Source organism: Nothobranchius furzeri, chromosome 6 (assembly GCF_043380555.1).
Source record: "Nothobranchius furzeri strain GRZ-AD chromosome 6, NfurGRZ-RIMD1, whole genome shotgun sequence".
Taxonomy (NCBI): Eukaryota; Metazoa; Chordata; class Actinopteri; order Cyprinodontiformes; family Nothobranchiidae; genus Nothobranchius; species Nothobranchius furzeri.
The window spans coordinates 71,598,689-71,718,688 of record NC_091746.1 but is presented as its reverse complement, the minus strand read 5'-3'; the positions used below and the strand labels follow the sequence as shown (position 1 = coordinate 71,718,688).

The window sequence follows — 120,000 nt, the reverse complement described above, 5'->3', positions numbered from 1 at the left end:
GGGAGAAGGTCTAGTGGTTGCTAGTGAGTGTGTATTTACATGTGTGTGTTTACGTGTGTGTATGTGTGTGTGTGTGTGATTGTGTGTTTACGTGTGTGTTTACGTGTGTGCGTTTACATGTGTGTGTGTGTTTACGTGTGTGTGTGTGTGTACGCGTGTCAGGAGCTTAAGGAAATGCTGGAAAAGCATCGCTCCCAAAATGAGGCCTGGCTCCAAGCGAGAGCCGAGGAGAACGACCGAGAGAGGAGGGAACTCTGCAGGCTCAGAGTGAGTAAACAAATCAACAAATAACATGTTTATTTTTACACACTTAAGAACGACCAAAGGCACCCGGATACCGACTCAACGTTGCGGCTAACTGGCTGCGTTGTTTTCTAAAAGAGGCTTAAGACTCCTGCCGTCTGAAGCTCCGCTGTGACGCGGCTCACCTCTACTCCGTGGAAACGGTGCACCCCCCCACGTCCAGGGCTTAGATTCCCACTAGAGACCGCTGCAAATGTGCCGATTAAACGAGTGTTCCTCACCTTTAAGCTTCGTTTAGACATCTGTACTTCCAGAGGTACAGAGCAACTCTCCGCCAGCATGACGGTGTACTTATGTTGTGTTTCATCTTCACCTCTAAACCCACGCTCGCTTTGATTCCCTTCCACAAACGAAACGTCTGCTGCATGTTCTTCTGCTGCTTCAGGAAAAGTGGCAGCATCGTGGAAACAGGGGCAGTGTATAAATATATGTACCATAGTTTCATCATACTACGGCAACACCACTCGGCCAAAATGTGCAGCGTTCTGTTCTTTCACTTAAGTTTTAGAACGAGTTTAGCAGTTTTGTTATGAAATTCGTGTTTCTTAAATGTTTTTGAACGCGGTAACGTAACTTCCGTAAGTCGTTTATCCAACCAATCATCTGTTGTGATGTCATCAACAGGGCGCAGAACCGCAAACCGTCCAGAATGAAACATGGCGTCCCCCCAAAGATGCTAGACCCGCATTCTCTGTACCGTAGACCCGGTTTTTATGGTTCTGGTACAAAGCCGTCAACATTTTTCAACAACTGGACATCATTTTATTCATTTTCAACAACGTTTTGATGGATATTTCAAGAGATTTACGGTGAAACTACACATTGTCTCTTTAATAGCGTCTGATTTTTTTCTGTTCTCCGATCTGCTCCTTTTCAGCTGCTAGATATGTTTGGTACTCTTTTTAATTTTGGACGGAGTTACGGCGGCTGTGTTGATGGATTTAAAAATCTGGCCATGTCTCCGTCACCTTCTGCGGGTCTTCTGCTGAGTTCTTGCATCGACGCATCAGGGGGGATATGCCCTTTCACAATAAAACTCATTTACTTTAATTCCAAAAGGTGTCTGATAAACTATGTGAAAATAAAAGTCAGAGTAAAAAATACTTCTTTATTCATCCAGTTGATTAATTTCTCATTTTTGATGACAGTTATTATTTTGTGATCCGTGCTGATAAATGAAAACGTGTCTCCAGGAGGAGGTTTCACAGGAGCAGGAGAAGCTGAAGGAAGAGCAGACCATCATCCAGAAACGCAGCGAACATCTTCTGTCCATCATGCAGCAGTTTAAATGAATGTGAGAGAACCAGACTGATAAATAAACGATAAAGGTTTACTTTTATTTGTTCTGTAAAACGAACCAAACATTGTCTTGAAGTAAAACGTAAAATATTAGACTGTCTCCTTAGTTTACAAAGATGTCACTGTGGGGTCTGTACCACATCAGCTAATCAGAGTACTACTATACAGAGTACTACCAATCAGAGTACTACTATACAGAGTACTACTAATCAGAGTACTACTATACAGAGTACTACTAATCAGCATACTACTAATCAGAGTACTACTAATCAGAGTACTACTAATCAGGGCACTACTATACAGCGTACTACTATACAGAGTAAAACACAGTACTGCTGCATAAATCCATTTTATTTCAAATTAAAGCTCATATTTAACCTTTCATGGTTTGAATTGTACCACACACACACACACACACACACACACACACACACACACACACACACACACACACACTTTAGGCTTAAACAACCTTTCTGTCACGGTGTAGGAGGTGGAGATGATGGACCATGTGTGGATGAGCTGAGCAGGAGGAAAAATGCAGGCTTCAGTAAAAGTTAAAATGGTTTAATGGCAGGATGGGATGAACAGGAACACCAACAAACAACAACAATGAACTGACAAAGGACAGGGGCAAAACAGGTGGTTTAAGTACAGAGGGCTAATTAGGGAAACATGGGCAGGTAAACGAGGGACAGGTGAGAACAATAAGGGTAATCATGGCAGGAGAGGAACACAGTCAGGCAGGCAGGGGCAGATCGTGACATTTCCTGTGTTAAAAAGAACTAAATGATGTAATCAGAGGAAACAAACATGAATACACAAAAGGATGTTTCTTGTGCTGCGCTGTAACTGCTCACTCTTTAACTTTGTGTTTGTATTTTATTCTTACATCTAATTTTATTTGTGTATTTTATAATTTGCTGTTTTGTGTTGCCACATAGATTTAAATATTTTACTCTCTTGCACCTGGAAAACGGTGAATTGCTTCTGTGTGTGAAACGTGCTGCAGAAATAAAGCTGCTTGCCTTTTAGAAGGGAAGGCTGAAAGATCATCTAAGCAGTGTTTCTAGACCCGGAGGACATATAATCATTTTGTCTGAAAAGCCTCTAGAGAGGGGTCTCACCTTCTCAACCACCTCAGCTGACTCATTTCCACGAGGAGGAGCCACAGGTCTACTCTGGGTTTCTGCGTGGATCACGGAGCTCATCGATCTTATTCCTAAGTCTGAACCTGTCTCAGACGAGGATCATTTCAGGCACTCGGATCCAGGATATTGTCCTTTCAGTGATGATCCAAATTCCAAGATCTTAGACCAACCAGTAAAGTTCCCTCAGGTCTCTTTTCACCAGAGCAATGACCCGTGTACCTCCCTCCTAGCATCATTCACTCTCAACCTGGAGGTAGAATCCCACGTGATTTTTCCCGTATGAGACTTGGAACGGCTGACCCTCATCCCGTTAGACCATTTTATAAAACTGCTGCAGGTCTGAGTCGGATCACACGTCTGTTAACGGTCACGACATTTTTTTTGTCAGGTTTCTGTTGTATAAAAGTGTTGCTTCACTAAAAACCAGAGGTGTGACCAAGTCTCTGCTTTGCAAGTCACAAGTCTTTCAAGTCTCGAGTCAAGTCCAAGTCAATGACAACCAAGTCCAAAGTCAATGATCTGGAAGTCCAAGTCAAGTCCAAGTCCTTAACTTGAATTTTCAAGTCATAATCAAGTCATCTGTCCAACTTCAATCTAAAGACAACGATAAGAAATAATTTCCAGATTTAAAGCTTCATTTATTTGCTCAAACAAGCAGAAAGTGAAACTGATTATAAACAAAGTTCTGCAACGAAGAATGATTCATGATTTTTGTCCATGTCGCGCCACTTTTGTGCTAAAATATCAAATATGCTCCAGTCATCATCAAGTCAACAGATGCAAGTCGATTCGAGTCGCAATTGGCGACTTGAATCGACAACGAGGGGGGCGGGGGCTTTTCTGGTCGCAGTCTCCCTGGGGTTCCTGTGTTCTGGGGCAGCTCCTGGATCTCTGGGACTTGGAGCTCCCTTCGTCTCCTACACATCTTTGGGGGGCAGATCTGTGGCCCCTCACACTCTCTATTGGACGCTCCCATAGAGAAACCTTACATAAACAAGCGCGTGTACACACACAGGTGCTCACATGGTGCTCTCATAAGTATGGACTTGGGCACGTTCAACACAGGTCTTAAGGCTGTGGTTGGCACTAAATGCACTGTGATTTATTATCGTGTGATTGTTCAGTTAAACTATGTTGATTTTATATTTCTACATCAAGTTGACGCAGTGATAGCTTGATCTTGTTGTATTGTTGTGTGTCCCTTTTTTTTCTCTTTCTGCAGGTCTAGAAGCAGACTCTTGTTCATTATTGTTTATTTTTGCTTCACAGCCAGACAGGACACGAAAAAAAAGAATGATTTATGATTTTTGTCCATGTCGTGCCACTTTTGTGCTAAAATATCAAATATGCTCCAGTCATCATCAAGTCAACAGATGCAAGTCGATTCAAGTCGCAATTGGCGTTCAAGTCCAAGTCAAGTCGTAAGTCTTTATGGATTTTATCAAGTCAAGTCAGAAGTCATTAGAATAATGACTCAAGTCTGATTCAAGTCCAAGTCATGTGACTCAAGTCCACACCTCTGCTAAAAACACACAAATATATTGTATGATGTTCAGTGATGCATCAAAGAGCTGCCGATGGACTCCTTTACCCGACGTCTCAGCTCTGAGCAGGACCACAAGAATGAGTTTTATGATTATTCTTGATCACGTGACACATCTGACAGTCCGGTCCATGCGTCCATTCATCCTGTCTGTCTCCTCTGCTGTCGCATTCAACAGAAGGACGGAACACTATTAGGCAGGGGAAAACAGCGTAATGCGCCAGACTGTGTTCGTGTATTTCCTCTCGGTTGCACTATTTGGCAACTAAAAGCAGGGGCGGAGAGCGAGAGGGAGGGGCGTCAAGGTGGCAGCAAAATCCCGGAAGTGTGGCGAGAAAAGTAAAAATAAAAGCACAACATCTGCCATGTTCCTTAAACAGTACATTTCAGTATGTGAAATGTTAACTCTACAAAGGGGGTCCGAACCTTTTAGGAGGAACAAAAAAAAATCATCAAGGTGAATTAACTTGTGGGTTTTCTGTGACTCGGTTCATTTTTACTTGCTGAACGAAAAGTGGAACTCACAATACTTTAATTAAAAAGTCATAACAGTCAGAAAAGTAAATATTTGTCCATGAGGCATCAAAAGGCTCTTTAGCATTTGTCTTAATAAAATAAAAGCACCAGATAGGTGGATTATCTTCTAATTACTGGTCTGTAAAAGAACTGAGTCCATAATCAGGCTCTGCATCACTTTTTCTTCTGCTTGTTTGTTTAATTTAGTCACACTTTATGAACGGAGCTCTTAGTCACGATACGCCTGTAATTAAGTAAAAGTCAGTGAGGGGCTGTGCCCCCAGGAACCAGGCAAATGTATATATATAGCACCTTCTACAGTTCTACAACCCTTCAAGGCGCTTTACAGCACAGCCAGTCAATCACTCACACATTCACACACTAATGGTGATGAGCTACAATGCAGCCACAGTCGTCCTGGGGTGCACTGACAGACGCAAGGCTGTTGAGCACGTGCCACCGCCGGCCCCTCAGGCCACAGGTGTGGACTGGCCTATCTGGCATTCTGGCACTTTCCCGGTGGGCCGCTTGCCCCGATTGGGCTGAACCCCCCCAAACTCTGTGGTCAGACACCCCTCAGCCTGCTCTAAGGGCCAACGAGCCATAAAATGCCAGGGCCGAATTGTCGTTCCAGTCCAACCCTGGACCACACCCAGCAGCAGGTTAGGAGGGTGATGTGTCTTGCCCAAGGACACAACGACTGCAGCAGATGGGCTCAAACCTGCAACCCTCTGGTTACGGGGCAGACACCTTACTCCTCTGCCATCGTTAGCTTTATTCAAAAAGAAACCCTGATGAATTTATGTCTTACAGTAAAGGCTAGGTTCTGGGTTTAGTTAGTAAAACATTAGTAAAAATCTGAGTACAAACATTTTCTAAAGTGTCTATCAGCACCTTACAGTCGGGGTTGGTGTCCAAAAATCAACCAAAGATCTCACAACATCGCTTTGATGGGCTCAAATGGCCTATGGGCTGCTATTTGGACGCCTCTGCCCTGCAGAAAAGGATGCTGGTGGTTTATATCGGTTTAATTAAAGGCTGGTTATTGTAATATTCAAAGTTTTCATACAGAAACATTTGGTACAGTTTATAGAAACACGATTGATCATGCTTTGTGTGTCACGTTAGGTGAAAACGTTCCTAAATGTGCTCTATTCACACTCTTTCGGACTAAATGTGCCCTAGCAACACTTTACAACCTCTCTGTTTTGGCAAATTGTGATTTTGTTTGAATCCACCATGATGTAATTCTCTTTTAACACAAAATTTTACTTTAAATACTTTTTTCTATTAATAAAACAACCCTGGTGACGAGGCTACATCTCATTAGATAGAACTTTTGCAGGGGAAATTGGGCTGTGTACCACTTTCTCTTTCTAATATGGGTTTTAAAACATCGCAGTTTTACTGAACCAGTACATAATGATATTTAAGATAAGGTATTTACATGTTCTTTAGCGGTGTGTGACTAAAGTTGTTGCATTGCAGTCTCGCGTCAGTGCTTTTACTGTGAAAGGCTGAACCGGATGTTTGGAAGTTCGCTTCGTCTAGCTTAACCTTTGGAGGTGAGATGGCCGTGAAGTCTCTCTGGTTCCTGTGAAGTCGAAACGGACTCTGAGGACTGACAGCGGGAGGCCAGACACCTTCTAGCCCGCTTCGACCTCCGCGTTTAAATAACCTGAACGGTAAGGCGGAAACTAGCATGCACCTGCCCGCCACAGTCACCATGCAGGTAAACAACCGTCAACAACACACATGGAGCGTTCGTTTTGTTAGCTGCGTTCTCCCGCCGAGGGGGAGGGGCGGGAGAACGCAGCAGCCAGCCGGGGACCGAACCCCGTCCGCTGCCGTCTCTCTGTCTGGGACGTGCCTGCCCTTTCCGCAGGTTGGACTGGCACACAGGCCCCCTGTTGTTCGCAGGAAGAAGGCGCACACCCGCCCCCTTTTTTCTTCAGATCTGTAAATAATAGAACGAAAAGAAAAGACTAAACGAGCAATATGGCTGACGCTGGCCCTGCAGAAGGTTTGTTTTTAGAGCAGGAATGAAGTGGAAACTGTTTCTATTTGAACCAGACCAATCAGGTGATCAAACCAGACGCTCACCGCACAGGAGTCAGACTGCAGGCGGTGTTTTCTGTTCCTGGCCTCCTCGTGGATGCATTTGGTGCATCGCCTTTGCACAGAAACACGGACAAGTTGATGATTTTCAGTGATCCGGTCTTTCTTTTCATCTACCAGAATCTGTAAGACCAATCAGCTGACGGTGCAACCGTGCAGGTAGGTCAGGTGAGGTGAGATGAAACCAAACACCAGATCAGTGTGGAAGGATAACCCAAAATAACCAGATTACATTCGGCTTCATGTAGGGCTGGACAATAAATCGAACATTTATCGTTATCGAAAATTCTGACTTTTATCAAGATACATTTTCCCACGTCAATAAATTTGATAATAAAAAAATGAAAAGATGTGTGAAGGTTGGCAACGTTCATGTCCCTTTAAAGAGCAAGTCACCCCCAAATACACTTTTTTTTTTGCTGATAAACTAAATAAACGAGTGTCTAATCGTGCTGCAGACACGTGTCGTCAATAACTTGGCACTTCAGTGCATCTTAGTTAAAATTTAAATATTCTGCCTAAAACTGTCACTGTTGTGCCGTTGTCAGGTAAAAACTCTGCACTGTATTTGAATTTAAATCTGCCACCGCCATTGGCTAAGAGGTATGCTATGTTGTAAACTGGTACATTATGATGTCACAATGCTGTCGTGAGCCTGAGTGTGTGTGCATTTGTTAGCGGCTCCGCCCTCTCGGTCTGCCAGGCAACAGCATGTGTTGCATTTTTCAAACATGAAGTGGGAGTGCAGTTAGACTCTGGTAGGGGTTGACTTGCTCTTTAAGGAGCTGGTCCACCTTTGGGCCATTTCCATCTGTACCGGGTCGGCCCGGGCCGGGTAGCGTAGGTTGTTTACATATCTGGGTGGCCTGGTATTTTTCCGGGCCAACCAAGGCTCATTCTCAGCCCTCTTCTCGAGGGGGTCTGCTTCAGGCCGACCAGGGCCAACACACCCACTGCTGACAGCAAATTCACACCTTCCATTAGAGCAAGCCTCTGATTGGTGGGTAGAATCAGCCCACATGGGCTTAAGACAAGGATGTGTGGAATCAACCGGGCCAGGCTGGGGCCGACTGGGGCTACCCGGCCCGGGCCGACCCGGTACAGATGGGAATGGCCCACTTGAGTCACTAAAAATCTGACCCAACATAACACACGTGACAGCCCCATCTAGTGGACAACTTTTGTTTCTGCATACCTGTAGTTATCGTCATTTATCGTTATCGATATAGAGATATTGATTTTAGGCCATTTCGCCCGGCCCTAGCTTCATGTAATATTGAATTAAATTAGATTTAATTGACAGTAATTAAATCATTAGATACACTGGGCCAATTAAAAAGTAACCATATTGAATTTGATTATAACTTAATTCAATTTGAAATCTTTTCTTTAAACTACTGAAAAGGATAGAGTTAAATCATTTGAGTCTGATTTGTTTTAGATGAACTGGATCTGAAATTAACTGGATTGAATAGGATGGTATTTGAATTGAAATCAGGACCTGATTGTTTGGAATGATTCTTTTGGATTGGACCGAGCTGCACTGTCTTGGATCTAGTTTCACTCTGTGTGTTTTATCTCTTTGCTTTGTCTTCTCAGTGGTTTCTATTTATTTTTTAGAATGTGAAGTAAGCTGTCAAGGTTTACTGGATCAGATCTGAAATCTAATCATCATTAATGGACCTTTTTCTCAGAGCTTCTCTGAGACCAAAAATTAAAAAACGTCTCAGTTTTAATCGCTTTGGTTTGTGACTTGATCAAAAGATCAAGAATGAGGAATGAAGAAAGAGTTCTATCAGGTCTTTTTGGCCTGTGGGACTCCAGAGGCAGCTGACGGGTACCGGCAGTCCAAGTGGAACGCGGCTCAGGTGGTCGCCAAGGCAAAAACCCGGACATGGGAGGAGTTCGGTGAGACCGTGGAGCAAGACTTCCGTACGGCTTCGAGGAGATTCTGGTCCACCATCCAGCGCCTCAGAGGGGAAAAGCAGTGCGCTATCAACACTATCTATAGTGGGGACGGTGTGCTGCTGACCTCTACTCAGGACGTTGTGGATCGGTGGGCAGAATACTTCGAGGACCTCCTCAATCCCACCGACACGTCTTCCAGTGAGGAAGCAGAGTCTGGGGACTTTGGTTTGGCCTCTCAAATCTCTGGTGCTAAGGTCACTGAGGTGGTTAAAAAGCTCCTCTGTGGCAAGGCTCCGGGGGTGGATGAGATCTGTCCGGAGTTCCTTAAGCCTCTGGATGTTGTGGGGCTGTGTTGGCTGACAAGGCTCTGAAATATCGCGTGGACATCGGGGGCAGTTCCACTGGACTGGCAGACTGGGGTGGTGGTCCCCTTATTTAAAAAGGGGGACCGCAGGGTGTGTTCCAACTACAGGGGGATCACACTCCTGAGCCTTCCTGGTAAGGTCTATTCAGGGGTTCTGAACAGGAGGGTCCGTTGGATTGTTGAACCTCAGATTCAGGAGGAGCAATGTGGTTTTCGTCCTGGCCGTGGAGCACTGGACCAGCTCTATACCCTTAGGGGGATCCTGGAGGATGCATGGGAATTTGCCCAACCAGTCTACATGTGTTTCGTGGATTTGGAGGAGGCGTTTGACCGCGTCCTTCGGGGGGCCCTGTGGGAGGTACTCCGGGAGTATGGTGTACCAGGCCCTCTGATACGGGCTGTTAGGTCCCTGTATGACCGGTGTCAGAGCTTGGTCCGCATTGCCAGCAGTAAGTCGGGCTCGTTCCCAGTGAGAGTTGGACTCCGCCAAGGCTGCCCTTTGTCACCGATTCTGTTCATAACCTTTATGGACAGGATTTCTAGGTGCAGCCAAGGTGTGGAGGGGATCCATTTTGGTGGCCTGAGGATCAGGTCTCTGCTTTTTGCAGATGATGTGGTCCTGTTGGCTTCATCAGAACGTGATCTTCAGCTTTTGCTGGAGCGGTTCGCAGCCGAGTGAGAAGCAGCTGGGATGAGAATCAGCTCCTCTAAATCTGAGACCATGGTCTTGATTTGGAAAAGGGTAGAATGCCTTCTCCGGGTCAGGGATGAGGTCCTGCCCCAAGTGGAGGAGTTTAAGTATCTCGGGGTCTTGTTCACGAGTGAGGGAAAACTGGAGCGTGAGATCGATAGGTGGATTGGTTCTGCATCTGCAGTGATGCGGGCGTTGTACCGGTCTGTCGTGGTGAAGAGAGAGCTGAGTCAGAAGGTGAAGCTCTTGATTTACTGGTCGATCTACGTTCCTACCCTCACCTATGGTCATGAGCTTTGGGTAGTGACCGAAAGGACGAGATCGCGGATACATGCGGCCGAAATGAGTTTTCTCCAAAGAGTGGCTGGGCTCTCCTTTAGAGATAGGGTGAGAAGCTCAGTCATCCGGGAGGGGCTTGGAGTAGACCCGCTGCTCCTCCACATCAAGAGGAGCCTGTTGAGGTGGCTCGGGCATCTGGTCAGGTTGCCTCCTGGACGCCTCCCTGGTGAGGTTTTCCGGGCACGTCCAACCGGGAGGAGACCTAAAGGTAGACCCAGGACACGGTGGAGGGACTATGTCTCTCAGCTGGCCAGGGAACGCCTTGGGATTCCTCTGGAGGAGCTGGCCCAAGTGGCTGGGGAGAGGGAAGTCTGGGCCTCTCTACTTAGGCTACTGCCCCCACGACCTGACTTCAGATAAGCGGATGAAAATGGATGTATGGATGGACTTGATCAAAAGAGCAGAAGACATTTCAAATGTCAGAGGTCATAAGTCTCCCGGCCTCAAAAACCTGTTCCTTAGCAGTGTTCTGAGCTTCAACGCTGATCAGTCGTCTGCCTGAAAGAAGGAGAGTGAGTAGTTTATGTCCTGAATTGGTGGGGTCCATCATGATTTTGTTACTCAGGCTCTGGTTTTGTTGGTGCCAACGCAGAACTCTGGATTTTATTTTCAGAGGGCACCTTCTAGAGCAGCGGTGAGCACAATATATGATAAAATATTACCGTTGGCTCTATTGAGAAGTTACTGTTGTGACCCATTACTTCAGCACCAGAGTCAGACTGACAGTTGCGGGCGGTGAGCCCTAGGGCCAGTGGGTGTACTTCATGCCGGTCGGGGGCGCCAGCTAACAGAAATGGCGGCGTCCAACACGGCAGCTACGTGTACCAGAACATCTAAAGTTTGGGAGCATTCTAGCCGGGATTCGCCAAATAAAAATTTTACCTGCATTATTTGCAAAGCAGTCCTCGCGTATCACGGCAGCACCTCGGTGATGCATGAACACTTAACGAGAAAGCACGTCGGACAGTTGAATGAAACAGAGTCTGACTCACCTCGGTAAGATTTAAATAACACGAAAGCTAACACGTTTTGTTTTGGATGTACATTTTTTTAAACATATTTTCACATTTAAAAAAGAGATTTAACGTAATGTCCAACTGTGCCTGGCAAAAGTATTTTAATTTTATTTTTGCATTTATGTCTGTACTGACTGGGCACTAGGGATGGGTACCTTTGACATTTGAATCGATCCGGTACTAATTCCCGGTACCTACGAATCGATACCGGTACTTAACGGTACCAATTTTTGATACTTTTGAGTGTTTAATATTTTTAATTCTCTTTTATAATTAAATATATATTTTTCTCAATATATAACAACATTTGATATATATCACGATAAATAACATACAACTGTTTGTATTTTGACATCGTCCTTGTAGTTTTATAAGTTGATAATTAAACTGAAGCAAACATCTTTATCTTCATTCCTTTTGCCGTCCTTTTTCATTTGATTTTTCCCACTGGGAAGTTAGAATTTCCGAGGAGAAAGCGAACGCACCATTAGATGATAACAACGGTGGCAATGTAAGCTAACATATCAAGCTAACGTTATCTTAAACATCTTAGGTGTGTTCTTGCTGTGCGTTATTTCTAATTCCATGTTGTCGTTCTTTTTTTAAAACACAGAAACGGTTTTGTTACCTGTTATTGACGCTACAGTTTCGCCGACGACTGCCGGCTTCTTCAGGCTGACGCTGATGGTGACGCGCCACCATCAGCGTCAGCCTGAAGAAGCCGGCAGTCGTCGGCGAAACTGTAGCGTCAATAACAGGTAACAAAACCGTTTCTGTGTTTTAAAAAAGAACGACAACATGGAGTTATCTTAAACAGTTTATTTAACTGCTGGAGCAGACTAAAACGATGATGCCTCACACTTAGATCTTTGTCACTGGTTTCATCTTCACCCAATCACCCGTCACATTTAGTAAAGTGAAGCCAAACTTTAGTGCGTGTTCATGTTCTTCTAGTTGGAGTTTCGGAGTTCCGAGGAGAAAGCGAACGCACCATTAGCGAAACGGAATCTAACATATCAAGCTAACGTTATCTTAAACATTTTATTTACCTACCGGAGCAGATTAAGATGAGGATGTCTCACTTAGATCATTGTCGCTGGTTTCATCATCACCCAGTTACCCATCACATTTAGTGAAGTGGACCCAAGCTTTAGCGTGCGTTCTTTCTACCGTGCTGCTCTGTTTACAACTCGCTCGCAGCGACCGACGACATTACGCTCTTGCGCATGCGCAGCTGTCTAGGCAAGTTCTCGTTATGAAGGACGGGTACCGAAACGAGGCACCGTTTCAAATGACATGAATCGGTGCTCGGTCAGTACTATGGAATTCGGTCGGTACCTTAAAAAGTACCGAATTCGGTACCCATCCCTACGAGTGGGCACTGTGCCTAATTGGTGTTAGACGGCATTTTTATTTACTGTTAGTATGAATCGGCCTATCAGCAGCAAAGTTCAATAAAATACGCATTTTCCATTGAAGTACCCATCTTTCTTGTGTTTGTTATCATTTTTCACGCAATTAAAGCAATCTCATGCTAAATTAAAGAAAAATTTTATAATTATCTGATTAGTCGACTAATCGTTTCAATAGTTGGTGACTAGTCGACTATTAAAACAGTCGTTAGTTGCAGCCCTATTGGCTAGTTTAAAACGGCTTTGGCATCAACTTTGGACTATTGAGACTCAAGCTTTTGTGAGTCAGGAGCAAACAGAGGTACTTAAGTACTTTAATTAGAAAAAGTTCAGATGGCAGTTTGATGGATGGATCGGACTAATGATGGGATATTCACGGTGATTGGATACAGTTTTTCAGAGGCGATAAAATTTCTTCATTCTTTCAACAAAACATTTAACTTAATGGTTGCCATCAGTATTTAAGGAGCATTTATGGCAAAAAAAAAAGCTCAGATAAACTTGTCAAACTTCACCAGTAACTGGCTGAGCTGCTGGTGAGGGTCGTGAAAGATTTCTGACCCTAGAGAGGTGTCTTAGTGGCTCCGTTTCCACCTGGACTCGGGTCAAGATGGTAAACTTTGATGCTTCTATGACACAGAAAAAAGATTTAAGCTTTTGTTTTGTAGTCTAAATCAGTCTGAGCTGCTCTGGAAATAGATGCACTCCAGATGTGTCTTGGGGGAGGAGGTTTGGTTTGTTCTGTCCAGATCTCCTTACATTTCCTGTTCTGTTGGGTCTTTATTTGGTCACAACGAGCCCTTATTGGGTGCATCAGAGTCACATTTTAGGTGTGTGTAAATAATCAAGCTAAGTATAGAAACAGGTTTGTGTGTAAATAAAAAGCAGCTTTCCTCGTTTCTGAGTTTTGCTCCACCTTTCTAGAGTTTTACTGCTACAGTGGACTTAATGACGATGGCGCCCAGCGTTGTTCGGCCTCCCAGGACTAGCAGATGAATCATAAGGAGGCTTCCTGTTCACCAGGAGGAAAATCACCTCCAGCTGTAGCCAAGCGCTGCAGCGGTCCTGGTAGCTTTTATTCCTCTAGAGCTTACAGGAATGTGTTTGAGGTTTGACCGTCTAACCAACCTTTATTTATTTATAAAGCACATTTAAACGGCGACAACACCAACCAACAATAACGCCTTTGAGAGCTGACGCTTAAAAACATGCTTCTGCTCAGAGCTGGCAGAACCTGCTAGCTGTTTAGATTCGGGTCGCACTTTTTTTCCCTGGTTGCACCAAAACGTTTGAGGATTTTTTGAGTTTATTCAGATGTAGTCTTTCATGTGTGAGTTTTAAAGTGGTGCTCAAATTCAAAGCCATGTTTACCTTGTTGAATAATGGCAGCTCGGGGTGTCAAATGTGCCAAAAGTCGCCGTCACCTCCGACTTGCTCTCCGGTGTGATGATGTAATGGCTGCTGAAAACCGGTTGGTTCTGAGAAAAGCTGGTTTAACACATCATAAGCTTAGACACGCCCCCGTACATTCTGCTCTGTCTTCTCCATCCCCAGTGAGTCGTGGAGGATGGCTGCTTATACTGAGCCAGGCTCCTCTGGAGGTTTCTTCCTGTTAAAAGGGAGTTTTCCTCTCCACTGTTGCTGCATGCTTGCCTAGTATGCGGATTGCTGTAAAGACTCTGACACTAGTCAGTGACTCGATGCAACCTGCTGGGTTCCTTATATAGGAAACTTTTTCTGATTGGCTTAATGACCTGACCTATATTGGATTGTTTACTGTGTGAAGTGACTTGAGACGACTCTTGTCCTTGGCGCTATAGAAATGAAGTGAGTTGAACCATGTCCCAACCCATTTCAGCCTCAGCAACATATAAGCTTTGGTCACGGTGATGCAGAACAGTGCTACCTCAAGTAGATGTGGGAATCTTCACTAGTCTCACAATTCGATTCAATTATGATTACGATTATTGTGTTAATGATTCGATTTTATATCTCCATGCAGCTTGAAATGAATTGAATTGAATGAATTGAGTTGAATGAATTGAATTGAATTAATTGAATTGAATGAATTGAATTGAATGAATTAAGGCTCATCCAGACATAAAACCTGGAGCAGCACCTGTGTTAGTGGAGTCGTGTTTCTGGACGGCTACTTTTTACCTTTACTTGATTATAAATATGTTGAAGTAGTACTTCGCTTACTCATAATTTCAGCAGCAAAGAAACGTCTGAGCTCCGTTTGTTTCCGTTGAGGTCGTAGGGATCTGCGATGTCGACTGTAGACAGCTTCTGAAAATACAGACACCTATCCTCCTTCACAAGTTTGTCCCTGTGAGGCAGTGTTTCCCAGCCCTGGTCCTCTGGGCACACTGACCTCCATGTTGTCCATGTCCCCGTTAAACACCAGATTACCGGGGCTACATGCATGAATGCTTAGGTATTAAACCTATTTTAAGTGCTAAAGCAGTTGTAATAATGACTAATGGTAATGGGTGAAATTTCTCAGACTCCTGTTATCCAGGCGTTTATTGTACTTGCAAATAGTAAAGCTGCAGCTGATTGAATTAAAAACTATTTAGTGGGTGCTTCTTTGGCTCGGGGATGATGTTGTTGAATTATTAGAAGAATAATCGCTAATGGATTAATTTGTAAGCCTATTCAAGCTAACAGTCAGTGAGTGCTAATAAATGTGATGGTAGCCCCTAAGCCTAAGGTCAAAACCATAAGTAAGAGGATGAAAGGGTTCATTAGGAAGGATTTTAACCAACGTCTTTAGGGTATGGGCACAAAAGTTTGGTTTAGCTGACTTTACTAGCAAGTGGAAGCACAAAGGGTTCAAACCCTCTTTTTTTTTGTTTAATATTTTTTATTGAGATACCAATGTGCATTAATTTACAATAACAATAAACCCTCTTTTTCTAAGTAGTTGAAGGGATTTTAACCCTTATTATTTATTCTGTCCAAGTCATCCTTTATTCAGCCACAGCTCCTTTTAGGTTTGAGGAGGGAGACTTAAAGGGGCATTATGGAAGTGTGACAGCCAAAACATGTATAGAAATAATAAATGTCTTCTTCATACATTCTCCTGCAATGTCCTGGTCCTGTAGAATGAGCCCTGGCATTTTTACTGTGATTGCCTGTTTTTCTGTAAAATCACAGAAAAAGAGAGATGCTCGGGTCGAGCAGGCTGCTTCATGCGCGTTCACGCTCAGGCATCGCCCGTAGCATTTGCTATCCGTAGCTTTAGCAGCAGAGAGAGAGGCAGTGCCACTTTGTCGCTGTTCCTAACGCCTAGTGACAAAGCTAGCTACATTTCTGAGGACCCTTAGCTACTTTCTGTAGAACTTTCTTCTAGATATTTCCAGCAAATTAGCAACAAAATAACCATTTTCACTCCGAACCGTTCTTTGGTTTGACGTTGTTTCAGCTGTCATCAAGGATATAAATGTTACAGATACTGTGAATGTTACTAGAGTGTAGCTCACCTTGTAAGATGTCTGACTCTCATGCAGAAGACCTGGGTTTGATTCTGGGTGTGAACATAGTTCATTTAGAGTTTCTTTTTTACATTAATGATATTTTTTTTACAGTAAGATGCCCAAATTTTTATTTGAGACTCGCCGAATGGCATTGAATTCACAGATAAAAAAGATGTGGGTTCAACTTTCATTTTGGAACAATTTTTCAAGCAAGGGAAGGGAATGATCTGAGCATGCAGGAGGACTGACCCATCATAAACCTTTGTCGGCTGTGCTGAAGAGAAAGGTACAGAACCAAATTATTTCATCAATTAGCTGCGCGTTCTCCTGTCCTCTGTCCTCCGGGCCAATCATACACACACACGGGACTGTCTCAGCTGTTATTTTTGTTAAGGAGTGTGCACGTACAGCATGCACGCCTCGTGCACGAGCCTACTATTGAAGCTGCTGTTATGTTTTTGGCCTGAGGGGGCGATCACAAGTTTAAAAATTCAAAAGTCCGTAAAGTCTCTTTAAGGAAGCTTTAGAGATAGAAAGATAATGTAGTGGAACACTACAAATTAATTATGACCAATAAGATGTGATGATTCCATACAAATATGAAATATCAACTTGATTGATCTTTGAATGTTTAATCAGAAGATTCTAGGGTTCGTTGCTTCTTCAGGGATCATAAACACACTTCGTATTAATTCAGACAGAGTCAGTTTGTGGTTTATAAAATGGATTTAATTCTTTTTCCTAAACTAATAATTATACATGACAGATATGAACAATGAGATGTGATGCAGTGGATGTGAGGTGATTTAATGTGAAATGTTGTAATGGAAGCTAGACGTTTTAGTAAAATCATTCTTTGCTTCTGAGAGAATTCGTGAAGTCTGAGCTGTAAAATAATTTGTCGTTTGGTTATAAACTAGAGAATTGTTCAAAAACCATCCGACGCAATCTGTGCCAAGTCTACACACCCTTTGTGTGGAGGTTCTCGTTTGATCCGGGGGGTCGAGATGGACACTGCCGGTGGAGTGAACCTCTGATATCAGGAACCCGTAGACCGCTCCGATAGGACCCGTCTAGTCTGAGATCCCTCCGGGTGAAGACAGGAAGCTGGAATGCTTGTTTGCGTCTAAGGCTGTTTGCTTGGCTCTGAAAAGAGCCGTTTGTCTGGTGTCAGCTGCAGCGTTGCAGAAGCTTTGAATGGAGGTCAAAGGAGATGATGGTTTCAAAATTGCTTATTCCTGAATTGGCCGGTTCGAGAGTCAGCTAGAAACTCATCGCTTATATGTTTTGGGCAAGTTTGGCAAATCAGAGTTTGACACGCTTTGAGCACTTTACCAAACATTCCTCAGAAAACACGTCTTGTTCAGATACAAAGATGTTTTAACACTTTGTGAATGAGAACTTTCAAATCTCTTATGTGAGATGAATATTAACCTTAATGAGTACCTTATTGTAACGCGTATGAGTGTAAACAGTGATCAACTTGTTAAATCAAACACATACTGATCTGGTGTAGATAAGACCTGGAATGGATTCGTTGTAAGAGCAATATTCATTATAAAGGCATCATTGGTTTAAGCGCAGATTATTCAAACATTTCATTTAAACATCTTGTTCCTTCATCATATATGATTATTTAACTTATGGGTTGTAAAGTCCTGTAGGAGCTTCAAGACCTTGCATCAGACCTTGGGACCGAGTGTCTGTCTGAATGTTTTGTCTTCTTGTTTGTAAGCAAGCACTGAGCAGAACCTTCTGGATTTAGAGACCAGATAGAAAGTGGATTTATGTCTTCAAATCAAAGGTCAATTAGGTTTGATACTACGTTAGCCCCCGTTAGCCCCGCAGCAGCGAACTCTGCTAAAATGTAAGCTCTTGTATGCAGGGTATCTGCAGGTTTAAGGGAGCCAAATTTAAGACTTTTTAAGACCTTTTTTAAGGCCACTTTGACGAAATTTAAGCTATTTTTAAAATTAAATTTAAGCTATAATTTCCAGCTATTGCCTGGAACCGGTGCTAACCACGTAGTGAACGTGGGATTAGCCATCCAGTTACCATTAATGTTGCACTTCCCCATGGCGCAAGCTCCCACTAGCTTAACCAGCTAATGTGCTCATCTAAAAATAGCCCCCTTTCACAACCAACCAAATGTGTACGGTTCCGCTTATGCCAACATCATATACAAAAAATGCTGAACACTAACTAGAAATTCACGAAAATTTTATAGAAATAAAAGAATCTCGTTTATTGGGTCTTTGGTAATTTAAGACCTTTAGAAACTATTTAAGGTTAATTTGTCATTTTTAAGGATTTTTAAGGCCTTAAATTTGGAAAAGCAAATTTAAGACTTTTTAACCCTTTGGTGCATAATGGTCACTACAGTGGACAGGTACTCAAAATTGTTATTTATTTGTTTTTGCTATTAAGCACAGCTGTTGAAGACTTTATTGCATTTGAGCCCCTCCATTTGGACTTCAGTAAGCCAAGCCAGCATATTTCATGCTCAGAATGCACGCTGTCCACTGAGGTGGACATGTAATAAATTATTTGTAAATTATAAAATTTTACAAAAAATATTGGTTGAAATTAGTTTCATCCACACCTAAAGACAAATGAAAAAAAATGTTAAAAAATCATGGTTGAAGATTTCATAATTCATGCATCAAAGGGTTAAGGACCTGCAGATACCCTGGTATGTGTTCATGACAAGTGAATGATGCTGAACTCATAGTTGGCTTGAACTGCCACCCACCTAAAATAAAATTAGAGCGATGCCACGTTAACAGTTTATTCTAAAAACAGTGTAATTTTCACGTTCATACACAGATATGTATCACAGCTGTACAACATACCGATAATTACATTTTATTATAGCTTCAATAAAACACTGCCGCTAAAGATTGGTTCAGGTTCTATTTTTGCCGCACGCCACTTCTGGGACACGACAATTTCCACAGTTAACCTAGGGCTAGACAGGGAATCACACCTAAAACCCTTGGTCATTTTCTAAATGAAAGACTATTGCAGGGTTGCAATTTCATATCCATGTAGATTACGTCAATACGAGTGTTCTAGATGTGCAGTAGTGTGTTTTCATGGCTTTAATCCTGGCAGCGGAGAGGAACAACATCATATGACATCAAACAGCCATATTTCCTTCTTTTTGGTTTAATGGCGGATGGCATAACCTCTAAGATTTTGTGATCCTGCTGCAATTTCAGCCAAGAGCAGAACGAGGAAGCTGTTCCACGGCCGAGACTCTCCCGGTGTGTGCCGGACTGCAGCAAGAGTAGCAAGTAAAGTGTTCTGCTGCCGCTGAGTGGGCGGGGCAAATCCGTCCTTCCATTGTAGGCCTTCATTATGGGGTTGTGGCTCCTGGACCATTGTGATTCCCAACAGTTTCTTATGTTTTGTATATAGGCTCAAAGAACAGCTTCAACGTTGTTCTATGACCCTCTTTAATAGTCTTTTTAGGAGGTGGAACATATGAAAGGGTCAGAAGTGTTACACAACACTGAGCCTCTCTCATGCGCTCCATTGATCAGTAATTGATGCTCCAAGTTTGGGATGTAAAACCTTTAGAGGACGTCTGTTGAGCTGGTGCTACTCCTTCTGCACCATCTCCACCCCAGTGTGTATTTTAGTTTTGGTCTCTAGATCGAAGCTTCTCTCCATGAACTCAGGGTTTGTAGATGAGCACCCGAACGTCTGCGGCTCACGTTAGTCTGTTCAGTCAAGTAGAAAGCCATCCTTGCTCTGTAGAGGTGCGTCCAAATCCCCTTGAGCAAGGCAGTTTCCCCTGCCTGCCTGTTCTTATTTAAAACAAGCAGATGCATCATGAAGTATGAAGGAGCCATATAGGGAACCCGAGTCACGACCCTCTGCTTTCGGACCATGGGTCCCCAACTGCCATCATTACTTTTTGTTTAAATTGAAGAACGTGCGTCCTTCGGGGCGCAAGAAAGATCTTTTATAGCTTCGTTCAGGGATACATGAGCCGACCAGAAGGGGAGGAGCTTTAATCAATTAATCCAAATTGAGTTTATGAGCTTTGTGTTTTATCGTTCCAGGTTTGGATTTAGTCCGAGAGCCTGGAAGCTGAGAGGGCAGCTGCTGCACATCTTCTCTAGACCGCGGCATCCCTGAGATCAGGTAGCACACCTCAAGCTGTTTAAAGCTTAAACAAGCTCAATATATTAGCAATGTATTCTTTTTCATAATGTGCACTTCCTCTCAATCCGAAGGCTGAAACTCGCCTGAGTCTTTTGCCGTTTTAAAGTTGGTGGACGTTTAGGAGCTTTGCCGCAGACATCAGTCAGGGGGCACTGTTCAGTACCAGTTATTTTGTTGGCAGTTTTAAAAGACTGAACAGACATTTCTTATTTTACTAGAACAGCTGCCATACAATGAAATAAAACCAAGTGTTAAAATCACATCGATGTGAGGAGAGCTAACAGTTCGTCTGTATCTACTGCCCCCTATCGCAGGGCTGGGCAATCCTGGTCCTCGAGGGCCGCTATCCAGCAGGTTTTAGTTGTTTCTCTGCATAAACACACCTGGTTTGAATCTGCTGGTGATTAACAGGATGTTGCAGAGCCTGATGAGCTGTTGAACAGGTGATTTATCCAGGAATCAGGGGTGTTGGAGCAGAAAGAAACTAAAACACGCTGGATAGCGGCCCTCGAGGACAAGGATTGCCCACCACTGCCCTATCGCCTGAAAAAATACACACTGTCACTTTAAACATAATACCTTTACGGGGTTTTGTGCAGAATGAAGGTACAGTATTTCCTTTAAAAGCTATATTTTAGTTAAACATCCTGTAGAGCCAATAAGTTTTGGTTTGGGGGTTCTGTCAGGCTTCAGCAGTGATCTTATGGAAATCAGTCAGAGAAAGGAGAGAGGACTCCTCTTGCTCACAGTCTTTGTTCTAGTGTGTCTAATCTGATGTTTAGGATCTTCTCATGATAAAGGATTCAAGCTCATCACACTTAGATTGGGACATGAAATCAGGAGCCAACTGTGTTGGTTGATTAATTAGCCTCTAGACAGGAAACAGAACACGAGAATTGGTAATGCTGTTAATGATCACTTCAGAGAAAAAGGCTTGGCGCGCCTTATTTTATTCAAAGTTGTAAGTACGCAGCTGCTGTCTGTAGTGATTAGGAAGGTTACGTCAGTGTTTCCCCTACATAGGGAGCCTAAGCCACGCCCATGTACTTCCACGGGTCCCGGAAGAACGACGAACGCAAGTCAACGGGGCTAAAAACGCTATTTTCTAACTCCGCTTGTTTTGTGCCATAGATTTCACATTTGATGTATATGAATTTTAAAGACACATTTTGATACCAAGAACGCGCTTATTTTCGAACGGGGGGGAATTATATTTTAGGTTTTGTGTGAAAATAAGTCCAGGACTACAAATGCGCTTCACGAAAGTGACGTCATCGAGAAAACTGAGGAAAAAGGGCTGTAAGTTCAGCAAACTTCCCACAGGAGGAAAGAACCACCATAAATCTGGTCATGTGGTGAGTAGCAGCTATGCTAGGGGAGAGGAGATTATATGGTGATGTCACATATGCGACGTGCCAATGTAGTCATGCTAATTACAAACTTTTACAAGCTGATAAATCTGAAAGTACGTGACTGGCATGACCGAAACACCTATCATTAGTTTTCATTTAAATTGCAGTACAACATGTGTGTGATCCAGGGCGTAAGGCAAAGCACGTTGGAAAATAGCGTTTTTAGCGCCCTTGACTTGCATTCATTGTTTCGTTCTTCCGGGGACCCGTGGTGCTCAGGCATGGCGCTGCGCCAGGCCTACGAAACCCCACACACACACACACACTTGCACTGAAGGGTAGCACTCCGCGCAATGAACACAACCTCCTCAAGTACTGAGTTCCACACCAGTGCACTCCTTAATGACCAGGCCGACTTACTGAAGGTGCTCCTGCGTAGAGGGATGCAGCAGTCACCTCTGGCTGTGGGTACCTTTGACGCTCAAGGCTGTTTCTTTGGCTGATGAACTCTGCCAGAGGATCTGGAGCATATTCGTGAAGTACTTATTAGGTCGGTTTTAAGTCAGCAAATGTGTGAAGACTGTCCCAATTTAGAATACGATATATGTTTTTAATTGTACGGTGATGATCGTGACTAGGTTTTCATCCATAGCTTTAGTTGCTTGTTTATACAACATTTCCGTTTTTTTTTCTTTAACTCCGACTAGCCTGAGACCAGCTGGTTAGACAATAGGTGAAGTGACTGAAAATCATCAGATGCACATGTTTGCGGCTTCAGATGACATTTCATTTTGAGTTGCTAGAATAATTGCAAGGTTTAGCTTCATGTTTTCACACAACTTGTCAGTACGGGCTTTAGAAGAAAGCTCTGAGTCTATTATTAACCCAAGATATTTACCGTAATTTCTGGACTATAGAGCGCACCTCAATATAAGCCGCACCTACTAAGTTTTTAAAAACACACGGAACTGTACATATATAAGTCGCACCGGGCTAAAAGCCGCAGATATCCACTGAATTGAAAACGTAGTTTAACTGAACGTAACTGAACTGATCAGTATCAAACAAAACAGAAAATTTATTGATTAGTTTTTCATCTTCCTCCTGCGCACTGAACTCATTAAAGTCCTCTTCTTCAGTGTCGGAGTTGAACAGCCTCTGAAGAGCTTCGTCACATACCGTTTCTGTGGCGATGTCAGCGTCGCTGTCCGTGTTGCTGTCATCATCCCCGGGTGAAACTGGCTTGAGTGAGTTCTTCCCGCTGCCGTCTCCAGCGCCGAACCATGGATTCATTCATGCCAAGCTTACGTGCGGCAGCACTGTTTCCCTCCTTTACTGCCAGATCGATGGCCTTCAACTTAAATGCAGCATCATATGAACTCATACGTGTAGTTACCATGATGAGGGGGTATGGATTTGAAAAACATTCTTCGTCGAGCCGGCTGCTTGCATGTGCTAAATTAAAATGAGCACTTCCTTCCATTTCCACTTTTGACTTCCACCTGTTTCACTTTCTGCTACAGCGCCTCCTAGTGGCAGGTGGAGGAAAATCTTCAGTAAAGCCGCACCTCATTATAAGCCGCGCGGTTCAAAGCGTGGGGAAAAAAGTAGCGGCTTATAGTCCGGAAAATACGGAAAATTTGCTGACATTTTGTAGTTTTTCTCCACTAATGTGCATGTTGGGGTCAGGTCAAGAGACCAATCAAGCCTTTTGAAGGCCACTCAAAAACACTTGTAGAAGTTCCAAAGACCAGGTATAAAAGTGGAGGTGATCGCTCCTTCCAGACTGTTGCACCCGACTTTGGAATGATTTTCCTTTATCCTTACGGAGGATCGACAGTCTGGAAGACCCTTTTATTTAAAGCTGCCTTTAACTAAATCTTTTGTTTTCTTATTTTAACCCAAGTTTGTAATCGTCTTTCATTTGTTTTATGATATTTTATAATTGCATGACTTTATTTTTCTGATTTTAATCTATTTCAGTTTTAAGATCGTTATGATTTCATGACTTTATGTTTTTTTTTTATCTTTGTGATTCAATGTCTGCGATAAGTGCTATAAATGAAGTTTAGTTACCGCCTACAGCTTGGTTTATGCTTGACGCATTTACTTTCCGCTTGGTGATGCGGCTCGCGGATGGAACGCGCTTCACAACTTGCAGCGTTTATGGTTCATGCGGCTCGTCTCTGCGGTGAGCCAATATTCTCCCAAACTGTAGGGGGCAGCATGGAGCTCTACGGCATGCATCCAACACTACACCATAGTAGAAGTAGAAATTACTGTTTACAACATGGCATTCCAGCATTTTTAACAGCGTCCTCGTCTTTTCCGACAGTGCGAGCTATTTCTCTCCAAGAATTATTAACAACATGTTGATCACGGTGATCTCTGAGAGCTGAATCATACAAATATCTGCATTTACGAACCTCTGCCATACTAGTTCTTGCCGGTCCGCCATGTTTTTCCGCGTCCGACCGTCCGCGTGGTTAGAAAATTTCCTAGGTGCGCGTTGCGGAAATTTTGGGCCGTGCGGAGACGCGGTGGAGGGGCGTGGTTGTTAAAATGACGCAAAATGACGCAACTTTTCCACGCGGAGCCGTGCGGACCTCACGGACGCGTCAAGCATAAACCAACCTTTACTCCTTCAACGGTCCGGGCGCTGCACTTTCTCACTTCACCTTTAATATCGCTGACGTTTCATTGTTAATAAAACTGAGTCTTAAGTGATTCAGAATGGTTTGTTTGTATAATTCTTGCATGTTTCTTCACAATAGTCATGACACAAAGGTTTCATGCTGCTCTCCTCCTCCTGAGTGTTTCTGTTGGATTATTTTTCTTGTCGTTTCAGCTCTGGACAGGTTTGTGTTGTAGCTTCGTGGCCGGGCAGCCTGGCTGCCCCTTTGCCTCCAGATGAATGAAGAGCCCTCCGGGACACCGAGAAGCAGCTGATGCAGGTCACCATGATCCTTTTTTCTTTTCAAAGGTTTATTAACAACAGGTCACCTAAAATAATAATGAAAAAGGAACAGAAAGAAGTAAAAACTTATAGTATCTGTCCCCTTTAACTCAAATAAATTCAGTTAACAACAAAGTAATTTTAACTCAACTTTTCTGGTCTGGCTTGTTGCTTCAACTACAGTTGGCAGGTTCCAACTCCTCTATATTACAGAACTACGTATATAAATGAATCATATCATTTTTTATATGTTTTTCGAAGGTATATATTGTTTTAGTATTTAGAGGGGCGACGGTGGCACAGGAGTTAAGTGCTCGCCTCGTAATCAGAAGGTTGCAGGTTCGAGCCCCGCTCAGTCTGTCGCTGTCGTTGTGTCCTTGGGCAAGACACTTAACCCACCTTGCCTGCTGGTGGTGGTCGGAGGGACCGGTGGCGCCAGTGCTCGGCAGCCTCGCCTCCGTCAGTGCGCCCCAGGGCAGCTGTGGCTACATTGTAGCTCATCACCACCAGTGTGTGAATGTGTGTGTGAATGGGTGAATGACTGATTGTGTTGTAAAGCGCCTTGGGGGGTTCCAGGACTCTAGAAGGCGCCATATCAAATACAGACCATTTACCATTTAATGTCTGTACTTAATTCATTCCACTTGTTGACTCCATGTATTGAGACACAATGTTATCCTATGCTTTGGTATCATGTATATGTTCTATCCTTTCAAATCATAGATTCTGTCTTTCCTTAAATTGTATAATTAAATTAGCTGGAAGGTGCTTTTTGTCCACTTTCACATACTTTTCGAGGTATTATTATCTAGCTTGTAGAATTTTTATATTTTAATTTGATAAATAACTGATTGGGCGGATCTCTTTAACCCCATCATACCCTGTCACCACTCTCAGGCAGAAATAGGCTTTATTTCATCTAACTCCACTAACATCGCTGGCTTCAGATCAGTCTCACAACCAATTAGGGATGGGTACCTCACACGTTTGAATCGATTCAGTACCAGTTCCCGGTACTTAGGAATCGACACCGGTACCAAATTCCGATACTTTTGAGTGCTTATTAATTAATAAATTAAAAAATATTAAATATATATACTCTCTCTCTCTCTCTCTTGCATATAAATAACATGAACTGTTTGTATTTTTTCATCGAAGTGTTGTACAGTTCTTCAATATGAAAACCTTAAACAACAACTGTTTCTAAATGATACAGGAACTAAAACCCAGCTCCACGGACTCCTGTCCCTCTCCTTTGCCCTCTGGAATAACTGTGTGCTGGGTCCTTGTAGTTTTATAAACTGCTAAATTAATTGAAGCAAAAATCTTTGCTGTGAACAAAATTTACTGTGGATCTTCATTTCTTTTTGCCGTTCATTTTCAAATAGTTGATTTTTCCTGCTCGGAAGTTGGAATTTTCGAGTTATGAGCAGGAAGCAAACATACCATTAGCCGATAGCAACAGAAGCTAACATATGGAGCTAACATTAACTTAAACAGTTTATTTACCTGCTGCTGGAGCAGATTGAGATGATGATGCCTCACTTAGGTTGTTGTCGATGTTGTCATCACCCAGCCACCCATCGCATTTAGTGGAGTGGACCCAAACTAGCGCGTTCCTTCTACTATGCTGCTTGCTTTGTTTACAGCTGGCCTGCAGCGACTGATGATATAACGCCCTTGCACATGCTATTTTGGGAAATCAGGCACCGGACTCTATGGTAACGAAACAAGGCACAGTTTCATACCATGTGAATTGGTTCTTGGTTGGTATCACTGAATGCGGTCGGTGCCTTAATAAGTACTTATTACGGTACTCATCCCTACAACCAATCCTGTTACGAATGAGAATTGCTGCCTAAAATGATAAATGACCCGCACTTGTACAGCGCCTTTCAGAGTCAGAGGACTCCAAAGCGCTTTACACTAGGGATGCACCGATGGATCGGCATTTGATCCCAATCGGCCGATAGCGCCCCTATTGGTTTTAATCGAAGTTTTCAAAATAGATCAAGGCAGACCGATCAGGTAGGGTTGTCACGGTAACCGGTGTACGGGTAAACCCCGGTAAAAAAAAAAGGTTGACGATAATAATAACCGTCTTGTTTAAAAAAAAAACTATATTATCACGGTGGATTACCGTGGCTGCGGTGTAGGCGCGGTGACCCTTACCAGCCACCGTATCATCTGCTGAAGTTGCCGGCGGCACATGCGCACTTTGTTGTTTACAACCAAAACTTTCTTGAAGCTAAAGCTGAAATAATGGCCAAAGGAGGAGACGGCAGCACTCAGAACATTTATTATCCCTCAAAGAAGACAAAGTGGGAAGTACGGGCATCTTTTGGATACCTGAAGAATGCCGAGGATCAGCTGATAGAAGACGGCTATCCTGTTTGCAGCACGTGCAGAAAAAGTGTCTGTGAAAGGCAGCAACGCTTCAAATCTCATGACACATCTGCGTGACCATCACCCACAACTCTACAGTCAACGCAAGGCAAGCTAACGTTAGCGTTTTAGCTAAAATGCGTGATCCGAGGATTTGGGTTGAGGGAGAAAGCAACGAGTGGCTATATAAAGCAGCCGCAACGCCGCTACCTGCATATAAACCGTGTCGCGGACACCGCCATGTTGAAATGACGCTATGCATTACGGAGCTCCCAGGGGCAGATAAGAGTTGGTCTCTCTCCGAGAATAATTATGAATTTAACAATGATTACTGCCCGATGACATTTTCCCACATCTGCAAATCTCACTGGAAGGACACAAACCGAGGACAATATTTTCCTGATATAGGGTTTATTACTCAAGTAAGGGTAAAAAAGTATCTGATTAGAAGACTACTTGAATAAGAAGTTATGGGCAAATATTGGTATTTTAAAGACTAAAGGGAAAAAAATGTAAACAAATAAACAACATAATTACAAAATAACACATTTTAGGCAAAATTTAGACACAAACTGGAGACAATATTTCCTGACATACAGGGTTTATTTAATTGTGTGAAAATGTAGCACGTTTAAAAAAAAATACCGCGATAATACCGAAAACCGTGGTGATTTTGGTCACAATAACCGTGGGGTTACATTTTCACACCGTGACAACCTTAATACAGACCATTTTAGATTAGGTTACATTTCCTTTATTCCCAGATTATGTAGTTTGTAGCACTCATTATAATGTTGTAGAAAATTTCTGGCCAATCCACGCGATCGTTATCGGTGATCAGCATTCTTTGATATCGGTATCGGTGATCGGCAGCAAAAAACCTGATCGGTGCATCCCTACTTTACACTACAGTGTATCATTCATCTATTCACACACACATTCACACACCGGTGGTGATGAGCTACATTGTAGCCACAGTTTCCTTGGAGCGCGCTGACAGAGGCGAGGCTGCCGAGGACAGGTGCCACAAAAAATAATGTTGTTTCTCAATAAGTCTGCATTTAGCCACCAAATGTTGATGAGCCATGTCTGAGACTTTCCTCCTCCTTATCTACTCAAGATAAAAGACAACAATCCTAATTCGACACAATGTGGCAACAAAATAAGAAATAGAAGGTGAATTTATAAAAGAAGTGCAGGTTGTCCAATAATCAAAGAGTTATAGAGTTGATCCCAGCCCCTGGCAGAGATTTCTACTGTTGTGTCCTTGGGCGTGACACTTAACCCACCCTGGTCGGAGGGACCGGTGGCGCCTGTGTTTAGCAGCCTCACCTCCATCAGTGCGCCCCAGGGCAGCTGTGGCTACATTGTAGCTCATCACCACCAGCATGTGAATGAGTGAATGACTGATTGTGTTGTGAAGCACTTTAGGGGTTGAAGAACCCTAGAAGGCTCTATACAAATACAGGTCATTTACCAAAAATGATTGCTCTCCGTCCTAATCAGACACAATCTAGCAACAAAATTAAAAAAGAGGTGAAACTGGAAAAATTAGAATATAGTGTAAAAGTCCATTTACAGATGTGGACTAAATTGTTGGTTCCCTTCGGTCCATGAAAGAAAGCCCACAAGTCACAGAAATAACTTGAATCTGATAAATGTAATAATACCATACCAAAATTATTTATAAGCACATTTAAAAACAGCATGGCAGCTGACAAAAGTGCTGTACAGATTAACCCTGCCACTGTCCTAATGGGTGACCCCGCCAGGAAAGTTGACCATTGAGCAGGGTTGATGGTTTATCCCTTGAGGTCCACTTGGCAGGGGTGAGGAGTGAGCACCACCTCACCTGAGATTCAGGCCTAGTCCACACGTAGCCGGGTTTTCTTTTAAACGAATGTCCGCCCCTCCAAAAATTTGCATCCACACCGCCGCATTTTAAAAACAAACTCTGTCCACACGTACCCGGATAAATACGTTGTTAAGGACATGCCAGACCTGTAGGCGGCAGTACTTCCCCCGTTCTTAACCTCGTCCTTCGTCTGTGGTCTTCCGCAAGGAGCAGTAATTCCTCTTGCAAAAACAAACAAGCAAAAAGCGCTTGGACGATTGATAAAGCGAGCGCAGCTCTGAGGGCATCCATGCTGTCGGCTAGTGTAAACACAGGTCGCACACGTGATGTCAGCATTTTTGTGTCGCGGAAAGTGACGTTGCGGACCTTAAAACTCCGGTTTTGTCTGTCCACACTAGGGCTGTCGCGGTAACCGCAAAAATGAAATATCGCAATATGAAGAAGGCCACCGCGCTGCATCATGGGCCACCGCGATTACTGAACTTGGTTCAACTCAATGATGCATGTTGAGAAGGATGGCTGCACTGGTATCAAAACGAAACGTTACTTTGCTCCTTTGGGAGCACTTTGGTTTTCAGTACGTCAGCTGCTGCGCAGCCGGAGTCCTTGGCCGAGACAGAGCTGCCACCAGCGGCAAAAAAATAATAATAAACGCTCGGAGACCTGCTGAAGTCCCGGACAAGCACTGCTTCTGCAACCGTCCCGAAGAGAGTTTGAGCCGAGCTGGAGCTCATTCGCTACCTGCAGGAGGAATGCATCCACCCTAAAGAAACCCCCCTGACATGGTGGAGCAACAACCGAGAAAGATTCCCTTTGCTCGCCAGAGTCGCACGCAAGTACGTGTGTGTTAGTGCAACGAGCGCACCATCCGAGAGGGTTTTCAGTGTTGCTGGAAATGTTGCCACCCCTCTCAGATCCTCTCTCAAACCGTATATGGTTAACATGCTGGTTTTCCTTGTAGGTAACAAGGACGTGACCGAGCTATAAAGCACCGTCATTCGTGTGTGTGAAAGTGAAATGATAGTGCGCCCGTCCCCGGGCGCGCGCGCGCCCGGTACATGTAATTTTTTATGCTTGATTTTAAACAACTAAACAAAATGGGGACTTGTTTCTTATTTGTTAGATGACGCAGCCAAATTTGCATTTAAAAGTTTAACCTCCTGAATTTTGTTGTTTTTAAGTTCAGTCGGACTCCGACTGTCGGACAAACAAACGTTACTGCCCTTTGATCTGCATTCAGTAAAGTGTTATTAAAGAAGGCACGGCAATTTTTAACCTTTTTTAAATGTGTAAACATTATGTTTAGATAGTACTGCAATAAAAAAAGCGCTGCAATAATATCGCACACCGCAATATTAAGCCACCCTGAATCACCGCAGGGGGAATTCCTCAACCGCGACAGCCCTAGTCCACACGCAGACACCCAAAACGGAGAAAACGCAGATCTTCACTTTGGCCGGAGTTTTTAAAAAACTCCGTTTTCGTGTGGATGACAGGCCAAAACGTAGAAAAATACCTACGTTGTGGCAGATCCTCGGCTACGTGTGGACAGGGCCTTAAGTTGCTCAGGTGACGTTGCATAATGTGGAGCTGTCACTTTTTCAGGTTTTTGCTTGTGCAAAGTGTAAACTCTTGAACCCGTTTGGTATGATTGGTCTCCGTAGCCCCGCCCCCAGTGTTGGTGCAGCGGTAACACCAGCTCTGAGTGGTTGGAACAGGATAGTCAGATCCCAACCACCCATTGTTCTATCTGCTGTTTGCTTGATGTTTACCAACCATGTTGTTTGTTTTTCTTCTCAGGGCATGCAGGTGTTTCTGTAAATATGATGAAGAAAAAGAATCCACACAAGTGAGTAGATGATTCCAACATTGGATTTATTTCATGTTTGGAAGAACCGTAAAAGGATTTTAGAAACAGGGTGAAGTTCCATGTTAGATATTTTGTAGATAAAGTCAGAGAGGCCAGACTGAGGTGGTTGGGACATGTCCAGAGTAGAGACAATGATTACATAGGTGGAAGGATGCTGAGACGGAGCCACCAGGCAGGAGACTGAGAAGAAGACCAAAAATAGGATTTCTGGATGAAGTTAGTTGGTGAGGGTGGAGGACGTGAATGAAGACACCTAGAGAAAAAGATGAAGTTCTTCTTTCAAGCGGCTGTTGTTTGTGTCTGCAGAAAGCACAAGAGCAGTCTGGGCCCGACCACCAAAGTTCTGTCGCAGCCTCGACGTAACATCGTTGGCTGCAGGATCCAACACATCTGGAAGGAAGGAGGAGGACACGTGGTGTGGAAAGGAACCGTTCTGGACCAGGTGATCCATCACTGCTGGGTTGTAAAGCATCCTGATGAGATCCTTCTAGTCCAATTCAAAGTAAACGTTATTGTCTACTCTGCTGTATACGCACTTGTACACAGAGGGAGAAGACGACGTAGCTCGAGTCAGTCGTAACTGTAGAATCAGAATCGACTTTATTGTCATGGCCTTCGTGTCCTGAAGCGTAGAAATGTGTCTCGGCAGCACAGTCTGACCAAGGTTAAACAAACGGGCAGACCACAAGAGCAGCCATCAAGGCGCTGGTTTTCAGTTAGATAGAAGAGGGTTAAGGTGGGGGTGGGGCGTTCCAGAGTTACGCCTGATTCATGCTTCTCCGTCTGCGTCAGCGCGGAGACACGCAACGTCCTTGCGGGCTTGCCGGAGAGCTCCGCAAGGACGTACGGAGTCGAGCTCTCTTTTCTAAACATCTGTCAGTCGAGACGGACAACGCAAGCTTGTGATTGGTCAGGACGCCGCTGTCGTCTACACCGCCGCCTTTGCTCCCTCAAAAACATAAAGAGAGCCAAGGATAACTAGCGGCAGACACGGAGCAGCTTGAAGAATACCTCGCGAAAAAACTCTAAAATATGAACATTTAATCCCCCCGTGACTGGAGGAGTGAAAAGTTGCGCAGCAAGCGTTTTATTTGTGGACGGAAATGACAGGAAATGTGGGTTTAGAGGTGGCGAGCGCATGAAGAGGTGGAGGAGGATGAGAGACAAATGTGTCTGTGTTAAAAAGTCTCTTATTTACAAAAAACACAATACAAACATACTATCTTGGACCTTGGACCGATACACAACAGGATACCACAGAACAGCGCTACGCCCTCTGCTGTCCTGGAGGGGAATTGCTTTGCAACACTCTCCAGGAGACGGAGAAGCATGAGAGCAAAACGCTTCTGTCAATCCGTGCGTGTCTCTCCCTTGCGGAGCTGACGGAGAAGCATGAACCAGGCTTTACCCTCGACGGGGGTGGTGGTGGTGGTGGGGGGGGGGGGGGGCTTTGATATGCAAAAAAAAACACCACAACACATTAGGGCATCACAAACCTCTGACAGTTCTCTGAGAGGTGGGGGTGGCTAGGAAACCCCCTTGCTTCAGAGAGAGCCGCAGCATCCGTGCGCTCATCACGTACATTCAGAGATGGGAGGGACATCTAGGGTGGAGAACCCATTGGAATAACCTGGTCATTCAGGTAGTCAGCTGACATTCTTGGAGCACATCCTGTTGCTGAACCTAAACTTGACCACCTGCAGCAAGCCCAGATCACAGCACTGCCTCCACAGGCGTGTACAGTAGACACTAGGCATGATGGGTGCATCACTTCATCTGCCTCTCTTCTTACCCTGATGCACCCATCACTCTGGAATAGGGTCCATCTGGACCAATCAGACCAGTTTGAATAACGCGTTGGACAGTTCTGAACCCAGTTTTAGTCGTTTCTGCATCTCCTTGATGTTTTCTCTGCTTGATGCCGATGATCTGACCCTTCTCACACAGACTAACATCTTTTCCACCACCAGATGTGTCTTTCCACCTGGTTGTTTAAGTAATGAGAAGCAGCTTGTTGCACCAGTTGGGTTAAATAAGTTGTTGCAGTAATTATCCAATAGGAGGCTCCTACCTGAATCACTCATCTAAAAACATGTAAATGATCTAATATTTGGCTAGCTGTTGTTTCAGTGTTGTGCTCAGACCTTTTAGATCAGACCCAGCTGGCTGACATCACTACCCATAATGCCTTGTAATACAGATAGAAATAACCTGGGGCCTTGTGTATGCTAGTGCAGATGCTTTTCCTCATTTATAAAAATCGTCTCCATCAACATTATTCCAATGCTTTACTGTAATTCCCTCGTGGCGCCACCTGGTGGGGATGTCCTCCACGTCACAGATGTACCAAAACACAGAGAAAGAACATTTACCGTATTTTCCGGACTATAAGTCGCTACTTTTTTCCCCACACTTAGAACCGTGCGGCTTACAATGAGGAGTGGCTTTACTGAAGATTTTCCTCCACCTGCCACTAGGAGGCGCTGTAGCAGAAAGTGAAACAGGTGGAAGTCAAAAGTGGAAATCGAAGAAAGTGCTCATTTTAATTTAGCACATGCAAGCAGCCGGCACGACGAAGAATGTTTTTCAAATCCATACCCCCTCATCATGGAAACTACACGTATGAGTTCATATGATGCCGCATTTAAGTTGAAGGCCATCGATCTGGCAGTAAAGGAGGGAAACGGCGCTGCCGCACGTACGCTTGGCATGAATGAATCCATGGTTCGGCGCTGGAGACGGCAGCGGGAAGAACTCACTCAAGCCAGCTTCACCCGGGGATGATGACAGCAACACGGACAGCAACGCTGGCATCGCAGCAGAAAAGGTACGTGACGAAGCTCTTCAGAGGCTGTTCAACTCCGACACTGAAGAAGAGGACTTTAACGGCTTTAGTGCGCAAGAGGAAGTTGAGAGCGAATGACTTCTTCTGGTAGGCAAGTGTGTTTTATTTACTAACCAGGCATGCTTTGTGTGCAGTTTTTATTTTCTAGTCATCCAGGGCTTATTAATGCTGTGTCAGCGCTGTTCTTTTCTTCTAAACATGCAAATGACCGGTAATAATGTGTCAGTTCTGTTTTTATTTTATAACCATCCAGAAATATGAATGCTATCAGTGCTGTTTTCTTTTATAAACTTGCATGCACGTTCACCCGTGTTTAAAATTCATTTTGTTGAATTAAAACAACGAAAAACCTCCGTGTAGCGTCTTTCTGTCTAATTATCTTACGTTATGGCCGTGCATGCGCTGTGCGCCGGAGACCCGCATGTGGCTGCTGCGCCACGGCTTGTATTCGAGTGCGGCGTGTGTGTAGAAAACCTTTTTTTTTTTTCGTTGGTGCAGCTTATATTGAGGTGCGCTCTATAGTCTGGAAATTACGGTAATAAAAATGTAACCTTGAAAGCATCAGGAAGAAAATGGGCAGATTAACAGAAACAACAGCTGATTTTAGGGATGCAGCTGTGGATCATCCATCCATCAGCTAGATCTCAGACCTTCCTTTCTCAGTAGAACCGTGCACGCTCTCGTGCACGAGAATATGTCCTTGGACCATGAAATATCAATTTACTGAATTTATCAGGTTTTTAAACGTTTTTTTAAGAACGTCTTCATGTAAAAAATGACTTCAGTATCAGTTATTTGATCATTTAAAATCCTGTTCAGGAAAACCACAGATTAATTAATTAATTCATTAATGGTTGTGGAGCTGAGTGGGTTAGAGATTACCTGAAACTCCATGCTGCTTCTACAACATCTAATCTGTAGTCTGGTCCATGAAGTTGATGTCAGATTGGGTGTGATTCTCTTTGAGCATTCTTCTTCTTATTTCTATAGTTTGACTCATTTTCTGTATTTATTTGTGTTCCTCCAGGTTCCCGTGAACCCGTCTCTCTATCTGATCAAGTACGATGGATTTGACTGCGTTTACGGTCTGGAGCTCCATAAAGACGAGAGGGTTCAGGGTCTGGAGGTTCTGCCCGACAGACTCGGTAAGACTGACCTGAGATCAGTAGGCTGGTGTGACTGTCATCATCAAATGGTTTATCTAAAGATTCTCAGGTGATTTTAACACCTTTTATGGTCAAAACACAATTATTATTTATTAAAACGATCCTTTAGCATTTTTCTCAGCTGAGACAAAAAGTTGCTTAAATGTTGTCTTCATCTTCGTCTTCGTCTTCCTCCGCTTATCCGGGTCCGGGTCGCGGGGGCAGCATCCCAATTAGGGAGCTCCAGGCCGTCCTCTCCCCGGCCTTGTCCACCAGCTCCTCCAGCAGGACCCCAAGGCGTTCCCGGACCAGATTGGAGATGTAACCTCTCCAACGTGTCCTGGGTCGACCCGGGGGCCTTCTGCCGGCAGGACATGCCCGAAACACCTCCCCGGGGAGGCGTCCAGGAGGCATCCTGACCAGATGCCCAAACCACCTCAACTGGCTCCTTTCAATCCGGAGGAGCAGCGGTTCTACTCCGAGTCCCTCCCGAATGTCCGAGCTCCTCACCCTATCTCTAAGGCTGAGCCCGGCCACCCTACGGAGGAAACTCATTTCGGCCGCTTGTATCCGCGATCTCGTTCTTTCGGTCATTACCCAAAGCTCATGACCATAGGTGAGGATTGGGACGTAGATCGACCGGTAAATCGAGAGCCTGGCTTTCTGGCTCAGCTCCCTCTTCCCCACGACAGATCGGCTCAGCGTCCGCATCACTGCAGACGCCGAACCAATCCGCCTGTCGATCTCCCGATCCCTCCTACCCTCACTCGTGAACAAGACCCCGAGATACTTAAACTCCTCCACTTGAAGTAGGACCTCTCCCCCGACCCGGAGGTGGCAAGCCACCCTTTTCCGGTCGAGAACCATGGTCTCAGATTTGGAGGTGCTGATCCTCATCCCAGCCGCTTCACATTCGGCCGCGAACCTACCCAGCAAGAGCTGAAGGTCAGAGCTGGATGAAGCTAGGAGGACCACATCATCCGCAAAAAGCAGAGACGAGATTCTCCTGCCATCAAACTCGACACACTCCACACCACGGCTGCGTCTAGAAATTCTGTCCATAAAAGTGATGAACAGAACCGGTGACAAAGGGCAGCCCTGGCGGAGTCCAACCCTCACTGGGAACAGGTCCGACTTACTACCGGCTATGCGGACCAAACTCACGCTCCTCTGGTAAAGGGACTGAATGGCCCTTAACAGAAAGCCACCCACCCCATACTCCTGGAGCGTCCCCCACAGGGTGCCCCTGGGGACACGGTCATAAGCCTTCTCCAAATCCACAAAGCACATGTGGATTGGTTGGGCAAACTCCCATGCCCCCTCCATCACCCTTGCAAGGGTATAGAGCTGGTCCACAGTTCCACGGCCAGGACGAAAACCACATTGCTCCTCCTCTATCTGAGATTCAACTATCGATCGGACCCTCCTCTCCAGTACCTTGGCGTAGACCTTTCCAGGGAGGCTGAGGAGTGTGATCCCCCTATAGTTGGAACACACCCTCAGGTCACCCTTCTTAAAGATGGGGACCACCACCCCGGTCTGCCACTCCCTAGGAACTGCCCCCGATGACCACGCAATGTTGTAGAGACGTGTCAACCATGACAGCCCTACAACATCCATAGCCTTGAGATACCCAGGACGAACCTCATCCGCCCCCGGGGCTCCGCCGCTGTGTAGTTGTTTGACTACCTCAGCAACTTCTGCCCCCGAGATCGGACAGTCCATCCCCAGGCCTCCCAGCTCTGGTTCCTCCTCGGAATGCGCATTGGTGGGATTGAGGAGCTCCTCAAAGTATTCCTTCCGCCGTCCGACTATAGCCTCAGTTGACGTCAGCAGCTCCCCATCCCCACTGTAAACAGTGTGAGCGAGTTGCTGCCTTCCTCTCCTGAGGCGCCGGACAGTTTTCCAGAACCTCTTTGGAGCCGATCGATAGTCTTTCTCCATGGCCTCACCAAACTCCTCCCACGCCCGAGATTTTGCCTCGGCAACTGCCACTGCTGCACCCCGCTTGGCTATCCGGTACCTGTCTGCTGCCTCCGGAGACCCACAGACCAGCCACGCCCTGTAGGCCTCCTTCTTCAGCCTGACGGCTCCCCGAACCTCTGGTGTCCACCAGCGGGTACGGGGGTTGCCACCACGACTGGCACCGGCCACCTTACGACCACAGCTAGCAACAGCCGCCTCGACAATCGCAGAGTGGAACAAGGCCCACTCGGACTCAATGTCCCCCACTGCTCTCGGGACGCGGTCAAAGCTCTGCCGGAGGTGGGAGTTGAAGACCGTCTTGACAGCTTCTTCTGCCAGGCGTTCCCAGCAGACCCTCACTATGCGTTTGGGTCTGCCAGGTCTACGCGGCATGTTCCCTTACCATCTGATCCAACTCACCACCAGGTGGTGATCAGTTGACAGCTCCGCCCCTCTCTTCACTCGGGTGTCCAAAACATACGGCCGCAGGTCAGATGATACGACTACAAAATCTATCATCGACCTGTGACCTAGGCTGCCCTGGTACCAAGTGTACCGGTGGGCATCCTTATGTTCGAACATGGTGTTCGTTATGGCCAAACTGCGGCTTGCACAGAAGTCCAATAACAAAACACCGCTCGAGTTCAGATTAGGTGGGCCGTTCCTCCCAATCACACCCCTCCAGGTCAAGCTGTCATTGCCCACGTGAGCATTGAAGTCCCCCAGCAGGACAATGGAGTCCCCTGATGGAGCACTATCTAGCACTCGTCCCAGGGACTCCAAAAAGGGTGGGTACTCTGAACTGATATTTGGCCCATAAGCACAAACAACAGTCAGGACCCGTTCCCCGACCCAAAGGCGCAAGGAAGCTACCTTCTTGTCCCCCGGGGTAAACCCCAACACACAGGCAGAGAGTCTCGGGGCTAACAAAAAGCCAACCCCAGCCCTCCGCCTCTCACCCGGAGCAACTCCAGCAAAGTAGAGTGTCCAACCCCTCTCCAGGTCTCGGGTTCCAGAGCCAATGCAATGTGTCGAGGTGAGTCCGACTATATCTAGCCGGTACCGCTCAACCTCTGCCACAAGCTCCGGCTCCTTCCCCGCCAGCGAGGTGACGTTCCATGTCCCAAAAACTAGTTTTCTTGTCCGGGGATTGGACCGCCAAGGCTCCCGCCTTGGTCTGCCACCCGATTCGCATTGCACCGGACCCTTCATGTTCCTCATGCGGGTGGTGGGTCCACAGTTGGACGAGCCCATGTATCCGGTTCGGGCTGGGCCCGGCCGGGCCCCATGGGCGAAAGCCCGGCCACCAGGCGCTCGCTCACGGGCCCCAACCCCAGGCCTGGCTCCAGGGTGGGACCCCGGTAACCCTCCGGGCCGGGTACTCCGACTCGTCGTTTTAACCGCCATGAAAGATCCTTCGAACCGTTCTTTGTCTCACCCTTCACCTAAGACCAATTTGTCATGGGAGACCCTACCAGGGGCACTAAGTGCCCCAGACAACATAGCTCCTAGGATCATTAGGGCACTCAAACTCCTCCACCACGATAAGGTGACGGTTCAAGGAAGAAACGAAGAAATTTAAATTTGGTAAAAAAAAGTTTTTATGAAGAGTAAATGTTTTAGAAATAATTTCCAATGGTATTAAATCTGTAAAAAGTTATACTGAAAGGTTAGAATACGTCTAGAACTCAACAAACATAGATTAATTTTATTTATTATTATTTTATTTAAATAAAACATTTAATAATCATCTCGACCTTCCAAAACCTTTATGAACTGCTAACATCGCTGGTGTCAAGTTTTCTCTTTTTAGTTGAAATGATTTTTGCTTAAAGGGGCGTTATGTAAGTGCGACGGCCAAAACATGTATAGAAATAATAAATGTCTTCTTCATACATTCTCCTGCAATGCCCTGGTCCTGTAGAATGAGCCCTGGCATTTTTACTGTGATTGCCTGTTTTTCTGTAAAATCACAGAAAAAGAGAGATGCTCGGGTCGAGCAGGCTGCTTCATGCAGGTTCACGCTCAGGCATAGCCCTCCGAACCGTTCTTTGAACGTTGTTTCAGCTGTCATCAAGGATATAAATGTTACAGATACAAAGGATGTCAATGGCGCTTTAGCTCGCCTAGTAAGACGTTGGACTTTCTTGCAGAGGATCTGGGTTTGATTCTGGATGCAAACATAGTTTATTTAGAGTTTCTTTTTTACATTAATGGTATATTTTTTACAGTAAGATGCCCAAATTTTTATTTGAGACTCGCCGAACGGCATTGAATTCACAGAAAAAAAAGATGTGGGTTCAACTTTCATTTTGGAACAATTTTTCAAGCAAGGGAAGGGAACGATCTGAGCATGCAGGAGGACTGACCCATCATAAACCTTTGTCGGCTGTGCTGAAGAGAAAGGTACAGAACCACATTATTTCATCAATTAGCTGCGCGTTCTCCTGTCCTCTGTCCTCCCCCCCCACCCACCCCCCCCCCCACACACACACACACACACGGGACTGTCTCAGCTGTTATTTCGTTAAGGAGTGTGCACGTACAGCATGCGCGCCTCGTGCACGAGCCTACTATTGAAGCTGCCGTTACGCTTTTGGCCTGAGGGGGCAATCGCGAGCATAAAAATTCAAAACTCCGTAAAGTCCCTTTAAGTTAAAGTGACGTTATACCTTTTGCTGTACTTTACTTGTACGTGTGTGTTTTTATGTAATTTTGTACATTTTTCTTGTGATTTCTGCTGTTTTTAGTTTTCAAGTTTTTATTTATAAACAGATATCAATAAAGTAAACAAACACCTTTGACCAGCCATATTTATCCATTGTAAGCTATAACATCTAACAGAAAAATATCACAGTTACAGGTCAGAGAGACGTTTAAGAATAACAACAACAAATACCGAGATGCTTTAATAACAACCATGAGTCTGTTGGGATGCTTCTCTATCAGCGTTGCTCATCTATGTTAAACGACATTCGCCCACTCTTCTTTACAGAACCGTTCAGGTTGGGTCAGATTGGATGGTAGGCTTGGTGGGCTACAGTTTTATAATCTTCACAAATAATCAGTGGGATTTAGGTCTGGGCTGTGACTGGGACACGAGGATGTGTGGTCAGATTAGCTTCAGGTTGCTGTCATGGTGAAAGGTGAATCTTCTAGCAGAGGGTAGCAGGTTTTCTCTCCATCAATGCTTCTTTCTACCCTAACGAGAGCCCCGGTCCCCACCACATGATGCTGCCACCTCCATGCTTTACTGTGGGGATGGTGAGTTGTGTAGGATTGGTGTACCGTTTGGTGCTGAGGCACAATAGTTCCGTTTTGGTCTCATCTGACCATCAGAACTTTTTCCATTTGGCATCAGAATTTTCAAGGTGCGTTCTGGCAAAGCTCAAACCAGCCTAAATGTAGAGAAGTGTTTTGTTTTCCGTATATATCGTGATATTTTATTGTGTGATGTTACATTGACATAGAAGCCGTGCATCTAATTTTTGGAAGAATTTACACGCAAACGTTTCTGTATTTTCTTTCCCATGAGATGTCTAAGCTGCAGCTGTTACACACCTGCTTAGACTCTATCAAAACCTGGATGGTGGGAGCTTTCTACAGCTGAATGAAGATAAGACTGAGATCCTCATCTGTGCCCCAGACAAGCTGGTTCCCAAAGTCAGAGACTCTCTTGGTCAGCTTGCTTCTCACACCAAACCTTCTGTCAGGAATCTTGTCGTGACCTTTGACCCAGCTCTCACCCTGGATTCTCATGTCAGTTCTCTTGTTGGCTCTTCCTTCTTCCATCTCAGGAACGTTGCTAAGCTGAGTCCCATTCTGTCCCGCTCTGAACTTGAGACAGTTCTCCACACCTTCATCTCCTCACGCTTAGACTACTGTAACTCTCTTTTCACGTGTCTGAGCAGAACCTCCCTGAACCGTCTACAGGTGGTTCAGAACGCCTGTGCTCGGCTTCTGACCAAGTCCTCCAAACACACCCACATCACCCCGCTTCTCCTCCAGCTTCACTGGCTGCCAGTCAACTTCAGGGTTCATTTCAAGATCCTGGTTCTGGTCCATAGGGCCTTACATGGACAAGCACTAGGGCTGAACGGTTTTAGGAAAATATTGAATCGCAATTTTTCTAGTAGAAATTGCGATTTCGGTTCAATTCACGATTTTCTGCAAACAAAGGTCCAACGCTAGCCTGCCAAGCCATCCTGTAGATGAAGTGAAAAGATGGTCTAGATTATAATCTAGTACAACAAATCATTCACGTTAATATTTACTATTTAATCATACAATAAAAACAGTTAAATCTACTAATCTTTTCTCCCATTATTATCTTTTTTTATGTCTTTGTGAAGCAACTTGTGATTTTTATCTAGAGGAGCTTTATAAACACATGTTCTACTCCAAACCTGCATGGAGGAGATCTGTAGGTAGAAACAGCTTTTAACTGTATTAAATAACAAAAGCACAGTTTTCCTGAAGCTGTCTGATACTTCTTCCTCACTGACGTCAGCTCCGTGAGAGAGACGCACGCATTCGGACACCTTAGCTTGTCTGAGCTAACGTGTGCCGTCAGAAACATTCAAACCATTTTTAAAAGACAAGTTTAGCTTTCAAGTCAACTAAAGCGCGCGACTCCGCTCTCGCGCTGATGAAGCATGAACCACGCTCTAGAAACCAGCCTAAACCTGCTGATGTGGGAGGAGTCTCTCTCTCCCCTACTCAACTACGTTCTCTCTCTCTGTCCCGGGCTCATCTACGGTGCATTTCTATTGGCTTTAGCAGCGCTGTGTGTGGGAACATAAAACAGGGAAATAACCTGAACATGCAGCTCTGGCACCTGTGGGCTGTGTCTCAATTCAGGGTCTGCATCCTTCGAAGGACCCAGCCCACCCGGCCGACGTGGGCTGCGTCCTCCGTCGGCCGGGTAGACCGGATGTTAACGGCTGTGAATTTGGACAGGCCTAGCCTTCATGAACTCCCTCGGCGAACGTTCCGTCGCCTAGCAACCGTGGAACCGCTGGGCAGAAGGAACCTTAAACGATGGAGCTCGACGTTTTATTTAGCTTTTTAACCCCCAGAAACCCAAATTTAGAAAACAACTGCAAAATATTTTTAACCTTTCACATGTTGTTCTAGGAGGCCAGATAAACGGGCCTATTTACACATTTTAACAGCCAATAGTGTTGCAGAACTGAATAGGACCTATTAGCAATGTAAATGTGGTTTTAAAAAGAAAAAAAATGGGGAAGGTTTATTTTTGTAGACTTAAATCTGATGTTGTGATACTACAACCGTGGGTCTCTGGGGGTTAATCATTTCCTTGACTGCTGGAGAGCTAATTCAGAGAAAATACTTTAGACTAGCTGAGCCTGAGCAAAGATGTGATAATAGTTTTTAATACTTTCTAAGGGTCTTAATTTGACCAAAACCGATTTATTACCTTTTAAAACTTTTCAAGACCCAGCGGATACCCTCTAGTAAACAATTCTCATTTGTAAACAAAAATAAAATTCAAGAGTTTAATGCAGAACTGATTTTATTTAGATATTTCTTTTACATGTACATGTTTAATCTTCATTAACCATTTTTTTCTAGCAAAGTAAAAAGCTGTCAAAGTTCTTCCTTCTCTCCTGTGCTCTCTGCTGCTCTGCAGCCTCATGTCCTCCCAGATCAGCTCCAGAAGTTCATCGCTGGCACCTTCCCCTGGATGCCCATTTTCTCCAGAATAGTCTTAACAAACATGTAAGAAAAGAAACAGGAAGAGAAAAGAGGACAACGGGTTATTCCTTTCATGTTTTCGCAGAAAAAAATATACTCAAACGAGTTTTTAAAATATGAGATGTTATTGTACCTCCATGCCACAGCCGCCGAATACTTTGCTCCGGTGATCATGTGGTCCATCTCCGCCCTAAGCTTAATAAATTCCCTGGTTTTCTCTTTTGGTCCTAAAATACAAACTTCTATTAAAATCAGGGGGAAACGTAGTGGGAGAAGTACGACACCGAGCGCGGCCGAACATACGAGCCGAGACCGCAATACAAGCACTTTTACTGTAACATTTCTAACTAAAATAACGTTCATGTATCACAAAAAGTCCTTAAACTGACAGTTTTCAAGTTTATACTTACATTTATATGCGCAATCCTCTCCGACAGCTCCCGCTTCACTGTCCGCCATTGTTTTTAAGTTTTTCGGCCGGCCGGCCCGCAAGGCATCTTGGGAAATGCTACCTATTGAAGGATACACCCGACCCATCCTTCATTCAGGCGGAAAGAAGGCCGCATTCGTCGACCGCATTTGAAGGAGTCTTCGAATTGGGACAGGCCGAGTCGCGGCGCTGTGACGTAACCGGCCGACGAATCCGGCCGAGGTAGGATGCAGACCCTGAATTGAGACACAGCCGTGGAGTTGGGCTCGGCTCTGGATGGTACACCCCCCCCCCCCACCCCCCTCCCCCGCGCTGGCTTTTGCCGCCGCCATAACACAGGGGGGGAAACCCTGGATGTAAAAAAAAAGTTACACAACTGATCCTGGATCAGTCAAAACCGCTAAAACCGCAGCTTTGACGGTCACGTGATCTCGCTGTTTGAAATCGCAATTTCGGTCCAAAAATAACATTTTAAATTAGCTGACTTACTTTTAAACTTGAAAATTGTCCCCGAAGTAGCTGCCGGCTTCTGATCCGCCGTCCTTTTGAAAATACCGCGGTGTATTCTGGGTAATTTTTGACCAAGTCTAGGCTACAAGACACCTCCCGTGTATCCTCGCCCAGCTAGCTAAACGGCAAATAAACGGAGAACACACGCCTCGGTAGAACATGAACATTGGAACACGTCTTGGCGGCTCCCGATGACGTATCTCCTAGGCAACCGGGGCGGGGCCAAGACATCAAGGCGAGGTTTCTTGGCATTGAGAAACACCCCCGGTACCCATGGTCTGCTAAGGAAATGGTGGCTTCTTGCTCTAGGAGGGGGGTGGGGGTGAGATCCTTTATCACTCTCAGTATTTTTTTTTATTCTTCTTTAACTGTAACTTGATCATTTTCTGTTGGATGTTATAGGTTGTGTTGTGAAAGTCAAGCTGGTAAAATATTTATTTTTTTATGTTTCCATCTAAGGCCGTAAAGCAAAAAGACTGAAGTCTTTGAAAGAGAGCGGACCTTTTCTATTACCCGCTATTTAGTTTTATTCCCTGTTGACTTTGTCTTGGCTGGGACTTCTGAACCTTTCGGACCGTCAGAACATCCCGAAAAAAAGACTCGGGACTGTTTTTTATTTGTCATTAAATCTTTGCAGCTAAATCACGCCTGACAGACGTCAGCCTCGCTGACTCCATGATCGGTAAAGCTGTGGAGCACATGTTTGAGACGGAGGAGGGTCCAAAGGAGGAGTGGAGAGGCATGGTTCTGGCCCGAGCTCCAATCATGACCACCTGGTTCTACATCACCTATGAGAAGGACCCGGTTCTGTACATGTACCAGCTGTTGGACGACTACAAAGAAGGAGACCTTCGCATCATGCCCGACTCCAGTGAGTGATGTTGATTAAAGCCGTCGGGTCTGTGGCTCTGTTTGTCCTGATGGTTCTTGTTGCCGTCTGTAGATGACAGCGTCCCGGCGGAGCGCGAGCCCGGGGAGGTGGTGGACAGCCTGGTGGGGAAACAGGTGGAGTACGCCAAAGAGGACGGCGGCAAACGAACAGGCATGGTCATCCACCAGGTGGAGGCCAAACCGTCCGTCTACTTCATCAAGTTCGACGACGACTTCCTCATTTATGTGTATGACCTGGTGAAAACTTCGTAAAGACACTACAGATGTCCCGATCCCGCCACCCCCCATGTGATGGAAAACAAAATGCAGCTCATGTTGACGCATCTGAAGCATTTAGCCCTGCTGTTGTCCCTCAGACCATCAAAGACTGAAAGAGCGGCGACGGCGAGGACAGGCACGTCCACTCTTCTGTTTCTCTTCTGTCCTCCCAGGATTTTTGACGGTCTTATTCAAACTCTTAAACTAAAATATATTATTTTAGTTCCTTTTAATCCAGATTTTTTTTTTGTTTTTGTTTAAAACGTTCCCGGATGAAGCAAAACCCTCTAAAAGTTGTTTTAGAGCATTAAACCAAGTATTTCTGACAGACATAAAAGAGGTTTTAAAATCTGATCTAACCAAACTAAGTAACCAGGATAAAACCCTTTTATGTTAACCAGCTTTTCTTTTTGGCCTTTTTTCCCAACCTGAGCCTGAGTACAGCAAAACGAATCCCAGTGAAGAAATGTAGCCCGGATGTTGACGGACGCAGCCGGATCTCAGATTGGATGGAGGATTCTCAGTCTGGAACAATCGGGATGATGAAGGAGCGCTGTTCGGACTCTTTACGACAGTGTTGATGACCTCCTCCTCACCCGAATGGGTATTCTGCCTCCACGGACGCCCATTTCTGCCAAACAGACTCAATTAAAAAATGGGTAGAAAATGGTGGAAATAAGAGAAAAATCAGTATTATTGTATAATACAAGAATAACTTCATGATCTATTAACATACGTATTGTTAGAAAATAACTCGGTTTTTTTCAGTTTGATAAAAGACAAATTGGCTTTTCTTAAACTTGCTCAGTTTGATTTTCCAAGTATAAAACTGGTTGGCTTGAATCCGAAACTGTAGCTTACATGATTACTTAAACTAGTAAAGCTGGGCCCTTGTGCAACAGATTAAAACGGTAAAATCACAGTTTAATCCCATAACATCATAGGGAAATGAATCGGAGGTTGGCGGTCCGGCCGCGTCTCAGAAAGAGGAAAAATGTAAAATTCGGGGCTTTTATTGGAACGTTTTAAACGTGTTCCGGTTGTTGTGCAGACCAGAAGGATTTTCCCATCTCATGACGTACTTCTCACACAGGCGGTGTCACAAGTTTCAGCTTTCACACAAAGCAACACAACTCTTCTGGTCTTAGGTAAAAACTGTGAATTAAAACGTGGCTTTTTGTATTTTTTGCTTTTCTCATTGCCAAACGGTTGATTCTCCTCCTGTTTGTGAAGTTGTTTGATGTTAAAGATGATTGGACTGCTTTTTCATGTGGTTTCACTAAAGCCTTTAAAGTTAAACGTGCCGTCATTAAAAATAAAAAAAATCAACTGAGGCGCGATGGAGAATACACATCCCTACTTGTGAGCCTGGAGCCTATGAGACTTTGGTGAGCAGACTGAAAATCTGTGATTTCTTGGATTTGAACAAATAAAACACGCATTGAAGAGCAGGAAAAAACGTCTTGCATCCCACCGGGACTGGAAGGAAAAACATAATCTGGTCTTTTAGGACTTCTGGAAAAGACGAGGGAAAGTCAAGTTTTCACATCGAGGGCAACAGAAAGAACGCCGGAGACCGGTTTTTGGTTCACATTTACTTTTGAATCAGATCTGAAATGAGCTAATCCCCGTTTGTAATCACACTCCGGTTTTCACATCCAGATAAGGTCTGTCTCAGTAAGACTCAATGGTGTCTATGAAGAGTTTAGCAGCCAGTGAAGGTCTGAACTTCTGTTTTTATATATTTTCTGTGGATTTATTCCAGACTGAAGGTTTTCCAGCAACCCCTGTTCTGTACTGATGGGAACGTGTTAAAAAGCTAAATCGTTTATTTATTCCTGTTTGTTCTGTTTGCTAAAGAAAATCCCTGTTTGAATTTTAATCATTCAGATAAAGTGTCTTTATTTTCTTACAGTCAATAGTTGTAAAATACAAACTATAACATTAAACTCCTTATATTTACTAGTGATTGCTGGAAGATTACTGCATTAAAATGGATCTAATCAGGAAAACAAAATCCGAAAGACTAAAATAAACTTATTCGTAAAAATTCGTAAAACATATGAACACATTTAAATTTTCCCTTTTTTGACTAAATTGTGTAAACTAGAGAATTGTTACAGTTCAGTTAGCTTTGCAGGATTTATTTTATTTCATAAAAACAAAATAAGCATCTAAATGAGTAAATAAAGGCACCTTTTACGTGCTTTACAATTAGCATGAAATGGCACGACAATAAACAGAACACAAATTAAACACACAGAAAATTATAATTTAGAGCTAAAAAGCAAAGGACAGAATTATGGTTGACATCACAGATTACAGACGATGCAGCATAAGAAACCATTCATCCAAAGGCTGACTACATTAGCAACTTTAAATAAAAAACTGTTTAGTTTCCACTAAAACATGCAATAATCCTTTTTGGGATTGTCTGCTGTTAATTCTGTAATACTGGTGATGAATAACTTAAAAAATGTATTCTGCTTGAACTATAAATTAAACGTTTTTATGAAAGCAGATAGCTAGCTAGCGAGCTAAATGCTAACTGCTGGGCCATTGCGTAACAGTCACAAACACCTGGAACGTAATCTAGCTGATCAGACGCACCTTACGTTTGTTTTATTGATTGATCAAACTTAACCAACTAGTACTGTTGTGCTAGCTAGCTATCGTTTAGGTTCACGAAGTTATCACCACAGTTCTTCCAAAACATCGGATTGATTTTATCGGACAGAAAACGGTTGTGTGTAACACCTTCAGTGTGTGTACTTCCTGTGGTGTAGTTGGTTTCTGGGGTAAATTCTGTTCTTTTATGTTAAAAAAAAAAGAAAAGAAAATATTTCCAGAGATTTTCTGGTCTCTGATGTTGTGCATCTGTTTTTTAATGAAACAGCAGAAAATCCAGATTAACAGGATGCTTCTTGGTTTAGCTAACGGTGGTGAGACCAGATTAATGTGGTTGATGTGGGAACGAAGTGGGCCTTCATCGTCCTTCTGCCTTGTATTGCTTGTTTTTGTATGTTAAATATGTATGTTGATCATTTTTATTGTTAATGGACGAACTGACCTGTTGTGTTTGGTCTTTATTCCTTTGTCCACATCAGTCTTAAACCCACAGTGATGATAAAGAGATACGTGACTTGACAAAACTTGAATTTGTCAAAAGATTGACTCATCCTGTGAATTATTCTTAGGTTTTTGTAAATAAGCAGAAGTATCACCGATACCAGATGATGTCACCACTCTGGCTGGGAAGAGGCGGTGGAGCAGGACCAGTTGGAAATACTTTATTTGCTCTGCTAAGGTGGGACCTGGACAGGTGTCGAGACCAACTGTGCCTCCCTCACTGTCCCGGAAGTCACCTTGCTCCTGTCGTACTCCTCCAGCTTGCCCACCGAGTTAGCCTCCTCGCCGTAGTTAGTCCTTCATTGGATTTTCTTAAAAACCTTCAATTCTGAGACTATCAAGAGAAAAGTTCATTAATTTGTTCCTCATCGGGCCTGAAATCCTCCAGGTCCCATCAGCCTTTTCCTATAAAATATTAAATCTTCCATTCAAACCTTTATTAATTTAGGAAAACTACCAACTTAGTTTTTTACTAACGTCCATCTTCGGCCGCTTATCGGGGGTCGAGTTGTGGGGGCATCAGCCCCCCAGCCACTTGGGCCAGCTCCTCTGGGGGAATCCCAAGGCGTTCTCTTGACGGTTTTACCAACAAAACCAGTGGTAACTGGCCGTTTATCCACCCACAATGGTGATGAGCTACATCTGAGCCACAGCTGCCCTGAGGCGCCACCGGTCCCTTCAACCACCACCAACAGGCAAGGCGGTGGTGTCTGGCCAACGACACAATGACTGCAACCGATGGGTCTCGAACCTGCAACCCTCCAGATACAGGGCTGGTACTTAGCTCCGTTGCAACAATGTTCTTTAGTCACCAAGCAACAGCTCAGGTCTCAGGAAGTTGCACCTTCCCTAAAATAATAATTAAAAAAAAAAACCTTTCCACTTTATTTCACAGAAACTGCACCACAATGTAAAAGTGACGAGTTCCTCCATGATTGAACATCTGGATGAAGAACCTTTGAACTGGAATGGTGCTGAACCAGGACACTGATCAGAACTTTGCGATGAATAGTTTTCACTTTGCTGCCACACCAGAGAACACTAAACCAGGGGCTCAGGGCTATTCAATTCCGTGCCTCGAGGGCCGGCATCCAGCACGTTTTAGTTTTAACTGCATCAACACACCTGATTTCAATCAGCAGGTGATTAACGGGCTTCTGCAGAGCCTGATGAGCTGCTGCACAGGTGACTCAACCACTGAATCAAGTGTGTTGGACAAGAGAAACCACTAAAACGTGCTGGATACCGGCCCTCGAGGCCTGAACTTGAATAGCCCTGCAGTAAATGTACAAATAAGTAAAGCAGTGTCATTCTAAAGGCAGTAAACAGCAGCAGCCTCCAGAAGTTCCCCAGAAACCGGAAACCAGGGGCGGCGTTAGGCCTGGCTACTTGGGCTGAAGCCCCGAATGTTTTATGATAAGCCCCGGATCTAAATCGCGGAAGTAACATGCAGTACCAAAAGTCCAACAGCGAGGGAGCAGCTGGCAGTAGTTTGTATACAGCCTGCCTGAGCCTCCACCACTGAAGAAGAAGCCCTTCAGCAGCCGGCTTCTTCTACACTCTCTGCTGAAATGCATGAGTGAAGATGGACATAAGGACGTTTTTTAGACCAAAAGTACCGCGACAGGACCCCAGCTTTGATGAGACTGGTGTTGACTCAGGTTTGTGAGTCTTATTTGAAAATATTTGTTGTGCTGCTGGTTTGCCTAAAGTTAGCTTACTATCAGGTAAAGTTGTTGGAGAAAGAAAGGGAATATTTACTATCATCTCACACTAAACACTAACAGGAACAATACTCTGCCCTGAATATGCTTAATATGTAGCTTCAGATTAAAATTATGTGGTACAAGACAAATATATATGATGTTGACTAGTGTGTGTCACGTGTGTGTGCGCGCGCGCGTATGAGTGTGTGTGTGTAAGCCCCGGATCTTCTTCAGTCCTAAATCCGCCCCTGCAGGAAACCATGATGACGGAGTCCTGATGAAATCTGCTGCAGCTCAACTTTGGCTTTTTGTGCTTCTGACTGATGAAACCTGAGCCGCTTCCTTTTACTCATATAAAAAGACGAGAAACCTGCAGGAGAACAAGTGTGAGTATTTAAGTTCAGTCAGGTCAAGAGGCTCTGAAGTCCACACCGTTTCAGCAAAAGCCCCAAACTGACATTTATGGACCAGTCTGGTTTCTTTGGAAACACTTTATGCAGGAAGCCAAAGTCAGTAATTAAAGCCCAATTAATTCTGATAAATTCATAAATGGTCGGAGGAGTTCTGAAGGACATAACAGGCCCGGTAAAATCCACGCCTGTTCATCCGACCCTGCATTACTTCAGTTTTGTTTCCATCTGCAGCTTTTATAATCACACTGCTCATCAACGGTTTTGCATAAAAATAACAGAAAACGCAGAAATAATCTAATATTAATGGAGTTTATAATATTATGTACTCATGCAGCTGCTGTCGGGACCCCTGTGACCCAGATCTGCTGAAGTTCTGGTTCCCAACTTTCGGGTTTGGGTCACGAAACTCCACAGGTTCCATCCCAACAGGAACGTTTAGGGTCCCGAGCTTTATGCTGCAGTTGGTGGAGTTTAGATCCTGTCTGCTGAAGGTGTCCTCGCCTACATGCAGGATGTTCTGATCACGCTCGTGTCAAACTGACTGGAGATCAGATTCAAAGCCACATTTTAAGTGTTAGTTTATCTTACGCCTCTCTCCAAAAGACAAACATTCCCATCCTCTAGAGCGTCCCGTCTGTCAGACGGAAGCCCGGTTCCCTTTAATCTGGACCTGGATGACTGAGAAGCTTGTTTTCCACAGAAGAACACCGCCAGGTGGTTGAAATATCCCTTTAATAGCTTTTTGTTTACAAACGCGTTGTTTAAACTAGAAAACAAACAGAAAGATGAACCCAGCTGGCTCGGACACCGAGGCTGCGTTCCATTTCTGCACCTGCTGGTGCTAAACAGGAATTCCTGCAAGCTGCCGTTGTTAATCCACCTGATGGTTTCCGGCCGTTTCAGATCCGAACGTTCTGCCACGTTCCCAACAAATCAACTCAGATTGCATAGCTTCAGCCTGAACGGGGCATGATTAAATAGCCTCTTTGTTCTCCAACATCCAGAAACTAGAAGTCCAGTTTTCTTTTTTGTAAGTTTCCCAACAGATGAGGCAGAATAGGGACTCGCCATCGCCCCCCGAGGCACGGAGCAGTATTACAAGTCAGGACATTAGTAGATTTTTATCATTCGGAGCTGAAAAAGAAGCGTTTCCTCTCAGCGGAACGGGTTTAGCGCCAGCTGCCGGACCTCCAAGGACACTTTGTAGTCGAGGAAACTCTTGGTTCATCGTGTTTCTACCAGCAGGAGTAAACAACAGAGCCACAAACTTTCACCCACGCTCAAATATAAACTCATTTTCTGTCTTCGAAAAATAAAAACAAATACTCAGATATCCGAAGCCTCCGTTTATTCCACTCAGTCAGTCCCAGTCTGAGGCCCGGTTCTTAGGAAAATATCTCTCATCGCTGAAAACAAGCAGGCATGGTTCACAGCACGGTGAGCGCCGTCCGTTTGGGTTTGGCACTGAGGCAGGTGTGTGTGTGTGTGTGTGTGTGTGGCCGTCACTCGTCAGCAAACGTCAGCCTGCCCGGTCCCTCGTTCTTCATCCAACGGCGGTACCTCTTCATCTTTGGGTCGGTCGCCATTTTCACCTTCATCTCCTCTTCTCGCTCCTTCCTGTAAACCTGAAAGACGGATCGGGTAAGTTCTGATTCTGACGGGCCGGTCCTCAACAGTCCAGCTGGCTTTCATGTGCACATCCTGGGATCTCTCCGTGTTTGGGTTCTATGTCCGTTTTTATGAACAACAGAACCATTTTTATCATTGACATCTACGTTGTTGAGGGAGACCTGCTAAAGATCCATATTACAGAATTACAGCCCTGGTTCCCATAGAAACCATTTAATACTTGTTCTTTCTGGAATACCATTGGTCAGTCGGCTCAGGAAACACATCCGATACTTTACTGCTGCTTGGAACGCGTGTCGAAGCTTCAGTTTCTGCTCCACACGTGCACAGACAGTAAGTTCATAAGTCTAACTTATTGTGCTAAAACCAATTCTTGTTAGTTGCAAGCACCTAGAAGAACCCCGAAACCTAAACAAGACGCTTCCTGAAGGACGGATGAAGACCTGCTCTGTGAGCCGTACCTCGTAGTTGTCCCTGATCCAGAGCCGCTTCTCCAGGAAGGACTGTTTGGCGTTCTCCTCCATGCTGTCGAACTGAGACTCGGACATCTTCATGTACCTCCTGAGGATTCACAGCACTGATGAGAACCACGTTTAACATTTCTCACAAGCAGGAGGGCCGAGATCCTGACCTGATGATGTAGAGCTTCTCCTGGTCGCCGTACTCCTCCCTGCAGATGGTGAAGCGGTAGATCCAGGAGGCGTACCACGCCACGTAGATGGTCAGGTAGTAGGGGAAGAGCACGATCTGACACAGCAGGATGTCCGACACGTTGGGCTTCTGGTAGCCTCCTTTGATGTCAATCTTGTTTTTGATTATGTCACGTATCACCTCCTCCTCCTGCTCCCGGATCTCCTCCTTGGAGCGGCGGTTCTTGCCCTTCTCCTTGGTGCGGTTGAGGAGGCCCTGCTGCTTGGCGATCTCTGTGGCCTGGATTCGGTACTTGGGGACGGTGACCAAGTAGTTGATGGCTTTATTGTAGCTGTTGCACCAGCTGTAGTACTGAGAGGAGGAAGATGGTTAACCCCTGGGTCACTCTGGGAAAGTCTGGATCCAAACCTCATCCATAAAACGTTCCGGAGCAAGCAAGGACTGAAACCAAGTAAACAATCAGCCCAAGTCTAAATCTCTGAAACAGGAAGATTTAAAGTCGAGGTCTGGCGTATTTCTTTTGTCCGATGGCGCCATCTAGTGGCTAACAAGCGTATTGCACCAAGACGTTGTTTCCGTATTTACGGCCAAAAGCAACGCGTCTTGTTCACAAACGCGCTCTTCCAGCCAAGAAGACGAGCTAAACGCGTTGTTTTACAGTTATTATGCTCATGTTGTGTTTTCATGTATTAAAGACTTATCCTCCAGAAAGGTCGCTAACTCTGCGCCAACCGAGGTACGCTCAAGCACGCTCTGTGAATAACGTCTGTCCGTAAGCGACAGTCTAACGCTATTGGTTAGCGCTGACCGGCACTCGGTTCATATTGCATGGAGCTCTATGGGACAGGCGGCGGTTTAAGCAAAAAAAAAAAAAAGATGCGTTTCCTACAATATATCAAAGTAAATGATACAACAGTCACTTTTATGGATTTGTGAAAAATCATATATGATTCCTGAAAGGGGAAAACTTCGGACTAGGGTTGTCACGGTAACCAGTGTAGCGGTAAACCCCGGTAAAAAAGTTGACAATAATAACCGTCTTCTTTTTAAAACATATATTATCTCGGTGGGTTACCGTGGCTGCGGTGTAGGCGCGGTGACCCTTACCAGCCACCGTATCATCTGCTGAAGTTGCCGGCGGCACATGCGCACTTTGTTGTTTACAACCAAAACTTTCTTGAAGCTAAAGCTGAAATAATGGCCAAAGGAGGAGACGGCAGCACTCAGGACATTTATTATCCCTCAAAGAAGACAAAGTAGGAAGTACGGGCATCTTTTGGAAATCTGAAGAATGTCGAGGGACAGTTGATAGAAGACGGCTATCCTGATTGCAGCACGTGCAGAAAAAGTGTCTGTGAAAGGCAGCAACGCTTCAAATCTCATGACACATCTGCGTGACCATCACCCACAACTCTACAGTCAACGCAAGGCAAGCTAACGTTAGCGTTTTAGCTAAAATGCGTGATCCGAGGATTTGGGTTGAGGGAGAATGCAACGAGTCGCTATATAAAGCAGCCGCAGCGCCGCTACCTGCATATAAACCATGTCGCGGACACCGCCATGTTGAAATGACGCTATGCATTACGGGGCTCCCAGGGGCCGATAAGAGTTGGTCTCTCTCCGAGAATAATTATGAATTTAACAATGATTACTGCCTGATGACATTTTCCCACATCTGCAAAGCTCACTGGAAGGACACAAACCGAGGACAACATTTTCCTGATAAACAGGGTTTATGTAGTTGTCTGAAAATATAACACGTTTAAAAAAATGCCGCGATAATACAGAAAACCGTGATAATTTTGGTCACAATAACCGTGAGGTTACATTTTCACACCGTGACAACCCTACTTTGGACAGGATATAAAAAAGACCAGCGAGTTTCTAGAGGTAGCATTCGGCTTCAGCTAGCGCGCCGCTGCTCCATCTCTGATGCGTCTGATCGGTCACCACATCTGTTCTCACGCCTCCGCTCGACCAACCTCTGGGTTAATGTTCTGCCCTGAACTTTGCAGCTTTGTGGTTTCTAGGTGTTAGCGGTTCGTAGGTGCTTCAGCGAGCCTTTTCACCAGGACCGATGGGCTTTTGTTTTTCCTGTTGGGTGGAGAGACAGGCCAATCCCCTCTGTAATCAGGTACGGGGGCCTGCAGCGACCAAAATTCCTCAAAAACGACCACGAGTCTTCCCAAAAGGGTTCAAATAAAGGCAGCTGTGCTTCTGGTTTCTTGAAGACATTTCTCTTCTCATCTGAGGAACTTTGTCGATTACAGGGGGTAGAGGGGTATTCAGAGTAGTTTCTGCTCGTTAAGCAGCAACAGACAGCTACAGCTTATAAGCTCAACTCTCCCATATTCCAGTCAGAACTGACAAAGCTCCTCGGCTGAGAAGAGAAACGTCTTCAAGAAACCAAAGATGTCCAGCTGCCTTCATCTGAACCCTTTTGGATCACCATGACCTGGACGACTGAGAGCCTTCACCAGCACAGGGGTCTCGCCCTACTCGTGACCCGCGTGAGTGTAGTTCTCTGGTGGGAGAGGAAAAGACATCATGATGTTCACCAGGAAAGAAAACTTTTCAAGATCGATGGGATACGGCCCACCACTCCGTCCCACACATGGAGTTTATTTTAAATGAGTTCATATAAGAGTCTGTGTGACACTGGAGACGAGTGCAGCTTAAGCTTGGTCGGTGTCACGCAGCTGCCTTACCTGGATGATGGAGATGGCGCAGACGGTCACGAGGATGACGATCCTGACGTCCACCCTGGGAGCGAGCCTTCTGCGATAGTAGGCGTAGTAATGTTGGTAGTACTCCTCCGGATGGTCCAGCATGTAGTCGTAGTCCCGCCTCGAGTCCTCGTCCTGAGCAGACACACCAAACAAATCATGCTAGACGAGAGGACACCTGTCTGACAGCTGGGGAGTGGACCAAAGCAGGTCAGAACCGAGGTCCAGTTCTAGCTACATGAGGTCAGACAGAAGCTGCTGGACCAGCAGAAGGTCTCTGGTTATGAATTAGTTAATTAATAACCACTTTTAGCTCTGATGGGATCTGATCTGAACTCTAACCTCGTTCGGAGGTAAAACAACTTTTTGTTTACCGCTCAGTGAGAATGTGAAGATAAATCCGGTCCAGAACCCACCTTCAGCGTCTCGTAGGCGGTAGCGATGAGCAGGAACTTGTTGTGTGCGAACTCCTCCTCTCCGGGTTCTTCGGGCCTGTAGCGGTCCGGGTGGTACCGGCGGGCCAGCTGCCGGTAAGCCCGGGCGATCTCCGCCTTGGAGGCCTCCCTGGTGACACCGAGGACATCGTAGCACACCTCAGTCCCGCAGTACAGACCCTCCACCAGCGCCGTGACCGCCGGCAGGGAAGCCACGGACAGCAGGAGCACCGCGAGCCGCAACCGGCACCTGACTGGACCCACGCCGCCTCCGCTGCGGCTCCGCTCCGGGCACGAAGACATTTCTGCTGATGCGGCTCCCACTCGGAGCTCCTGTGGAGTCGCACGTTGCTTACGTCACCTATGCGCCAAAGCGGGCAGCAAAGATTGTTTATTTTCATCAGCGGTATTTCGCCTCTAAACAAGTTTTCTCCTAATAAAGTTAATTTAAAAAAATATAAGCAAAATAATAATAATAAAATCAAAGCTTCAGAGGTCCGTGTTACTTTTCTCAAGCTAGCAGGTTAAGAACGGAATTCGAGACGAGAAGACACCTGTGCTGCTACAGCTGGGGAGTGGACCAAAGCGGATCAGGTCAGGACCAAGATTCAGTTCTAGCTACATAGAATTTAACAAATTAAATAGTTAAACGAAATCGTTACAACAAATCAGCAAATTGCCTGTAAAATGTTCTGGTTGCTGTTGTTTTATTATTGCCGTAATCCAGGTGTGATAAACAGAGATAAACCCCTCTTTGAAATATACGATCTTTGATGTCAGGTTGAACGGTGACGCTGCGCCCTCTGCTGCCACCTGCTGGTTGGCTTGAAACACTTCAGCATGATAGATAAAATCAACTTTTAAAGAGCAAGTCACCCCCAAATCAACTTTTTTTTTCTGATAAACTGTGTGTCTAATCGTGCTGCAGACACTTGTAGTTAATAGTTTTGTACTTTAGTGCATTTTAGTTAGAATGTTAATTTTCTGCCTAAAACTGTCAGTGTTGTGCTGTTGTCAGGTAAAAACTCTGCACTGCATTAGAATTTAAATCTGCCACCGCTATTGGCTAAGAGGTATGCTATGATGTAAACTGGTCCTTATGATGTCACAATGCCGTTGTGAGCCTGTGTGTGTGTGTGTGTGTGTGTGTGTGTGTGTGTGTGTGTGTGTGTGTGTGTGTGTGTGTGTGTGTGTGTGTGTGTGCGTGCGTGTGTGTGTGTGTGTGTGTATTTGTTAGCGGCTCCGCCCTCGGTCTGCTAGGCAACAGCATTTGTTGCATTTTTCAAACATGAAGAGGGAGTGAAGTAAGTTTCTTGTAGGGGGTGACTTGCTCTTTAACAACAAAAATCTCCAAATTCTTTTATTAGTTTTAGAATTTTCTTTTTAAAAATGACACTTTAAAAACAACAATTAGCATTTTTTCCTCTATGTTTCGGTAATTATACTACTACTACTACTATTAGGAAGAAAAAGAAAGAAAACTTTTATATAGCACCTCTCAATATAATAATCACGAGGCACTTCACTAAAACAAAAAAAATTAAAATCTAAAAATAACAAAAATAAAAAAAGATAAAAAATTTGGGGTAAAAAAGTGTAAGAAAAGGGAGAGAAAAGGCGAACAGGAAGAGGGAAATGGTTGGATCCCGGGACAGGCGGAATAGGCAGTGCACTGTTTTCTTTCATCACTTGCCAGAAACGAACACACCAATATTCTACCGGCAGACCAAGGAAGAACAACAGTGATAATGGACAAAGAAAAATGCTTGAGAACATCCTTCTGAACACAAACACACACAGACCAATATTTATCATGGACACCCTACCGTACATAAGATGTCAGTAATCAGAACACTTTACTACCGAGCAAACATGATAACAGAAGAAGAGGAACGCAGACAAGAGGACCAGCACATCCAAAACGTTTTAAAAACCTGTGGATACCCAACAGGGGCAATTAACAAAGGAAAGCAAAAAATAAGAACAAAAAGAATAGGCAAACCCAAACAAAAAACCAGAAAGCCAAAACCAGTGAGAACCCTTCCATACAGAAAAGATTCCAACAGCGATGATAAAACACAACATAAACACACCAACAAAACCGTTTAGGACAGTTAGAAAAAGAGCAGCACACCCAAAAGACAAGATATCACCAGCGCTAAAATGTGGAGTCCTTTATAAAATCCCATGGAAACTGTGTAAGAAAACATACACAGGAGAACCCGGATGCCAAGTCAACACACGGAAAACCGGACATAGAAAGGAGTGTGAGAAGAAACGAGTCAAAGACACACAAGAGCAGCAAAACAGGAAGCAGAAAACACAATAAAGAAATGAGCTGTGCCAGACCGCTGTACAAAAGAACATCATATCATGGACTGGGAGAACACACGGGTCATAAACACAGAACAACAGAAATTCAAAAGATGGATCAAAGAAGCAACAGAGGTAAGGAGATATGGACCCAGGACCATGAACAGGGACGAAGGAGTTTACATGCTGGACCACTCATGGGACATGGTGATCAGCGGCGAGGGCGTGGGCATCGTCCTCTGCTGCCCGCTGATAAAAGGAAGTGACGCCATCAACAACCACAACCTCTTCCAAGATCTTGGAGATGAACGGAAGTTTAGAGATGGGTCTGAAGCTGCTATGGAGAGAGGGGTCGAGACTCGGTTTTTTAAGAAGCGGGTGGATTACAGCATTCTTAAAGTGAGCAGGGACCTGACCAGAGACCAGAGAAGCATTAATTATAGAGAGCACGCTGGGACCGATGGACTGAAAAGCACTTTTAAACAGTTTTACTCACGTTTATGTGTTTAGCAGATGCTTTCGTCTTACAGGTAGAACCCTAGAAGGCTCTTTATCAAATACAGGCCTTGTACCATATTACAGTATTTGATTAATCTCCCTTTAAAATTTGAAATGCTTTATTGGTTTAATTTTAGCCCGTTTGGCTTTTTGTATTTTTCATTATTTATGACTGAATCAAATTTAAACAGAGCTGAGTTGTTAGCATTAATATCATCAAACGAAGACACACGTCTGATAGATCGGGGAAACAACAACAGGAGAAAAGGTCAAAACGCTTCTTTATTAGAAGTTCATCATTTATTTTGTCCTTCTGTATTTCAGTGTTCCTGTTTCTCACCTTTAATCTGAAGACGGTCATGGATTCAGACCAAAGAGACAAACAGCTTTAATAGAGAGGCCGTTGGGCTGTTTGTCCACTAGGGGGCAGCAGGAGACTCAGGTACTCAGAACAGGTTAAGTCTGTTTATATCCGGGGACCGGGTCAACCCTCCTTTATTATTGAAACTCTGCATTTAAATTTTTTTTTCATGACTTCATTTTTGGACCACGTTTTGTCCTACAGCTGCAGCAGGGATGCTGAGAGACCCGGTTTAATGTCTGAAAAGGTTTGAGGTAGATGACAGCATGAAGGAAGGGTTTTGTCTCTATTTCTGTCAATCTTTTAGAGCCTATTTTAAATGATAAATGGCCTGTGTTTGATAGAGCACCTTTTAGAGTCCTGGAACCCCCTAAGGCGCTTTACAACATAATCAGTTACAAGGACGTAATTTTCACTTTAGAAGTGGGGGGGACACGGGGGGGGGGGTATCTTTACAGTATGCTCTAATGGGAAACAGGCTTCAACACAAACCGTTGTTTTCCGCGTGGTCCTAGAGCTCAACCAGTGTCAATTTAATATAGCGTAATATTGTTTTTGGATGGTAAAAAGTGCAGGGGTCAAAACTTGACTTTGGAAAAAGTGGGGGGGACATATCCCCCCTGTCCCACCCCAAAATTACGTCCATGATCAGTTATTCACCCATTCACAGCACACTGGTGGGGTTGGGCTACGATGTAGCTACAGCTGCCCCAGGGCGCTCTGACAGAGGCGAGGCTGCCGTACACAGGTGCCACCCGTCCCTCCGACCACCACCAGCAGGCAAGGGGGCTAAAGTGTCTTGCCCAAGGACACTGTTGTGCAGTGACAGACTGAGTGGGGCTCAAACCTGCAACCTTCCAATAAAATGTTTTTATTTTGCATAATTTGGTTCTGTTTGAACATTTTTGTTGTGATTTCTCTGAAACCGGGTGCTAACCTGATGGTTCTGGATACATTGTTTGATAAGAACCTTTGGTTTCCTGCAGAGTTTGTCATGCCTGTAATATCTGAAGGAAGATGGTGTAATAAATGTTTTAATAACACTTTTCAAAATGAATAACCACTGAAACAAAACTCTACGAGTTCATGATAAATGACCCGCACGTGTGTAGTGCCTTCCAGAGTCAGAGAACTTTACACTGCAGAGCATCATTCACCCATTCACACGCTGGTGATGAGCTACAGTGCAGTCGCAGCTGACCTGGGAAGCACTGGCGGAGGCGGGGCTACCGAGGTGGAGGCGTGGCTGCGGAGGCGGGGCTACCGAGGCGGAGGCGGGGCTGCGGAGGCGGGGCTACCGAGGTGGAGGCGGGGCTGCGGAGGCGGGGCTACTGAGGCGGAGGCGAGGCTGCCGAGGCGGAGGCGGGGCTGCGGAGGCGGGGCTACCGAGGTGGAGGCGTGGCTGCGGAGGTGGGGCTACTGAGGCGGAGGCGTGGCTACCGAGCACAGGAGCTACAGGTCTTTCTGACCACCACTAGCAGGCGAGGTGGGTTCAGTGTCTTGCCCATGGACACAACAACTATTTGTAGATTTGTGAGAAATGATTTGATGAAAGAGTTAAATAATAAAACAACAAGCGTGCGTAACGTAAAGTGTCCCATAAACACCTTTATCCTGACACGTCTGAGATTTCTTGGCTCAACGTGTCTGAACTTAATGAGACTGACATTCTTTGCTGGCTGTGTTGTAATGACTGCATCCCTCCTCTGCCAAAAATACCAACATGGTCATTGGTCCGTTTGTTTCTGTTCTCTTACAGGATTTAGATTTCTGAGAGCTTCACGGTCTTTCAGCAGAAAAGCCCAAATGTTCATTTTCACATCCAGTTAGTAGTTCGGAAACGTCCGACTCATGAACAATTACTCATTCCAGCTGACTGACGAGTCTGTTTATACTCTAAAGCATCCAGAAGGATTAGATTTGGTTCCTAGGTCTTTACCCAGCTGCCTCGGCGCTGACAGACACGCAGACGGCCCGAGAGGCTCGGGTTTCACCAGAGACTCGCTCTGCTCTGTTTGTGTTTCTGGTCACTATGAAGTGTGACTCGTATCTAATCAGCTCTGACACCAGAAGCTGTGTCTATGATGGCTGAGAAAAGCAACCAGGATGTTGGAATCCTTTAGGTTTGGAGCCAGTTATGTTTGTTTGTGTTTTATTATGATGTTTGAAACGGATCAGAGCTGAGAAGAGATCAGGAACTAATGAAAGCACAAAGTTCAGGGAGAAACCAGCTCAGTGGCCTAGTGGTGGACCGTCTACCCTGAGACTGGGAGATCAGGGTTTAAATCCCGGTGGGGTCACACCCATCTGGTCATTTACCAACGGGACCCAGTGCCTCCCTGTTTGACACTCAGCTTTAAGGGGTTGGATTGGGGGGGTCAACACCCCAAATATTTCCTGAGTGCAGCCGTGCCCGCAGCTCACCGCTCCCCATGGGGATGGGTCAGAGGTGGAGGAAAAAGCTTCAGTGTGTGTGATGACTAACGGGACTAACTTCAGTCTTTAGCTAGGTGATATCTTTCTCTGTATGAGTGGTGCTACTGCAGGCGCCAGCGCCACCTGGTGGTGCAGCAAGTGTCTGAGTTATCTGAAATAACGTTTTCAGATAGATGCAGAAAAAGTAGTAGCTAAAAACATCTGGAGTAAAGCAGATGGGTGTTAAAACACACACACACACACACACACACACACACACACACACACACACACACACACACACACACACACACACACACACACACACACACACACACACACACACACACACACACACACACACACACACATACACACACACCCACACACACACACATTCCTTTAGCTCCTTGGCCCTGAGTGATGATGAAAGAGCAGATAGGGAGGCGTTTCATCACACAGGGAAATCGATGCTGAAGTGACAATGCACACTTATATGGACACACACACACACACACACACACACACACACACACACACACACACACACGCTGAGTTGTAAAAATAGTGTGAAGGTCTGGTCAGCTGCAGGTTTCAGCAGAGATCACCTTTCAGGGGAAAGGTGAGCGCCCCCCCCCCCGACCACACAAATTCAGTCACATTAAACTCAGAGCAGAAAACATTGGGTTGGGGGGTGGGGGGTATGGGGGATCATTCAGGGGATGGGGGATTTGCTGAGAGGAACCCTGACAGAAGACTCAGAATGTTTATCCAGCCAGCGTGTCCCGCTAGCTTTGGTTGCAGCCTCAGATTATAAATAGCCGTTAACAGGTGTTGTTGGCATCATCCAGATTACAGCCGAAGCCTCCCTCATAAATTAGAACTAAACAAGAAGAAAACGAGACAGAAAAAAGCAAATATTCCTCAAGATGCCTTTAGCATCGTTCTGACGTCATGACAACCCACAGGCGTTAATCGTGACACAAGTGAGAACGCGTCACGTTTTATTAGAGATGTAAAACCTAAAATACAACGCAGAGGATGTTCAGGTTTAGCCTCTTATTGAGTCTCCTCTGTGAGCTGCTGTTGAAATATTCGTGTGTCACCTTGTTATCGGAGTCATGGGACAGACAGAGAGAGAGAGTTAATTGAGCCTTAATGGCCAGCTCATCTAATCAGCGCCCCCTGGAGGAGCTGATGGTAAAACTCAGCTTCACTGAATAAAGATGCAAAGATGTTCAAAACCTTTAAAACTTTTGTTTTTTTAAACCTCGGATTTAAGTTTTATTTACAGTGTTGAACGGGAACTCAGATCTGTGCTCGGATTGGCCGTTTGCCAGGAGTGACACATCTTCTGGAGGCGGAGCTACAACTTGGCTCCTTTCCCTCCTAAAATTGGTTTTTGGGGTTGGGAACGGCTCGCAGCAGCTGAGGTTTAATGACTAATTAGTTGACGGCTGTCCTGCTTGTTTCTGCACCTGCTGAATGAAGATTCACGTGACCAAAGTGTTTTTATGTAATCCACATCCTCTCCCTGCCATTGCCTCACCCCCTCGCTAAATTTGGAGCCGCGGCTCTGGATGTGTTATGATGTAAAAATAGTGGAGGAGGGAAGCCGGCTGAGTGAGGGCAGTTAATCAGAACAGCCGGAGAGGAACCGGGTCAAACCGAAAACAGCAGAATAAGAGCTGAAGCACAGACGTCCACGAGCCGCTTCAGACACACGATTCAAAAAGAGACTAAAGCCCGCAGGTGAGTCGGCTTCCTCCGTCCAACTCCTAGTTTCTGTTCTGTATTCATTTATTCATAAAACAGAGAAAACGGGCTGTTATGGAAAGACACAAACACAACATGTTTGTGCTAAGCTACGTGAAAGTGGCTAACGCTGTAAAGTCAGGGTCATGTGACACGACTTCCTGCAACAACAAGAAGAAATTCAGATAATTTAAGTTTTAAAGCAAATCATTTTAAGCTAATGGGTGTTTGAGTTCACCTTTAAAACCCTCACCCTCACCCTCACCCTCACCCTGCTGTAACTGGTTCTGAGCGGAGATCCCCAAAACCCAAAACTTCAGAGCTGACCTGGACTCGTCAGTGGATCAGAAACAGTTTTACTGGTGAGCTGATTTATATTCCTAAACATTAGATCAGACGACTGAACCATGAGAGCAGAAGATGATGAGGTCATTGTTTAGTCATCAGAGCATCTCTAAAAGCAGCCTGCTGGTCTGAAGTCTGAAGCCAACTTCTTAATAAGACACCCACTGACATTTGCACAACATTTTGAGTTGTTGGTTATTGTAATATTCTCAGGTTACTTATCTTTCAAGCTTACATTTATTCTTCAGGCTGTTGACTTTAAAGAGTTGCTGTGTGAATATTTAAAATAAAAAATTAGTAACTAAGGAATAACTGTGGAGTTGCTTTTTCCAATGTGTGGTGGGTGGGTGGACTTGGGTTCGGGTGAGAGGCATGCAGGCACGGGGGGGGTGGGGGGGGGGCACGCATGGGCAGTCTCGCCTTGGACACCAAATTACCTAGAGCCGGCCCTGCTTCTTATTATATGTCAGACTCGTTCATTTACCCCGTCAGAGTTAATCCTCCAGAATGAAGAGTTCTGATTTCAAACTAGCAACCCGCCATCTGTCACACAATTAAGGAGCTGTGATGGAAACATTGAACTAAACCCGTAAAGGAGACTAGTTGCACATTTATCCTTGTTGAGTCCTTTAATTATGAGTAAAATAGTCGTGATGGATTCAAAAGTCAGACTTTTTTTAAACAACCCTCATGGATTAAACACACGTAGCTTATCTGGAGTTTTACATGGACAAGGTGTTTAAACGGAACATAAACCTGTTTCACACACATTCCCGTGTGGATTCGGAACATTTTCACGGTGATAAAAGAGTGAAACCTATGGGGACATGTTGGGATAACCACATGTGAAACATCCTCATCCACACATTCTCACTCCCAGTGCATTAAAAACAAACGCTTGGTCAGCCACCCTCCGCGTCAGACCCCTGACGCCAAAAGTGCCCTTTTTCGTTACTTATGTGCGAAAAGGGTTTTTTCCCTTTTCTGACTGCAGAACCCAATGCAGCGTAAAACTGACGCGATGGGATGTCCGCGGCCAGGGCACCAAACAAGCTCATTGTACCTCACCCTAACCTTATCCTCTTATTTAACCTTTCCCTCACCCCTATCCTAATATATGTATATATGCCGATGATCCTAACCTTAACCATCTTGCTAGCGAACACGTTAGTGATGTGTCGGTCGCGAACGAACCGGCTCTAAGAGCCGGCTCTTTGAAATGAATGACAGGTGCCGGCTCGTCATTGGGAGCCCTCCCCTCCCCTCCCCTTTTGCTTTGGTGAAAGCCACAGGCGATTGGTCAACATGTGTAACTGCGTGTCCAGATTGTCCACACACAGCAGTAGGGGTGGGGAAGAGGGAGGATCAGACTCAGACACACAGCAGAGCACATGCGGTTGGAGGGAGACGAGAGGGAATGAGGAGGAGGAAAAAGGCGAGAGAGCGAGAGAGAGAGAGGAGAGTGTGTCGAAGACGGTGAGAAAATGAGCGCCAGCAGTCGGAAAGTGGAGATTTCTGAAAGTGTTCAGTTATTAAATCCATAGAAATGATAAATATTTGATAAATAGCATTTTTTTACATTAGTAAATCATTTTACACATAGTTTTGCATTATTTTGGTTATAAATTTACTTTACGCAACAGAAAATCTAAGGAGCCACTTGGAAGCCTAAAGAGCCGGCTCTTTTTGGTGAGCTGAGCCAAAAGAACGGAATTCCCATCACTAATGTGTCGGTCGCTCTAAAAGCCGGCTCTGTGAAGTGAACGGAGGCAGCCGCCTCGTTATTGGTCGGGTTTGGACCAAGCCAACGCGAGGGGGAGGTTTCAACTACCACGGTGGAGGTTAAAAGTAGAGGGTATTTGCAACCTCCCCCTTGCCAGATGATATGTTCTAACGTTCCCCTTGGGCGGCAAATACGAAAACTCACAGTCAGAATGGAATGGATGGGAAACAGATGCTTGATCACAGTGAGAGTAACGTTTTAGGTAGCAAGAGGGCTAAGGTTAGGGTGAGGGGAAGGTTATAAATAGTGAAACATTAAGGTTTAGGTGTGGTTAAATGAGCTGGTTCGGTGCCGCATCAGCGGACATCCCATCGCGTCAGTTTTACGCTGCATTGGGTTCTGCAGTCAGAAAAGGGAAAAAACCCTTTTTGCACATACTGTAAGTAATGAAAAAGGGCAGTTTTGGCGTCAAGGGTCTGACGCGGAGGGTGGCTGGCCAAGCGTTTTTGACGCGCTGGGAGTGAGAATGTGTTGCCTCATCACACGCTCGGCGCTCCTCTGACCAGGGCCTGCTCGCTGTCCCTCGTTCTAGGTGTCGTACTCGTGGGGACCGGGCTTTCTCAGCCCTAGCTCCGTAACTCTGGAACCAGTTGCCACCCTCAGTTAGGCTGTCCCCATCTCTGCCGGTCTTTAAGAGTCGCCTAAAAACCCAACCTCCTCCGCTTGGCGTTCCCTGAACGTGTTTGAATTCGGCCCTCCTTTTTATGTTTGTATTTCCCTGTTTTACTGGTCTCTTTATCCCTGGTTTCATCCGTTTGTTTTCTGCTTTAATGTTTACCTTTTCTGCACTATTTGAATTGCTTTTATTATCTATTTATTCATTGTGTTTAAGATTTCTTATGTACCGCGTTCAGCGCCTTGGGCCTCCTGACAGGGTCGCGGAAGGCCACCAGGTGTGGAAACCTGTGGGATCATATGTTATCCATATTTAAGAGTGTCCCTAGTGAGAAACACACAAGGCTGGATTATTACTGATCACTTTAACTCTTTATAACCTAACTTTGCATCAGATTGCCCTCAGGAATCGGTTTAAGGCACGTCTAGTCACATCGTCCTGTCAGATGTTAGTTGTAACAAATGTTTGTGTACATTTAGTTAAAGATCCAGAATCATTCCACAGATTCATGTCTCTTCTAGGAAACTCCATGTTGTCCAAAAAGGAAGAGAAGCGATCGTTTGGTAATGGAGCTCTGAGAGACCAGTGGGAGAAACGAGCCCAGAACCAGGCAGACCAGTACAAACAGGAAGTCCAGTGGAAGGAGAAGAGCTCCCTGAAAGTGTGAGAATCCAAACAATCCGTCCATCAAACCTCAAGTCTGACTTGTATCCTGTTAAAAAAACTCAAGTCTGATTTGTATCCTGCAAAATCCCTCAAGTCTGACTTGTATCCTGTAAAAAACCTCAAGTCTGACTTGAATCCTGTAAAAAACCTCAAGTCTGACTTGTATCCTGTTAAAAAAACTCAAGTCTGATTTGTATCCTGCAAAAACCCTCAAGTCTGACTTGTATCCTGTAAAAACCCTCAAGTCTGACTTGTATCATGTAAAAAACCTCAAGTCTGACTTGTATCCTGTTAAAAAAACCTCAAGCCTGACTTGAATCCTGTAAAAAACCAAGTCTGACTTATATCCTGTAAAAACCCTCAAGTCTGACTTGAATCCTGTAAAAAACTCAAGTCTGAATTGAATCCTGTAAAAAAAACCTCAAGTCTGACTTGTATCCTGTAAAAACCCTCAAGTCTGACTTGAATCATGTAAAAAACTCAAGTCTGACTTGTATCCTGTAAAAAACCTCAAGTCTGACTTGAATCCTGTAAAAAACTCAAGTCTGACTTGAATCCTGTAAAAAAACTCAAGTCTGACTTGTATCCTGTAAAAAACCTCAAGTCTGACTTGTATCCTGTAAAAAACCTCAAGTCTGACTTGAATCCTGTAAAAAACCTCAAGTCTGACTTGTATCCTGTTAAAAAAAACTCAAGCCTGACTTGTATCCTGTAAAAAAAATCAAGCCTGACTTGTTTCCTGTAAGAAACCTCAAGTCTGACTTGAATCCTGTAAAAAACCTCAAGTCTGACTTGAATCCTGTAAAAAACCAAGTCTGACTTATATCCTGTAAAAACCCTCAAGTTTGACTTGAATCCTGTAAAAAACTCAAGTCTGACTTGAATCCTGTAAAAAAAACCTCAAGTCTGACTTGTATCCTGTAAAAACCCTCAAGTCTGACTTGAATCGTGTAAAAAACTCAAGTCTGACTTGTATCCTGTAAAAAACCTCAAGTCTGACTTGAATCCTGTAAAAAACTCAAGTCTGACTTGAATCCTGTAAAAAAAAACTCAAGTCTGACTTGTATCCTGTAAAAAACCTCAAGTCTGACTTGAATCCTGTAAAAAACTCAAGTCTGACTTGAATCCTGTAAAAAACTCAAGTCTGACTGGAATCCTGTAAAAAACTCAAGTCTGACTTGTATCCTGTAAAAAAACCTCAAGTCTGACTTGAATCCTGTAAAAAACTCAAGTCTGACTTGAATCCTGTAAAAAAAAAACTCAAGTCTGACTTGTATCCTGTAAAAAAACTCAAGTCTGACTTGAATCCTGTAAAAAACCAAGTCTGACTTATATCCTGTAAAAACCCTCAAGTCTGACTTGAATCCTGTAAAAAACTCAAGTCTGACCTGAATCCTGTAAAAAAACCTCAAGTCTGACTTGTATCCTGTAAAAACCCTCAAGTCTGACTTGAATCGTGTAAAAAAACTCAAGTCTGACTTGCATCCTGTAAAAAACCTCAAGTCTGACTTGAATCCTGTAAAAAACTCAAGTCTGACTTGAATCCTGTAACAAAAAACCTCAAGTCTGACTTGTATCCTGTAAAAAATCTCAAGTCTGACTTGTATCCTGTAAAAAACCTCAAGTCTGACTTGAATCCTGTAAAAAACTCAAGTCTGACTTGAATCCTGTAAAAAAAACCTCAAGTCTGACTTGTATCATGTAAAAAAACTCAAGTCTGACTTGTATCCTGTAAAAAACCTCAAGTCTGACTTGAATCCTGTAAAAAACTCAAGTCTGACTTGAATCCTGTAAAAAAAACCTCAAGTCTGACTTGTATCCTGTAAAAAACCTCAAGTCTGACTTGAATCCTGTAAAAAACTCAAGTCTGACTTGAATCCTGTAAAAAAACCTCAAGTCTGACTTGAATCCTGTAAAAAAAACCTCAAGTCTGACTTGTATCCTGTAAAAAAACCTCAAGTCTGACTTGAATCCTGTAAAAAACTCAAGTCTGACTTGAATCCTGTAAAAAACTCAAGTCTGACTTGAATCCTGTAAAAAACTCAAGTCTGACTTGTATCCTGTAAAAAACCTCAAGTCTGACTTGAATCCTGTAAAAAACTCAAGTCTGACTTGAATCCTGTAAAAAAAACTCAAGTCTGACTTGTATCCTGTAAAAAAACTCAAGTCTGACTTGTATCCTGTAAAAAACCTCAAGTCTGACTTGAATCCTGTAAAAAAACTCAAGTCTGACTTGAATCCTGTAAAAAAAAACTCAAGTCTGACTTGTATCCTGTAAAAAACCTCAAGTCTGACTTGAATCCTGTAAAAAACTCAAGTCTGACTTGAATCCTGTAAAAAAACCTCAAGTCTGACTTGTATCCTGTAAAAAACAAACAAAAGCTCAAACCAATCATGAAGCAACAATAAACCCAAACAGAACGACACAGTTGATGCTTGTTGTTGTGTTTCTCTGTTTGGATCCAGACTTTTCTCCAAGTGGAACTACCACTGGTCGCTGGTCAACGGAGACCAGAATAAAAATGAAGTCTCCGAATTCTCAAGAGTCACAAGCAGAACAGACCAAGAAGACCAAAAGCCTAAAATCCGATTTAAAATCGTTCCTCCACCTCCTCAAACTAAACCCGAGCCTCCTCCTCCAGCCCCTACTCCTCCCAGGAGGTCGGCTGCTCCCAAAACCCACAGACCCAAGCGTAAGGTGGAGGTGGATGTGTTTGGGTTGTGCTGGAGGGAGTCCTGGATGAGCCTGAAACCTCCAAAGTACCTGTACCTAAAGGCCAAAGAGTCTGAAACCAGAAGCCAGTGGCTGACCGGCATCCAGCTGACCAACAGCAGGAAGTACAAAACTCCTCCGAGAGGATCCGACACCGAATCCGTCAGTCCCTGTTGTAAATGGAGTCAGTCCTGGACACAGGTGAGATTTTAGGAACCCAAACCCGTCTGGCTCCAGTCTGAGGCTGGACCAGGTCCTGACCTATCTCACACCGACATTCCCTTGTAGGGTTAGAGATCAGTCGTGTTGTTGTTTTTATTTTTATTTCTCCCAGGTGAAAAGTCCAGCTCAGCTGATCTCTTCCGAGGAAAATCTGTTTGAGTGGGAGATCCTGTTTGATAGGAACTTGGTCAGTAAAGTGGAAATCGGAAAGTATTCTCTTCCTGCTTGGGCTGGAACTTGGAAGATCATGAACTTTCCCTTCAGACAGCAGAAGAAGAGCTGGGACTGTGGTTGGTGGAACTACCAAGATAATCCCAGAGACAAGCTGGAAAAATTCTGCCAGATCCAACAACAAGCGGAGCAGGTGAGGATCGATTCTTTCCTGTTTCATGCCGTCGGATCTTGGTGATAAAACGTTTTCTAAACGTCTGTCAGGAGGAACCTTCAGGCTGGGAGGAGTCATGGAAGCTTGCTGAAAACGACTCAGACGGCAACGACTCGTCCTGCATCTATGTGAAATTCCCGATGAGGATAAATGACGTGTTTGTTCCTGGATGGAGTCAATCCTGCCTAATCTCTGCCGCTCCTCCTGAGGAGAACGAGGACCGCCGGAGGAGTTGGAGCTCCTGCTGGGGATACAGGCAGCAGATCAGGTGGGTTCAAAGTCCAACCTCCAGTTTCTTCCAATAATGAAGCTTTTCAAATTTCTAACGAATAAAAGAGAGTCAGGTGTGTTTAGTAGAGCAAAGCAGTTCCACACCTTTATGCCCAAATCATCTGCCTCTGATCTTAAAAGGGCCGCTAATCTGAAATCTGAAAGATCAGGAAGTGCTGCTTTAAAAACATCGATTTAAACATCCATCCATTATCGTCCGCTTATCCGGGTCGGGTCGTGGGCGCAGCAGCCTAAGCAGGGCCAGACTTTCCTCTCCCCAGCCACTTAGGCCAGCTCCTCCGGGGGAATCCCAAGGCGTTCCCTGGCCAGGTGAGAGACATAGTCCCTCCAGCGTGTCCTGGGTCTACCTTTAGGTCTCCTCCCGGTTGGACGTGCCTGAAAAACCTCACCAGGGAGGCGTCCAGGAGGCATCCTGACCAGATGCCTGAGCCACCTCAACTGGCTCCTCTCGATGTGGAGGAGCAGTGGGTCTACTCTGAGCCCCTCCCAGATGACCGAGCTTCTCACCCTATCTCTAAAGCCTGATTCATGCTTCTCCGTCAGCTCCGCAAGGGACAGACACGCACGGATTGATGGAAGCGTTCTGTTCTCATACTTCTCCGTCTCCTGGGGAGTGTTGCAAAGCAATTGCCCGCCAGGACTGCAGAGGGCGTAGCGCTGTTCTGTGGTATCCTGTCATGTATCGGTCCAAGATCATGTGTTTATATTGTGTTTTTTGTATATAAGAGACTTTTTAACACAGACAAATTTGTCTCTCATCCTCCTCCACCTCTTCAAGCGCTCGCCACCTCTAAACCCACGTTTCCTGTCATTTCCATCCACAAATAAAACGCTTGCTGCGCATCTTTTCACTCCTCCAGTCACGGAGAATTAAACATTCATATTTTAGAGTTTTTTCGCGAGGTATTCTTCAAGCTGCTCCGTGTCTGCCGCTAGTTATCCTCGGCTCTCTTTATGTTTTTGAGGGCGCAATGGCGGCGCTGTAGACGACAGCGGCGTCCTGACCAATCACAAGCTTGCGTTGTCCGTCTCGACTGACGGATGTTTAGAAAAGAGAGCTCGACTCCGTCCGTCCTTGCGGAGCTCTCCGGCAAGCCCGCAAGGACGTTGCGTGTCTCCGCTCTGACGCAGACGGAGAAGCATGAATCAGGCTTAAGGGAGAGCCCAGCCACTCTTCAGAGAAAACTCATTTCAGCCACTTGTATCCGCAATCTCGTTCTTTTGGTCACTACCCAAAAGCTCACGACCATAGTAGCGTTGGAGAAGACCTGGAGGTCACCAAAACACCGGAATGCTGCCCGGAATGCTGTGTGCTTTCCCAAACCAAAACCAGGGCTCTGCTTGCCATCTCTAGCCTTGCCATCAGGAGGGATCATAACTAGCTCTGTCCTCCAGACTTCTGGAATGTTCTAACTTTAATAAAGGCTCTTAGTTGTCTCATACAATCATTTTACCACTGGTTAATTACAATTACATTACTGTTCCGTCTAAAGTTACGATTACCTGACCGTAACGAATGGACCACCATCACCTTTTATTGCCGTACACCAAACGAATCTACGTGGTGATTTAATAATGATTTTATCATCAGTTATGTCACAAATAATCATTATTAGAATATTAACAAATGACTGTTACATCATATTTACTTCACATAGGAACTGAAATAAGCCTTTTTAAGGCCCAATCCCAACACTCGCCCTGCGGTCGTCGGCAGCGTGCACGTGGAGGATGTGCGCCGAGGCTTCCAGTGCGTGGTTCACAAGTGTGCCGAATGAAGACGGGGAGCGTTGCGTCACCGATCAGGCCAGGATGCTGGTCGCTGTGATCCTTCTTTCAAAAAGCTTTATAAACAACTTTCAAACAAACAACCAAACGGATATTTGAAACATGTTTACGTTCATCGCTGCTTCGTCTAAAAGTTTCAGAGCATCAACTAATCGTCCTGAAATTAACTCATTTCATTAGTAAATAAATATTTTCAGTAAAGGAACTTGAGCCTTTTCTCCCGCAGCGATGGATTGTGGGTAAAACTTCACCCAAGTCCGCATCGATGCAGACTTGGATGAAGTGCGGATCGAGGGTGCAAAAGGAGCGTGATCAACTTCCACATTTGAGAATCGGGACACGCCATTGTAACGTGATGACGGAGTCATTTCTCCCCTCTAACAGCTGTTTTCTGTTGACGCAGCGCCAGAGTGCATGAAACAGCCAAGGTCATGCATTCACTTCTAAACTGTTTACATTCCAGCGATGAAGACAGAAGAACGAAGAATGAACTCTTTTCTTTTATTAAGCCAAGAACTCTATTTTCAATAAAAGCTAATCAAAACAACTGTTAGTCAATAACAACCATGTGACCGATCTGTGAAATCACAATGTTATGATTAATGTTTTAATAAGTAAATGACTTATTCTAGCCACGCCGATACACTAAGATAAATAATCACATGACACATTGTTGTCACTGATCCAATCAGAACCTTCACTCTGAAGCGTGGCAGAGTCTCTGTGGTGTTCATTTAATCTGTCAGCTGTGATTCGTCCAGAATCGTAAACATCAAGATTAATAAACGAGAACGCCATTTTGAGTTCAGTATTCAGCCGGATCTCCAGATCCCCTGAAGTTCATCGCTAAGTGAAGTACGGACCGGCCATCTGTACTTTTTACTTTTAAGCTGAGAACTGCCAAGCTGGGAAATCAACAAAACAATGGTTCCTTCAGAATAAAAGCTGAACTCGCTGACACAAAGGGGCGTCCCTTTGACGCTGTGAAACACCTGTCGCTTTTACCTGGAGACTATCCAAAGACTGGTTTGTCGTGCTGAAGACGCTGTTTCATCGGCTCCAGTACCAGTGGAAGGTCGTGAACCTGGCAGCCTGATCTAAGACGGAGGTCTCACTGACGGTAATGTAGAGCGACACAGACGGCGTCTCATGTTGTTTTCTGACCACGGTTCAAACGTTGATCAGTTAGGAGCAAAACACCGTCTCCCACTCAGACTCGCTTCTCCAGAACGGAGGTTCTGAACTGACATCGCACTTGCACCGCTGGTCGACAAAACTAATAGAATCAACCACCGAATCCCATTTACAGGTGTGAGACGGACGGTGGCGTCAAGGTTTCTAACATGACAACAACTGATTTAACTCATTCACTGCCATTGACGACTAAAGTCGTCATTTGCATTTTTTACTGTTTGAACATCGGAACGAGCCCCCGCGCTGAGAGAACAAACATCTCAGCCCTGAAGTCGATCTTCATCTGCATACGTCACAGATCACATGATCAGGAAGCAACACATCCATGTGCTTGGAGATCGTTTTGGGACGTTCCTGTAAAAAAAGTGAGGCGCGAACCGGAAAAGCGTCTGCCGATCACAATTCGGCAACGGATTATGAAAGAACGGATAACGCTCAAAACACTCGGCTTCTTCCTGATGTAAGAGGTGAGTCTCTTTGTTTTGGTTGTTTGGACATCGACATCATGCTAGCGCGCAACGTTCTGTGACTCTTAAAAAAACAGTAAAAACGGTGAGAAACGCTGGCAGCGAATGAGTTAAGACAACAGAAATACACTCGTCCCCACTCCTACTAGCCGTTAGCTCATCAGTCCTGAACAATAGAAACTGTTATTTCTGAAGTGAGGCTGTTCAGGAAGCTGTCCATCAGGGGAGGGTTTTGGTTTCTAACACAGAAAATCCATTTTGGGGTTTTTTTACATTGTCCGTCAGGCCGTAGCGAGGATGCTCCAGAACCCACCCCCTCTGTGTAAACTGGGTACAACGTACTGGAACATCCCTGGAACAGATGTGGTCCTGAAGGCAGCAGAAGTAAACCTGAATCTGACGTCTGGTGTTTTACCTCATCAACTCTAAACCTAAACTCTGACTTTAACCCGCAGGTGGCGTCAAGCATCCATCGTGTCTCATCATCAGCACAGCGCCGCGCTGAGCTGGAAACGGAAAACCATGAACCTCCTCCTCATGTCAGAGCTGGAGAAGGAAATAAAGGATGAGTGGACGGAGGCTTGGAAATCTCCCAAAGGATGGGCTAGACCAGAGGAGGAGGAGCAGGAAGAGGAGGAGGAAGAGGAGGAGGAGGAGACGACAATGGATGAAACTGAGAAAGAGAGAGGTGAAGTGGACAATAAAGGCATAGACATTGAGAAGGGTAAAGTGGTGGAGGAGGAGGAGGAGGAGGAGGAGAAAGATGAAGATGTGGAGGAGGAAGAGGAAGAAGAGAAAGATGAAGAAGTGGAGGAGGAAGAGGAAGAAGAGAAAGATGAAGATGTGGAGGAGGAAGGGGAAGAAGAGAAAGATGTAGAAGTGGAGGAGGAGGAGGAGAAAGATGAAGTGGAGGAGGAAGAGAAAGATGAAGAAATGGAGGAGGAGGAGGAGAAAGATGAAGTGGAGGAGGAAGAGGAAGAAGAGAAAGATGAAGATGTGGAAGAGGAGGAAGAGAAGGGAGACGAAGTGGAGGAAGAGAAGGAGGAAGAAGTGAATGAGAAAAAGGAGGGGAAAGCTGTAAATCGACATGAAGAAGAAAAGGGGGAGAAAGGTGATGAAATATTCAAACACTTCCAAAAGAAGGCTGAGGAAGATGAGGAAGAATATGATGATGATGAGGAGGAGGAGGATGAAAGAGCTGAGGAGAAGGAGGAAAATGATGAAGACATAAACAAGACAGGTGAGAAACTAAACAATGAAAAAGTTGTGAATAAGAAAGAGGAGGAGGAGAAATGCAGGGAGGAAGAGGAGGATGAGGAGAAGAATGATGCACAAGTGAAGAGGAACAACAGTGTGGGTCAGGAGGAGGAAGATGCTTTGGAAGAGCCGGACAGAAACAGAGGAGATGAATATGAGGAAAACAAATCCGACAACAGAAAGAGAGAAGAAGAAAATGAGGAGGAAGAAGAGGAGAAATATCTAGAAGCAAAAGTAAATGACAGCATGAGCCTTGAATTCAAAAAGGAGGAGGAAGAGGAGGATGAAGAGGAGTTCTGGGACTTGGATGAAGATGAGAGGAGTGAAAGGAAGAGAAAAGAGGAGGATGAAGAGCTGCTGAATGAATCCGATGAAGAGGATAAAACGAGAGATCAGGAGGAAGATAACCAAGAAAAAGATGATGAAGAAGAGGAGGGTGAAGCAGAAAAGACAGATAAAGGACAGAAAAAATTAAACGATGATGAAGATCAAACAGAGGAAGAGGATAGAGAAATGAATAAAAACCTGGTGGAAGATGAAGAGGATGAGAAAGAAAATAAAGATCAAGAGAAGAATGAAAAGGATGAAGAAGATGAAGAGGTATATGATGAAGAATGGAAGGAAAATCAGGAGGAGAACCTTGGAGAACAAAAGAACGCAGATGAGAATGAAACCGAAGAGCAAGAAACCAGTCAAGATCACGAAGAAGATGTGGAGGCTGAAGATGAAGACGAGGAAGATCAAGGTGAAAATGAAGACCATGATGTCCACCACGAGGAGGCAGAGGAAGAAGGAAATGTCAGTGGAGAAAAAGAGGGTGAGGGTGAAGCAGAGGAAGATGGAGACACCGAGGAGAAAGAGGAGAAAACATCTGATAAGCAGGATGAAGAGGTTTGGAAAGGGGAGACTCCGTCTACAGAGAAAACCACCGAAGAAGAAAAAACAACAAAGAAGAAAAGACTCCGGCGTAAACCTGCTGCTCCTCTGCATTTGCAGTTCCACAAACTCAACACTTCCTTCTCCTCCTGGAAGAGGTCGTGGATGGTGGCGGTCGCCCACAAAGGAGGAGACGAAGGTGAGGAGCAGGAGGAGGAGGAAGGGGGGGACCTGGAACTCCGGGCCTGGAAGGATTCCTGGAGGATTTGTCGTTGGAAGAAGCCGAGTGATGAGGAGGTGATTTGTTTCTCCATGGAGCACCGGAGTCGGAAATCCATGGATCCGAAGGAGTTGGTGTTGGGGGAAGAGTGGGACCTGAGCTGGAGAATGACCTCAGCAAAATGGGAGGAGGAGGAGGAGGAGGAGGAGGAGGAGGAGGACAGCGGAAATTTTCTCTGACATAAGGACACTTTGAAAACTGCTGAGGAAGCCGGAGCTACCGGTGTACCTCTGAGGTCAGAGGTCAGATCAGCTGATTGACCTCAGTGTACCTTTAAGTCTAAACTGGTTTTCTATTGGTTGCTGAGTTTAGAGCAACTTTCTTCTTTTCACAGCATCAACATGAGATTTTATTATTTTATTTTCAAAATTCACTTCATCTTAAAATTGTATTTGAATTTTTACTTTTTAACCCTCCCACTGTCCTAATGGGTGTGACCCCACCAGGAAAGTTGACCATTGAGCAGGGTTGATGGTTTATCCGTTGAGATCCACGTGGCAGGGGTGAGGTGGTGCTCACTCCTCACCCCTGCCACGTGGACCCAAGCGATAAACCATCAGTCCTGCTCAATGGTCAACTTTCCTGGCGGGGTCACAACCATTAGGACAGTGGGAGGGTTAAAGGAACAATAAGTAAGAATTGTACAGTGAAATATTCCCAAAACAGTCATTCAGATCTATGGTGCTCCTGCCGTAAAACACCCAAGAGTGTGAACTCCATTTATCTGCTTATCAACAACTTACTGTGTGTGACTCATCTTCACTTGCCATCCAGTAAATAAGTTTTTCCTTAAGAAATGGCCTGCAGTACCCACATTTAACCACAATGTGTCATTGTTACTTCATTCTTACATTTTGCACCTTTAATGAAATTCAATTCAATTCAAGTTTATTTATATAGCGCCAAATCACGACAAGAGTCGTCTCAAGGCACTTCACATAATAAACATTCCAATTCACAGTTCAATAAGCCAATCAGAAATAATGTTTCCTATATAAGGAACCCAGCAAATTGCATCAAGTCACTGACTAGTGTCAGTGACTATACAGCAATCCTCATACTAAGCAAGCATGCAGCGACAGTGGAGAGGAAAACTCCCTTTTAACAGGAAGAAACCTCCAGAGAATCCTGACTCAGTATAAGCAGCCATCCTCCACGACTCACTGGGGATGGAGAAGACAGAGCAGACACACACACACACACACACACACACACACACACACACACACACACACACACACACACACACACACACACACACACAAATTAGAGAAACCAATCAACCTGACAGTCATATTAAAGGAGTAGGAAACTCAGTTAATCAGTGCATGTGCGGCAGTCTCTGGTAGGAATGAATGCCTTGCAGGTTGCACTCGGAGCAAAAAAGCCCTAAAGCACTTGGATCAGCAGGGACAAGCCTGCTGCAGCAGAGATTGGCGTGACACGGCAGGATCTGGAGTCTTCTCTTTCCTGATATATGGACATCTCTCCTCTGATTGGCTAACAGCAACACGACCATCATTGACTCTGTTTGCTCTGTAAGTTGATGTTTTATCTCCACAAATAACACGAGCATGGAGGAGTTCTGCTGTGTGGTGGGGTTGCTAATGCTAACAGTTAGCTTCTACTAGCTGAGACGTTCTCTGCTGTTTCCTGGACGCTAAATCAACAACAGCCTTCCTCGTCGTGAGTCCAGATGGGTGACTCCATGAATGTAAGTGACAGTGTGACATAGATCTGTCAGGATTTTCTAATCCTAGAGTTTCACTGTCTGTTTTCTATCAGAAGCTACTGCAGGAGATAGGTGTAGGAGACTATCTTCATGCTCAGCCTGCATAAAACACTCAGAGTGACCCATTAGACTCAGAAATAATCATTGAAAATAGTTTTTAGTGAACCACACCTTTAAATCTAAATATTAAATCCAAATATAAAAAGTTGTGTTTACTAGCTGAATATAAATTGTTAAATCTGAATGTTTACAGACACAACTCGTACAGTTTTCTAAATCTAAATGTCATCTTAACAAATAATTTAAATAATTCTAAGTGGTACATGGTGCAATTAAACAAAAAATACCTTGAAAACTAAAAAAAAAAGACTAAATTAGAAATTTTAACATTCAAAGATAATATTTTTATTGTAAATCTAATTACTGATTGTTAAATCCACAAAACTTGTACCGGTAAGTCTAAATTAGAAATCTAAAACTTCAACCTAAATAGAAAATGTCAAATATAAATGTTTAATGAGAAATAAAATTCTTACATTCTAAATATTGACGGTAAAAGTAGATGTCTGGATTATTTCTTTTATTTGATGTTGTTGATCTAGTGGCTGATCACTCCACGACATTGTTAACTTTCGTGTTTACAGCTGAAGCAACGACTCTCGTTCACAAACGCACTCGTCTAGCCGACAAAACAGAGCTAAAACACGTAGTTTTACAATTATTATGCTCGAATTGTGTTTTCATATATTTATATTTGAAAGACTTACTTGTCCATGAGAAAGGTCGCAACTCTGCTTCAACTGAGGCACGTCCTTGGACGCTGGAGCAGGCTCTGTGATTGGCGTCTGTATGTAAGCGGTAGTCCAACGCAGTGCTATGCTGATGACACACAGCTTTATGTTTCTACCACCCAGTCTGCTCTCCTTCCGCTACCTTGATAATTGATTGAATCTCAGAACGCAGGACCTGGTTTTCCTCCAACTTTCTCCAGCTCGATCCTAGGAAAACTGAGGTTCTCCTCATGGGCACTAAAACTGCTCTGAGCTTCCTATTAGTACCATACCACCTTTATTTCTATAGCACATTTCAAAAACAACACGTGAGCCGACCAAAGTGCTGCACAAAACAATCATAAAACAACATCACGATACAGATAAGGGGTGTTTCTGGCCTTGCGAGGCGATGTCTTGCGAGGCCAGGTGCCTTACTTGTGAGGAGGCTGTCCTTCCTTGGTCAAAGAAAACAGTTGAATGGAGCAGACTTGCATCACGTGACCGCGGCTTCCACAGCGGTCACGTAACGTCACGTGACACGGGAGATAACGTTATATTTTATATGTATTAGTTTCAATATAAAGATATTGTAAAATTGTCCCCAAAGTAGCTGCCGGCTTCTGATCTGCCATTCTTTTGAAAATACTGCGGTGTATGCTGGGTAAGTGTTGAAGGCTAGGCTACAAGATGCCTCCCATGTTTCCTCGCTCAGCTAGCTAAACGGCTAACAAACGGAGAACACACGCCTCGGTAGAACATGAACATTGGAACATGACTTGGCGGCTCCTGATGACATATCTCCTAGGCAACTGGGGCGGGGCCAAGACATCAAGGCGAGGTTCCTTGGCATTGAGAAACACCCAAGAGCAATCAGTAAAAACATAATAAAAGAGTCACTGTCCAAAAGCCAATTTGTAAAGGTGAGTCTTCAGCCTAGATTTCAAAACAGCAATGGATGAAGACCGCCTAATAGAAAGGGGTAGTCTGTTCCAAAACACTGGGGCGACGCACACAAAGCTCGCTCCCCCCTTGTTTTATATTTCATGGGCGGAGTACAGAGCAGCAAGCAGTCAGCTGACCTCAGTGAGCGAGCCAGTACATAAGGTGTAAGCAGATCTCATAGTAAGATGGAACGAGACCATTTAAGGCATTTAACACAAAAGCAGAATTTAAAATCTTACCCTGAATGATCGACAGGCGGATTGGTTCAGCGTCTGCAGTGATGCGGACGCTGAGCCGATCTGTCGTGGTGAAGAGGGAGCTGAGCCAGAAAGCCAGGCTCTCGATTTACCGGTCGATCTACGTCCCAATCCTCACCTATGGTCATGAGCTTTGGGTAATGACCGAAAGAACGAGATTGCGGATACAAGCGGCCGAAATGAGTTTCCTCCGTAGGGTGGCCGGGCTCAGCCTTAGAGATAGGGTGAGAAGCTCGGACATTCGGGAGGGACTCGGAGTAGAACCGCTGCTCCTCCTGATCGAAAGGAGTCAGTTGAGGTGGTTTGGGCATCTGGTCAGGATGCCTCCTGGACATAGGGTCGTCACGGTGTGAAAATGTAACCTCACGGTTATTGTGACCAAAATTACCATGGTTTTCGGTATTATCGCGGTATTTTTTTAAACGTTTTACATTTTCAGACAACTACATAAATCCTGTATATCAGGAAAATATTGTCCTCAGTTTGTGTCTAAATGTTGCCTAAAATGTGTTATTTTGTAATTATGTTGTTTATTTGTTTACATTTTTCCCGTTTAGTCTTTAAAATACCAATATTTGCCCATAACTTCTTATTTTTTGTATGTTTGATGTCATCATTTTAAAAATATTAGACCAGATGATACTCAGTACTCAAGTAGCCTTCTAATCAGATACTTTTTACCCTTACTTGAGTAATAAACCCTATATCAGGAAAATATTGTCCTCGGTTTGTGTTCCAGTGAGCTTTGCAGATTTGGGAAAATGTCATCAGGCAGTAATCGTTGTTAAATTCATAATTATTCTCGGAGAGAGACCAACTCTTATCTGCCCCTGGGAGCCCCGTAATGCATAGCGTCATTTCAACATGGGGGTGTCCGCGACACGGTTTATATGCAGGTAGCGGCGCTGCGGCTGCTTTATATAGCGACTCGTTGCATTCTCCCTCAACCCAAATCCTCGGATCACACATTTTAGCTAAAACGCTAACGTTAGCTTGCCTTGCGTTGACTGTAGAGTTGTGGGTGATGGTCACGCAGATGTGTCATGAGATTTGAAGCGTTGCTGCCTTTCACAGACACTTTTTCTGCACGTGCTGCAAACAGGATAGCTGTCTTCTATCAACTGTCCCTCGGCATTCTTCAGATATCCAAAAAATGCCCGTACTTCCCACTTTGTCTTCTTTGAGGGATAATAAATGTCCTGAGCGCTGCCGTCTCCTCCTTTGGCCATTATTTCAGCTTTAGCTTCAAGAAAGTTTTGGTTGCAAACAACAAAGTGCGCTTGTGCCGCCGGCAACTTCAGCAGACGATACGGTGGCTGGTAAGGGTCACCGCGCCTACACCGCAGCCACGGTAATCCACCGAGATAACATATGTTTTAAAAAACAAGACTGTTATTATTATTGTCAACTTTTTTGCCGGGGTTTACCGCTACACCGGTTTCCGTGACAACCCTACCTGGACGCCTCCCTGGGGAGGTGTTTCGGGCATGTCCTGCCGGCAGGAGGCCCCCGGGTCGACCCAGGACACGTTGGAGAGGTTACATCTCCAATCTGGTCCGGGAACTCCTTGGGGTCCTGCTGGAGGAACTGGTGAAGGTGGCCGGGGAGAGGACGGTCTGGAGCTCCCTAGTTGGGATGCTGCCCTCGTGACCCGGACCCGGATAAGCGGAGGAAGACGACTACGACGACCCTGAATGTTACTGGAAGTCAGTGTAAAAGCGCCAGAACCGGAGTGATGTGATCTGTGAGTGTACCTCAGTTGCCTGCCTGTCTCTGGTCAAGAGCCTTGCTGTTGTATTGGACTCTGGATCCCCTGCGCCCCTCACTTACTGACCACACCGCCGCCATCTTAGTGAACCGTGCGGTCACTTCCCGACAAGACTGTTGTAATTCACTTCTCTGTGGCCCACAACACAAATCTTTACGTAAACTCCAGATGGTCCAGACCGCTGCAGCTCGTGTTATTGTGAAGACAGCGTTTGCTTCCCACATTGCCCGTGTTCTTCGGCAGCTGCACTGGTTACCGATGAAATCCAGGATCACATATAAACTGCTTCCCCTCACATTCAAGGCTATCCACAATCTTGCACCATCGTATGTCTCCCAGCTTTTCCGAGCCACTACACCGTCTCGGTCGCTTCGCTCCTCTTTCAATCCTCCCGCTCAGCTTACCACCATGAGTAGACGAGCCTTCAGCAGATCTGCCCCTCTCCTGTGGAGCTCTCTACCGACTGATCTGAAGAACATTACGTCGCTCATGCTTTTTAAATCTAAACTAAAGACATCTTTTTAAGGAAGCCTATTCACGGGAACTGTGCTTTATGTTCTTTTAACTCGTTACTGTATTGTGTTTGAGTGAAAGAAAGACGCCTTAAATAAAATGTATTATTGGGGCGACAGTGGCACAGGAGTTAAGCGCTCACCCTGTAATCTGAAGGTTGCAGGTTCGAGCCCCGCTCAGTCTGTCGCTGTCGTTGTGTCCTTGGGCAAGACACTTAACCCACGTTGCCTGCTGGTGGTGGTCGGAGGGACCGGTGGCGCCTGTGCTCGGCAGCCTCGCCTCTGTCAGTGCGCCCCAGGGCAGCTGTGGCTACATCGTGGCTCATCACCACCAGTGTGTGAATGTGTGTGTGAATGGATGAATGACTGATTGTGTTGTAAAGCGCCTTGAGGGGTTCCAGGACTCTAGAAGGCGCTATGTCAAATACAGACCATTTACCATTATTATATAACGCTGACCGGCACTCAGTTCATATTGCATTGGCCTCTATGGTACAGGGGGCGGGCTTTGTGGTATTATACATAATTATACAGAATTCCTGAAAGGGGAAAACTCCGGACCGCAGTTTTAAACCTAAAGTAATAAAAAAATAATCTTATTGTGTAGAAAACTGGGGAGCGACATACAAAAACTATACACAACCCTTATTAATTTTACAGAAAAGAGCTCTGAGAATCATCAATTATAGTGGCTGTAGAGATCCATCGAACCCATTGTTTATTAAATATAAATTACTGAAATTTCATGGTTTAAAAGACTGGAAAATCTTACAAACCATGTATAAAGCCAATTTAGGTATTCTGCCAACAAACATTCAGGGATATTTGAAAAGAGAACTAGTAATTACACGCTGAAAGACACTGATGTGTTTACAAAACCTAGATTTAGAACTAATATTAAGGAGTGGAATATATCTGTACATGGTGTTAAATTATGGAATAACCTTAAAAGGGAAATTAAAAAAAACTCATTTAATATATTCAAAAATACCAATTAGTGTACTAAAATATTATGAAAATGTAAATTAAATCAATGATCATGATCGCTCTGGAATTTAGACCAGGAAAAAGTTTAAAATGAATCTGTGTGTGTGTGTGTGTGTGTGTGTGTGTGTGTGTGTGTGTGTGTGTGTGTGTGTGTGTGTGTGTGTGTGTGTGTGTGTGTGTGTGTCTGACTAAAGGAAATTGTATAGATTATTTATTCTGGAAAAGGGGGCAGAAATGAGAAGATGTTTTTCTTCATTCTGCTCCTTTTCGTTCAAATTTGATTTTTTTGTTGTTATGTATATCTTATTGTTTATATGTTTTATTTGTTTTCATTTAGAATAAAATAAACAAATTTAAAAAAGTCAAATTAATTTGGCAAACATTATTCGATCCCAAAGGAAACGTTTCTGAGTGATGAAAGCTGGTGTAATGTCGCCCTCTGGTGGTGAGATCGTCACCAGCCTGTTTTCATCTAACTTTCAAGCCTATAAAACTGCTTGTGCACAACTACAGATAGAAATCACACCTATCCCGGAAACGTGTTCAGGTGTTTCTGGATCTGATGAAAGTAGAGCTCCTGTGTTGGACTTATGATGCTCTTCCTGTTGAATCCGTGAATGATGCCGTTTTCTTTCATCCGTGCTGAAACTGCTGTTTTATGATGGATCTCCACACAGTTTAATGTAACGTAAAATTATTATTATTTAAGACATTTTCACAAATGATTCACAGCCCGGACTTTCATGTCCCCGCGAGTTATGGTGAATTAGTGTTTTATTGATCTGCCTCCGGTGACCCCCGTGACCCCTGTGACCCTGTTTCCGCTGTTTTCTATTAAACCTTTTTAAACACTAATCATTTGAACGCAGCTCCAAGCAGAAATAAGACTGTCAGATTTAAAGTCCTCATATTCAGTCATGCAGGTACGGCTGGTTGCCATGGTGACAGGTTTACAGGGAGGGAACATCGCAGCCTGGACCTGGAGTGAGTTTTATGTGACTTACCTGAGAATCAGGGTGAGGTGTTTTCCATGTAAACAAACAAACTTGTAAATAAAGTTTAAATGAAAAATCTCTGAAGGACTCTGTGGTTTGCTGGCTGCATTTAACAACGCCACCACCAGAGAGAAGTCGTCCCACCCGGTTCTGATGCTCGGAACACGGGTCTAAAATGGTTAATAAATAATTAAAAATCCAAACGTTTTTACAGCAGAACATCACTAATAATGAAAGCTGCCTCATCCCATCGTATCACAACCACATCGGTGTTTCGTTTGTTCTCCGTTTTGTTGATTTTACTCCAAATCCACCAGAAAGCTAACATTTATGCGTATTCAAACCAAACCAAGTCATCCTTTTGCTCCATTTTTCACTTTTAATGAAGCTGCTGCTTTTCCAGGGATCTCATATTTTGTTCTTTCCTGCTTTCGGATTTGCTCGTATTTTCTCTCTGAGACATGGAGACACGCTTCACTGGAACCGTACCACTCATTCTTTGAACTGGACTTCAGCTCTTACACGAAAAAGACTTTATCTGTATTTTGTTTGGTTTAATGGTAGTAAAAACAAAAAAAGTACCAGTTTGAATCAACAAAATGTTACCGTTCTGGCTGAGGGACGCACAACATCACTGTGAGGGCCACAAACAGCCCGCGGGCCACATTTTGGACTTAGAAGAAACACCTGGATGACACAAACATGTTGTATGGAGCCTCAGAAGCATGTCAGAACCAACACGAGCCCTCTTTGGGTCTGCAGCGGCACTAAAATGCCTCAAAAGGGACTGCTCTGAACCCAAACAAGACAAAAACAAATTTTATATTAATTTGAAGCTACAGTAACAACGGTATCTGTGGTTTATCCTGCAGGTTTTTGGTAGAAGACATTTTACTGAACTTAATGAAACTTAATTAAAAATAACAACTGAAAGAAATAAAAATGAAAGAAGGATGAAATACAAAGACGTTAATATTAATTTACAGAATTATGCCCAACATGATATCATATTAGTTTGCATTTTTGCATAAGTCTTGATAATAAATGGAAAAACGTGGACATTTTTTTAATCTGGATCACAAACGTACAAATCATTTAGTTTTATTCGTTTGGTTGTTTTTGGGTTTCCTGAATAATGGAAAAAGTTCCAAAAACATATTTTAATCAGTTTTAGGAAGTTTTTAACAAACTCGAGTCTCAGTAATTAAAAACTAAACCTGATCAAACTGAACGTTAGCGTCCTAGATCCATCCAGACCTTCACAGAGGTGGACCCACCGGTTCTGGTGAGCCGTGTGCTTATCATCATCATGCATGAGTCCTCCTGCAGAGCTTTCTCATGCAGACCTCCTGTCGCTCCTGCTGCTGAGGATTAGCATCCGCTTTGTGATGGTGACAAAATTCATTTTCACCTCCGAATGGACCGTGTGCGTGTGTGTGTGTGTGTGTGTGCGTGTGTGTGTGTTTGGGGGGGGGGGGGGGGGGGGGGGCTTTTCTTCTGGTTCTGATTTCTGGTCACTCATAACTTTGACGTTGACAGAAGTGGGTTTGTTCTGACAGGGGTCCGGCTCATCCCTTGAGTTGGAGTTTTTACGGAAAACCAGAAACTTCTGATGGGATTTGGCACCAGCGGGTTGAAAACCCCGCTCAGATCTACAGAACATCAGGAGAACTGCTGATCCAGATCCAGTTCAAAGTGTGAGAACGACAAAACAAGATATGATGAGACCGCAGAAAGACTCCTGGGCGAGATCAGGAGCTTTATTTTTCAGCTTACTACAGCCATGTGTGTGTGCGTGAGAGAGGGAGATAGAGAGATAGAGGGTGTGGGTGTGTGCGCGCGTGCATGAGAGAGAGAAAGAAAGAGAGAGAGAAAGAGTGAGTGTGGGTGTGTGCGCGCGTGCGTGAGAGAGAGTGAGTGTGTGAACGAAAGAAAGAAAAATGAAAGAAGGTGTGTGAGAGAAAGACGGAGAGAGTGAAACAGAAAAAGAGAAATGTTGATTTTTGTATTTTAGCTCATTATTGTGTTGCTTTTACCCATATTTACACGTGCGCGCATGTGTGTGTGTGTGTGTGTGTTATTTTAATAAAAACTTTGTCACGGTGAGAGTAAAATGTTAAAACATCTGTTTTATTCTCATTTATTTCGGTTTTAATAATTAAAACTTTGAAATTCATTTAAAAAACTGAGATTATTTCAACGTTTAATGTAAGAATCTGAAGTAAAACTGAAAACTTCCCGTTCGGCTGGTTTCAGGCATCATGTTTTCCCACCTGCTGTCGGCAACGGGGGGAGACGGGGAGGGGCGTGGCTTCCGAAGCCCCGCCCCTGTCACCTTAATAAAAGTCATCTGTGAAGTCGTGGTCAGACCAGCTGACCAGCAAGAAACTTTCTCCATGATTTTTCTAGTTTTTCGGAATGTTTTAGAACTTTTCGTGTTGGAGGATGGCGCATGCGCAGATGGTCAGGTGAGTCCCACAGGAGAGCTGAAACAGTTTTTTATGACTTGCTGTTCCTAACTGGCTGTTCGCGGCTTGTTTTTCCAGGACGTGTGTGTTTGTGTGTGTCTGGTTTTCTGCTGCACCGCTGGATTCAGGTCAGTTAAACACGCACGCGCACACGCACGCGTCTGCTCTGAATTCACATCCTGATTTCATAACTGTGACGTCAGACGTTCCTCCATCTGCTGGTTTCTCCTCATCTGTTTACTCTCACCAGAGGAAGGGTTTTGTGACCAGAAAATGTTCAAACCAGCAGATTTCAGAGAAAATATTCCTAAAGCAGAATCCAGACGTGGTGCAAATCATCTCCTCTAAGTCCTAAAAACACTAAAGTTTGACCCAGAAGGAATAAAATTAACCTTCTTGTTATTGACACAGTTTCTGTGAGTCTTCCCTCATTTTCAGGGACTCCCTGATCCAGATTTGAATGGGTGACGTTTTCCCTTCTGACAAAGGATTCCCGTTAAAAAGAACCTTTATGAATCATTTAAATGATTTTATAATTATTGCACATCAGCTCACCCAGAAACCTCGGTCTGTAAATGATGTTTGTGGCTTATTCTGGTTTTATTTTTATACACGAACTAGAATCGGTCAGCTGTTCATCCCTCACGTCCCAAAGCAATGAAGACAGTTTGAAACTATTCCAAAACTTGGGAGAAAAGTAACGTTTGGGCTCCAGCTGTAGCCGCAGCGGTCACGACAACCGGATCTGGGTATTTCTCTGATGCTTGGTCAACAGGAGTTCCCAAAAATCACCCGGTGATCCAGAAGGATCCGGTATCCAGGATGGTCGGCTGGTCCGTATTCCACTGGTTCCATCATTCGTGCTTCTCTGGGGAAAATCTGGACTCGTTGAACGTTTCAGACATTTTGGTTTTATTTAGATAGAATTTAGACATAAAAACTAAATTTTTACACCATTAAAACAACTTTATGCATTTGATGAACAACACAACCGTAAAAAGGTTTTCCAGAATAATTCCTTGTTTATTTTTCCAGATTGCGAAGGAGGCGACTGCAGCAGCGGCCCGACTCCTCCGTCACCTCCCACCTCCTCCTCTCCCTTTCTGGAGATGAAATCCTCCCATCTCTCCCAGGAATTCCTGGATCAGTTTGTCCAGGTGAATTCCTCAAACAGCGGGGAGCGTAAACACCGGGACGCCGGCGCCGTCATGCCCTTCGTCGGCCTCACCCGCAGTGAGTCCCTCTCTTTCGTCACTCTGGCAGATTCAGCAGTTTGCCTCCAACAGGCGGGGAAAACTTTCACCTGTTTGAGACTTTTTTTTAATTACTACTGGCCCGGAAAACCCAAAAGTCCCAGATGGGATGTGAAGTAAAAGCACCACGGGTAAAATTATCAGCTGCTGTGAGCACCGAGGATCCTCACAGGTGGAATTCCCAGTTTGGTGCATAAAGTAAACACTAATTAAAGCGTCCAGATGTTCCCGGTTTTGCTGAGGATTCCCATTTCCCTCCAGTCCGGTTTTAGTGTTTCTGTGATTTTTGGCCGTTTGCTGACGTGAAGCAGAGGAGAGCAGGAATGTGTCTCTGGTTTGTTTCAGATCCGAACCCACAGGCGGTGGGAAAATCCCAAACCCAGCTGGCAAAGTAAAGGAATGCCTGAATGGTTGATTATTTAATAAGGATTTTTGGTGTTTAAATCTTAGATTTTATTGGAAATCTAGATTATTCCCTCTTTGTTATTAATCCAACAAACCAGCAGGTTGAGTCCTGTTCCGATGAAGGACTTGGAGCAGAAAGGGCTCCGATCTTCCCAACAGCCCGTGGTGGTTCTGGATCAGCAGCTTTCCAGACTTTCTGGAGGTTTTTCCAAACACCCAAACTATGAAAATGGGATTGAAAAGGACGGAAGGACTAAAGTCTGCTCTGTTGACCTGATAGCTAAAATGTAGCCGTGACCTAAACGGGATTTTAGATTCCCACAGAGCTGCAAACTGGGATCAGCTAAAGGATGACGCCTCCCTCGGACGGTTTGGTTCTGTTGGAAGTTTTTTTAAGATCTGTATTTTCTGTTTTGAACCTTAATTGTTTTGCTGTAAACTTGGAGAATTCCAGATTTCTGCTGAATACCTGAGTGGAAAATCAGTGGAATTCCTCCCGGATCCTCTGAATGCCGCGGCAACACGATGCTGCTTGGCTTTTAAGTCTGAGTGAACCGTATCTGATGATTTTGCTGCCTCTTGATCTGGAATTTCTTTGCTCCACAGGTGCTGATTTGAGTCGCAGCTGCTGCAAAAACGGAGGGACGTGTTTCCTGGGCAGCTTCTGCATCTGCCCGCCGTTCTTCACCGGGAGGAACTGTGACTACGACACCCGCATCAGGTAAGGCCTCAGTCATTCCGGATGCTGCGTGGTCCATCCTGGAGTACGTAAGGACACAGATGTGCTTCTCTGCAGGAGGTGTGACTTCATTCCTCACGGGGAGTGGGTCCAGAAGGGCTGCTCCTACTGCCGCTGCATGTACGGCGTCCTGCACTGCGTCCCTCACGTCTTCCATAAAGACTGCGGTAAGGACGGATGCGCTCCTGTTCAGCATGCCCCGTTTGTGTTTAATCGTGTTGTTTGTGACCGAAGCCTTCAGGAGCACACACAGCTGCAGCAGGACGTTGTTTTTTTCGCAGCTGAAGGAGGTTTGGGGAGAAGATGAAACGTTAGAATTCCTCAAACACGGTTGGGATGCATTCCTGTGTTTCCTCCCTGCCGTTCACACGTTTTTAACCCGCAAACAAAAGCAGCTCTTCTGAGTGTAAATGAGTGTCTGCAGGCTCCTCCTGGTCATTTACAATCCTTTTCTCCCACTCCACATTCCCTCTTTATCTCCTCCTCAAACACAGCCGGGCCTTTTCCCATCACAGCTTTAACAGGAAACCGGTTCGACTGGTTTGGATGATTTCAGCTTTAATGTTGGAAAGTGGAATAAAAAGTGCTCTCCTGAACGTTTACGGATCCGATCGACCAAACCAGACTAAATTCCTTAGATGTGATGAGAATGTGAAGCAGTGCTAGTTTAGAGGCGGTGGGGAATTACAGCCTCCCAGAAGAAAGGTACGGAACACAAAAGTATCCAAAATTCAATAAATAAATAAGACATTATGAAATAAATATCTACACTAGACAATCATGTAATCTGACAGTGAAATGATGAAATGGTAAATGGTCTGTATTTGATATAGCGCCTTCTAGAGTCCTAGAACCCCCCAAGGCGCTTTACAACACAACCAGTCATTCACCCATTCACACACACATTCACACACTGGTGGGGATGAGCTACGATGTAGCCACAGCTGCCCTGGGGCGCACTGACAGAGGCGAGGCTGCCGAGCACTGGCGCCACCGGTCCCTCCGACCACCACCAGCAGGCAAGGTGGGTTAAGTGTCTTGCCCAAGGACACAACGGCAGCGACAGACTGAGCGGGGCTCAAACCTGCAACCTTCCGATTACGGGGCGAGCTCTTAACTCCTGTGCCACCGTCGCCCCAATAACAGAATGTTATGTAAAATTTAAGCTCAATGTTATGAAATATTTTTCATTCTTCTTTTAAAATGTCTTTATTAATATAATGTGTTTTTCAAAAGTCAATTTTTCATAATAATCCAAATTAATATTGAGCCATTTTTATTTAATTGATTCAGTTTTTATTACATAACGACTTTTTTACACAGAGATCTTTTATTTCATAATAGTGTTTTTTTCCCATGGCTGATTTATTTCATAATGAGTCTTTACAGCAGAACGTCTCAGTCCGTCAGTCAAGCCAGTGGGTGTGACCTGCAACACCATTGGTTAAGCCTTCCACATCGTTTGGTGTTCCTGGATTTCTGCTCACCGCACATGACCGGACAGTTTAAGGTAGTTCTCTGTAACGCCTTCCTAGATCAATGGTCATGAAAGATGGCGGCGCTGCCTGAACTTAGTTTAGCTCCGGTTTCTTTGGCGGATCAAACAGAGTTGAATAGTTTGTCGGTAGACGATGTTTTGAGTTGTTTGGGTGACATTTTTGAAGCATTTGGTTCGATACTTTGTGAGTGATTGCTTTTGTCTGACTGAATCAGCAGCCAATGACACACTGGCTCCGCCCCGTTAGTGTTGGCTGACGGACTGAGACGTTCTGCTGTAAAGACTCATTATGAAATAAATCAGCCATGGGAAAGAAAAAACACTATTATGAAATAAAAGATGTCGTTGTTAAAAAGACGTTATGTAATAAAAACTGAATCAATTAAATAAAAATGACTCAATATTAATCTGGATTATTATGAAAAATTGACTTTTGAAAAAAACATTACATTATTAAAGACATTTTAAAAGAAGAATGAAAGATATTTCATAACATTGAGCTTAAATTTTACATAATATTCTGTTATTGGGGCGACGGTGGCACAGGAGTTAAGAGCTCGCCCCGTGATCAGAAGGTTGCAGGTTCAAGCACCGCTCAGTCTGTCGCTGTTGTTGTGCCCTTGGGCAAGACACTTAACCCACGTTGCCTGCTGGTGGTGGTCGGAGGGACCGGTGGCGCCTGTGCTCGGCAGCCTCGCCTCTGTCAGTGCGCCCCAGGTCAGCTGTGGCTACATCGTAGCTCATCCCCACCAGTGTGTGAATGTGTGTGTGAATGGGTGAATGACTGATTGTGTTGTAAAGCGCCTTGGGGGGTTCTAGGACTCTAGAAGGCGCTATATCAAATACAGGCCATTTACCATTTCATCATTTCATTGTCAAATTACATGATTGTCTAGTATAGATATTTATTTCATAATGTCTTATTTATTTATTTCATTTTGAATCTTTTAGTGTTCCATAGAAAGGAGGTTGGATCTGTAAACGCGTTTTTACAGAACATCTCGAGGAATGGGCATGACAGTGCTTTGATATGAGTATTCTCAGTATTAAAGCTGCAACAGCAAATTTAGAAAACAAATCAGCCTAAACATTTTCCATCTTCCCAACAATGCTCTTCCTTAGTAGAGCTATGAATATCTTGTGGAGGTTTAAAAAAAGAATAATGTGGTTCTCTCACAGTTGTTTAAAAACCTCCACCAACAACACGTTCCTGATCAAAAGCAACCATCCAAGCATCCGGTTGTCGGTCTCGCCGAACCGCCGCACTTCCCTGGGTCCTCCGCTCATCCCACACTCACGTGTTCAGCACCAGAACACCACCGGTGTGAGGTTCTCCGCTCAATAACATCAGCAGGGTATCCGCGGGTCCTTAAAAAGTCTTAAATTAGCTTTTCCAAATTTAAGGCCTTAAAAATCCTTAAAAATGGCAAATATTCCTTAAATACAGTTTCCAAAGTTCTTAAATGACCAAAGACCCAATAAACAAAAATCTTTTATTTCTATAAAATTTTTGTAACCTTCTAGTTAGTGTTCAGCATTTTTTGTATACGATGTTGGCGTAAGCGGAACCGTACACATTCAGTTGGTTGCGTAAGGGGGCTATTTTTAGATGAGCACATTAGCTGGTTAAGCTAGTGGGAGCTTGCACCACGGGGAAGTGCAAGTTTAATGGTAACTGGATGGCTAATCCCACGTTCGCGACGAGGTTAGCACCGGTTCCAGGCAATAGCTTAAATAAAAAATTTTAAAAATAGCTTAAATTTGGCTCCCTTAAACCTGCAGATACCCTGATCAGAGAAGGAGAAACAGCCGGCTGCTACCGCTTCAGCTTTAGGACAAACGACAAGAGTCCCCAAAAAGAAAAACTCCATCTGACTTCACAGACGACGTTTGGAGCTAGAAAACGGTGACTGGTGTTTAAATGGTAAATGGTAAATGGCCTGTATTTGATATAGCGCCTTCTAGAGTCCTGGAACCCCCCAAGGCGCTTTACAACACAATCAGTCATTCACCCATTCACACACACATTCACACACTGGTGGGGATGAGCTACGATGTAGCCACAGCTGCTCTGGGGCGTACTGACAGAGGCGAGGTTGCCGAGCACTGGCACCACCGGTCCCTCCGACCACCACCAGCAGGCAACGTGGGTTAAGTGTCTTGCCCAAGGACACAACGACAGCGACAGACTGAGCGGGGCTCGAACCTGCAACCTTCCGATTACGGGGCGAGCTCTTAACTCCTGTGCCACCGTCGCCCCGTTTAGCGCCGTCTCGTTTCCTCCGGCATCAAAGCGTCTCGGGTAAAAGGGGAGGGGTGGGTGTTCCGTGTTTGTCTTGTTCTGCATTTTCGCCACAACATCCACATTTTTTTCTTTTATCTTCTGGTTTCATTTGAAATTAAAAGGAAACTCATAAGAGATCACATTTTCAGCGCGACATAAGCGAGGTTAGCTGATCAAAAGGAATGAAATGAGACTAACCGACAGAATTCCCTTTGGTTTTGATTTATTACAGGAAACATTTATTTTTTAGTTTTGTTCCTCCGCTCCAGTAGGAGGAGCTCTCTGGGTTTAATTATTATTTAGAGTTTGTTCCTTGAATTAAAGCTGTTTACCTTCTAATAACTAATTTGCTGTGAAACCGTGTCAATATAAGCTGATGTCTGTGCAAACCCCTTTAAATCAGATCATTCAGAGCTGCAGCTTTACGCCACTTCCTGCTCTGAGTTTTACCTGCCAGGCGTTCTGCAGGTAGATCTGTAGTGTGAGGCACCACAAGAGGAGCTGTTCTCGTCCGGCGCTGGAGATAAACGTGCTGCTGGACCGGCGCTGCAGGACGAGTTTAGACATCGTGTTTAGGGAAATCTGCAGAAAGAAGGAAAAAAACAACCAAAAAGTCGCTAAATTATTGTCATCGTTTGTTTTCATTCTCCAGACGATTCAGAGGAAGAGGTCCGCTGGAACCGCTCATCGGCCGTCAGCATGAATCCGCTCGCCCACTTCCTGTTCTTCACCTTCTCACTGCCAGTGTCTCTGCTGCTCACCCATGTGTTTACCTGAGACTGCCTCACCTGCAGTCTACAGCAAACTACCGACAGCAGGTTTGGCGGTATTATTGAGTTTATCGTACACCACTGGCAGCTGGGTCGCCGGTGGTGTACCGTATTTTATAGATAACTTTATTTACAACAAATGTGACACAAAACAGAGACTTGATGCACAGTGGGTTGGTTTTTGGAGTTTTATTTTGTTTAAGCTAAAAGATCGACGGATCTGTTTCCACTTGTGGAGATTTCAACACAAACACACGCAGACGCGACGATTCCCGTCACAAACACCGGGAGTTTCGATGACAACCACCGCAAATGAAGTTTTGCTTTTTTGACTCTCAGACAAAATGTGCATTCTGATTTTATTACTTAGCAACGCTGCAGAGAAGGAGACACCTGGAAAAGGATCAATGAAACCATATTTATGGGAAAGACGGAGACGACGGAGACCCTCTGAGCCCAAAGCTGAATTCAGCCAGATGGCTTTATTTATTTAAGAAAACGAACCGAGCCTTGGGTTTTCAGCATGTGTCTTCCTAACCCAAACCCTAATTATCTACGTCTCTATGTGTCCATCAGCGATTGAAGACGTTTGTGTCTGCAGAAAGATGCTTCTGTTTCTCATCTCTAAAAACAAAACAAAGGAAACTTATTTTAATGAAGTCATTCGGCGTCATGACCAGATTTAGGTTTTCAGACTGAGCTGACCTGAACGTAAACGGGGAACCGTGTTTATTGCTGTTCCTGCCGGGACAGGAAAGGTGTCCCAGGTGTTGCGGGACCGGACCAGAACCCAAGCCTGCTCTGTTATCTGGAGGTATTTCCAGTGGGAGCTGTCGTCCACGCTTCTTATCTATGGATGAGCTCTAATTTGATTATCTGCTGCTCCTCTTATCTTAAACAAACACATCAGCTGTTGTTCTGCAGTTTGTCAGCATGCTGGATGAAAAAAATCCTGACTCAATAAACGGATTTAAAAGGTTTCAGTCTGTTGTCGTAGTTTGTTAAAAGCTGAAACTCGTTCAGACCGAAGGGGGAAACAAAAGTTTAAGAACAGACGTCATATCCTGTAGGTCCTATTTATGTTCACATGGAACCAGTTAGCCTCTACTGGTTTACACACACACGCACACACACACACACACACACACACACACACAGTGTTCACTATTACTCTACAAGGAGGGGGTGTTGATTCCAAGTGCGGAATCCCTCAGGGAGGATCAGAAACATAAAAAATGTCCCTATGCCGATCAATAAAGTATAAATTACTATTATTGCTACGACTTACCTACTGTAATAATAATAATAATAATAATTATTATTAATACTGCTACTTACCTAGTGTAATAATAATTATTATTAGCATTATAATTATTGTTTTTACTGCTATTACTACTTACACTACAATAATTATTAGCATTATATTATTTTTATTATTATTACTGCTACTTAACTACTATAACAATAATTATTAGCATTATAATTATTGTTATTACTACTATTACTACTACTTACACTATAATAATTATTAGCATTGTTATTATTATTAATACTACTACTTACCTAGTGTAATAATTATTATTATTAGCATTATAATTATTGTTATTACTGCTATTACTACTACTTACACTATAATAATTATTAGCATTATAATTATTGTTATTATTATTACTACTATTACTACTTACACTATAATAATTATTAGCATTATTATTTTTATTATTACTACTACTACTATTACTACTTACACTATAATAATTATTATTAGCATTATAATTATTGTTATTACTACTATTACTACTACTTACACTATAATAATTATTAGCATTATTTTTTTATTATTATTATTATTATTATTATTACCACTTACCTACTATGATAATTATTATTATTAGCATTATAATTATTGTTATTACTACTATTACTAGTACTTACACTATAATAATTATTAGCATTATAATTATTGTTATTATTATTACTGCTACTTAACTACTATAACAATAATTATTAGCATTATAATTATTATTATTACTACTACTACTTACACTGTAATAATTAGCATTATAATTATTGTTATTATTGTTACTACTACTTACCTACTATATTATTTATAATAATATAATTATTAGCATTATAATAATAATAATTATTATTACTATAACTCACAAACGTGTTCAAGTGCAGGACTAAGGAGTAAAAATGAAACTTAAAGGATCTGGACTCAAGCAGCAAAACAACCAAAGATGACCCAATCTAGAAGTTTCTCTGCTGCAGAGGAACCAGTAGGGATTACAGGGTAAACAGGAAGGCTTTTCTCTCTTTAATCTGAGTTTAATCCCTCTGTTGTTATTAACACAACCCATAATAAACCAATTACCAAACTTCTCTGACCAGTAAAAATCCTGTTAAATGGTGACGCGATTCGCGATTCACCTTTTTAAATTTAAAACTCCAAAGGTGTTCTTTTCTGCACAGAAGAGCTCGTCTGAAGGCTTCCTTCAGCGGGGTTGTAGAGCTGTAAGGAGCAGCAGGAGGACGGAGGAGGAGCTGCAGAGGGCACAAACAGATTTAAAACAGATTAAAGTGGACGTGAATGAGAGGAGGAATGTTAAACGAGTGTTTTCACCTCCTCCTGTGATGCCTCCCACCTCCTTGTGCTTAACATTTGTCTCTAAATGAAGGATCTGCGTAAAGCAGGTGATCAGCTCAGGAACGTCTGCACGACTGTGTCGGAGTTGAATAAAGGAACGTGACGGATGGACAGAATCCGGAGAGACTAAAGGAAACTCAAACAGCAGCTCCGACATCTACGTCTCCATCCTTTGTGTCGTTAAACAGGACCAAAACTGTCTAGCCTGTCATTAAGGTGAGCACCTCACAGCTCTCTACTGACCCCTACAGGCTGATCAGTCCAGTAAAAAATAAGGAGAGAAGCTTCCCAGTCCTAAAGGAGCTGCTGCTCCTCCTCATTGATGGCGTCAGCTGAGGTGGTTCCCAACCTTATTCGACTCGTGGACCCCTGAGTCGTTTTCTCGTACCACGAGCACCCCCCTTAGTCAACCGTGTTGATGATTTCCCAAAAGTAGAACGTACAACTGATCATTAAAGGACAATCATTTCATAAAATCCCAACGCTGAAACACGTCTCACTTCCTGTCTGGTTGATAAATGCTGGTTTGTTTTTCGTTTGGTAGGAATGGGCCATATGGCCTAAGATCTATATGAGAATTTATTCTTTTATTCTGTTTATTTATGTCAAAATGACTGTTTACATTCTCACATATGAATTGCAGTGGAACAAATACTTCAAAAAGTATAGAATACATTTAATGTTCAAAATTAATTAAAAAAACTACAAAACCTTTTAACCCTTTGATGCATAATGGTCACTACAGTGGACAGGTACTCAAAACAGTTATTTATTTATTTTTGCTATTAAGCACAGCTGTTGAAGACTTTATTGCATGTGAGCCCCTCCATTTGGACTTCAGTAAGTCAAGCCAACATGTTTCATGTTCAGAATGCACGATGCCCACTGAGATGGACATGTAATAAATTATTTGTAAATTAACAAAATGTTGCAAAAAATGTTTGTTGAAATTTGTTTCATTCACACCTAAAGACAAATGAAAAAAATTGTTTAAAGAATCATGATTGAAGATTTCATAATTCATGCATCAAAGGGTTAAGTAGTTTTTTCAAAAATACACAAAGCCTCATAAAATGAATAACGATGAAAATACTTAAATAAAATACAAGCTAAATGTATTTATTAGAAATTATAAATAGTTTGAACTGGAGTGAAAAATGTAAAAACACAAATAATGTTTTTCATTTTTTCATAGAAGTTTAGCTTCACTAGTGAATAACTGTAGGTAAAATTATGCTGCGGTGCTTTTTTTATAGGTTTATTCTTTTTCTCAGCCTCTGGTTGAGCGTCGCTCTGATCAGCTGGTCTGGGGTCAGAGGTCAGACCCGCGGTGTGCACCTGCCGCGCGGAGAGAGAGAAGTTGCACTAAACTTTTAACGACAGAAGCAGCTGTGGATGAGTAAATCAGGAGATGTCCCAAACTTTATCTCAGGATCCTGTAGTTATAAAAGATGGACCTACATTTAATTTTTAATCATCTAAAGTTGTTTATTTAGACATATGTGTGTTTATGAGCCATGAAAACGTAGTCAAAGGTTTAAAAGAAATGACTAATAAATGACAGAGTAGTTCTCTGACTGGAAAAGGCAGGTTTCAAACCGGGAGAAGGCACAAGAAGATGGTGCAGCGTCATGGTGATCTTTCCTCTGAAGTTAGTAAAAGTTAGTCCAGCATGCTTTGCAGTCATTTATAATGAGTCAGCTATTATTTTAGACCATTTCAGACGTTTTATAGGTCTGAAAGATTGACACACTGTCTCCAGACAAGGAGCCAGTTTTTGTGTGTGCACAATAATATGTAAACTGCCCCAATGTTCTTGTGCAGACCGACCCCCATAATTCAGGTCTGAAAATGAAGCCAACACGGAAGTGACAAAAATTGCAGTTCCATCCTCATCCACTAGGGGCTGGTGTCAGAAGCGAGCAAATCCTCATTGACTCTCATGTTAAAAATACCAATTTCACAGCAGAAATAAACATGTTTACAGCCTGGTACCAGAACATGTTTTTGGTTTAAATTATCTAGTTTACACTCATGACAACTCTGAGGGGGCTGAATTTTTTTCTCACTCTTCTGTTTAAGTGTATTAAAAGCCTAAAATTCTGTATAATTAATGAGCATCAGACCCACGTGACCGCAGAGCTAGCTCCGTGGAAAGGCCTCAGTAGAGCCTCGGTCTGGCCTGAAAACTGTTCCGCCATTTCAGTCTCTCAACTTAGACCGTTAGTTGTGCCGTTTGTGTGTTCTTTTTGGATATTTTTTGTGCAATTGTTGGACAAAATGACTTGCTGTGGCATTAATTGCACTAATAGAGCGTCCAAGGAGTCTCCACTTCATTTTTTTCGCTAAGTAAAATTATATTGATGTATTTTAGGTCATCGCCGAGCTGAACTTAGATTTTAACATGTACTGTTTAACCATGAAATGTAAATGTAATAGAGTAAAACCCAGCTAGACAGAACCTGTGACACGGTCAAAATGGTGGCGGTGGCCACCTCCCATTTTGGCTCAAAAATGTATAATTGGAGCCTACGGACATGAAATGTCCAGTATACATGTCGATGGTGCACACACATAAACTGGCCCAAGAAGTGTTTCCTTCTCTGGTGCATGCTGGGAGTTGTGGTTCGACTTGATCTTTTGTCCTTCATCATAGTTTATGATGCATTCAAAACCACACATTTAGAGTTGTGCAACGAAGTTTCTAAATGATTTAAAACCATTTTTATTAGGTGGATTTTAAAGAGGCTGTAAGCTAACCTAGCAAAACTACAATGCTAAGCAGCTTTCCACGCAAACTTTGGGATTTATGAAAGAAAACTTTGCGGAAAAATGTGCGCAACTTTAAGTTGACTAAGGACCTGGCTTACGCACATGTTGGACATGGAGAGCACCTGCAGTGCTGCTGCTGAGAAGATACAATTATGAAATCCTGCAGCATCATCACTTGTACCGCTTCGTTTTCACACAGAACAAGACCCCCCCCCCCCCACACACACACACACACACACACACACATGCACACACACACACACACACACACACACACACACACACACACACACACACACACACACACACAGAAGCTCTGGTGTTGTGCACAGTTAACTCTGCTTATAGCTAGGTTGCTACCTCCGTTAGCTTAGCTCCCACCTCTGCGTTAGCTTTGGGTTAGCTTGTCGCTAAATTCACTTCAGTTAGATGGGTGTCGTCATTTGATCCCAGCCTTACAGCCACACCCTCAGCTCCACCTCTTTTCCCTTTTGTGGAATTGTCTATGGGAATACAGAATGTAGAATATCAGCAGGGGGACAGATTGAGAGAGAAAATCATGCGTCTGTGACAGTGTGTGTCCTGTCACTGTGACCCAATTGATCATGCACCCTGGCTACTTGGACAAGGGAGATCTTCGTTTGGCTGACTGGTTAGCAAACGTGACGTTTGCCTGGGAGTCTGGGGATGGAATCCCAACTGGACCATTTTTTATACATCCGCCACAGATCTCTCTGAAGAACTCAGCATTGACGGCTTCAGCAACGCTGTGCCACTCCGTGGATTTTCTCTTATTAGTTTTGCAAAAGCACTTCCTTTCATTTCTCCACCTCACCCACAGGTACCTCAATTTCTGCTTCTGTGAAATTGCGCTTCCTTGATCTACGGTCGCCATGTCATTGGCGGAGCACTGCAACAGCCAGCTTATGTATAAGCATGAGATCCACAAGGCACTTTGCAATGACCATTTATGGCAGTAAGTGGGCGTGGTGAGGGTGGGATGTGACTAAAATGCAGCTGAGAAACATTCTCATTAATCTCCGATTTATGAAGCAGAGATTGCGTGCAGCTGTGAGTCCTCCATGTTTGATACATCACTAACCTACTTGGCGTAAGTACCTATTTTTTGCTGAGCTTAAGTACGGTTTTAGTAAGGATTTTACGCCATGTTTGATAAATGAGACCCCCAACCTGTATTGGATTGTTTACTGTGTGAAGGTCCTTGAGACGACCTGTTGTGATTTGGCGCCTTATAAATAAACTGAGTTGAATTTAATTGAAATAAATAATTTGAGGAAAACATCCATATATACTGACCTAAATCTGTCTGTCTAGTGAAAGTGAGAGTGAGAGAGAGGTTATATATATATATATATATATATATATATATATATATATATATATATATATATATATATATATATATTTATTTATTATAATCATATCATTAGTCGATGTGTGCATCTGCAACAGGCTTCTGTCATTGTTGAGGTTGTTCATTTAATATGTACCTACTAAGTTGTAAACCTAGATGACTCTGAACCCATGAGGACCACAGATGAGCTCCAAGTGAAGTAAACAAGAACCAACTGGTCACGGGTTCACGCGCTTTCACGTTCCGGCTCTGCTGCGAACATTACCGCTGAGCTGTGATTACGACCCTGGTGCCGTTGGGCTAATCCATGTGACATCAGCGTCTTTGTGAGCACCAAGCTGTGAGACGGGGCGGTTCTGGAAACAAGCAGGAAAACATTATTATTATTATTATTATTATTATTATTATCCAACAGTTGCAAACGACCTTCTCCGAGCATTAGGAACACAAAATAACACAGGTGTCCTTGTAGAGGGGACGTGCAGAGAAGTGACATACGAGTCTGATGCAATGCCAAAAGTTTCTATAAAAACTGATATAATAATAATAATAATAATAGTAATAATAATAATAATTATAATAATAATAATAATAATAATAATAATGATAGTAGTAATAATAATAGTAATAATAATGATAGTAATAATAATAATAGTAATAATAATAATAATAATAATAATAGTAGTAGTAGTAGCAGTAATAATAATAGTAATAATAATAATAATAATAATAATAATAATAATAATAAAATAATAATAATAATAATAACAGCAATAGTAGTAGTAGTATAGGAAAATGTAGATATTAACAAATACATAAAATTGAAAAAAAAATAAAGATGCAGAAAAAAAATGTATCAAAGTATGTAGAAGAAAAGTATGTCAAGCCATTAATGTATTTAATCAAAAAGTTTCACTTTAGGTAGTCTTGTGAGGATCTCCAGAACTCATCAGGTCACAAAGTGTTAAGGAGATAAAAACTTTGGGTCGACTAGTTTGGTTTAGCCGGATGTTAGCTGACTAGTTTCACTTTACTTCTGACTAGTCGGACAAAAGAGTCACCGGTTTGTAAAAAACTTTTATTAATGAGTGCTTTTATATGAACTAATATGATCAGCATACGCAGCGTGTTCGTTACTAACAGAGCACCACGATGCCCCTCATCAGAGAGATCAAATAAATACATAAACGGCTTGCCCTAGCACGATGAGACAAAAGAGAGATGCGCCTTCAGTGGAAAGACAAAACAGAGAGGAGAGCAGGAAGAGACCACCCGGCCTCAGACTGCGATGATGAGCGCAGCTCGGATTCATGACAAACTCAAAGTCCAGTCGTTCTGGGAGCAGAAGATCCTGCAGCACAGCCGTCAGATGGATGAGGAGGAGAACCGTGTGAGGAGCAGCGCTCTGGCTCGGTCAGGAAACACAAAAACTTTACCTGTTTACTGTTTTAGACCGGGAGTGACCGGGCTGCTGTCGCCATGGAACTCTGGCTTATTAATGTGTGAACAAGCTCATCAGGTAAAGGTGTTTGGTGTTCTGGCAGAAGATCCACGTTTCAGGATGGATGAACTTGTTGCTGTGGGATCAGGGAGGATAGGAAGATTAAAAATAAACTTCTTCGGCGTCATGTGAGCCATCATTACCAGTAGATGAGTTCTCTAATGCCTCGGTCATGTTTGCAGCTTGTTCGTCTGTCATCAGGCTCCAGCCTGAGAATGTTGATTAGAGGCAGCCCGGCTGCACGCTCCGATACCGGAGATCAGAGGGAATATCCGGGAACAGATGAGCTGCAGATCAAAAAGCACAAACTGACAGACACAACAAAATCAGAGAGACTCTGAGTCCGACACGAACAAGAAGCGCCGCGGATCAGCTGTCACCTGGGTCACACATTACAGAAAGAGACATGATCTAAAGCAGGAAAGGGTTAAAAACTAAGCTTTCATGCTTCATCAAGCTAACAACAAGCTAACTGGAGGAGAAAAGAAAAGAGCTGAGTAAAAACATGTAAAAACCGTGTTTATTAGATGGAATTTGTGTAAAAGTGATGCTTTTCACCCACAAGATCCAGAAAGAAAAGGAAATATAAAAAGATAAACGCAGAGAAAACAAAACAAACACAAACACAAACACCAAACAAAACAAAAAAACACCACCCAGTACTTCAAAAGGCAGCTTACACTCACAGCCACAGACGGATGGTTACCATGGTAACCCTGGTGAGTCTGACAGCTGCTTTAACATTTCTGTGCACCCTGGTCACAGCTTCTTACGCTTACTAAGAAACATTTGATCTCAGACTGGACTATCACAGAGTCGATGCTGAAGTTGCGGTTCGTCTGTTCACCTCTAAACATCTTCAGCTCCTTTAACTTCTGTCCTGCAAACATTTTGTTGTCTCGTCTCTGCAGCAGAGATCATACAGAGTTGTGCTCCAGTCTGATGCTTCTGTAACTGATCTGTGACTTCTCTCCCTCCCCTCGTGTCAGACTCAGGCAGCAGTGGATTCTCCGTTTGGACCAGAGGAACCAGCAGCAGCAGAACTTCTTTGAGGAGAGAAGAAAACGAGTGCAGATAACTCAAAGGTTTCTGTAAAAGCTACAAAACTAACAACACCCATCAGCTGCGGGGGGCGCGAGCCGGAGTCCAGGCTTCACTGGGACACAAATATGGAAAGAAAACAAGCTGAAATCAACCAAACATGTGATAGAATCAGATCCCCCCAGAAGTCAGTCCCACATCCAGGGCCGTATCAAGGCATTTGGGGACCAAGGCAAATGTAGGCTTGGAGCCCCCACCACCTCACTCCCTGCTCAGTTAATATAAGATGGCAGCGTGCTGAGAGTACAGATTGTTGTTGCTTTCATTTAATAAACAATCATTTTAAAGCACTGTTATTATATCTGACTGTTTTTAACAGCAACCCTAGCTCAGACACCACATCACCTTCCACATATATGTCATGAGCTCACTGAGCGTCACATGACCAGATTCATACTGAAGTTGTACTGGTGAAAGTAACTTAAAGTAATGCAACAGTTGTGTAATGCCTTACATTTTAAAATAAGTAATATTGTAATGTAATGAATTACTTTAAAATTAGGGTAACAAGTAATAAATAATGCATTACAGTTTTGAAGTAACTTGCCCAACACTGGTGATAAAAGGTAGAAAAACCAGAAAGTTAGAAAAGATTATTTTGATGAAAGAAAAAAAAAGTCTGGTGTGATCCAGTCAAGCTGTGACCAGAACCGGTTTACCCATTAATCCAGCTGTTGGCGCTACCTGCTGTTCCGGTTGCAATCGCTGACAAGGTTCTTATTATCTGAGGATATTTCTGAGTGAGAATTCTTTTCATCATTGCATCTGTGTGAGGTTGTTAATGTGACCACGTGGGGGCAGCAGCACACAACACCACGTGTTTGTTCAGCTGCTGGAACACTGGACTCAGTTTTTCTCCCCAGTACAGGAACAGCCCAGTCATCTCTAACGTTTGTGTAGGAAAACAGGAAAAAAGGCAGCGCGAGGACAGAGGTAGAAGTTAAATAATGCTGAAAGACGCAGGAGCTGGTCATAAACGCAGTCACAGAGAAAATGTCTGCCCCTGATGACCTTAGACCTGAATTTTCCTCACAAGAAGAGCTCATCCAGCGGAAATAAGAGCAATTATAAAATATAATTCAGGTGAACCAGCTTCATCATAAAAAGTGCCCTCGCCTGAAGAGAAACATGCTCCTGAACTACTTAAGACCATTAACTGTCTTCTCTAATCGCTGGACTTTGACACCCCCCCCCCCCCCCCCCCCCCCCCCCCGTCGGACATTTGTGTGGACACTTGAATACTAAGAGCTCTCTGGACCATTGTTAAATAACAAGACCCGTAATCAGGTTTTGTCCATAAAGCTCGGATGTCTTTTAATGGATGTTGAGCCTGAAACGAGTCCTCGGTCCGATGTCGTCCTCTCTGATCACCAACGTGATGGATGCAACCAGACATGACAAACTACATTTAAACCACATGAGAATGATTGATGATGATGATGATGATGCTGGTTACATCCCGGCTGGCTACGAGAACAAAGCAGGTGGTGCTAGCAAGATGTTTCAAATAATCCAAATTTTATTTCAATGAAGACGAGGCACTTCAACACAACACAAGAACATTTCCTTTTCTACATTTAAATAACCAAAAATAGCCCAATGGGAGACAAACCATCCGCCCATCCATCCATCAATGGTCTGAACCCACTTTGTCCATGTGGGGTGGCCGGGGGGGGGGGGGGGGGGGGGGGGGGGGGCTGGTGCCTATCTCCAGCGGTCAACGGGCAATCAGGCGGGGTACACCCTGGACAGAGAGCCAGTCCATCGCAGAGCAACACAGAGACACACACACACTCACACCTAAGGACAATTTAGACAGACCAATCAACCTAACAGCCATGTTTTTGGACTGTGGGAGGAAGCCGGAGTACCCGGAGAACCCACACATGCACATGAAGAACATGCAAACTCCATGCAGAAAGATCCCAGACCGGGATGCGAACCCAGGACCTTCTTGCTGCAAGGCAACAGCTCTAACCACTGCGCCACTACGCAGCGAGAGACAAACCTAATGATCTCATTAACTAAACACAAAAAACTGGATAAAACCTCACGGCAGACCTATTTACAACCAAAACAGGAATGCTTTAAATAACCAAACACACTCTTCTTAACTAAGACAATGGAGAGTACACAAATTAATACCAGACAGAAGTTCAAAGCTTAAAGCACTCACAAGACTAGACACCCGAGTCAAACACAAAAGAGAAAGGATTCTAACGAACTACTCATTTACTTGACAAGTCGTCCACATGACAATACAAAGAATAAACTCAAACGAGGCGGACTCACTCACACGTTCGCTCACAAACAAGTTCTTCTCAGAACACACAAGTTTACAAAACAAGTTTTTTTCCATAGTGATGTGACCTTTGAGTCGATGCTTCAAAGCATGTGTTGGTTAATCCAGGGAGATTATTGTGAAGCATGCATCAAGGCTTGTTTCGATTATGTATGTAGTGACGTTCAATGCATCGCTGGCGGTCTGTACCTAGGGATGGGTACCAAATTTGGTACTTTTTAAGGTACCAACCAAATTCCACAGTACCGACCGAGCACCGATTCACGTCATTTCAAACGGTGCCTCGTTTTGGTACCCGTCCTTCATAACGAGAACTTGCCAAGACAACTGCGCATGCGCAAGAGCATTATGTCGTCGGTTGCTGCGAACCAGTTTTAAACAGAGCAGCACGGTAGAAAGAACGCACGCTAAAGCTTGGGTCCACTTCACTAAATGTGATGGGTAACTGGGTGATGATGAAACCAGCGACAACGATCTAAGTGAGACATCCTCATCTTAATCTGCTCTGGTAGGTAAATAAAATGTTTAAGATAACGTTAGCTTGATTTGTTAGCTTCTGTTTTGCTAATGGTGCGTTCGCTTTCTCCTCTGAACTCCGAATTTCCGACTAGAAGAACATGAACGCGCTCTAAAGTTTGTCTTCACTTTACTAAATGCGACGGGTGATTGGGTGAAGATGAAACCAGCGACAACGATCTAAGTGTGAGGCATCATCGTTTTAATCTGCTCCAGCAGCTAAATAAACTGTTTAAGATAACGTTAGCTTGATATGTTAGCTTCCATTGCCACCACTGTTATCAGCTAATGGTGCGTTCGCTTTCTCCTCGGAAATTCTAACTTCCCAGTAGGAAATATCAAGTGAAAAAGACAGCAAAAGGAATGAAGATACACAGTAAATTTAATTCACAGTAAATATGTTTGCTTCAGTTTAATTATCAGCTTATAAAACTACAAGGACGATGTTAAAATACAAACAGTTGTTTGTTATTTATCGTGATATTTATCAAATATGGTTATATATTGAGAAAAATATACATTTAATTATAAAAGAGAATTAAAATATTAAACACTCAAAAGTATCGAAAATTGGTACCGTTAAGTACCGGTATCGATTCCTAAGTACCGGGAATTAGTACCGAATCGATTCAAATGTCAAAGGTACCCATCCCTATCTGTATCACATGATCGATTCAGAAACTGGCTCGCCGCTTTGTGCGGGATTCTACTTAAACGGGGCAGGAAAACAACTATCCCATTTTGATGTGGAGCTCTACATCGTAGTAGATATTCAGCACTTATATATTGCCATCACAAACATCATTGATTTATTTATAAGGTTCCTGTTCAGCTTAAACTGTCCACCTGGTGGCGCAGCAGAGCAAATAAATCATCACAATGCCTCTAATCAAGAGTTGATCAGTTGGAGGGAAAGCTTCAAGTGCATCATCTTACCATCACTGCTTCTCTGAACAAAGCCACAAACGCGAGGACTACAGCACAAATCTGGGCCCCCTGCAGGTTCAGCCATTCAAAGGCTGCGCTCTCCAAATGCTGATTGACTTGTCTCTCTCCAAGGTGCTGAACCTTGTGCGGGCGCTGTCCAGGGTGCTGATGAAATTATGGAGTCCATAACACCCCCACCTTAAAACAAAGAAAGAAAATTATTTCTTCATGATGATGAGAATAATGACAGGCTAGGGGGTGGAGTCCAAGAACACTCCAGAGTTTCTGCAGCCATTTCTGGGTCTCTTCTTTTTGGAGTCAGTCAAAAGAAACACAGACTCAGCAGAATGTTCAGCATCACTACCACATTATCCGCTGTTGTGTCGATGTCACATATGAACTCTGGGGTCTGACCCGATTTGACGAGCCCCGCCCACTAGAGCCGCCTCACAGTTGTAATGAAAAACCATCCAAACCATCTAGAGTTGAACTGAGCTGTAGGTACACATGGAAAAGGGATATTATTGACTTTCATTTGGTTCTGTTTTCCTTGCTTTGTGGTGTAGATGTTGAAATAAAAACGAGGTTGTAGCTAAATTCTTGCGACGCACCAAGAAGTCAAAACGTACCTTGATGTTCATTTAAGGCTGAAAGAGATTAAACCTTCCAGCATATTTCCATTCATGTGCACACGTGCACACCTTCATTTGATAATTTTTCTTGATTTCTTGGTTAAGTTTTAAGATCTTAGACTTCATGAAAAGTGTATTATTATGGTCTGTGAGACCAACATTATGTACAATCCAAATAGTTTTTTTAAGTCTAAATACTGCCTCCAAATGTCTACTGTAGGTATTACCCCTGACCGCTACGCAGTAGCTAAGATAGGGGTGTGAGGTTCTCTCTGTGTGTGTGTGTGTGTGTGTGTGTGTGGATCCTCACCTCTTCTCCTCAGGTGTGACAGGCAGGCCGCACCAGGTGCCATCGATCAGAGGCAATCAAGGTGGAGCACTTAAAAGCAGGCCGGAGGAGGAAAGCAGATGCTAGATGATTAAGCCACACAGCTTGGTAATCAGGTACGATGTGCTTCCCAGTGTTTTTCTCACGAGTGATGTTTTGTCTCGCAGCCGTCCCGACCTTCTATGTTCCCAGGATCTCCCAGCGTCTTCCCTGAACCGTGGTGTCTGCTTCACCCAGTGCTCCTCCTGGCTGCAGTGCTTCAGCTCTGTCATCCATGCCCTGTTGGATCCTCCTCTCCTCCACCTGCCTGTCCACCCTTGAGCCTCCAGCAAAATCTCAACCTCAGCCTGCCACACTCCCACACTGGACCTCACCTCCCCTCCAAACACTCCTCGCCACGCAGACCAGTAAGCTCTCCCCCTTCAATTCTATTATCAGAACAGTCTCCTTGCTCCTCGACTCACCTTCTGTCTCCCCTTCAGAACCGCCTCTGCGAACCCGTCCAGAGTTCCTCCACCATTCTGAGAACCCGCTGAACTTTCAATAAAACTGTTAAACTTTCTCCTGTGTCCGGGTGTGTTCGCTCCAGAGTCTCCTAGAGAATCATGACAAGGGGAGAATAAATGCGTAATGCAAGATTAGTAGAGCTTTGTCGTCCAGAAGGAATTTACATTTTCTCATAATTGCAATATTCTTTGCCAATTTCTTTTGTATACTATGTATATGAGATCTCCAGCTGATATTGTGAGTATCACTCCCAGAAATCAATACTCATTTACCTTTTCTATTTCATTGTTGTCCATTTTGATTCTGACTTCAATGTCTTTAGTGTGTTTACCAAACAACATCATTTTTGTTTTTGATATATTTAAAGATAATTTGTTTTTGTTAAACTAGTCTTTAAGTTTTTCTAATTCTGCTCTCATCTCTGTCACAAGTAACTGTCGATCTTTACCTGAACATAATATTGTGGTGTCATCAGCAAAGAAGATGATTTTGAGTTTTGATGATACCCTGAATAAATAATTTGTATATAGAAGAAACAGTATTGGTCCTAAGACTGAACCTTGAGGGACTCCACAGTTTGTATTTCTGAGTCATGACCTGTGATCATTTATCTGTACGTATTGCTGTCTGTCGGTTAAGTAAGATTTCACTCAGTTATATGCAATCCCCCTAATCCCATTTTGTTGTAATTTATTTAAAAGTATTTCATGGTCTACTGTATCAAAGGCCTTTTGTAGGTCTATAAATATGCCAATAGAATACATTTTATCATCCATTTTTTGGTTACCTCTTCTATGAGATCTATCAGTGCAAGAGCAGTTGATCTATTTTTTCTAAATCCATATTGACTATTATTGAGTTATATTTTTCAATGAAACCGTTCATGCATTCCACATACAGCATTTCCATTACCTTTGATAACTGAGGAAGTATAGAGATCGGCCGATAGTTATTGATCTGATGTTTTTCTCCACTTTTATAGAATGGAGTGACTTTTGCTGTTTTCATCAGTTTGGGAAACTCTCCGCTTATAAAAGATAAATTGCAGATATGGGTTAAAGGCGTTGCCATATTAAGTATTACCTGTTTAATTATAGTCATGTCAAGATCATCGCAATCAGTAGACTTTTTATTTTTGCAATTATGAACTATTTTGATTATTTCATTTTCATTTGTTGGTGATAGAAATAAAGAGTGTGCATTATTATATGTATTCGTACTGTCAACGTCACGATTTGATTTTGATATTTTAGAGGCAAGTTGTGGTCCGATGTTGACAAAATAGTCAACATTCAATAGTCAACTTTCTCCCCTTCCTCCAACACAAATCCTGAGAGCTGCATCATCAGGAGCTGCAGTGGGAGGGGTGGCCAGCAGGGGGCAGTAGTGAGCTTCCACTCAGAGATGTGCCTGCTTTTTTTTCCTGTTGCAATCATATCAGTGGTGACTTCTCTCCCTGATGACTCTGTTTGTTGTGATTTTCAGGACTGAACCTCCCAGCAGCTCATTACGGAGCCTGTACACACTCTGAAGCTCTCACTCAGTAAGGTTCATCTGGTTGAAGTGCTCTGCAGTGACCCCTAATCCCCCACTCCCCCCCTCCAGCGGGCTGTTGGCTCCAACAGACTTAACGAAGTTTGTAAATGAGCCATGAAGAACAGGTTTACAGCAGAGTTCCTGGTGGACTCGGTGAGTTTTGTTGGGTCAGAACCAGCCCAAACCATCATCCCTCCACCGCCAGGAATCAGCTGTTGGTGCTGCTATGCATTGTGGGCAATAATCTATATTCACAGTCAGAGGTCTTATCAGGTTACCATCTACCTTTAACCTGTAGGGCCTGCAAAACTGTTTATTCTATGAGCTTTGACCTTGATGTAAACCTGCCAGGCTGTCTAAATTGTTTCTGCTTGTGAATAACTTTTCTCTGGACAGTTAATGATGGACGCCGGATAGTATGCAATGACCATTGACCCCTGCCTGATGGTTGGACAGCAACAGTCACTTCTCCAAGATGAAGCAGTTCCTTCTTGTGTTAACACTTCTCCAGAAAAGCAAAGTGAGACAGACGATGATCGGATCAGCAGAACATGGCTGATGTTTAACCTTTGACCTCTCACAGAAGCAGGAACAAAGGGCTCAGGTATTGACAGTAAGACTGGGGCTGTTTCTCAGTATGCAAAGTTGTCTGTACTTGTGTACTCACGTCCTTGTGAACATTATCAGCGATGGCCCAAGGACTGCTCCAGTACTAAGTTGGCAGGTTTGCTAGAAGTTCCCAGATGAGTTCTTGCTCCCCCCGTATCCCACAATGCATTGCGTCACAACTGTTATACTTGAAGGTCAGAGGAGAACTCTAATACCTGTAGAGTTTTATATCTGAAATACTAATATAGAACAATTAAGTTGTCTGTTATTGTAAATTATTGTGTGTAACCTTTAAAATCTGCATTTCACAATCCCTCAAGATGCTAATTAGCTAACCCACTATCAAAATAAAAGCACAGTAGCTCTGTTTTGAAGAAATTTTTTTTAATTAAATTAAAAGAAGAAAAAGCTGGTATTTTATCAAAAGTGGACCAAATATAATTCTAATACTATGTTTTCATTGTTATTTAAGGAAAAAACTAAACTTTTATTTTCATGAGGTCGTTTAATCGTAGCTGGAAACAAGCAGAGCTTGTTGCCATGACGCAACGAAGTACAGTTCTATTCCAAATGTGGTCCTCGGTAGAACCGACTTTCTGTTGTCCTAGCCAAGAATGTACTTGTTTAGCTCAAAAGAAAGTACTTGTTTAGTACACAAGAACGAACTTGATTAGTACACAAGAATGAACTTGTTTAGTACACTAGAACATACTTGTTTAGTACACAAGAACGTACTTGTTTAGTACACAAGAACGTACTTGTTTAGCACACAAGAACATACTTGTTTACTTGTTTAGTACACAACAATGTACTTGTTTAGTTTTTTAGTACACAAGAACAAACTTATTTACTTGTTTAGTTCACAAGAACGTACTTGATGACTTTTTTGTTGCACAAGAACGTACTTGTTTAGCACACAAGAACATACTTGTTTACTTGTTTAGTACACAACAATGTACTTGTTTAGTTTTTAGTACACAAGAACGAACTTATTTACTTGTTTAGTACACAAGAACGCACTTGTAGTGCACAAGAACATACTTGTTTAGAACACAGCAACGTAATCGTTTACTTGTTTAGTGCACAAGAACGTACTTGTTTAGTACACAAGAACGTACTTGTTCACTTGCTTAGTGCACAAGAACGTACTTGTTTAGTTCACAAGAACGTACTTGTTTACTTGTTTAGTACGCAAGAATGTACTTGTTTACTTGTTTAGTACACAAGAACGTACTTATTTACTTGTCTAGAACACAAGAATGTACTTGTTAAATTGTTTAGTGCACAAGAACATACTTGTTTAGTACACAAGAACATACTTGTTTAGTGCAAAAGAACGTAATTGTTTAGTACACAAGAACGTACTTGTTCACTTGCTTAGTGCACAAGAACGTAATTGTTTAGTACACAAGAACGTACTTCTTTACTTATTTAGTGCACAAGAATGTACTTGTCTAGTACACAACGACACACTTGTTTAGTACACAAGACCATACTTGTTTAGTACACAACAACGTACTTAATTTGTCCACAAGAACGTACTTGTTTAGTACGCAACAACGTACTGGTTTAGTACACAAGAACGTACTTGTTTAGTATACAACAACATACTTGTTTGGTACACAAGAACGTACATGTTTAGTACACAAGAATGTTCTTGTTTAGTACACAAGAACGTACTTGTTTACTTGTTTAGTACGCAAGAATGTACTTGTTAACTTGTTTAGTGCACAAGAACGTACTTGTTTAGTACACAAGAACATACTTGTTTAGTGCAAAAGAACGTAATTGTTTAGTACACAAGAACATATTGTTTACTTGTTTAATGCACAAGAACGTACTTGTTTACTTGTTTAGTGCACAACAATGTACTTGTCTACTATACAAGAACATACTTGTTTAGTAAACAACAACATACTTGTTTAGTACACAAGATCATACTTGTTTTGTACTTAACAACGTACTTGTTTTGTACACAAGAATGTACTTGTTTAGTATACAACAACGTACTTGTTTAGAACACAAGAATGTACTTGTTTAGTACACAAGAACGTACTTGTTTAGTACACAAGAACATACTTGTTTAGTACACGAGCACCTACTTGTTAACTTGTTTAGTACACAAGAACGTACTTATTCAGCGCACAGGAACGTACTTGTTTAGTACTCAAGAATGTACTTGTTTACTTGTTTAGTACACAAGAATGTACTTGTCTAGTACACAAGAACATACTTTTTTAGTACACAACAACATACTTGTTTAGTACACAAGAACATACTTGTTTAGTGCACAACAAAATACTTATTTTGGACACAAGAAGTACTTGTTTAGTACACAAGAATGCACTTGTTTAGTGCACAAGAACGTACTTGTTTGGAACCCAAGAACGTAATTGTTTACTTGTTTAGTGCACAAGAACGTACTTGTTTAGTACACAAGAACGTACTTGTTTACTTGTTTAGTGCACAAGAACGTACTTGCTTAGTTCACAAGAACGTACTTGTCTAGTACACAATAATGTACTTGTCTAGTACACAAGAATGTGCTTGTCTAGTACACAAGAACGTACTTTCCTAGCACACAAAAACATACTTGTCTAGTGTTAGGTAAATATTGATATCATAGCTTAATTTCTTGACTGTTAAAACATCTGTTGCTCCTTAAGAGTAAATAAAGGCAGGATTCATCCTGTAGCCTCTTTATCCTGTAGCCTTTACAGGGAGGAATCGACCTTCGAATGGTTTCTGGCAGACCAAGCAAGTCGGTTTTATCAGTGAAACTCCCATGAGAAGAGTCTAGAAACTGCTTTGTTGTTTTAGTGTGTGCACCTGGAGCTGAGAACTCCCTTTGCTAGCAGCTTCCCGCCTGTCTACGTAATAGTCTAAGGAATGTGATTTGTGAGTGTGTGTGGTTCAACATTGTGTGTGTTTTCAATAAATGCTGTTGGAGGACTTCGGTCTGATGAGAGAAATCTGAATTCATGCTTGGTGTGTATTGATTTTCCTCTCCACTTTGCAAAGTCTAAATTGATTGGTTATATTTGGTATTGGTGTTGAATGATTGATTACTATAAACCCCTGTGCATTAAACTTTCTCTAAGGTAATCCTGGATTGATAAAAATACCTAACAAGATACCTAGACAAGAACGTACTTGCCTAGCACACAAGAATGTACTTGTCTAGCACACAAGAATGTACTTGTCTAGTACACAACAATGAACTTTTCTAGTAGACAAGAACATACTTGTCTAGCACACAAGAACATACTTGTCTAGCACACAAGAACATACTTGTCTAGCACACAAGAATGTACTTGTCTAGCACACAATAATGTACTTGTTTGGCACACAAAAACATACTTGTCCAGTAGACAAGAAAGTACTTGTCTGGTACACAAGAACATACTTTTCTAGTACACAAGAATGTACTTGTCTAGCACACAAGAATGTACTTGTTTACCACATAAGAACATACTTGTCTAGCACACAAGAACGTACCTGTCTAGCACACAAGAACATACTTGTCTACCACACAAGAACGTACTTGTTTAGTACACAAGAACATACTTGTCTAGTACACAAGAACGTACTTGTTTAGCACACAAAAACATACTTGTCTAGTAGACAAGAATGTACTTGTCTAGTACACAAGAACGTACGTGTCTAGTGTTAGGTAAATATTGATATCATAGCTTAATTTCTTGACTGTTAAAACATCTGTTGCTCCTTAAGAATAAATAAAGGCAGGATTCATCCTGTAGCCTCTTTATCCTGTAGCCTTTACAGGGAGGAATCGACCTTCGAATGGTTTCTGGCAGACCAAGCAAGTTGGTTTTATCAGTGAAACTCCCATGAGAAGAGTCTAGAAACTGCTTTGTTGTTTTAGTGTGTGCACCTGGAGCTGAGAACTCCCTTTGCTAGCAGCTTCCCGCCTGATGGTCTACGTAATAGTCTAAGGAATGTGATTTGTGTGTGCCTGTGGTTCAACATTGTGTGTTTTCAATAAATGCTGTTGGAGGACTTCGGTCTGATGAGAGCAATCTGAATTCATGCTTGGTGTGTATTGATTTTCCTCTCCACTTTGCAAAGTCTAAATTGATTGGTTATATTTGGTATTGGTGTTGAATGATTGATTACTATAAACCCCTGTGCATTAAACTTTCTCTAAGGTAATCCTGAATTGATAAAAAACCTAACAAGATACCTAGACAAGAATGTACTTGTCTAGCACACAAGAATGTACTTGTCTAGTACACAACAATGAACTTTTCTAGTAGACAAGAACGTACTTGTCTAGCACACAAGAACATACTTGTCTAGCACACAAGAACATACTTGTCTACCACACAAGAACGTACTTGTTTAGTACACTAGAACATACTTGTCTAGCAATCAAGAGTGTACTTGTCTAGTACACAAGAACATACTTGTTTAGCACACAAAAACATACTTGTCTAGCACACAAAAACATACTTGTCTAGTAGATAAGAACATACTTGTCTAGCACACAAAAACATACTTGTCTAGTAGACAAGAACATACTTGTTTAGCACACAAGAACATACTTGTTTAGCACACAAAAACATACTTGTCTAGTACACAAGAACATACTTGTCTATTACACAAGAACGTACTTGTTTAGTACACAAGAACGTACTTGTCTACCACACAAGAACATTCTTGTTTAGTACACAAGAACATATCTTGTCTAGTACACAAGAACGTACTTGTCTAGCACACAAGAACATACTTGTCTACCACACAAGAACATACTTGTTTAGTACACAAGAACATATCTTGTCTAGTACACAAGTACATTCTTGTCTACTAGACAAGAACGTACTTGTCTAGTACACAAGAATGTACTTGTCTAGTAGACAAGAACGTTCTTTTCTAGTACAGAAGAACATACTTGTTTAGCACACAAGAACATACTTGTTTAGCACACAAGAACATACTAGCGTGCTTGAGTACTGAGAAACAGCCTATGTGTCTGAACGCCCATCTGGGTTGATGCTTGACATCATCACACCTGGAAACAAAAACCATGAATGAGATTTAACCGAACAAGAAGAGATGGCGAGTCTCACCTGCTTTATGCTGAATCCACGTTCCCTCACAGAACCAACAGTCATCACATTTTGTTTTTCATTTATAGGAAATCAGGAGATTTTGTTATCCTGCTTCTGCAGAACTTCTTTAATTTCCCGTATTAACCTGAAGATGTAATTTCTCAGAGTGTTTCCTCTGAATCGCTGCAGGTCATTCTAGATTAGAGCCTCAGCTTTATGTGTTGTTCCTCTCTGCTGCAGGATGAAGCTAATCTCCCTAAAATGAACACAGAATGGATCTGTCAGCGGTCGGTTCTGTTCTCTAACTGACAGCCAATTAGCCCAGTTTCCTCTCGGAAATTAAACACATTCTTGGAATTGATGTGACGAGTTTTCCCGCCTGAATGTTCAGGAGAATCAGAAGCAGCAGATTTGGGATTACAGGATGTTTATGGAGGAGGAGGAGGAGGAGGAGCGTTTCTGTTGTAAATGTAAAACTCAGAAGGATGTTTAAACAGGGATTTGTTATTAAAGCTGTTATTAAAGCTGTTATAGTTTTGAACGACTCACTGATGGAAGTGAAACACCATGATTGAGTCATTATTCACGTCTCGTGCTGCAAAATCCAGTTGTTGGTAGATGAAAAAGTAGCTTGAGATATTTTTAGAGATGACTATTTGCCTCTAATTCACCATTAGCACTGTTAGCCCAACGTTAACCTCTAGCTTTCTTTACCCAATATTAAAGTAAAAGTAAAAGATGTCATGGCTTCTTAGAGGTAACTTCTGGGTCGCTCCTGTATACTGGCTTTGGTTCTTTAAATAACTCTGGGCCTTTTTGCCTGAAAGTGTTGAATCTAATATTAGCGACACTGTAGCGTTAGCTCGTCGGCATCTCTGTAACCTCACAAATTCACTGATCATCAACAGTAACTACGTCCCTCTTTTGTGTTTTTTAAAGGAGAAAAAACTGACAGCCCCCCCCCCCCCCAGCTGACTGACGATCACCTGTTCCAGTAACCTTCCTGCCAACATGACTAATGGGCTCGACACACGGGAGGCGACATCGCCTCTCCTCCATTCATTTTCAATGAGACATGCGCGACAAAGCGATAATCGCGGGTCTCCCTCCTACCAAGCGAAACGCGAAAAACGTGCGTGTGAAAGTTTGCACTCGTGCACGTGTCGTGCACGTGCAACCCAGCGACGCGATCCCAGAAAGTTGAAACATTTTCAACTTTTCATCGCTGTCGCTCGGGCGAGGACCAATCAACGGAGGTTTCATTCACTGACCAATGAGTGGACAGGATGCTCCGCACTTCTCCGAGCAAACATGGAGGAGAAGTTGGTTATTATTATGTTTTATAGTAAAATCAGCAGTAAGATTTCACATAACTCTAGCAGCACCTTGTGAAACATCATATCTACCGCTTTATTAACTCTGAACTGCTTAAATAACCTTAATTCCCTCCAACCTGACACAGCCAAACAAAACAACGGAAGTTTCGATTTCGCCATGGAACAGAACGCGTAGACGGCTTTGCCCCTGGCCGCTGCCACGGATCGCCTCCCATGTGTAAGGTAATAAAAGCGACAGCGACAAATTTCGCTGATCGCGGTCGTTTGTCGCCTCCCGTGTGTCGAGCCCATAAGACATTCAACTGTTGTCTGATTATTTCACAGTAAAATACTTACATGTTGCTCCTTTAAAGCCAGTATATACTAAAACGACCCTTTACAGCAGGGGTGTCAAACTCATTTTAGCTCAGGGGCCACATTGAGGGAAATCTAGTCCCAAGTGGGCCGGACCGGTAAATAAATAAAAAAAACTTCAGATTGTTTTCTTTGTTTTAATACAATCAATATAAAACAAGCCTGAGGACAGTGTATCCAAAATAGTACAAGTACAACACCTGAAGTGTACTTGAAAATTTGAAAAAAAAAATCAATAAATTAAAAAAACATTCCTTAGTGATTCAAAGAGCTTACAGATCACATGGCAAGATCAGTTTCATGCAGCACTTAAAGTATATTTGACTCATTTTACTTTACATCTTTTAGCTTTCACCAGCACATCAACATCAGAAGTCACATCCTGAGTGGCAGCCAACTTCAGGATGTGATTCAAGTTCTTGTGTGAGCCTTGAGCGCAGCTTTGTTTTATTTATACTCATTACAGAGAAAACGTGCTCACAAAGATACGTTTATTTTCACTCTACATTGTAAAGTATGAAAATAAAGTTTACACAACCATCTCGTGGGCCGGATTTAACCCGCTTGCGGGCCGGATCCGGCCCGCGGGCCGCATGTTTGTCACCCCTGCTTTACAGGGAAATGAACTGTCACAGACCCCCACTGCCCTCTGTGGCCAGATTACCACATTTGCAACTTTAGAGTGCTGGTCTGGCACCTGTTACATTGAGAAAAAATTGAGCTGACATACCTGGTGCTGCAGTTTGTTTAATACTGTTTTTAGATCATGACCACAGCTGATTTGTTTTATTTAGTGATTAAATGCTCCTGTAAAGACTAATAAATGCTGGAGAGACATGTCAGCTGTTAGATCAAGGTGTTAAAAAAACAAACACACAGCGAGGAGATGGGTTTCACTTTTGCTTTGACTACAGGAAATTATAAACGGAAAATAGGGGGTGCTAAAAGCAGGCAGTACTGCAAAGTGAGCCTTTAAAGCTGCAGTGAAAAGAGGTGTAAACACCATTTTCATTCTTATCAAGACACCAACGTGCTGCCCTAAAATATCCATCACGTTGCCTCGTGTTTCTGCGTGCTGCCGTTTACGTGTTTTATGATCACAGCAATTAACCGGCTAAGCTGTATTTAATCTTTAAGCAATGGTTGATCAGTTGTCAGATCACACATAAAAAAGCACTTTGGATTGCTATTATCAGTCTCACCGAGACGGATCTCAGACAGATCCTGAGACACTCAAGCCTGACATTTTTATTTTATTCACGGAAAAAAATCAAACTAGTGATTTCTCTTGGTGTTCAGTTTATACATTCAAACAGCACAGCACTCTATTTAAACTACTTACATGTAAATCTGTTATTTGTCCATCCATCCATCCATCCATCCATCCATCCATTTTCATCCGCTTATCCGGAGTCGGGTCGCGGGGACAGCAGCCTAAGTCGAGAGGCCCAGACTTCCCTCTCCCCAGCCACTTGGGCCAGCTCCTCCGGGGGAATCCCAAGGCGTTCCCTGGCCAGGTCCGGTAAGAAGTCCGCTCTGACTGCTTCTGCCGTTTTAAAAAAGTATCCCAGGGGCAGGGTAAGGGTCGGAGATGTTTAGTCTATTTAATTTCTGACTAAATAAAACGATTGCTTCGGTTTTAAAGTGTGAAGTAAACTCCGACGAAGTAAAATCCAAGCCGATCCCGTTCATTTAGTTTACCTTTGTTGCCTGCCAACATGGCGTCTACTCTCTGAGAGTCACGTGACGTCCAGAGCTCTATAGGTTTAACGTCAGCATGGAATTATCAATGAGATCAGTAACAAACTGAATTACGCAATTACATAAATATTTCTTACAAACTTTTTATTTTATGTCGAGCAGGTTCTAAATCTCATTTTGCATCACATTTATTATATTTTACATTCCACCTACAGTCTGACCTCTTCAGTATCTGTAGGTGGAAAACTGACCATTTCTGGAGGCTACAGTTATGTACAGAGCATTAAGTGAGAGGCATCAACACCAATAACAGAACACTCCGGCTTTCTGTTTTTCGCCTAAACTTTACTGAGCGAGGAAAATACAACAAACAAACAAACAAACAGACACAATTCTTTGAGTTCTATTGGGCAATTCACAATTTTAGCTTTTGGATCGTCCTTTACAATGTGCTCACTTAAACAAACACTAAGGACGATGGCACATTTACCTTCAGCAACTGATGCTACAGAGAATCTAGAGGTAGGAAAGTTCTACCCTTCAAGTTGGCGATAATGCGCCTGAAGCTGTTTTCAAACCATTGAACTACGTAGAGGAAGAAGCTCACGACTTATTTATCACAAATCAATATATTTCTCCATCATAGTTAAGATGCAATCCCTTATGAATCGGACGATATTATTTTCAACACTGAGCTATATTGTGTCATATTGTTACATATCTTCATGATACCTCTGCTCATATGCGTTCCCTTATAATTAAAGATAAATTTAGAATGTATCTGAAAAAACTGCAGTTGTTGCCACTTCCATAGGCTCCTGCATTGGCTCTGAAAACATTGACTATGTTTACATTCAGCCAATATCCGGGTTATGATCGGGTTAAGGTCGGTATTCGGGTTTCTGAGTTGATCAGAATAACCCGTTTACAAGCATAAATAGAAAGAGTTACCCCTAACTTGCATAACCCGATTTAAATGTGGACGTTGGGGTAGCATCAGGACGTATGGACTACGTCAAGATGCAATATGTGTCATATTTCGCTGTCTCTGTACTTTCAGCCATCAACAAAAGACATAATGTTCATACTTTTCACCAGACCGATGAGGACAGGTTTCCTCGCCACTCCAAAAGTGTGGTGCTGTGCCGCGACTCGCCATGTTGCTCCCAACTTGTTGTTTACTTCCGGTGTTCTGGCGCATACAAGACGTCTCGCTACTCAAAAGACCAAGATTCCCTGCGAATAGAGCATGTGCAGAACACACGCTTTGATGGGGGTATCCCGGTATGCGTTTACACGACCAAACATTCGGGTTAGAAAAGGGTTACCCCAGGTGTAGTAACCGGGTTTTTGGTGGTGTTTACATGGCCGTGCGGAACCGGGTTATTGTGAATATTTGGGTTTTTAAAGGGTTACTGGCTGCATGTAAACACACTCAATAAGTGCAATCAGGAGCTGGGAACGAGCAGTTTCTCCCCTTCCTGAAAACATCAGGTGATCTAGGTGGGCTGTTCTCCCACCTGAAGCAAAGCTTAAAAAGCAACTGCAAGCACTTTCAAACGGACTTTAATCTGCACAGAAGGGCCTTGAGTGTCTGTTAGTGATTGTTTTAGTCTTGTTAAACTTTTGCTTTAAACTATGTTCCATTGGCTCCACCGACACCTTGCAAAATGTGCCATTATCCTATACCTGTGATTACTGGCTTCAGAGGAAGGTCACACACAGCAAAACGCTTTTGCAACCTTCAAAACCTCCGCTCGCTAAAACCAACTCCCCCCGAAGACACCCACCTGTCTATGGGCTGTAAACATAGCAGACTTCGTTACCGCATATGCAAACCACCTGTCACTCGATGCACTGGCTCTCACTGAGACCTGGATCAAACCATGTGACAGTGCTACCCCATCTGCTCTCTCAGTTAACCACACTTTCTCCCACACTTCTCGTGCCTCTGGCCGAGGTGGTGGAACGGGCAAAAAGAGCACACGTCAC

At 43.6% G+C, this 120,000-nt stretch overlaps 6 protein-coding genes and 1 long non-coding RNA gene across 12 annotated transcripts in view; 5 read left to right on the top strand and 2 right to left on the bottom strand.

Moving 5' to 3' along the window:
* The window catches only part of LOC129164461 (rab9 effector protein with kelch motifs), a 12,229-nt gene extending 9,572 nt beyond the window's left edge, over nucleotides 1-2,657 (top strand). Inside the window, exons 17-18 of the mRNA XM_054744668.2 lie at nucleotides 163-267; nucleotides 1,497-2,657. Coding sequence (XP_054600643.2) covers nucleotides 163-267; nucleotides 1,497-1,595 — 204 coding nt within the window. The 3' untranslated portion in view covers nucleotides 1,596-2,657. The remainder of the gene's footprint in view (nucleotides 1-162; nucleotides 268-1,496) is intronic.
* A 3,704-nt stretch (nucleotides 2,658-6,361) lies between these two features.
* Nucleotides 6,362-44,690, top strand: LOC107375062 (spindlin-1). 6 transcript variants are annotated; one of them, XM_070552531.1, is made up of 9 exons: nucleotides 6,362-6,497; nucleotides 20,210-20,291; nucleotides 22,804-22,911; nucleotides 24,513-24,618; nucleotides 30,661-30,709; nucleotides 31,037-31,232; nucleotides 34,603-34,720; nucleotides 43,981-44,214; nucleotides 44,287-44,690. In XM_070552531.1, the coding sequence occupies exons 4-9, from the start codon at nucleotides 24,579-24,581 to the stop codon at nucleotides 44,484-44,486; spliced, it is 837 nt and encodes a 278-aa protein (XP_070408632.1). In that variant the 5' UTR covers nucleotides 6,362-6,497; nucleotides 20,210-20,291; nucleotides 22,804-22,911; nucleotides 24,513-24,578; the 3' UTR covers nucleotides 44,487-44,690. The 6 variants fall into 6 exon arrangements, with proteins under 6 accessions (XP_070408632.1, XP_015798891.1, XP_070408630.1 ...); XM_070552532.1 differs by lacking the exon at nucleotides 6,362-6,497 and adding an exon at nucleotides 6,955-7,089; XM_015943405.3 differs by lacking the exon at nucleotides 22,804-22,911 and having other exon boundaries at nucleotides 31,037-31,172.
* On the bottom strand, nucleotides 42,204-42,740 carry LOC139070374 (uncharacterized). Its single transcript, XR_011520902.1, has 2 exons — nucleotides 42,537-42,740; nucleotides 42,204-42,415 (listed from the first exon to the last, which is right to left on the bottom strand). It is a non-coding gene; the product is annotated as an uncharacterized lncRNA (long non-coding RNA).
* Nucleotides 44,691-51,073: 6,383 nt separating the features above from the next.
* Nucleotides 51,074-55,536, bottom strand: dnajc25 (DnaJ (Hsp40) homolog, subfamily C, member 25). Its single transcript, XM_015943404.3, has 5 exons — nucleotides 55,163-55,536; nucleotides 54,729-54,881; nucleotides 52,001-52,371; nucleotides 51,831-51,930; nucleotides 51,074-51,365 (listed from the first exon to the last, which is right to left on the bottom strand). The coding sequence occupies exons 1-5, from the start codon at nucleotides 55,481-55,483 to the stop codon at nucleotides 51,243-51,245; spliced, it is 1,068 nt and encodes a 355-aa protein (XP_015798890.1). The 5' UTR covers nucleotides 55,484-55,536; the 3' UTR covers nucleotides 51,074-51,242.
* A 6,847-nt stretch (nucleotides 55,537-62,383) lies between these two features.
* On the top strand, nucleotides 62,384-75,817 carry LOC107375060 (golgin subfamily A member 6-like protein 25). Its single transcript, XM_015943403.3, has 6 exons — nucleotides 62,384-62,519; nucleotides 65,788-65,929; nucleotides 68,399-68,846; nucleotides 68,980-69,231; nucleotides 69,303-69,520; nucleotides 73,448-75,817. The coding sequence occupies exons 2-6, from the start codon at nucleotides 65,796-65,798 to the stop codon at nucleotides 75,582-75,584; spliced, it is 3,189 nt and encodes a 1,062-aa protein (XP_015798889.3). The 5' UTR covers nucleotides 62,384-62,519; nucleotides 65,788-65,795; the 3' UTR covers nucleotides 75,585-75,817.
* Nucleotides 75,818-85,593: 9,776 nt separating this feature from the next.
* On the top strand, nucleotides 85,594-92,934 carry tdgf1 (teratocarcinoma-derived growth factor 1). The gene is made up of 6 exons (XM_015943401.3): nucleotides 85,594-85,839; nucleotides 85,918-85,967; nucleotides 86,875-87,072; nucleotides 88,104-88,218; nucleotides 88,294-88,403; nucleotides 92,671-92,934. Exons 1-6 carry the CDS (start codon nucleotides 85,817-85,819, stop codon nucleotides 92,793-92,795), a joined length of 621 nt encoding a protein of 206 aa, XP_015798887.3. The 5' UTR covers nucleotides 85,594-85,816; the 3' UTR covers nucleotides 92,796-92,934.
* Nucleotides 92,935-100,538: 7,604 nt separating this feature from the next.
* On the top strand, nucleotides 100,539-102,594 carry LOC129164460 (protein FAM240C). Its single transcript, XM_054744667.2, has 2 exons — nucleotides 100,539-100,998; nucleotides 102,076-102,594. Exons 1-2 carry the CDS (start codon nucleotides 100,874-100,876, stop codon nucleotides 102,179-102,181), a joined length of 231 nt encoding a protein of 76 aa, XP_054600642.1. The 5' UTR covers nucleotides 100,539-100,873; the 3' UTR covers nucleotides 102,182-102,594.
* The last annotated feature ends 17,406 nt before the right edge of the window (nucleotides 102,595-120,000 follow it).

Coding starts and splice junctions, on each gene's coding strand:
- LOC107375062 (XM_070552529.1), top strand. CDS start 24,579: ATGAAGAGCCCTCCGGGACACCGAGAAGCAGCTGATGCAG. Junction 30,710..31,036: donor AAGAAAAAGAATCCACACAA/GTGAGTAGATGA, acceptor TTGTGTCTGCAG/AAAGCACAAGAGCAGTCTGG. Junction 44,215..44,286: donor TCGCATCATGCCCGACTCCA/GTGAGTGATGTT, acceptor TGCCGTCTGTAG/ATGACAGCGTCCCGGCGGAG.
- dnajc25 (XM_015943404.3), bottom strand. CDS start 55,483: ATGTCTTCGTGCCCGGAGCGGAGCCGCAGCGGAGGCGGCGTGGGTCCA. Junction 51,931..52,000: donor GAGAAGCTCTACATCATCAG/GTCAGGATCTCG, acceptor GTGAATCCTCAG/GAGGTACATGAAGATGTCCG. Junction 51,366..51,830: donor GGATCAGGGACAACTACGAG/GTACGGCTCACA, acceptor TCCGTCTTTCAG/GTTTACAGGAAGGAGCGAGA.
- LOC107375060 (XM_015943403.3), top strand. CDS start 65,796: ATGTTGTCCAAAAAGGAAGAGAAGCGATCGTTTGGTAATGGAGCTCTG. Junction 65,930..68,398: donor GAGAAGAGCTCCCTGAAAGT/GTGAGAATCCAA, acceptor GTTTGGATCCAG/ACTTTTCTCCAAGTGGAACT. Junction 69,521..73,447: donor GGATACAGGCAGCAGATCAG/GTGGGTTCAAAG, acceptor TTTAACCCGCAG/GTGGCGTCAAGCATCCATCG.
- tdgf1 (XM_015943401.3), top strand. CDS start 85,817: ATGGCGCATGCGCAGATGGTCAG. Junction 87,073..88,103: donor CTTCGTCGGCCTCACCCGCA/GTGAGTCCCTCT, acceptor TTTGCTCCACAG/GTGCTGATTTGAGTCGCAGC. Junction 88,404..92,670: donor CGTCTTCCATAAAGACTGCG/GTAAGGACGGAT, acceptor TTCATTCTCCAG/ACGATTCAGAGGAAGAGGTC.
- LOC129164460 (XM_054744667.2), top strand. CDS start 100,874: ATGATGAGCGCAGCTCGGATTCATGACAAACTCAAAGTCCAGTCGTTC. Junction 100,999..102,075: donor AGGAGCAGCGCTCTGGCTCG/GTCAGGAAACAC, acceptor CCCTCGTGTCAG/ACTCAGGCAGCAGTGGATTC.